A 144,179-nucleotide genomic window follows, 5' to 3' on the forward strand; every position below is an offset into this window, starting at 1 on the left:
ACACTTATACATTTTTTATAACCTTTATTTTTTGTTCACATTTATTGTAAATGTACTTTAACTAAAATATTTACGATGTTTACCTATTAATAAGATTCGAATATGAAATTACCTATAATATAATTTAAAAAGGTTCTGAATAGAAAAATATTTGCCAGATAGTGAAGTGTGAAGCGGAATGAAAACATATCAAAAACTTATCCGTTTCATATCGTTATAGATTCAATAAGTTACAGATACTGAGACTTTATCAGTAAGATGTAAAATTGTTTTTATAAGATCAATATTTTAACATCCCACGGCTGGGATTAGGTCTATATTTTGTTTTTCTTTTTTGTTCTGTGATACTAAATAAGTTAAAACTATAGCATTTGTTAGTGGTATTCTTCCTGTATGCTTCAGCCTGTAATGCTCTAATATCCCACTGCTAGGCATAAGCCTCTTTCCCCCGTGTAGAAGTCAGAGCTTAATCCACCACGCTGCTCCAATGTTGGTTGGCAGATTTATTCCGTATCAATCGCTATTAGATGTACATGATAACAACAGGAACCGACGGCATAACATGCTCTTCGAAGCACGGTGGGGAGACTCAAAAGGACTGCACAAACAGACCACAGCAAACATCTGTATGGCCAATACAAATGTTTGTTATGTGCGGGGATCGAACCCGCAACCACCATAACCAGTGCTATGACCGTTGCGCCAACGCCTTGTCCTGTATAGTATTCTATAGCTTTTTTTTTGTATAAAAATACATTATTGTCTCTCATTAATTATGAACAATATTATGGATATTTTGATATGGTTTTATTAATTTTTTTTTTCAATAAAAATCATAAAAACACCACAATTACTGTTTTTAATGATGCTTACAATATGTTTCTTCACATAATTTATAATTATAAATACAACTTCTCTCAAAGTAAATTAAGAATCAATAAATAGTACTAAAATTATCGGAAATGTATTAGCCATATTATTAGACTATCTGTTAATTATTTAATTAACAAGGAGACAATATAAACGTGGCCTTTGCATTGTGACTACTATACAGGTTTACTGGCGAAGTGGTGAATTAGTATCAATATTGAGTGATAGTAGAAATGAAAGATCAAAATTTGCTATATTTAACGACATAGTAGTAAAATAAATAAAAAACAATTAAAATATCATATTTTTTTTTATTTCATAAAATTGCTTTATAAATGTATTTACATTATTTACAAGTTCATTTGCATACAGTTAGATAATTACAAAAAAAATCTGCTACCTAAAAAACATATCTATTGACTTACAAGATGATTTGGAATTTTTCAAAGGTAATGTAGATACTTTCTTTCTTTTCACACTACTACTAAAAGATGTACTTGATGCTTGTTTTTACTTCAGGTGTCACAGTTCTAGATGGAGCCTCGATTTAGGTGAATCTTTAAGTTTATTTTCAATTTTCACCTAATGTATAATAGTATGAGATTTTTATTTATATTAAAAGAAATGAAAGAAAATATATGGTACCTATAGTGTATGTCAGTTCCTTTACATAAAATAGTGGCTTGCAGAGTTTCCATATACATTTTTATATCTTCTATAGATGATGTAGTATCAATAACAATTTCTGGTTGTTGAGAGAAAGAAACCTGTTGTATCAGAAATGATTATGTGAGCAAAACTTAATAAATTTTATAAAATGCTCTGTATGCATTATGAATAGATAAAATTATTTAAAAAAGCATGAGAAAATTATTTACCTTCACTGAAAGATTATTGGAAATAGTAAAATTCATATCTTATATAATATCAACTCTTCATCACAAGCAAAATAACACCATCCTTGGATCAGTATTGAGTGAAAATGAGCATGGATCTCTTCTAGTGTAACACATGATGGTGGAGACATGTTCGAGATAATGACCTAATGTTGAAATTTATGTACAAAAAAAATATTAAAATCTCGCAAATCTATAACAATATGATAAACATAATAATATCTAATTCTTTTACATTATTAGCTGTTACAATCTCTGGTGATTCCATATGATGGGGTCCTGCTGGTTGAGAATCTTCTTTTAAATTGTTACCTTGAACGATTTTTAACAAGGGTATTAATGTCATTTTGCACTGTTGTAACTTGCTGTAACAAAAAAAAAAAAAACAACTTTAAAGTAAAGTAAACGGATTTGATATTTCTTATATTTCAATATCATCTAAAAATAATAAATTTTGGCATTCAAACCTCTTCAGAAATGTCCTTTTCCAAATCCTGAGGGTTTATTGGAATGACATTGTCATTCAAAAGAGTCCACCTTTTGCGAGGGATGATAATTTCAGCTCCATTAATAATCAATCGATCAATTTTCTTAATATCTTCTTCGCGAAAGTGCTTCTCACACACAAACTGATTTGGAGTCAATTGTTGTGATAAAGCTTTTACCCATTTTCCCTCAATACGTTAATCTGAAAGTGAATGAATAAATTTTGAGAATGTAATGACTTGCAAATCTTGTAATTAACCTTAATTTCAACAATTTCTTAAAAGTTAAATAAAGATTAATTTATTTAAAAAAACCATGATTAACTAAGCAAATAATAATTTTACATATTCAGTATTCCAATGTACAGCTATGAATCAATAACGTATGAAGATATTATTACCTTTGGTAGTTTGGTACTTTGAATAAAGATGATTGACGCAAATTGTTTTTCAGTAATTCATTCTATTTTAGCGATCAGATGCTAAATCTCTTTTACATCCACGCACAATACAATGTTTCACCATTTTTTAATGTTTCTTTTGGTCAAAAATTAAAAAATTACGGAGCACGATTATTTTCTCACAAATGCCGCAAAGAAAATTTGTAAACATTGTTTACAAAATACATTATTCAACTAACTTCATTTACTTGTACTCATAAGCACATGACATAAACAGCTAACTTCACAGAGGCAACTTACCGTCAGCAGCGCAGACTGGTGGCTGAAAATGAACTACAATCATGTACAAGTTTTTAGGGACAGGCGGGCTATGCTTCAGTACGTAGCGATCGGTCTCCTTTTCTCTATGCTCCATGATTACTATACTCTGTGACGCTATTTTACGGATGACAATACAAATAGACTTTGACAGCGGGAGGTAGAATAAGTTAGTAGGACCTGTTTCTCTTCAATCAATAAACTGAAACTTTAAGATTAATATATGCGAATAGAAACATCTCAAAAATATAGAAGAACTTGATGGTAAAAAAGAATAATTAATCAAAAACTTTTTACTGACAGGTACTGTCAACCGTCAAATAGCGTTATTGGTTATTCACAACTGGTGAAACAGGCCCTTAGGGCTTTTAAAAATGTAAAAGAGATTTTTAAGAGTAATTATTACTCAGTATTAGTTTGAGAAAAAAATTATTTAGCTTTTAAGTTACTATCATTCAATTAATTAACGTTGGTAATTTCAATATTAAAATAATAAAATATCGTATCAAATATTACGCTTAAGAGCTTCTACCTTGTAATTATAGATGGCGTTATAGGTAACAATTCAAATGCTATCTGTCAGCAGATGGCGTTTATTATTGTTCCCAATAAATAAATATAGATGGCATTTTAAGATTTGATTTGGACATTTACTTACTAATTTAGCTACTCGTTAATATACGATAGATAAATATAAAAATTAGAATCAAAAGACATTTTAAACAGATAGTAGTACCATTTTATTTAGATTAATTATTATATGAAATTCTATGAGATATTGGCGAAATGGCGTTGGTTGTAATACAGAAAAACTAGATTTTATGATTTATTGATCTTTATAGGTCTAATAACGTAAAAAAGAAATAGAACGGGTATGAGTTTACAGCATACTCGTAGAGTCGGTTTGTAAGTAATATTGTATTTCCAATATTTAAGGGGCAGCCCATTATCACGGGATTAATATTCTTTTTACAAAAATTGCACGTATTTCATTGCCACGACAATGCTTCTAATATTCACTCATATAGGTATCTCCCAACTGTTAATAACGCTTCAGCCTGTAATATCCCACTACTGGGCATAGGCCTCTTTCTCCATGTAGGAGAAGGATCAGAGCTTAATCCACCACGCTGCTCCAATGCGAATATTTTACGTCTCCAGGTCAGAGTGGCCCGAGCGTGAATCGAACCTATAACTTACAGTATTAAAGCGTATATTAACACCAATAGGCCAAAACGAAACTTAAGTTCGTTTTGGCGTATTATCCATATTGCAAAAAAAAATATTTAAGGTCCGCAGAGGCACGACCGCAACGACGACGCGTTGGCGCAACGGTCACAGCCATGGATTGTATCTACATGTTGCGCTGGCGGTTGCGAGTTCGATCCCCGCACATGACAAACATTTGTATTGGCCATATAGGTGTTTGCCGTGGTCTGGGTGTTTGTGCAGTCCTTGTGGGTCTCCTCACCTTGCCTTGGAGAGCACGTTAAGCCGTCAGTCCCGATTGTTATCATGTACACCTGATAGCGATCGTTACTCATAGTAGGGAATATATCCCGCCAACCCGCATTGGAGCAGCGTGGTGGATTAAGCTTCGATTCTTCTCCTACATGCGGAAAGAGGCCTATGCCCAGCCGTGGGATATTACAGGCCAAAGCGCGCAGCGAGAAGTAATAGTTTCTACACATAAGCGCCGGAACTTGAGAGCACCTATTTGGATATTCATTGTATCTAGTGTAGGAATTTCAATAATAATTGTTATTATCACAGAAGTACTCACTTCTTATCACAGTCTTATAATCAAGGTGAAAAAAAATGTTCATTCTAATACAGTAGGATTTGTAATTATATTTAACAAATTAAGAAAATTAAGAAGGTAATTGCAGTATAATGTTTTTAATTGCAGTCGTGTTTTATAACACTTAAAATATAATAATGTTTATTTTGTAAACGAAATACAATGAAAATAAAATATAACTTTATATACAAAAAGTATATGTAATTAATCAAAAAGTATTATTTATTACTAAGGTATGAATGATAAATTAAAAAAAGTACATTCTTAAGGTATTAATTTATTAAACATTTTTCACATAATATCAGTCATTCCGTACCACATATTAAAACTCTTAATAACACTCACACTATATACCCTTATATTAATTTAGACAGTGAGCCCTTTATCACATCTTCGAAGTGATGTAAATTGTAGACGACTATCTTATCACTATGAACACGTGCACCACGCAAGTCTTTTCATTAAAAACTAGATTTAACTTAACGCCAATAATGGTTCTTCTGGGTCATGTTTTTGGGTAACGTATTTTGAATTACCTTTTTTCCATTGCTCTTTTTTGTGTACCATTTTTTGTTTTGTTGCTTCTAACTTAATTTTTCCTAATGATTTCTTTTTCGGCGGAATAGTTGTGTCTAGCTGTTCAAGAGTTTCAAAAATGTTCTTAGGTTTTGTTAAGACATTTTTTGTTTCTTCACTAACTTCGTCAATAGTGGCATTTTTATTTGCGTACACGACTACGTAATGTGAATATGCTGAATTTGATGGTGCATTTATATCAGCAAAGTCTCTGAAATTGGCAAACTGGTCTTGATTATAATTGGGTCGCGGGTTTGCTATATAACCGACATTGAAGGATGGTCTTCCATGACCGTTGTTGTAGTACGAACTAAAATTATCGTTATACTCAGAATCTTCATCGTTCTGGGCTAAGAATGTGCCTCCTCTAATAATACCAAAATTTCCAGAGCCTAGGACGCTGGAGCTAGCGTCAACTAAAGGTTCTGAAGCTGGTGTACTCTTTCCAAATCCTTCCAAAGGCTTATAGTTTCCAAATAGAGGATAGTTTAAGAGTGATCTATAAGAATTGGGTCTTTGGCTATATGCACCTTCTTGGCTACCGAAGCCTAATCTAAAGTTGTTTTGTTGTCGTGGTTCAAATAAATTAGCGAAAGATGGAAAGAAAGTTTGTGAATCACCGACAACTTCAATTGAGTGGTCTCCTTGACCAACAGCTGGTATTAGATCTGATTGTTTGTGTAAATTAGAGGGTGGAGCTACTGCTTCTGATATGATTTCTGACGATTCAGCCTTCAGGTCTCCCGTGTCGTCTGGAACAAGTGATATTAATATAATAAAACAATATTATTCATTAAAAAAAAATATAGCATTTTGCAAATATTGGAATTAAAAAGAAAAATTAAAACAACGAAAAAAAGAATGCAAAAAATCGGCATTTGTACTTTTTTCTACATTAATTATGCAGTAGACCTTAATATCTCGACATGTAATTACATGTAAACAAAGTTTTACGGTTCGTAGGCGTAAAAGTGATGTCAAGCATGAGTAGTATTGGAATTGTCTCGTAATGACATGTGTATTGTGACGACTGTTTGCTACTAAACGGTTTGCGTTCTCGTACTCGTACGTCAAATCGAGTAAGTACATTCTTCCTGCTCGAATAACTAATGTGCTGTGAGGTAATAGAGGAAAGCTAACTTGAGATAATTTCCGTATTCTCGTAGCTCGTTTGGAAATACTGTCGTGATTTTGTGGTTTCAATTAAGCAGCTATATAATATAATAAATATAATATAATAAGTATGATTACTATTATAACTTATTAGCTAGCATTTGTCAACAAAGCAACAATTATTATAAGACGTCGTGAGTTTAATATAATTTTTATAGACGATTATAATTTTCGACATAATATTATTGAATTATTAATTATCGCTAAAGCATAATCTTGTTAATTCTATTTCAAGACAGGAAGATTCTGACTGTCGTTAACAGTTTTTATTGATGTTTGACATTATATGCAAACTTAGTAATTTAATAAACTATTTATGTAAATTACTGCAATAGAATATGTTGCACATATTTATATATTCAAATTAGTGATTTTACAGCAAGAATTATTAATAAAATTTCATAAATTACTTTCGATTGTATTACATTAAACGTTGTCTTTAACATTTATGGTGAAATACGCGAAAAACTTTGAATATGTGTAATATTTTACAGTCGATGGGTCAACTAATATAAGAAATAGATAAAATGGAAATTAGTTTTGTGTAAAAATAATTCATTCGAAATTTACGTAATTACTAAAACAAATGATGATACCTTCTTCTACATGGGGAAAGATGCCTATGTCCAGCAGTGGGATATTAAGGCTTACCGTAAACGACGATAATAACAAGGATTTGACAATATATTACTACTATTTGTAATAGTCGTTGTGTTTATAATGCAATCAATTTAGTGCAGTTAGTAGTTTGAATCTCTTATTTCTTTGACTACCAATAGAATAATCGATATTTTACTGAAATATGGAACAATTTTGAGTTGTATAATATAGATGTAGATATTACAGTTAATGATAGGTACACTTTTAAATGATGAAAATGAATGAAATGAAATATATCTGAAATAACACTTGAAATATATTTTTAAATAACAAAAATACTAAAAATACACTTATACATAAATCTACACTAATAAATATGAAGAATTACGTTAAGTATGTACTTGTAATTTACGATATTAAAATTCTTGATACGGTCCGTATTACGGACGATGACGGGGGTCAGGTTGCGTGTGTGTGTTGATTTGTCACACTACCGTCAGACCTCGGATTTGTAGAGAAAACGTAAGAATTATGTCATATCTAACTACACACTTGTAACTTGTAGGCGATGTGAATTTTCAATTATATAAGTAAACAAAACAATATAATTTAGTATTTCTCTTTATTTCGTTAAACTAACTTATTTCCGGTATTGAGTTATGTTGACAATATAGGTTTTTATTGTTTAATTTATATTATTTATCAATATTTCCGCCTTTGTGCATAATATTGTTTTGCAAATTTTAGTTTTAAAGATGTATGTTATGTTAGCTTGTAATATGCCCAATAAAGTATATTTCTTCATCTTCTATTTATCAATAGTTCACAGTAACAATATTTGAAAACAATTAATTTTTTTTGAAGTCAAGTCACACAAAGAAATTGTAAAGTAAATTTAAACTTAAATATTAATAATTTGCTAAATCAAAATGGCGTTCTTGATAAGAAAAAATAAATAAATAAAATGGTACCAAGGTTTTATTCTAACCGCATAATTATAGAAACTTCTATAGTGTTAGAAAAACCAGGGATAAAGTTTTTTAACTGTGCCATTTAAACATGAATTCGAATTGAGAACACTTATATAAAGTGACTTTTGTTTATGACCTAATGAATTATGTATAAAACATTGGCGTCGTTTATGCTCGTCACCCATATCACCTTCGACCTGCTATCATAATCAATTTGAAAATTTACATTTTTCTTTTAAAAACTACTTATTTCGAAATTGTGTCATAGATCAGGAGAAAGCTTGGGTTAACTTGAAATAATGATGATAAATAACGTATTTGAAATACGTGACAACATTATATCATTATAAATTTTCATCACGTACCCGATGAATTGTTTTTGTGATTAATCGGACGGGGTCATCTGTTACATTGTCTAAATAAAGTTGTTATAATGCAAATGTATATCCCAAAAAATGAAATATTTAGAAACTACATCTAATGGAGATAAGTAGTTATATTTACTCGTATGTACAAAAAGAAACCTAGATGTCCTCGCGGTATCACCTACGCTCCTATGAACCACAACGTCAACTTTTATACGTCATTAGACAGTACGAACGTAAAATCATTCTTTTTGAGTTTCGGAATAAGGCAAATATGTTTTGAGTCCGGGTTTATTACACTCGTCCAAGGTGGCTGTGCTTTGCTCTTACAAAATGAAAAGTACGGGAAGCCCTTACTTTTAAACCTCTACCTATTGTTTTATAAAAATACATTCATTTGCTATAAAATATACACTTTTATACAGAACACTTCAAAATATAAATTCAATATCATTTGAGTTTTTTATTCAATACTATTGTAGTAAGAAGAATCAATTAAAAATATTATGCTGGCCGTCAACGTTTCGGATGTACGGATGAAAGCAAATAACGCGTGAACACTTGACGAAATAAGCTGTTTTTTTTTTTTAAGAAAGCATGGTAAGGGTTTTAAAGAAGGCTGAAAAATTCTTCAGTTTTTTACAATAAACAATTGCCTTCAAAGACTTATTTTATGTTATATCCAGAAAATATATTTTGCTCAAAATTCTGATTGACTATAGTAAATTATTAACGCTTAATTTTACCAAAGGTTGGTTATGTAACGACAATAATTACGCCTTCCAATACGAAGAAGGTTAGTATCATATACGACTCTTTGATTAAGTCGGTTCTTTGTAAGATATCCATTTGCTTTACCGCTGCATAATTAGACTGTAATTCATGTATTTCAAATAATTGGGCATGTAAATGAAATTAATGATAATTTTGATTTGCAGTGGTTTATTTATCTGGGATTGTATATTAATAGAGAAATATTCTTTATTTCGATATGTTTAACTGTCTGTTATTTTGTACAGGTTATATTTATACCTGTGTTAGGTATAATCTGTACAAACAGGTTGTATTTATACATTAGTGATTTAGTTATAAGTAGAAAATGAACCTACGTAAAAAAAAATCTACCATTTCGGGAGGGAAAGCTAGATTTTGGTCATAAAAGTTGCTTAATGCCATAAGTTGTAACAAAAAAAAAACAAGTACTATAAAAACATTTACGCGATTCTGATGTAATATTTTACTCATATTCACTTTCGTTAGCTATTACTTTTGGTTAATCCAAGTATCAAGTCGAAAGATAAGATCATTGTAAAATAATAAGTGTTGAATAAGAAGCGTAACTGTTATTATTAGAGATTAAATCGCGCCCAATTTTAAAAATAGATTAGAAAAATAGATTAGTTTGCGTTGCAATGCGCAATAAGTGGTGTGTGCTTTATTATGTCAAGAAATAAGTGGAACATAATAAAGATAATAAAAATCAAGTTACATAAATTAAGTTGAAATGGTCTGTAACATAAGGTTAATTTCGGTATTCCCATTTCTTGTTTATTTTATGATATTAGTTGTATAAATTGACATAACGACGTTTTATGCTTAGATTAAAATCATAATTAAAGAATCTAATTTCTAATAATATTTTCTACGTGAATCATAATTTCTACGTGACATTGTCGAAATCATCTGTGCTCATTTGGAACTACTGAAAGCCATTAAACCCAAGAAAAAGAAGTAAAGAATTAAAAATTTATGGTACGTCAAATTTTAATATCTTTTTTTAATGAATAAAAGATAAATATCTAGACAAATATATATTTAGCCCGAGGCGACATTATAGTGTTGTGACAGTAAAATAAATTCGGTAATTAGGATTTCGATGATTCTTTTTTTCATCGAAAGCTGGTGCTTGTCTCAATTAAATTTAAATGGTCCCATTTAAATTTAATTGAGATCTGATTAGTACTTTTTGAGTTATCTCTAACTATCTGTATTAATTTTACTAGAACGAGCTACATTGTATAACTTTCATACATAACTTTTTACTAGGTGTACCGATTTTGATGATATTTTTTTTAATCGAAAGCTCCTATCATTTGGTCTTATTTATATTATATATTCTTTATTGCAATAAGTAATTTTAAAATGGTCATTATACTTAATATAGGAAGTTGGCAAGGGCGAACTTATCTCTAAAAGAGATCTCTTTCAGTCAACCCATAGTAGTGAGAGTGTGAAAGAGTTTTGATTAGTAATTTTTGTGTAATTTCTCGTCTACTTACGTTGTATTACTGGTCGACGTAATTAAAGTCGATTTTTGTTTCATTAGCGAGCAAACACAATGATTTCCTTTATCGTTTTGAGTATTTTTTAAATATCTTAATTTAAATATATTTGTCTGAATATTGTTGTCTTGATTTGAATTTATCAAATGATAAAATAGACTGCGAATAATGAGCGATCTAAGTGTTAGTTAAAAATTTACAAAATAATATTTCAATTGTTTTTTTATTAAGCTTTTGCTTTTTAACCTTTCAAAAGCATTTAATTTGAGATGTAGTTTTCAATAATGTCTCAACTGTACACAGTAGAGGTTAGTTATTTTCTAAGGAGATAATCACTTCCTTCTTTACAATTGCGCTGTTTTCCTGACTGCCTCGAGCAAAACAGCAGGTATTGTACTTAATAAAGGCAAATTGTTATCTTGTCGCATCCGTTAGATCAACAACCTATACTTAAACAATCTTAAGAATAAAAAAAACAAACAGTAAAAAACGAAAGAGAAAAGTGATAAATTTTATTGGACCCGGCAATTAGGCAGCGTAAGTACTTATATTTCATGAAACGATTAACAATAAAAAATAATTACATAATTAACCGGAATGAAATGCGCCGAGAGAATTTCGATTAAAAATTATGCAGTAGCGGTATATTTAATATCAAATTTAAGCTTCAGATATCGGGAAGAAAATATATATAGTTATTTGCAAATAAGTTATTTTTCATTAGGCGATATTTGCTATATTTCCTTTAGTGAGGTGGTTATTAAGCAAAATACTATTATCTAACAGCTCATCTTCAAAAATGGTACATGTACATATATGTATTGACGAAATCTAGAGCATGACATCGATTTTGTAGACGCAAACTGTCAACGTAATGGTATATTTATACCTATGTTGTTATTGAGTAGGAACTTAGAGCTTTCACCACAACATACGAGGTGACGATAGTATGACTGTGTACGTACTTCAAAATTTTCACACATCGTTACTTGAGTGACTCTTGAAGTTTGTTGGGTTATTATCTTGCTAAAATTATATATTTAACTAGTAAACAATAAGCAAATGTTGTGTTTTCCATAACAAGACGCCAAGAAATTAAAAAGTAATTGTCTTATGTTTCAATTAGCGTATTAGTCAGTAGACAAATTACACACTTATTATTTTATGCGAAAAAATTGTTAGAAAATGTTGATTTATCATCTATATAACTTAATCAAAAAATGTTTTCAACAATATGAAAACATTTGATAGACAAAGGTACCTACCTACCTGATTTATTATTTTTTTAAAGATTTTTACAGAAAAATTACTATTATTGATTTTATATAATCTGCGTGTATTATAAAATCGTATTTAGCAGAAAGGCTACGTATATAATCAGTGCTGCAGCCGCACCGGAACCGAACCGCAACCGCGCCGACACAGTTTGCGAAGTAACAAAAACCGCACAGAAACCGGACCTCCTGTTCACTCACATGTACTATTTTTATTACGATTACGATCGATTTTGAATTTTTGACACGATGTGATAGATTGACATCTACGATAAGAAAAGTAAATATATATAAACGTCGTATCGCATTTTTAACCGACTTCGAAAAAGAAGGAGGTTTTTTTATGTATGTTCGGGGGTAACTCTGTCGTTTATGAACCGATTTTGATAATTCTTTTTTTGTTGGAAAGAAGATTTGAAGAAGCGTGGTACCATGATAAGGAAACCAGGATTTGATGATAGAATCCCAGAGAAATCGAGGGAAACCCTCGAAAATCGTAGTGACGACTAAGGCTAACTTGTAGATGTAATTGAAGTCGCATTTTTTCGTTTGCGAGCAAACACGTTACTTATCCGATAATTTTGATGTATAGGATGTGAAAAATCGAAAGAGATTGTCTACATACATCGAATCAACCAATGACGGTGGCGTAAGATAATAAATTATTATTTATTTTAGAGGAGGCGTGAACGTTGCATGCGCTATTTTTATACATATTAAGAGAAAAAATATTCATTCAGAGTAAAATATTGCATAGCAATTTAACACTTTGCTAGATCATGTCGCTTCCAACAGAAATGGCGACAAGCTGTGGTAATGCTTTAGTTACACTAATAAAACTAGTTGTATTTTACACAAAATACTTAAGAAACCCGGAAACACGAATGTACAATGCATTTGTGTATTTTTATACAATAATGATCGTGACATGTATTTTATTCCATTCTAACCGAACAATTTTGTTAAGGAACTGACGGAAAAGTTTACCACAAAACATGTTACCAGCCAGTCATGATCGACTTGTTTTTTTTTTTATTTATAAATAGACAGAATTTTTTATAGGTATGTGAGGACAGATAATATTATTTAAAAATATATTTAAGTGACTTACATAATTATTATTTTTACGTGCAAATGCTTATTTTAATTTCCAAAATAATAAAATTAATAAATATTTTTTAAAACTTGTATTACTTTTTATTTATTACTTATTCTAATTAGAATTTATCTATATAAATAAAAACGAATTACTGAAACGTATTCATTTTTAATCGACTTTAAAAAAGGGGTAAGTTCTGACTTATTGACTATTAGACTATATTTTTGAAGTAAGACTTTTTTACGCACACTTGACTTGGGGAGTAAGCTAGTGAATGCGTGACGAGAGCGTTACGAAAAGCGTGATCGGGTGAGGCGAATGGAAGTTGAGAGGTAGGTCTAAGTTAGTACAGATAGAAAGTTTTATTTCAGTCGTGTGGTTTAAAGCACTCTTTTTTTAAAATTGAAAACAGGAACTCTTGTCACTTTATTCAACATTCATTTATTACAAACCTTGTCCGGATAGTAATTTTTATATATATATATATATATATATATATATATATATACTAGTATGTACTAGTTGATCCAGCCACGCATCGCTGTGGCTCAGTAATTATATCTTATTAAAATATATGTAAATTCTATATTCATACGCGCCATCTATAATCTAGAAATAGAAATTACTAATAGCAGCTTAGATGCCAAGCCGCCATCTAATAGGATTTTATACTAACCGATAAATATAAAGTCGTATAATAAACATTTAATTTCAATAACAAATAATGCGATCAATAATTGTCATCAACATACATACATATAATCACACCTTTTTCCTGTAGGGGTAGGCAGAGATCACTTTTTTCCACTTGCTACGATCCTTACATGCTTCTTTCGCTTCGTCCACTTTCATTATTCCCTTCATACATGCTCTTCGGTTTAGGGTACTCTTGACCTGAACTTTTTTCAAGACGTCCTTTATTTGGTCTCGAAACGTCCGCCTAGGACTACCCCTTCCAACCCTTCCATTTACACTTTCCTTATACAATTTTTTCGTCAATCGTTCTTCACTTATTCTTTCGTCATGGCCAAACCATCTGAGCATACCTTTCTCAATTTTTGTCACTACATCTTCTTTCAGACCACAACGTTTCCTTATCTCACTATTTCTTATCCTGTCACTCAGTTTAACTCCTATCATACTTCTTAACGCTCTCATCTCAACTGCATTTATTCTGCTTTCATGTTTCATCTGCCATACGCAACTTTTACTTCCGTACATGAGTGTCGGAACCAACACCCTCTCATGCACAGCCAAACGAGCCTTGTTAGACACCTTCCGACTGCTCATAAAGGAGTGCAAAGCTCCATTCACCCTGTTTCCTGCATTCATTCTTCTTTCAATATCACTCTCACACTTTCCATCTCTTGTAAACTTTGAACCCAAATACAGAAACTCATTCACCTGTTCAATTTGTTCATCTCCAATCACGAAGTCTGTCACTGCCTCATTTCTTTAAACACCATCACTTTCGTCTTCTTTACATTCATCTTCATTCCCTTTCTTACAAAAGCTCCACTCATAGCAGTTACCATCTCCTGCAACTCCTCGGCCGAAGACGCAAGTAATACTTGGTCATCAGCATAGAGAAGACATTTTACGAGTAATTCATTCATTCTTAACCCACTTTCATTCTCTTTTGAATCTGTTAAACAATTGTCCATGAACAGATTAAACAGCCACGATGACGCTACACATCCCTGTCTAACACCTTTTTCGATTTTAAACCATTCAGTATGCCCCGTTTATCCTCACACAAGCACTAGAATCCCTATAAAGAGATTGCAATGCTCGTATAAGGACACTGCTCACACCATTTAGGGACAATGCTGACCACAATTCATTCTTCATCACTCTATCTATATTTTAATTGACATAAAAACTATCTTATTTCCCAAGTTGGACCACATTTCGGATGCTTAGAATATTTGATAAATATTGGTTCAGTAGTTCTGGAGTTTATCGCTAACATACACCGTGACACGAAATTTTTATACATAAAGATTATTAATATGTATGTTTGTATGTGTTTGTAATGAAAAATACCGACTTCATTAAAAATTTCTGACGTAACACATTAAAAAAATACAGTCGAATTGAGAACTTCATTCAATTTGAAGTTGGTTAAAAACTTATATTTGGAACGTACACGTAACTATTATTATGGGAACAATACTATTTGTAATCATCCGTTAAACTGTTATAATGTGTCTAGCGATTAAAAAGTAGTAACATAAATTACGGATGATCATCGTTTCACAGTTTTTATACGTCAGTAATTTACAATCGCTTTATCGCTTATTGTATATTACATAACTGAGTTACTGTCATTATATGAATTTGCCTACACTTTCACGATTTTTTAAATATGATATAACTGTATAATGTGCGATCTTGTCTTTGGAAAATTTTTGTTTGTTTAATTTTTTTATAGATATATTTATATTATGTTATAAGCTGTAAAACGTATTTGAATTATTATACATTAAAAGAAACTTTAAATAATTTCATAAATATTGAAGCTACAAGTACTAATGCTAGTAATTTACTTGTAGGTAGCTTGACATTGACGCTACCTTATTTGAATCTTTATTAATTGTTGACAAGAAATTGTTTACTTTACTTCTGATTTGTATTAATGATTTGATATTTCAACCACATTTGTTGTTTGATTATGCATGCATTAAAAAGACAAAGTATTTCGAAAGAAAATAACGTCTTTGGTCATAGGAATCACGCTTGTCCGTGATATGTCAAATATAAATATATGATTCACGTTAGTTAAACAGTTTACCATATTGTTCGCAATAGCACAATATGCTTAGAAAGGACATCCAAGCTTTATTTATAAGGATAGGAGGAATAATTATATTTTTTTATAAAAATTAAGTTTTGAACGGTATTTAAATATGCCTTGAGTAACTTGCAATATTTTGATGAATCTAATAACACCTTACATTAAATACGTTTATCAAATTACATCAAACTGCTTAGCATACAGAGCATACTAAGATTGATATTGTTATGGACGTACAAGCTTACATGAATGCGTTAAAAATCTCCTTATGCGCTGAGTTTAAACAATCGAACCATTTTTACTCTTAGACGTAAACAGATCATAATATAGTAAGATATCAATAAATCGAAAAAAGGTTTTTAGTTAGTTACTTTACGATATTTTATTTCATTCACTTGAATGGCAAATTAATGCAATGTACTCGTATTAATAAACTGACGTCCTTCTTGGATTTCCAAAGATAGTGTAAGGATTATCTAGGTATTTATAAAGTAGTGGCAAAACAATCTTTTTTTTTAATCTATCAATTAACTTTTTTGAATTAATATACTTGTAACTTTTTATACTGATGCACTATAATATTTTATGCGATATTTTGGTTATAAAATATAGTTGATCAAATGATCTTCAACGATTGCATGGTTAAAAAAAATCATCATCATCATCATCACAAAAAAAAAACTACAAATACCATTTGTGCTGATAATGCTAAGTTTATTACTAAATAGGTATCGACTCACACATACAACAACAACAGAATAAATCAGCTTAAATTGCAATTTCTAAGTTCACTAGTACTTATAAGGGATTATCCAAGATTTCATTTCTGTATATAGATTTATTAGCGATTATTTAGCATCTTCGGTGCGACAAAGCCAGCCCTGCGATCACCAATCTGTCTGCCCAGCATGGTGACTAAGGGCAAAACACGAGTTCACGCCAATTTTTCCAGTCCAGCAGTGGACTGCGATAGGCTGAAGTGATATAGATATATTAAACTAAATAGCTCAAATATAACTTTAGATATATCCAAATAAATATATATTTTTTAAATTTTTTAAGTATGTTTGACGTCCTTTAATTTGATAGGAAATTGTTTTATATTTATGAGATATATAATAGGCGTATTCTCGTATGTTCATTATAAACAGCGCGGATGTATTAGTAAGTGATACACATAATAGAGTGAATAGCGAGTGAGTAATGTAATCACGACTTCAATATTTGTATAAAATGCTTTTAATATTAGAGAGGCCCAAGGTTTGTATACGTTATCGTGGGCCATATTATGTAGGAATTTAAAGGGTAAATAAATAATCCAAAGTACAATTTATACTTTATTTAAAACAAGCTGTTGAAAGTATGGCATATAAAATTGATAAATAATTTCAAAACCAGGTATTTTGTAAAAGTGTTTATTCGAAATATTATTTTTTTTTCTAAACATATAAAAACTGTTTAAGTATTGTGAGTTTTTTTTTCTGTTAACCTATTTGAAACAAAATGATTGACAGAACAGATAACATTTCAAAAATAGCTCGTATTTGAATCCTGCAGGTCTAGGGTATCAGCTAGTCTTTTTTTTTTTATGTGGGGAAAATCCATCATGGATACCCTCCAGCGCGGGGACGCCAGAGAGTTATGTCAGACTCCTACTGACTAAAAACCACCACGTGTTAGCAGTCATCCGCCTGGGTGGGGCGAGAGGGGTCGCGCTAGCATTCGCCACCTCGCCTCAGCGGTAGGCCGTCCGGGCCTTCCGGAAAGCTTCCGGGCCCCGGCATGATGGTGGGGTGGCCTCGCTCACAACAAGGCCACCCCCAGACGTATCGTGTCGTCCGGCCCGCCGAAGTCCCCCGACTATCGGCCGCCGACCCCACTATTACGAGGGGGGGAGGAGGTGGGCAAACCGCCTTCTCCTTGCCCCCGTACGTCTGCGCCGGAGTGGGCCAGCAGAGGCGTTTTCCTCTCTAGCCCGCTCCGCGGTCTCCTTCTGCGTCATTACTTCTTCGCAGAAGGAGACCACCGCCTGCCACGATCTCTCGCTGTCAAGCATGGCCTTTACGACACTCGGCAGCGAGAGATCCCGTCCGATAACCGCTGAAAGCGTGCGCCGCTGCGCTTCCCAAGTGGCGCACGCCTCCAGCGTGTGGAGCGCCGTATCTTCTGGCGCTCCACACTCGTGGCAGGCTGGAGTCGCCTCCCGTCTCGCGATTTGGTGCAGGTACTTACCGAAGCACCCATGTCCGGAAAGCACCTGCACCAGACGGAAGGTCAGCGGCCCGAACCGCCGCCTCACCCACTTCCGGAGGACCGGCTTCACTGCGTCCACCGTCCACTGCCCGGGGACTGGCGAAGCCAAGTCCTCCGTCCACCGCCGCAACAGGGTGTCCTGCACCAGCCTCTGCATGCGTGCGAGCTCCTCCCACGTAGGAGACTCCCCCCGGGATCTCTTCGCCGCCACAAAATGATATGTTTCGGCGAGGATCTCCGCCTGCAGTTCCCAGGGGGGATCGCCGGCCAGGTATATCAGCTAGTCTATCCTAACCCTAATCATTATAATAAAGATGAACTTTCAAGGAACTGTTTTTATTGCATATATGTCATTGATAATCTATGAGACCACTCATATAATTTTAATATTCTTTTTCTAACCATTACATAGCTTCATAGTCTAGGAGTAATATCTACTGTAAGTTGTGACACACGTAATAATGTGACGTATATATACCAAATTCAATGCGCGTGCAACTGCGAAGTTTATCTATTAAGTTATTTTCTTTTGAGATAGCAAATATATGTAACGAATGTCGCCATTAGCGTGTTGTGATAGAAAAAAAATACTATATATAATAAATTGACAAATAATATAGGTTTTGCATGATATATAATTTATGAATTAAGTTCACCATATTTCGTGGAGCATTTATTAAATACGCGTATGAATTTAAAAAAAAACGGGTTCCAGCGCTGCGCAGCAGAGCTACATAAATAGATGTATATGTAATCGATATCATTTACACATCATAGACATACGATATAAAGAAACAAAAGTTTACACTAAGAATATTTATTCGTATATTATATTATTATTAAGTATTATTTTGTGACATTAAAATATTGATGTATTTAAATAATAAAGATGTTCAAAGGAAGAAAGACAAAATAATTTTCTACGCACGAAAGCTTAACTCGCTTAGTTGTATAAAGTGAGCATTGAAGTTACATAATGTGAGTAATTGGTCTAATTTGTTATCTAATTATGTGTTCCAAGAAAGGTTTGCCATATGAGGTAATATGTAGGATTTTGCACGCAATTATGTTACTTTTATGACGGAATTTTAAGATACTTAAAAATCGATAAAAAATCAATTACATAAAAATTATAATCAACAAAATGACAGTAACAAGTACAAATAAAGATATTTTATCAAGTAAGGAGAACTGTAGCTTAATTTAAGAAAACCAATTTTAGTGTACCCGTTTCTATTAATATTTTAAGCTTTTATTTCATACCTGAACTTAGTTTTTATAATAGAAAATTGCTATTTTTATTATGAAATAATAAAAACTAACAAGCAACAAAGCGGCACGTTCGTTACACTACAACGTACGTACAGTAACCTTCTTTTTACAAACCTTACGGACTAACTCCATTATCATTTAAAACGTGTGCACGTGATGTGCACAATTTATCCATTAGTTAACTAGCTCACGCTCTGAATTGTGTAGTCTGTTTTCACGCGTCACATATAGTCTAGACTAGACTACATTATTCATAGGATGTGAAAATTGAGAAAGGAACTCAAGTTAATTTTTTAAAATACTTATTTGTCCTAAAAAATTACAAGTGTTATGGTTTTGGGTAATTAATAATTTCATTATTTTCAATATTTATGAAGCTAAGTAGCGCCATTTACTTGCATGATTATTAACATTGAAATAGAAAATTAAAAACATTGAAATAGAAAATTAATAATATAACCAGAAATGTGATATTTTTATTCACATCTCATTCACATGGTAAGTTTTTAAGAGTGTTCCATCAAAAAAAGTGAAATGATAAATGACTGCATCATGCGTAAATAAATTTGAATGATTACAATGACATAAAACATCACAGTCGTACGTCGTACCTATAACCTTTATAACAATTAATGTTCGTACGGCAGATTTTTATTTGACCCTAATATTTTAAGCGAAAATAAACCTGTCAAAATATGAGTACGTGGGAATGACGGTAAATGTTAAGTATTTTCATCAGATAGTTTGAGCTGTCAACATGTAATTGCGTGAGAGTATCGCTAACCGATCACGCAAACTTCAACAACTGCCTTTCTATCGGCCGATAATTTTACCGGGTTTTTAATCATTATAAAAATGTATGTATATTTATGGCAAATACTAAATTTTACAATTCAGTATTGATCCACGAATACAAGTTAATATTTATTGCCTTATCAAACCAAATTAACTACATACAATTGTAAATGACCGAGAGAAACATTATGGGAACTTTAAATGTGCCTATGTGTCAGCGGCGAGTAATCTCATGTTATAATATTTTTGAAATTATATTGACCGCTAGTTCTACATGTGTATGTTTACGTAGAGACAGAAATAGGGTTTAAATATCCAGATGTACAGTAAAGTACGAATATTTTATATAAAATTGGATGTAAATAAATACAGTGAACTTCCTCTTATCCCAAATTAATTGAAAAAAAATTCCAAAGTGTTTTGCTGACAGTACTCAATTAACAATGAAACAAGAACACAAGCTGCTCGGACAATGATCGCTGCATCGCTATTACACAAATCTACTAACCGAATTGGAGTACCTATATAGATATATGGTAAACAAGCAAAACTTGTGTTTAGTAATGCTGTTTTGTTACATCTACACTACTTCTTACTTACTGAGATAGTGCACAGCAAAAAATATCCTGCTCAAAATCCGAAGAAGCACGACTGAGGAAATACCTTGACATTACAGAAGACTGCTTTCGGCACTGTTTGTGTTCCTGTGGTGAGTAACCTGACCAGGGATCCAGGGAATTGAGGATAGGGTTAGCAATGCGATACTTCTGGTGTTGCAGGCATATATAAGCTACGGTAGGTAATCGCTTACAATCAAGTGAACCGTACGCTTATTTACTGACCTAGTTACATAAAAAAATTTATTTGTCCTCAAATACGCAATAGAGCAGAGTGTAAGTAAAGTAACAAAAATTAATATTACTGTAGTGTTATTGTACCGCCTGCGGTTATTTACTACTATAGGACATAAGATAAATTTATTCACTTTTGTACTTGAACAATATTTATTCTGAAGTTTTTGTTTTTATTTTCATTTTGTTTTAGTGAATAATTAATAACATATTCATGTAAGTCGGAAGCAACTATAATGGAAATTTGACAGTTTTTTTATTTGTTTTTATATAAATATATATATTTTTTGTTGTATTTACTTACTAATTAAAATATGTGTATATCAAGATAGCTTACTGGGAGTCACATTTCTCAAAGTCTATATTAAAAGTATTTCGGATAAACATACATAAGGAATAACATTTAAAAAATATTTATAAAATAATAACAATGTTATTTCATATGAATACTAAGTCGTTTGTCATGTGAATTAAATAATAACCAGGATATAAGACAATATTGTAAAAAAAACATGTTTGCCTCACGACTACCGTGACATGATTGTATTACAATTAACGAGGAGTAAATTACAGATTTTTTATGAATATTCTACAACTGTTATTAAAACGCAGTCGGGTAATTAAACTGTAATGTCAATAAAAAGTAAATAAATAAATAATTTAAAGTAGTTTTAGTAAATTTTACTTCAGTAGTTAACTACTCTTGATGTGATTATATAAATTTTATAATGTGTTAAATTATTTATTGTTTATATTATATCAAAGTTAAAAGGATTTCAGTTAAATATTATCCTTTTTCTTTATTAATCCTCTTTTCAGGGTTTATGTGCTTTCTTAGTCCCACAAACAGATCCTTGACTATTAATTGCTGAATGCTGTGTACACTTGTTAATGATATGCACATTAGAGAGAGCGAAAGATTTTATCATGTAAAATAATCATGTCTTGTAAGCGTACCTGTAAAATAAAAAAACGTTACGACAGTTTTGGAATTCTACTTACTCAGTAGTACACAGCTGTCGCTAAAAATAATTTTATAAAAACGCCAGGTTAGACTGTACACGTCAAAATGATAAAACTGTTAAAGAAAAGTTCTATAAATGAAATAGTTATTATTTCATATAAACTACTAGCTGCCTGCAGCAGTTTCACACACGTTAATTTGATAGCCTTACTCGGTAAATGTGTTTTAAACTTTTTACTGGTTCGAATTTTAAAAAGAATTTTTCAACACAAAAATACTTTTGAATCGTAATTTTACAAATAAAAATTATATGTGACTTAATTAATTAATTTTAGTTAAAAGTGAAGCATCCACCGATTCGGAACGTGAGAAGAATCGTCAAGAGCTCCGTAGTTATTCTTTAAAAAAAGTGTGTTTTATTGTTACATTGGTAATTATTAGTTGCATGAAATATAGCGTCACTAAATTCACACATGCATTGGATGCTTTTTCATCCTTTTTATCTTCGTAGTTTTAGTCCCTTTATTAATATCTCGAAAACATGTTAAATTCGTATGTAAGTTGTAAAGTCTTCAACTTTTGATCCCGAGTGTAAAACCAATTTATACGTAGCAATGTAAATTTCTTTAACACATTTGAAAATGCTGAAAATGCGTTTCAGCGAAATCTCTTAAAATCTCTCTTATATCTAAATACAAAAGTATTTGATCTAAATATTGAGGAAGTATAAAATACAGCGACTCAACTAGTCAATGATAGAAAAGGCGTATCTCCTTGTTCTTTATTATCCAGTTATCCACGTACTAGTAGTAGTCTATACTATCCTTGAAACTGACCGCATAGTTATTTCCGTGACACCGCTACAAACAGCCTAGATTACATTTTGTAGGTTACATTACAAAACTAATCATTGCCTAGAACCTAAAACGTGTTTTGTGTTATTCAGAAACTAGTTTTAAGTAATGCAAGACAGTCTTTGGCATCACATTAATCTATAATAATATTGTTTGCTGTGCTTTATAGAAATTCTATTCAAAATTGCATTCTTATTTAAATTATTTTTATCCATTAAAATTGCTAACTGCTAACTCATTTGACTTTATTATATAACATTTTAATTTTATATAATTTATAGTTGCAAAAATATTTAGATATTATTGTTATTTATTAAAATACGAGTAAAGAGCTCAACCATATAATTAGTTCAAAACGATCGTAGTGATATAATGAACGCAGACGTGCGTTTCTGTTTTCAGAATTTCTCTCACGGAAACCAGGAAGTACACATGTTACTTGTTTTTCCGTTTTAATGAATAAATGCACTTAAACACATACTGTAAAATATATTATCTAATATGTTGGCTTAATTTGTTTTATTTCTTGTCATTTCGGGCGACTGTATGAACTCGAGTCTACACTACGTGACTACAGGTCACTGCAAATTGTACCTACTTATATTTTATAGACTACTATTTCCATATATGATATTATATAATAATATATACACTTTCATTACTTCATATATTGAAAGCAAAAATAATTTGAGAGTAACATAGTAAACGTAAGTGCTTGATTAATACTTTAGTGAAACGCTTAGTATCAATTTACACTACCGCAGAACGGAAATTGTCATTTATAATTTTATAGACCGCTTTATACAATAATTATATAATAATAATTTAAATCATTTTACTGATTTATATGTATACAAATTTTTATTAGTATTTATATAAATTATAGCTTTTATAAATATGTTTATATTCGCTTCAGCCTGTATTATCCCACTGTTGGGCAAAGGCCTCTTTTCCCATGTAGGAGAAGGATCAGAGCTTAATCCACCACGCTGCTCCAATGCGGGTTGGCGGATATATTCCCTACTATGAGTAACGATCGCTATCAGGTGTACATGATAACAACCGGGACCGACGGCTTAACGTGCTCTCCGAGGCACGGTGGGGAGACCCACAAGGACTGCACAAACACCCAGACCATGGCAAACATCTGTATGGCCAATACAAATGTATGTCATGTGCGGGGATCGAACCCGCAACCGCCAGCGCAACCGACACAATCCATAGCTGTGACCGCTGCGCCAACGCGGCGTCGTCAATGTTTATATTACATAATGTTAAGTTAAAGCGGATTTGTTCGGCGTTATTAGCTATAGGAAATATTGTAGATAGATCATATAATTATAATTATCATATTTTCTCTACTTCCTCCGTTTTGCTAACGTCAAGGAAAAGTAAGATCACCATTCTTGTTACGTAAATCATAAATATAATTATATATATGACTCAACACTTATATAGACTTAAGATACTATATAATTATAGCAAGGATTCCCAAACAAAATTTGGTACATTCGTGTTATTGCGTTTCGTGGTAATGAAACTTGAGGCTCGTAAGGACGAGCTTTGAGACGTATATAGCGTGTGATGATTGAGGAATTATATCATATATAAAAAGATATATTATTTTTATTTAGTGACAATTGATCTACGCCAGTCGTATTTAAAACTAAATAATACTAATAATGCACACAAGAAAAAAATTGGAACGAAGTTCCTTACGGCAGGCTTGACATTTGGCTGGGCGGGCGAAATGAAAAAAATGTGATACTAAAACCGTAAGAAAAATATATAACGGAAGTGACGTAATATCAGTCACACGACTGTATAATATGACGTAAAACTAAAATATTACTAGTAAACTTGTTTAAATTATTAATGTAATTTTATACTGTCGACAAAAATAAATAAAGCCATAGGTTTTTTTTATTTCACTTAATACTTTGAATTATTATTATTATTATTATTTTGTTTGATTTATTTTATTTTAGGGTGTTTGTTGTTTTCTAAAATACTAAATTTCCTAAGCACTTTTATATACTTAACTAAAAACTAATCAACAAAATTAAAAAAAAAAAACAAGAACTAGAAAATATATATAAAATTCAACATTTTTTTTCAAGTTGTGTTGCTTCTATACTATCCAAAGGAACTTCGTTCCTACCTGGTGTCCCATGACACCACATAATTTTTTATATACTTTATTACTTCTTTTTATTACTAGTCATTTTTTGTTGCAGTTGGGCTATTACTGTTTATTAAATTTGACTACAAATATATAACTGGAATATTTACTTAAAAAGATGAATGAGATGAATTCTAGGTTTTAATTACGTAAAACTTTCTCTGGATCTAAATAATTAAAATCTAATGAATAAATAATGTTTGAAATGAGCGGCTACTATTTTTTTTTTATTTACATAACTATATTTAATTATTTTTTCATAGCGATGATCGTCTGATGACTTCTGTAGTGGTTATGTTACACCGGTGGTCGAGGATTCGATTCCCGCTCATAGCGGGTATTTGAAATTGTACAAATGTCCTTTGCTTGTAGTAGAAAAATTACACGTATCTTTAGTTTATTTCATTTATTCATAAATATAAAAATAAGATTGCTTACAGGAAGAATAGTTTACAGAAGGCACATTAATATAAACTATTATTATAATATGGGTAACAGAAACATTAATAGCCGTAACATATGGCGATAAAAATCGTAACTTTATAAGAATTACCTCTTGATTAGCCGGAATCCTAGTAACATTAGCAGTTTAATGCATACCTTTATTCTATTAGTCGTAAGACTACGTCATATATGGTTGGTGTTATTGTATTTATGTACGAAGAAAAGAAGTTGTATGTGTTAGAATTAAAAGACAGTTGTTCATTCGTGTGTTGTTTTTCGCATTTGTTTGTTAAATGATCTTACTGTACGTAATAATCAAAACTGCAATAAATATAATATGTCCATCAGCGTGTCAAAAAATTCTTTTGTACATGTTCCTCTCTACTTTTCGACGTTATTTTTTTTGTTACTTTATTTAAAACAAAAAAATTGATATTAAATTTCAGTAAAATGATTTATTTAAGTTGAAATCTGTATAGATAACAATAATAATCAAGATACTGGAACAGAAAAATAACGTTAACGTCTGACCACGTCCTAGATTTACGAAGCAGTCACAGGACTAGATCTGTAGTCTTCAATAAAAAATCTCCTTTTTTTATTTATCAAGCTTTATTGCACAAAAACAAGAAAGTAACATTTTAGAACAATTTGATACAAAAACAAATAATGCCTTATCGCTTATAGTGATCTCTTCCAGGCAACCTTTAGGATAAGCATAATTATATTGCATATTGCTTATTAAAAGACATTGGAATTTTAGAGACCGTCAATATTCATTTTAAATAAAAATATATATTTAAGTTTTGGTTTGTCATTTTGTTTTAATTATATTAAGTTAAGTAAAATGAACATACAAGTAACGTTACATTCTTTGTAATTATAAAATATGCATATTTCGAATTAATCATATGCAATTTATGCATAACTTACAACACTTAGCAAACGTTTTTATTTAAATAGTAGTAAATTATGATTTTTTTTTATAAATATGTACGTACAATCGTACATATCTTACTAATAGAGATTATTATTCATGCCTTTATATGGTAATTTGTTTAATAAGGTAATATTGCATATATATAGTTATAATAAAGTTGTTTGTTAATAACACGGGATATAAATATGAATAAAATAATGTTATTACCTACTTATAAAATATATTTTTATTAATACTTAATGAAATAAATATTCAACTTTTTAAAAGGACTAGCACCGTATACAATATCTTACTGTACATAATATAATAAAATTCAAATTCTTTTTAAGTTTAGTAATTTGAAAGGGCAAATCCGCAGAACTAGCAACCAATAAACGAGCAGCAATATGCAAATATTTTTTTTTAATGTATTAAATATATTAAGTACAGTTAAAAACTATAATTATCACGTTTAAAACTCGATTGTAGTTAGTTTGCAATGTAAAAGATTTAAATATTACTGAAGATGTTTTTAAGAATAAGATCAAACTATCTGACTATTACTGTTTCAGAGTTTCTCTGTATCGATCTTAGGAAATCGATCAAGGCTAGTGCTTCGAAATAAATTTTCACAACTTCATGCTTTAATAGACCACGGTAACGATGTTTTGATAATGATCAAGTTTCAACAGGTTACTCAGAGAATTAGAGATGATTATATTTTTAGCAATTATTCCCGAACTAATTAGAAAACAATCGTGGTGATTTGTATATGAAATACATTGAAATTTTAATATACTGCAAACATAAACGAAAACTTTAATTAAGTTCAAATAATTTTAGACGTATTTTCATTTCAAACACTTACGCCGAGTTACACGAAAAGAAATTAAAATTTAAGTAGTGATTAAACTAAGTGAATCGCAAGAATTGTATGAAATTCTTTCGTGTGTTCGTTCGAATTTTGTTTCGTGCAACTCGGCTTTAGTGTAATTAACAATTATATATCTAAAAATTATGAATTGAATGTTGACTTCATAATATTAAATAAATGTAGAGTGATTGAATGGGTTGTAATTAAGCGATAAAAATATAAATGTAACGAACATTTTCCCATTATAGTTCACAATTCACTAGCTCATTATCAATCATCATCAGTCCCGCCGTGGAAGGGTTCTTTCATAATGCCTTGTGAAAACGTTGTATAATAATTTTATCAGTTAGTTGTGGTTAATTATTTAATTACCGTGAGAATTTTATGACTAATTGTCATAATATAAACGCCTAGAATATTGTAATCATAAATTATCTGATTTACCTTCAAATCGCTGAGATTTTTATACTCGTTGGTTACATACAAAAGTATATATCTACATAAAATATTGTATATTACAACATACACATAACCTACAATTAGTTTTTTATATACATATATAGAGCATGTATATTTTTATAAAATTATTTTTTTCTTACTAGGAATACTTTATACGCAAACTCTTGTGTCTAGTAGAAATGGCCCCTCCACTCACGGTTGCCGGCTTGTAAGAAATTATTTCTAATGAGGCTGTTATTGCAGATTTGTTTTAAATCTTGTAAGAATAATTATATTTAATATACAAATCTGCACGGTTAGATGGTTTCAACTCATTAAACAATTTACTTAAATGAGCGAAGCAGGTCTTCAATATTTACAATTAAAAATAAATGGACAATGTAAGACAAAATTATTATACATACTAATGATAAACGTATAATACTTATGCCAATAAATAGCTATCTGCTTGTTAGCATATAATATTTGATATGTTTTTAATACAGATCTATTTCTCATGATAACTTAACAGTAGAAATTGGTTCCTCACTTGATGGGACGGTAAAGTAATTGGACTATTATTCTTTTGAACATGTTATTTTCACATTATTATATATTCACAGCTATTGTTAAAAAAACAGTCAAAATGTTAAAATATTAAAAAAGACACATACACTTCAGCCTATCGCAGTCCACTGCTGGACATAGGCCTCCCCAAGTTCGCGCCACACATCCCAAAAAGAAAAAAAAAAGACATACACATTAATTATATGGATTAGGTGGGTAATTGTTTATTTTACATTATTATTTTTTTTTTTTTTTGTTTGACTTTAGCTTTTACTTTAGCTATACCAATATCTTCTCTTATCTTCTTATTAAAAACACATAAAACTTAAGGACGGCGTGAGTAAGCACACATTTGAAAAGTGTTCGGAAGTACCATTAAAGGGGAATATAAGATCGTTTGCATTGAACTGTGACCTCTCTTTGTTATATAAAAGTACCAAAGTCGTGTGTCGTCGTAGTATTCCAAAGTCGAAATATCGTATCGATTGGTACTAAATAATCAAGCAAAAGTTGCAGAGATTGTTCTTTTTTTGATAAATTCAGTGATAATATAACTGATTAAAAAAAGCTCTTTTTACTTTAGGTAACCAGAACATTGACGCTGTAATATAGAGTATTGAACATTATGCTCAAAATGTAATAACGAAAGATAGACCTCTAAATTTATATTAGACAATTTTAGCTTTTGTTTTAAAAGAATTTGAACAATGTACTTTTGTTACACTGATCAAGCACTGTTCAAAATTCTTAAAGAAACTATTTTTTAATGAAATAATTTTGTTTTAAACTCATAAAACTTCTAATAGCGTTCGGTAGGTCAGAGATCCGAGTGCCATGAAGATCACGCTTCACCTCACGTTTATGTTATTTCGAATTCTTACTTATTTTATCATTATAAACCTAAAGGTTACACAAGGCTACTTACTACATTGTTATAGTATAATAATTATCAATCTTTTGTTTATATATTTCTAACTTAAATTTAAGGGTAGAAGGCAGGTATAAAATTGATGAACAATGATGTAGGTATGATCCAAATCATCATCATTACAGCCTATACAGTCCACTGCTGGACATAGGCCTCCACAAGTTTACGCCAAAAATAACGTGAACTCATGTGTTTTGCCCATAGTCACTACGCTGGGCAGGCGGGTTGGTGACCGATAGGATAAAATACTAGTAACTAATTAAAACAATAAATAAATGAACACTTTACATTCAACGGCACCACTGCTAGATGCTGTGTCCTGAAAACACACATAATAAAAACATAAAACAAGCCCAGATCATGTCAAACAGTTGTGTGGTCTATACATACAAACATTTTCAATGAGAAAGGATTGGATGTACTGTGCTATGACCGACGTGGTAGCCCGTCATAACAAATTATAATGACAGTATATTTGTATTCAATAGACAATGTACTAATTATATGTAATTTGTAATTTTACCGACTGTACGAGTAACTTCAATGTTAAACTAAATTCTCGATTGCCGTTTAAAAACAGTATGCGAAGGATGCAAAAAATTCTAATAATACTACCACGGATTTTTACAACTACGTAAATATTAAATAAGGTTAATTATTTTATGATTATTTAGAAACGGTGTCTTTATTCATCATTGTAATCAAGGTTAACTCTGCGTTTTGATTATTTTATTGTACAAAGGAATACTGGGCATGAATCAAAAAATAGCTACAAATTATTATTTTTTCATTGTTAGTAAGTACACTACAAACGAGTACTTTATACTTTTTCGTAATGATATGGTAAAAATCAAGGCCAAGTCCCTAAGGTGAAAAAAAAAATATGTCAAAGTGTGTGTCGGCAGAAATTCTGAAAAAAGGTTTATGCATTTATTATTTAGTCTTAATCATATTTAATTCTATTATTTAGTAAATAAGTTTGAATGCCTTAGCGGTGATCGATTACATGTCACAAAGAAAAAAATCCAACTAAGCGAATGTTTGTTTTCTATATTATACTTAAACAGATTTTTATGTTTGTAATTCTTATAAGACAAAACTCAAAGAAAAATTGTATACCTTAAATAAATTTATTTAATTTACAATATTCACTTAATTTTGTTTTACGACGCTATTCATATTTTTTATCTCATCAATCTTACTAATAAATGTTTTGTTTGTTATCTTCACAATTTTGTCGATTATAAATTATGAATTTTATAGTTTTGATGGTTACAAATTACAGTTTAGGAACGTAATTGCGACTCCAACTGTGTGGGTAGTTGGGTACTAATTGGCACAAAGTATGTAACCTGCGCTCATGTCTAATTATGTATCTTATTGTCTCAGGTGCACCCTTGAACTGAAAATTTGAATGTTAAATGTTAGCTTCTATGTTGTTGGCCCGTCATATTGTGTACATTTACATTCAATAACTTTTATAACAAAACTGTAAACGAGACAAGTTTTTTAAACGTTTTTTCACGAGTGATAAGTCGTAATCATCGTGTGCAAAATACAAAATAGTTTATTGATAATAATAAGTTTTAACAAAACTGGGTGGTGTCCCGTATTACTGGGTACCCCGCTCATCCACCAAGACTTACAATATTAATCAATATCAGACAAATAATAATCAAATAAAGAAAAAATGATAATTTTTATGCGTCTGTTCGTGTGTGTGTGTGTGTGTGTGTGTGTGTGTGTGTGTGTGTGTGTGTGTACGTGTGCGCAACGCGCGCGCGCGCGCGTGTGTGTGTGTATCTGTGTTGTGTGTATAAGTGTGTAAGTAAGTGATTAAACGAGTGAAATATATAAGAAACCCCAGAATTAGATTAGGTATGGGACGGTTAAACTAAGGAGTGGATCAAAATGGGAATTAATAAAATAAATATCATACTATATACCATGATAAAATTTAAACTGTTATGCATTAAAAACTTTGCCTTTCTAATAAAGCATTATTTTTAGGAAATATAATATAACTACGTTTTTGATTAATATTAAAGTTAATATTTATTTGAAACCGACACGAGTAATTGTGCTACTTAAGAATGCAAGTTTTAGATAAGTACATAATTATGTTCATACTTGTATTGTTCACACTTGAAAGTACTTTCGTGATGAAAAACTCAAATCAGGTTTGGCATCGATTGTATTCGAGTTAAATGAACTGAATAGTTATTTTGCTCTCCACTTCAAATCATTATTATTTTATTTGCAGAGTCAAATTTTGATCACTTATTTTGACAAAGTATTGTTTTGACAGAAAATATTACATCGAATAAACCTGTCATTGTTAATATAGTATTCAGCCTGTAACATCCCACTGCTGGGCATGGGCTCTTTCTCCATGTAGGAGAAGGATTGGAGCTTAATCCACCACGTTGCCCACTCCGGTTTGGCGGATATGTTCCTATTATGAGTAACGATCGCTATTTATTTGACTATTATAACAACAGGCACAAATATAAATATCCATCCCGAGCGGGAATCGAACCCGCACCACTGCACCAAAACGCTTGTTACCATTTACATAGAAATATTTCTAAAATATTAATTTCTAAAATCAACACAACGCACCGGCGGTAGCTTCACTTTTAAAAGTAACAAAAATTTTAATTTGTAAAATGTCGATTCGATGGTGCCTTTGAAGCCTATTTGAATAAAGATATTTTTTATTTTGAATGCAGTAATATACAAATTTCAATGTATGTACATTTTTTACAGATTTAGTCCAAACCGGATTGAAAACAATTTTTAATGAAGGATGAAGAAGTTGCGATATTGCATAAAATAATTTGATACGATATTTGCTTTTATTTATTTTTTGTGTCTGTAACCTTGGACTAATTGCTTAGTCACTTTCTACTTAATTTATTATTTATTGGATTAAGTTTCTTATAAACTTGTTAACATTGTTCGTTTTGAGGCGCGACTTGTTCAAATAATATATATTAAAATAAACTAAACAGCGCAGTTTCGTTTCGATAAAGCTATATCAATGGAATTTTTTAACGGTAGCCTTTGCTGCTGCCCGTCTTCGGCCTGTGTATTTCAAAACCAGCAGTTGGATGGTTATCCCGCCACCGGTCGGCTTTATAAGTTCCAAGGTAGTAGTGGAACTGTGTTATCCCTTAGTCGACTCTTACGACAACTACGGGAAGAGAGGGAGACAGCTTGCGGTCACCAACCCGACTGCCCAGCGTGGTGACTATAGGCAACACACACGAGTTCACGCCATTTTTGACGCAAACTTGTGGAGACCTATGTCCAGTAGTGGACTGCAATAGGCTGAAGTGATGAGCCTTTGTATTTTACACTTGTATAAAATAAAACATTTCTGTATGGTATTTTAGGTTGGCTTCATGTTAAGTTATTCAATAGCGCGGATTTCGTAATAGCGGGCATTTGCTATTGTAGCATTACAACGAGAGAATATTTCATATAATCACATCTGTCGCTGGCGGTTAATGTAATTATTTCGTGCCGTACTATTCAAACCTCAAAGCATAATTACGAATGACCAGACCTCAGGACCAGACATTGTAAGAACTTATGATGATGAATATTTAAGTATAACGATGTTCATTGTATTATTGTTTAAAAACTTGCGAAGATAATAATAATAAAAAAAAAAAATGTTTACGATTAATATTCTTGCTTATATTTTTACATTTTTAATGCAAGTTTTTAGACACTGCAAGGGGTTTTTTTTATTTTAATGTTTTTAGTCACTGTAAGTTTTTCTTTTGGTTAAATAATCGGGACTGACTAAAAATCTTTCTTATAGATTCAAATTATAAGGATAAAGTAACCTAATTGAATGTTAGTTCGCTTTGATTTCTTGATTTTATAGTATCAAGGAATAATAGTAATGAACATTTGAAATTACTTGGTACACGTACAGATTAGTAAAATAATAATGAGATCTTTTGTCAAAATGTGTTTTTTATTACTATACATGCGACGCAAAACAATATCAGTTATACATCTAAAAAAAAATCATCAATAAAAGTTAAACAATTTTCACACCAAGGAAAATCATATTATATAACTTACTTAATACTTGATATATTTTGTAAAAATTTGTATTTTTGACACTGCAATATATACACTTGGTTGTACCACTAAATTTTTTATTCTTAATCTAATAGTCGAACTTTTTTAGTCTCATGACTTAAAAAGTTTGACTTAAAAATTTATTATATGTGACTCTATCTTACAAACAAGATAGAGTCGCGTATGATTTTTTGTTATTGTCTTAAAAAAAGTTGAAAGAGAAGTGAGTGGTTACTAGAAATTATTGAAACGAACTATGTATATGCATCAAAATATATTATTTATTTTCAATGTTTATGTATTATTATTAAAATATGAGTATTCAAGAATATACGTGTGAGTTCTATTCATCATTTTTTTTTTCTTAAAATTATAAGTCAACATCAGTTTCTTAAATTTATATTGTAGTACGTAGTATTGGTCTCTCGAGGAAAATAAAATTAGAAACTGTTCATAATTATTAGAAAGCGTTGGCATTTAGAATGACGTGCATAGATAATAAATCATAGAGATAAAGAATAAGTAAAAGCGCGCACGTGGCCTTGACCGCAGCGAACAATGGCAGTGCGAAGATGCACAGCAGTGTGAATGGGAACGCTTTAAAGGACAATCTAATAAAGACATTTGTGGTTTTGTCCAGATATACCTACTTGTAGCTCTGGCTTAAAATATGTAAGCTGAGTTATATAGTTGTAAGGTAAGCAACTTAATGATTGATTATAGATAGCAGCTGACTGATAGAGCTACATTTTTTTTTCGATAGACATACATAATTATAATACTTATACAAATGTATATATACAAATATATACACTCCTGGTAGGAATCAAACCCATAAACCCCGGAGCAAAAACTACTACTTGCGCCAACTATTTTATTAACAGCGTGATCCTGATACCATGGGAATTATGGGATAAAGAGGTATATGAGGCCACTTGATCTCCTTTATCTTATTTTGGAATTTTAGTTGTTTCTGCTCGCAAAAAATGTCGTATCAAACATAAAAATTTTGATCATTTAATATATATCTTGGCGTTAGGTACTCGCATGTGGTAAGTGTGGTTCGTGGAAATTACAGGATAAAAGTAATCTTTATATTGCTCAATAGCCTCCTCTATCCTTCAGTGAAAGACTCAAAAAAATCGGTTCATTCGTTCCGGAGATTAAACCGGACAAAAAGAAAGACATCCAGACAGACAGACAAACATTTTAAAATCCTTTGTTTTTGTTTTAGTATCGTGTAAATATCTACATGCACTTGAAGAAAAAAAAAACAATTATTTTAAAATCACAGACCGACACTTAAATTTCGTTTATATTTATTTATAGATGTATAGAAGTAAACCCTGATTTCTGAGAAAGTGTCATATATATTGCTCTACAGCTTCCTCTATTCCTCAGTGAAAGGTCCATACAAATCAATTCAACCATTCCCAAGATTAGCCCGGACAAACAGAAAGACAGACAGACACGACAAAAATTTTAAACTCGTTTATATATAATATTTAAAATATTTGTCTGTCTGTCTCTTGTCGGCAATAATACAACTTTCACACCGTTAAATAATACAGCAAATGTTTTCGTAGTAGGTATGTACTACGGTTTTTCAATAAGCGCTATAAGTTTTTTATTCATTTCAATCGTGAGGCTATTAAAGCCTCATTCATCAAAGTCTAACAGTACCTTTACTTTTTATGCTAGAAAATACCTTTATGTTACATACAGTACCGTAAGCATTTATTAATATTTTATAACGAACTAACTGTTCGTTGCGGTATTGTCCGAGTTCAACCTTTAATAATTATACTTCAAATAATCTGTTAAATATTCTGTAACTATCGGGGAGTTGTAATATATATACTATATACTAACACTAGGTTATAAGAAACATTGTTACTAACACTATATGGGCTAGTCCTGAAATAAATGTTATTATTATTATTATTATTATTATAATATAACTTTTTTTCAAAACAAATACATGTTTTTTAACAATCATAAGTTAAAATGTGAATAATTAAGTTATATTGTCTAAAGTGTAAATAAAAAAATCTAAAATAATCTTAAGTAAAGTAATCTTAAAAATAAATCAAAAAAAGAAACACAAAACTAATATTTCAGGTTAATGTCGAGATTGAATTGGCACTTAATTTTTTCCTTTAAGCATCGTAATCATAGATACTTTATTATTTTATCATGCGTTTGAGGTTTAGCGGTTTTGCATACAGTTAGTTTCTTGATGCCGTCAATATTTTATACAATATTTCCTTAATAAACAATGAGTCAGATTTCTGTATGATTGCTTTATCGGCGATCATTGGCACTATAGAGTTTATTGCACTCGTATGTAAACATGGGCGGTATTTTAGCGCATTGACCTACTTTACTTGACAATGTAAATTTTATTTGCAAATAGACAATTCACAAATATTATCCGTTAAGTACATAGTAGTAAAACACACTTCAGCCTATCGCAGTCCACTGCTGGACATAGGCCTCCCCTGTGTCCCCTGTGCTGTGTGGTTACGGCACTAAAGAATTTAGCCACCCCATCTCTTCCCGTGGGTGTCGTAAGAGGCGACTAAGGGATAGCACAGTTCCACTACCACCTTGGAACTTAAGAAGCCGACCGATGGCGGGATAACCATCCAACTGCTGGCTTTTTAAATTCACAGACCGAGGACGGGCAGCAGCGTCTTCGGTGCGACAAAGTCAGCCCTGCGGTCACCAACCCGCCTGCCCAGCGTGGTGACTATGGGCAAAAACCCCCATGAGTTCGAACCTAAAAATAAGGCCCTCAGTTCCCGGCAGCCCCACTATTCCCGGCTACGGCAGCGGCCGTGGTAACGGTGGGGTAGAGGGTGCTAAGAATCACCGGGGTACGGGAGGCTGCCATAGAAAAATATTCCTGGCTACGTATAATGGACGCACGCTACGGTTGGACCATCACCTCACCGAACTTGAGGTAGAACTTAGTCACATTAAGTGGAGCATACTGGGGTTGTCTGAAGTCCGAAGAGAGGGAGAGGACACGATGATCCTGGACTCCGGGCACTTGTTCTACTTCCGTGAAGGTGATGGGCTTTCCCAAGGTGGCGTCGGTTTTCTGGTTCACAAGACTCTCACTAACAACGTTGTGGAAGTCAGTAGTGTGTCGACCCGGGTAGCGTACCTTGTACTTAAGCTCACCGACAGGTACTCCCTGAAAGTGATACAGGTATATGCGCCGACCTCGGCACACTCTGACGATGAAGTCGAAGCCTTGTATGAAGATATTACAAGGGCCATACATGGCACTACTTCGACCTTCTACAGCGTTGTTATGGGAGACTTCAACGCTAAAGTGGGAGTACAAGGCCGCGACGGATCGAGCATCGGACCACACGGATTGGGGCACAGGAATCACAGGGGGCAGACGCTTGTCAACTTCCTCGAATCGGAGGGGCTCTTCTTGATGAACTCATTTTTTGAGAAGAAGCCCCAAAGGAGGTGGACATGGCAAAGCCCCGATACTGTGACGAGGAACGAGATAGATTTCATCATAGCGGATAAAAGGCATATATTCAGAGATGTCTCAGTGGTTAACAGGTTTAACACCGGCAGCGACCACCGGCTAGTACGGGGCACTCTGAATATATGTCTCCGAAAGGAGCGGACCCGCTTGATGAAATCTACTCTCCGACCTACGCTGCCCCAAATACTATGTGGCTCCGAGCAGTTTCAGTTGGAACTCCAAAACCGATTCGATTCGCTGGAAACTACTAGCGACGTGGACGAGATAACCGACAACGTGGTGAAGACGGTGTGTACACTGGGTCGCAGGCACTTTCCACCAACAAAGCCAACGAAGCAGTCCAAACTTTCTCCCGAAGCCTTGGATCTGATGCGGCAGAGGCGCGAGTTGCCGGCTGCTTCGCCAGAACAGAGGGCTCTTTCCAAGAGGGTACGGAAAATTATTCGCCGAGACCTCCGCTGCTCAAATACGAGAGAGGTTGCTACTCTGATTGAGCAGAATAGGGGGTCCAAAGTTTTCCAAAGACCATTGGGGAGAAGCCTTCTTGCGAAGCTTAAAACAGCAGATGGCAGAACCGTCTGCTCTCGCCCTCAGGTCCGAGAAGAGGTTGAGAATTTTTATGGACAGCTGTACTCGTCGAGCGCACGCAAGCCTGCGACTTGGGACACCGAAGATCCACGGGCACCATTGTTGCGCCATTATTCGGAGTGTATCCCGGACTTCGAAGAGGATGAGATTGGTGCAGCGCTCGGGCAGCTTAAAAACGGAAGGGCCCCGGGGGATGACGGAGTTACCACTGAACTCCTTAAAGCCGCAGGGCGACCTGTCCTGAAAGCCTTGGCAAGACTATTTAACGCCGTCATCCACCGAGGTACCACGCCGGAGGCGTGGTCCAGGAGTGTGGTGGTGCTGTTCTTTAAGAGAGGCGATAAGTCTCTGTTAAAGAATTACAGACCGATCTCACTTCTGAGCCACGTCTATAAGCTGTTTTCGAGGGTTGTTACGAATCGTCTCGCCAGAAGACTCGACGAATTCCAACCACCAGAGCAGGCTGGGTTTCGAAATGGCTACAGCACCGTGGACCACATCCATACTGTTCGGCAGATTATCCAAAAGACGGAAGAATATAATCAACCGCTGTGTATGGCATTTGTGGACTACGAGAAAGCCTTCGACTCCGTCGAGACCTGGGCTGTCCTGGACTCTCTGCAGAGATGTCATATCGACTGGCGATATATCGAAGTACTAAAATCTATGTACGACGCGGCGACGATGACCGTTCATGTCAATGACCAAAGAACAAGACCTATTTCCCTCCGGCGCGGGGTAAGACAGGGTGATGTAATATCACCGAAACTGTTTACCACTGCGCTAGAGGATGTTTTTAAGACCTTGGATTGGGGGGAACGGGGCATCAACGTCAACGGTGAATTCATCTCTCACCTTCGTTTCGCCGACGATATTGTCATCTTTGCGGAGACGCTGGATGAGTTAGGCCAAATGCTGGCCGGCCTAAACGAGTCCTCCCGACGTGTCGGTCTCTGTATGAACTTGGATAAGACGAAAGTTATGTTTAACAACCAAGTCATACCGATACCGGTATCGGTCGATGGTACCCTTCTCGAAGTTGTTCAGGATTATATTTACCTAGGCCATACTATCCAACTAGGCCGCAACAACTTCGAGAAAGAGGCCGATAGGAGGATTCGGTTGGGCTGGGCGGCGTTTGGCAGACTTCGTCGAGTCTTCACTTCGAAGATTCCGCAATGCTTGAAGACAAAAGTTTTCGAGCAATGCGTCCTGCCTGTGTTAACATACGGAGCCGAGACGTGGACACTGACCAAGGGACTGGTCCACAAGTTTAAAGTCGCTCAACGTGCAATGGAACGGGCTATGCTTGGGGTCTCTCTCAAAGACAGGATTAGAAATGAGACTATCCGCGAGAGAACGAAGGTAACCGACATAGCCCACAGAATTAGCAAGTTGAAGTGGCAGTGGGCTGGTCATCTGTGTCGCAGGACCGATGGCCGTTGGAGTAGACGGGTCCTAGAGTGGAGACCGCGTCTTGGCAAACGCAGTGTGGGACGTCCTCCGGCCCGTTGGACCGACGATCTACGTAAAATTGCCGGTGTAGGCTGGATGAGGATTGCGGAAGACCGGGATGTGTGGCGTGAACTGGGGGAGGCCTATGTAGTAAAACAATAAATATTTTAAATTAACTTGGTGTAATACACACATTAATATTGAAATTGCCTAGTGTAGATACTACTCAAAATGTTTGGTATATTTAACTACGATACACAGTTTAGTGCTGATTTTTAACCGACTTCCAAAAAAGGAGGAGGTTCTCAATTCGACTGTATTTTTTTATGTATGTTACATCAGAACTTTTGACCGGGTGGACCGATTTCGACAATTTTTTTTTTAATCGAAAGGTGGTGTGTGTCAATTGGTCCCATTTAAATTTATTTGAGATCTAACAACTACTTTTCGAGTTATATCTAATAATGCGTTTTTACTTTACGCTTTTTTCGTTGATCTACGTTGTATTACTCGTCGATGTAATCGAAGTCGGTTTTTTTTTCGTTTGCGAGCAAACACAATTATCTGTTAGAGTGTGGTACTTCTTCGGTAGCCTTATACGGCTTAAAACCATGCTTTAAATTGCTTAAGGCTAGCTCTCTATCAAAATTACTAGTTTATATTTTTTTTTGAAAATGATCACATAAATAACATATTTACGAAAAGACATAAAAAGATTGTGTCATATGTCGGTACTTAAAAATATTTATCGCAATTTTTTTTTTATAAAAAAGTAAATAAAATAAAATTGGTAATTATGTAATATTATTTAATATTATACCGTTTTTGTGAAACCGGAAGAAAAGTAATAACAGTATGTGGATAATATGTTACGAAAATGAATGGATTTTAGCGTTTTTAATTCGCTAGATAAAATATTACACTACTAAATTATTACGTACACATATAGTACTATTTTCCTTATTTCTTCGTATGGTTGCTTGCGAGGCCTATAGAATAGCTATAATAAAGGTTACGAATCATAGCTCGCAATAATCGATGCAGAAATCCTTTCAAAACTCTGGTTTCATAGGGGAATTACAAATGTAAGTATAACAATTGAATAATCTAGAGGTGCTTGTCCGTACATGAACTCGCCATATTTTAAAGTTCAGTGTTTTCTATTGCCTATTTTAATTACTTTAAATTAGGTCTAAAATTATTTTCAGTAAAATTTCTCGATCAGACTGAGTTCGTACAAGCGTTAGGTTTATAATGTAAAAAAAAACAAAATTCAAAGTATTACAATGACACTCGAACTATGGTCAGAGTATATACACATATATTAGGGTCGCGTTCAATATGCAGCTATAAAGTTTTGAGTCGTTTTGAACTACTGGGGTAGCTGGCGATAGAAGTATAATAATATATTAACCTCTACTAAACGTTTTGACGTGGAACGGTTAAACTAAAACGCTGTGGCGTCGTTTGTTGTAGGATTAAATACGACTTAATTACAAAATTTGTTTTAGGGTCGAGTGTACTAAAGATTTGTGGAACGCAAAATGTAGCAGTACGTCTGTAGCAGACGTTTAGAATATGCTATTTACGATGTTAATTTTTAAAGATGATGTATATCTCTGTGTAAAAATAAAAATAACGATGTTATGAGGACTTAAATGTTATTCAAAATATTCATTTTGCGAGTTAGTGTACATACGATTATAAGCATACGTTTCAAGTACACACTCATTTTAGCAACTTATAAAGTTATAAAAGTGTAGGAATTGACAACATCTAATGGGACATGAGTGTAAAGTAAATAACATTTAATTATGCAACTTTCAAATCGTTGGTAGAGTAGTTAAGAATTTTTTAATTATAGCAATTATGATATTGGTTTAATTATCTCTTTACATAACAAAAATATTTCCTATAATTATCTATACATATGCAAAATGTAAAAAAGTAGAATTTAGGGCAAAATTTGAATATTTAAAATAGAGAAAGATTAGCGAAGAAGAGATAATTAGCATCAAAGTTTCATCACTCCATTGTCACGACGCCGACGTCCCCTTCGAAGCGCATTATCTCACTTTAAAGGTAAAAGTCAGTGCGCAAGAAATATGCTACTTTTATAACAAATTCTAGATTAAAATATATTTGTAGAAAAATCAATAAGATACTGATGTAATAATCAAAGCGTCAGTAGGTACTTGTATATTTATTCTTTTATTACGTTTACATTACTTCCAAAAGATTACAGCTTATTTTGTATTAGACAGATTATTTCGTTGCCTGCGATTCTCGGATTTTCTCATAGTTTCAATTTCTGTTCGTATCAATCTGCCATGTATGTACTTGGTTTCTCATTTGCCTTTCGCCGCATTTTGATAATTGTAATATATACGAAGAAAAGATTTGTATTATGCAATACCTTAAGTTATAATTTTACATTGATTATTATTTGCAAGCGTAAGATATACTTTTGATAATATGCTTACAACTTCTACGTAACATATAATTTAACTAACTAAACCTTTTCTTGTAATGTACCTAGAATTGTAGTAATTTTTAATCATGTACCTACTTAAGAAAATTGGTTGTACAATTATAGTGCCTGGCAATAAATATCGACCTTTGGAAAGAGACGATCGCCTAATTTCAGCTTCGTAGAGCGTTGTCTTTAGTGTTGTTCTAGCACGATAGAGTGTATTTGCGTCTAGATAAAAAAAATCATATATAGAGCTCTTAGTACCTCAATTGTAAATAATTTTAGTTATGCTATGGCATCTTTAGGAAAAAGAAAAAATCCTATACCAGGTCAATTACGAAAAGTCAATTTTTATAAATTATAGTTTGTTACCGAAGGAGCAAGATTAAAAAAATGAAGATAAAATATAAGTAATTATTTTAAAAAATTTTAACACCTCGAAAAAAGGGAGACTTAAAAAAGCAATTTCGTTTCGATATGGATGATTTTGATAATGTTGTAACTAATAGTAAATAAATAAATGTGAACATGTTTTTATTTTTATTTTACTCCAACGTCAAGACAGCACTTATAAAAAAATGGTGTATTTTATACAAAGAATAAAAAAAATTATCAAAACAAGCAAATCACAATAGTAGTAGTTAACAGCTCCAGTTATTGCAGATATCAAACTGTTAGAAATTCGAATGACAATTATAGTAGTGTAAGATCCTAAGCACCCCAGACCTTTCTTATTTTTATCTTTATGAAAATACCGAAAGTTAGTATAATTTATAAGCACATAAAGCAACCAATATTAGGAAATTGACCCCCGGCCGTATGTTCACCGTACACACTAATACAGTAGTTATTATTATATTTATAGTAATACTATATTGTATCCATTTTGTCCATCAGAAAATCTATACACTACTTATTTAGCTTTAGTTTAGCCGATTGTCTCTTTCCAAAGGTCGATGTGCAATATTTATAGGGTACTGTAAGTATCTAACGTCATTTAAAGTATGCACTTATTATCACTTTATATCTTTTTACCTATACGAGAACAATAATTATATTCATGGTATTACTACTTCCATAGTGCTCACTAGATTTCATCCATGAGGCCTTTTATTTCTGTTCTTTCTAAGCTTTACAAAGTATTATTTACAATAAGTAAAGGTTTTATAGGTTGAAATAGATAGCATTTAGCCTGTACCTTCTTTCTTCACAGAGAAGAAGTATTGAAGCTTAATTTATTTTGCTTTTTTTAGATTGCACTATTAATTAATTCTTACTTCATTTTATTAGTGATTTATCTTCCCAAATTTATATGCATGTTCATATTTAGTACATGAATTAATATTTTCGATCGATTCAGCCTGCAACATTCCACTGCTTGGTATTGGACTCTTTCTCCATATAGGAGAAGGCCAACCCTTCATGCAGCTCAGCTAAACCCATCACACTGCTCCACTGCGGGTTGGCGGATATATAATTAAATATATTATTAATTAATTGATATTTTAGTTATCTTCAACTTTTATCTTCGCGTACAATGTATTTCTTCAAGGTACAATCACATCAAGATTCGTTAAAATTGGTTCAAGTATTTATAAAGACGAAGCAAACAGCCAACTAGAATTATTTTCGCATCAAAAATTTGTTCAAATACTAATTTCCGATTGTAAGAGATTAAAGAATGCAGTTTTTTCTTCATTTTTATTTATAGCTGTCATTGTTAAAAGTTAATTATAAAAACGGGTACTTGGTCATTACGGTAATATTAAACATTGTAATTTCTAGTAATAAAAATGAATTATAAAATGAGTGGCTATCATCGTACACGTAACAGAACATGAATTATATGGAAAGAAAAATACTTTTATTTATTGAAGCGAAATTAAAATTTATGTACCCGATATATTTAGAACGTGACGGACAATCTAAAGATTGAAGCACGAATTTTCAATGAAGGATGAAACGACCATTATTATTCATATAAATAATACGTTCGTGATCTTAAATTTAGGTAAACATCAGTTTTAACGAATACTGCAATTTACGTTGTTGTTAAATATTTCTAATTAATTCTTACTGACTGCCTGACTGGAACGACCATTAAACTATGGGCCAATAACGACTATATTAAGTCTTTCACGAGTTAAGAAACGATTTCTATGTTGCAGAAGGGTGGCAGTCCATATATATATAGCGACCGGGACTTGGACTTTTATCGGGTACACTTCGGAGAGTGTGCGCAGGAACTCCACAACCTGGTTCCTCCCTGCTACTTCCATCTTCGTACAACCAGACGCACTGGGTTACGCCACCCTTATATGGTTGACATTCCCACTATACGCATTAAGCGATTCGCTAGTATATTATTTATTCGCAAACGTAAGTCTATCTAATAATAATAAAAAAAAACTTGACATATTATTTTCTCACAAAATCCAAAAAAAAAATGCGAAAAAGGAACAAACTGCGCAACTTAAACGAAACATAATTTAATTTTATCTTAAGATAAACAAGTAAGATATATCCTAAGATATAATTAGTTATGAGCACCATTAACATTATTAAATTAAAAAAAAAAAAACTAACTAAGCAACTTAAACACAACATCATTTAATCACATCTTAAGATAAACAAACAAGATATATCTAAAGATTTAATTAGTTATGTGCATACTTTACATATTACATATAATATAATGCTCAAACACTTTGCGATACAAATAACCATTAAAATTGCAAAACCCTAACGCGCAAGAATGTGACGATTAAGATAATTATACTTTACTTACTATACAAGTTAGAAAACGATGTTTGACATAATAACAACAAACATATGTACAATCATGCAATCATAACCTATTAATTGCACCATGGAAACTAATTGTCTATTTTTTGAAGTACTAATTAAAACATGCTTAATATGACATGAATATTCTCTTATAGTGCTGCTCTCATGTGCTGTGTGGCTACGGCACTAAAGAATTTAGCCACCCCCTCTCTTCCCGTGGGTGTCGTAAGAGGCGACTAAGGGATAACAAGGTTCCACAACCACCTTGGAACTTAAGAAGCCGACCGATGGCGGGATAACCATCCAACTGCTGGCTTTGAAATACACAGGCCGAAGACGGGCAGCAGCGTCTTCGGTGCGACAAAGCCAGCCCTGCGGTCACCAACCCGCCTGCCCAGCGTGGTGACTATGGGCAAAACACATGAGTTCACGTTATTTTTGGCGTAAACTTGTGGAGGCCTATGTCCAGTAGTGGACTGTATAGGCTGTAATGATGATTCTCTTATAGTTATTGATGAACCTTAAGTGTAACTAATAGAGTGTTATAAACGATAGCTATTCATGTGTGAAAATATAATACGCCTCTGTTCAGAGTAAAACTCACCGTATCGGAGAAAAGAGGAAATGCGAACATGCGAGAAGTAGGAAGAATCAGTTACATAGCTGTGTGAAAAAGCAATTACAGATTATGTAAGTCAATAAAGGAGATAGTTGCAAACCTTGAAGTGCAATCAAGATTAATGCTACAAGTATTCGCCACACAAAAGGCGAACTAGATTTATCTATTTGTTTTATTAACAAAAGATGAGTTTATCAAAAGTGAGTTTAAGTAGGACACGATTTCCGCCTATTCTTTCGTAATCAACTGAAAGATAAGAATTATACTAAAATATTCTAGAAGGCTGAGAACCATCGTGCTTAATCGTAGTACCTAATTACTAAATAAATTAATTATCTTGGAACAAAGCGAAATATTAATTAATTTTTTATTGTTTGGCACAGTGTAGCATTTTTTTAAACTGCACAAATCATTTATTAATTTTAGGGTTCCGTACCCGTAAGTGTTAAAACGGGACCCTATTACTAAGGCTTCGCTGTCTGTCCTTCTGTCTGTCACCAGGCTGTATCTCAAGAACCGCGATAGCTAGACAGTTGAAATTTCCATAAATTATATATTTTGGTTGCCACTATAACAACAAATACTAAAAACAAAATAAAATAAATATTTAAGGGAGGTTCCGATACAACAAAGTGAATGGAAAAAATATTTTTGTAAAGGAAAGTCCATTAATCGTAAAAGGCTATAGGCCTATAAGCTATATAATATTTTAGTACGTTCTTTCTCAAATTAACGCCGGTGACACCACGGAGCCTAGCTAGTATTCTGATATAAATGTTACACGACCTCAGGTGTTTTCTTGTTGGAAATAAATAAATTATAAAAAAAATATCATATAAAATACACACACGGTCGTCTGTTCGTATGGTAAGCAACTTAATACTTGCGTTAAAGCTGACTGTTATAGCTAAATATATATTTTTTGACAAATATACATAGAAATAAATAAATACAAGTATTACACCCAGACTCAGGCGGGAATCAAATCAGCAACCCGCGGAGCAAAAAGCAGGGTTACTAACTATTATATCACTACAAACTATTGCAGTACCTTTGTAAATCGATAATAAAGGTGAAATAATATTTTTTAATTTTCTAATTTTAAGTGCACACAAAAAAATAACTGTAAAATAAAATACGTCAATTTAATTAAAAATTAAAAAAAGAAGTTCAGTCAAAGTGTTAATTGAATTTCTATTTACTATTTACGACCAAATTTTGATTTATTACTATAAAGTTTGCCTTAGACTATTCTATTTCTTTTTTAAATTTATATAGTTATCCTTTTTTGTTCTTGCGTTGGATACATTTTTAATTTACTCAAAGCTATGATGCTTTGTAGAATAAATATAATAATACTAATAATTCTTCTTCCTCATCCTCCTCAGATGTCGGGCTAAGATTTAATGTCAAAGGCCTTCGTTTATATAGATATCCAAAGCAATAATGAACTAAATGTTATTATGCAAAACATTGTCAGTTTAGTAATTATTACCAGCTAAATGATCAGATGCATTGAGTTAACGAAGCATGGAGTGCATCAGTGAACTTAATGCTCTTGATTGATGGGATCAGTCACGGTTGTGTCAATGTCGATTATTTATAAAGTCGTGTTAACAGATACTAATTAGGTAAAAGCGATAAATTAAAATTTAATAAAGTTTTCTACTACGTTTTTACACAATCTATATTTTGTAATGGTCTATGTTTTGAAGATTAGAAAATGTGTGCTACTTAAAAAAAAGTTTTTTAATGTTAATCATACAATAGATTATATGATTATGTTTCCTGTTATTTTACATATCATAACAATTGCTGTCAAAATAAAGACGATATTTGTCATTGGAATTTTTAACAAAATTTAACAATTTGATGAGTACCCATTTTAACGATCATGTACAAAGTTATAGCTTATTCCCATTTAACTAAAACTTAACGATCTGTTAATACGTATGTATGTTCACAATATTTATTACTTGTCAAATTGTACAACAGTTATGAAAGTCTTATTTCACAGATCTCAATGTAAGTTGTGAAGTGTATGACAATTTGTGTAACACATGCCTATAATCATTACAACGCGATCATTATTACGTATTAAGCAATATTTGAACAGAATATGTCTTTAAATGAGGACATCAAATTTCTAAATACATTCATATCAGTCTTTCGAGTGCAATTCGTAAGAATATGCACATAGAATCACAATAGATTTCCCGGAATAACAATTTAAATCGTGTAGAGCATGAAGCTCGGATGCGTTGTTCCGATATATTCGATTATGTAATACTCATTCGACATCGTTTCGTGTCCAATATCCATTATATATTCCAAGTTTCACTTTCGCGTAACCTACGGTTTCGCTGCGGCATTTTTTATTGTACGAACCCGCGATTAATGTTTAAATGTTTAACATTTTTTTTAAATCACAATGGATGTCACATTACATATAATATGAATCCTATCCCACATCTTTTCGATGATTTGGGAATTTCGATAATTATAACGCTGTAAAACTTACTAATAACTTGCGATATGTATTTTTTATATCTTCGAGTGCTTCTTTGTAGTTATTATTATTTGTTAGGAGGAGGCTATTTTGCGTTTTATTAGTAATGTATAATTGTACAATAGCTGCATAACATATTTGACGTTATTTATTAATTTATTTACTTAACTACTAATGATACGGGCAATATTGTAAGAGATACATACCACGAAACACAAGAATAAACGTTAACTTAAGTTTATTTCACGTTAAAGGCTTAAAAAAGTATTATAAAAAAGTACAGGTTATTGTTATAAATGTCCTGTTTGATTATGGACGAAGAAATCTAAATATTTTTTGGGATTATCATAGGTTTCGACGGTATATTACCTTGTACCTACAAGTGATGAAGTTACTTCAGTGCTCAAGTACAATATGTTTATAATAAAACACGTTTTTAATGATATGTTCTTGTCTATTTATATGCAAGTTTAGCAACGTAATAAATCTTTCTAATTATGATATTCCTTACAAATGGTTGTTTTATTTATCAACTTTTTATGCATTAAGTGAAAATTTAACTGTTTCATTACATTGTTCTATCTATAATATAAAAATGAGTCGCTGAATGTGTTGCTAAGCGCAAAACTCGAGAACGGTTGGACCGATTTCGCTAATTCTTTTTTTAAAATATTCCTTGAAGTACGAGGATGGTTCTTACGGAGAGAAGAATTCAAAAAAAAAAATAATAAAATTAAAGAATCGACTGTTAGGCGATACGAAGTTCGCCGGGTCAGCTAGTTTCTTGATAAATACGAATTACGGATTTGCTATTTTAGTTTTATTTAATAAGAAGATATTTTTAATATAATAAATAACCATAACATATTATTCATTTTCTCGTCATTATGTTAGATTTTAAAGGCAATGGAATTAAATCACTGAATACTAAATGTATATACTACAAAGTAACGATCTGTGTAGTATTGGCAAAAACTGAATATAGAATTCATTGTTCTGTACGCTAATTATGAGAAAACCAAGGCCTAAATGTACTGGTGCTAATTTCTTGAAACTCTGCGCATTGACATAATTAATAACAAAATTAAAAGGTCGAAGAAGAAGTCTTTTCTTAGAAGATCAAGTCTGCTCTGGTAAACTTGACCCATTTCAATCGCCCTAAATGCCAAAACATGAAAACGTTGGACTTATTCAATCAAATTTTGTTATATCAGAATTCAGTGAAAGCGAAATGAGCGATCTTATTTAATATTCTACACGAACGCATTTAATAATAGATCGTAATGTACATTTCATAAGTATTAAAATTGTACTACATGGTATAATTATGTTAATGTTGCTGTACGGGAGGATGTATCGGGTGATTGACATAAGGGTAAATGCCATTGGATCAAGGTCGGCGTCTATTATAAATGTAATTTTCAAAGGCTTGTCAGTCATAAATAACATGGTAGATGGACGTTTAGAGATTTTCGTACAAAATATTTTTTTACGATCTACAACAGATCTTGCTACCTAGGTTTTTTTATAAAAATACGTGTCCATTATTAAGATTAGTTATGTAGATGATACTTACAACAAATCATTTCTTACATACTAGTTAAAAATAAACTATAATGCAGATTTTATTTATAACATATAAATATCTTATTTATATATAAAATTCTCGTGTCACAATGTTAGTTATCATACTCCTCCGAAACGGCTGGACCGATTTTTATGTAATTTTGTGTGTATATCGGGTAGGTCTAAAAATCGGTCAACATCTATTTTTCATAGCCCCAAGTTATAAGGGGGGGGGGAGGGGAGGAATTTAGGGAGTTAATAACATATGTTGCAAAAAACGTTTGCGGGGTCAGCTAGTATGTATATATATGTTATCGTGTACACAGATACACTATAATAAATATCTTTGAGATATTTGTCAATTACTAGTGCAAAATCGATTACCTTAAGATATATACCTATTTCTCTCATATTTCTTAAGACTAATTTTCTCTATTAGCGACTAAAAATTAATTCAAACGGTTTTGGTCTTAGCTATATCACAAAAATACTGAGCAAACACTGCAGAAAAATCTTAAAATTATTAAATTTATTTTATTTTATATGACGAAAAGAGTCACACTTACGAATGAAGTCACAAAGTTAACAAAGTTTCATTGATTGTTTTATCAAAATATGGTCTATTTATATTAACTAATTGGTTTAGGAGTCAAGCGACTAGTTGATGCATTCCGGGATCACCTCATCATATATTATGAGTAATGAGTTTATTTTTTTTTATACTAAAGTCTTCTTTTAGTAATCGAAGTAACCACGTTAATCTACAATTCTTTTTTTTTTGCTTATCTAAAAAATTCAATATACGTCATGTTGATTGAAATGAATGATTCCGTCTCTGTTAGTCGATGAATTTGATGTTTTAAATTATTTTTACATATAATATTTTAATGATATGTTAATTAAAAAATTAACCTGTATATCTTGTGGCAACTAGACAGACGTTTTCTTTGTAGTTCCAACTCATGCGAGTGTTTAAGTTTTGACGAATACTATTGTGTGCAATAAATTAATAGAAAGTAAAAAAAAATTAAGTTAATTTGCAACACTTTCGGTTTTTTTGTTAACAATTACTTGTGTTATAATATATTTGATATAAAAGACTTTTTGCCTTAAGGCCTTTAATTTAGGACTAATTATATATTATATCTAAATTACAGATTATAAGGCAAAAATATAAAATATCTATCAATACATATAATTAAAAAAAAAAAAAAAAAAAAAAAACGGATCGCTGAAGTACTTTGAAGATATATATGAGAAACAATCCAAAACAATGATTGTTAGAATTTTTGTCTGTTTGTCTATGCGTTTGTACGCGCTAATCTCAGAAACGGATAATCCGATTTAGATGAAATTTTCACTAATATATTGTAATAAGCCTCGCTTAACATATGTACTGTAACTTACTTGTTTCATGGCAATCGGTTCATAATTAAAAAAGTTATGCCAATTTAATGAATCACGTTGAACATGTAAATACGCGGACGAAGTCGTAGGCACAGCTAGTCCATAATAGAATCATAATTCATAAATAGTCTCACATTCTGATAAAAGTAACTTAATTTTTCAAAAATCCCAATTTTTGATTTTATATGATATTATTTTCTTGTATAACATCAAATATTGTAGAGTTATTAGCAAAATAATTGAAGGTTCTTTTTTATAATCTTACAAAAGGAACAATTTTAAGTCCATCCTGTGACCTCGCTGTCTTGATGCATGCGAAGTTAAATAATGATGTGCATTAAGTTACAGCCGTGGTTATAACTTATTTTATCAAAAATAAAATGTTTTTGGTGATTGAGTTTGTGATATATAAAAAAAATTAAAATGAATAATACCTATTAAATATATCATTTTAAAAGCTAAGATACATAAAATACTTTTATATTATTCGATTCATATATGTTTGACGTAAGTATGGTTTAAAATATATTTTTCAAGATGAATGATTTTGAAATTTATTTGATGAAATTTACTCTATACGATAATCATATTTTATTTCTACATAGGCCCTTAGGGTGGGTAGGTAAAAATAAGATAATTGTTACCTACTAAGTGGCTGAAGATTCAAGAATAGCAAACCATTACAATTGTTTAAATAGATTATAATAGATTATCTGTTATATGGCGATATAAAGCAATGCTCTATGTATAGCGAGAATAGTTCAATAGTAAATAAAAAACACACAGTTTTAAATAATAAAATAAAGATGATTGTTGAATTTATACAGATAAAGTAAAATAAAACCTTGGAAATTAAACAATTGTCTTTTGAGCAATTTACATTCAATTAAAATTGTAATCCGTCAGTTATTATCATTCGGAAATAGTTTTTGTTGTAATATTTATAAAAAAAATATAAATATAAAATGGTTTTATAATAGTACATTTCCGATCATAATCTGCACATTGACACTTGAAGCACAGAATTCATGTTTTTGTCACTAACGATAAGCCTTATATTTACACTCATTGCACAAGTTACTTGGACAAAATAGTCTTTCTTAACTTTTTTAAAATAACACTCACTTCGCAAATATGTTTGAGCATTTAATATAATTACAATAATGCTCGTGCCGCAATTGTTGCGCGACCCTGTTGCAAAGGTTTTCGAGGGGCGTTGTCGACACAATAGTGACTCGCAGCATGGATTGTATTTAATTTTGTTACTTCTATTTAAATTTTTTTAGGGTTCCTTTGTAAGTGAGGCACCTTATATAGTTTTGCTATTTTAGTATATATATAATATATATGTATAATTATTTTTTATGTCTGTCAAAAGTTTAATCCTCAATACTACACTTCTATAGTTTAATGTGTATCAATTAGTAAAAGACCTTTATAAATCAGTGAACTCAAAATCGGAAATTACTTAGATACGGTTTTTAGTTCGGAAGAAGGTGGCGTATTATGATGGAAGTGGATGAAATCCTAAAATTTTCCGTATAATGACGCACGACGTACTAACTTTGCTTTGTAACACAACACACAATTGTTAGATTTTCGTTTTTATTTTATTTACTTAAATTTATGGTGATCAGCCATATTTACTTATACGAGAAAAAAATAGTTGTATGGTTTATGTATCTTGTTTGGTTTCATATTTTGTAACAAGTACCAATCTTAGAATAAGATGTAAATTATGACTTGCTATTTTGGCATTGAACTGTCTTAACGGCATTGTTATATGTTAATAATAAATTAAAAAAAAAATGTTGAGGACTTTATTCATTTATTGATGTTATTATTTATTAATAAGGTTTAAGTATATATTTAAAAACTTCTTTAATTACTATTACTCTATCCAAAGCTGATATTATATAAATATTTGGCAATATTCATTTACATCAATTTGTCATTATTAGTCTAGTCAACAACTTCGAAAACGTGTTAAATAGAGATGAAGCTCCTAAAATTATGAATCATAAGTACCTCATTCGATTCGGAATGACATTTAGAATAATGGGTCACAAGGATTTTCTAGCAAGCAAAAACTTGCATAATTTATTAACAAATTTAAGGTACAAAAAAAGTAACGATATTATTATTGTTGTATTTATATAACGTTAAATTGATTGAAGGCCTCACGAGACTATCAATGACAATATTTAAAATTAATCCATCCTCGACGAAATTGATCATTTTGATTACACATCAAGCTCTATAATGAAGATTTACCAAATCGTAATAATAATCGTGTTGCGTTCAAAACCTTATGGTCACGATTTTTCTTTGGCGTGAAGTGGTTTGCAGCGACACCAACTAATGTCGAAATATCATTATTCTTAGAAATAAACTGTCAAACGCAATTATATCTCCCTTTTAAGGGTTTCGTATTCAAAAATAATATATCTTTTTAATTAATTTTATAAAAAATTACTTTAAATCACTACTAATTTATCAAATACTTACAATAGAAAACGGAAATTCTATTGCATTATTTTCAATTTAACGGTATGGGTAGCTAAAATGTATTTGTGTACAGGTACATATTTAGTCCTTATTAATCAATCGTCGTATCCTGTCTGTTTAATCGATTTATTGGCACTGAGTTGGCTCATGTGACTAGCTATTTATCTCGAAGTATAATAAAGCATTCATTTGTTTTTTTTTTAATCTCTTTCTCCACTTCATTCTTACTACCAAATATTTTGGTACAATTTGGACTAATGAAAGCGTTGAGTGAGGTAGATTTTAGATTTTACGTGAAAGTTACCTAAAAGCACGAATTTTATATTACTTTTTTATTTTATTTATTTTAGAATACTAACAATATATATATTTTTACGTTGATATAAACACAGTAAATTCCTTATTACATAGATCAATAACTAGCATGCATAACATACAAAAAAAATTCTTAAGCTAACATAGCACAAAACAAAACCATTAATTATGAATAGAAGAAAATATTAAAAAACAATAATTAGAAAAAAAAAAACACAAAATAGTACTCATTAAAAAAAAGTGTTATTTAAGTAAAAGAAAAATAAGTTATTTTTTAAACATATTAAAGGGTCAACAAACGAATGCTTTATAAGATAGCGGAAAATATAACGACAGACGTGATTAGTGTTTTTTATATTATTGGATAATAAGAATAATAATGAATTTATTAAAAATCAAATAATATAGCTACCCAAGTAATAATAAAATTTTGGAACAAAAAATTATTCAAAAAGTTTATTTGTTATTTGTTAAAAAGTCTGCATTTTAAATTGAATATTTACATGAAGAACTGTATATGAAACTTCCTCCATTACGAACAATGTAAATTAAATTACTTTAATGACGATGCCAATAAATATGGGCTGTATTTCACGTAGTTATGATATCATGACATTTTAATTGTTTCATTTGAAGTTAACAATTTATGGATACGTATATAAATGAAAATTAATGAATGTAGTTTTTAATAGGTATTGTGCTGACAAATATGGTACGGTAAGTTGACATTTCAGTTATTACTCACGTAATTTATACGTAAATTTTTGATATTGAATTTGTACTTTCTCGGCTAATTTATTTCGAAATTAGTTACGTTATAATGAGTAATGTATTATGTTTTATCAGCGCACACAACACACAACGCTTTGATTAGAGGTCTTACAAAAACGATGATGACTTATTGATATATAATTATCAATGATGCGTCATTTCACTGTCAATTGCATGATACTTTCCTAACGTTCAAGGTTTTGTTTTTATTTTAATTTTTTAAACGTGTTGTAGTTTTAATTACCACACACGATAAAATTTTCATTGTTATTTTATCCTAAAATTATGAAAAATATTTTTCTAACACTCAAAAATATAAAATGTACTGTAATGGTACACATATCTTTTTTTATTGTGCTAAAATATCCAATGAAATAACATAGAATACTTTTTTTCACAAAAGTAAGTATCAATTAATGAAAATATATTTATGACTATGTTTGAAATTGCTTGCGTAGGTTTTGTTATATCAGTCAAGCTGACTTGCGCGATTTTACTGATGTACTTTTAAAGAGCAAAAATATGATGATTAATGATACGGTTATATTATTATTTTCATTGCCTTAATATGACTTTTAGTTTTATGGAAAAGATTTCCTATTAAATTTGATGCCATACTACGATGTACCCTATAAAATGGTGCCAGAACAATCATAAAAACAGACAAACAAAAATTGTTAATTTATTCGTTACGACTTTTGTTGCTTTTATAAATACTCCATTTATTCGTTCTTTCGTCTTACGTACATGTATCATAGATTCTATGCATAGGTATCAAACAGTAACAGCAAAGTAGGGCAATTTCTCCAACACTCAGTGTCAAATTTCGTTTTGCTGTGCAATCGGTTAATCGATCAATTTATTTATATTGGAACATTCAACCTTGCTAGCGTACATTTTGAGCTATGTTGTGAAACGTGCAACAGTGTGCATTGTTGATGTTGCAACAATAACCGTTATCCTATTCATTCCTTCATTCGTTCCGACGTGACCCCTTTGATGACATTTGAGATGATTGCTCTCGAATTTGCTGTGATTGTTAACGATAAATCTTTGCCATCGTAACTAACTCGTTCATTGCAGGACAACAATTTTAAGAATTTAAGCTCATTGAATGTAAAATTAATAAATAAAAACGTAAAAACATTTTATGACAATAAAATGTTATTTTCATTATAAAAAATATTTCGTTCTTGATAGAAAGATATATAAAAACCGCATAACGGTTAATTTTTAAGTATTAATTCGAAAATTCGAAAATGTTATGTTCGCCGGTTGAGACAAAGAATGTATAACAAGCGTGTACTATACAGTACAATTATCTATTTGAACTTATACCAAAAACATTATATATTAAAGACAAATGTGTCACTGTTGACAGACAGTTTTCTTTAGATGCGTAAATAGTTGACATTTTATTTAAAGTATTACTATTTCTTAAAAATCACTTTCAATTTTCTTACTTTCACTGTCTATAGCATTTCGAGACATTGAACCACGCCCCTCCCACACGTCCCTTTTAAGGTTAAGCTATGGATTTGCTTTGGAATCGGATACTTACTACGGAATTTGAAATACAAATGTATAAAATATTATTTTTATATGTATATCAATGCCTGTAGCAGTCGGTCATAATCATCAATAGTTTGCAAGTGCAGTTGTTATAAAGAAAAATTACGAGAATTTTTTTATAATGTTATTTATTATTTTAACTATTGTGAACAAAATTTTTTATAATAAAGTAAGCCGACATATTTATTACAAAAACGATTAAATGTTTCGTAAAGGGTCAAATACAAAGTGTACCTGCACTTTGAGAATCCTCTTTTCTGAACAGGTAGGTAGATCCCGAGTAGAAAAAAGGTCAGGCTCAACCAGATCATGTATCTGGACCGGATCAGGATAAAATAAGGCATGCCTGATCCGGCAAGCTCTATCAGGACCAGGTCCGGTCCAGACAAGGATAGCCTGATATAAAATATAATCAAGTATGGTAAGGCATAGTGGATCAGGACCAGGTCCGGTCCAGACAAGGATAGCCTGATGTAAAATATAATCAAGTATGGTAAGGCATACTGGATCAGGACCAGGTCCGGTCCAGACAAGGCTAGCCTGATGTAAAATCTTAACAAGTATGGTAAGGCATACTGCATCAGGACCTGGTCCAGTCCAGATCAGGATGGTCTGAAAGAAATGACGCGAACTGAGCCTGAATCGCGCTATTAATGTTTTTAAGCGCACTTAGTATATATACAGTTATCAGGATAATCTAGCAGGGAGTCCATTTCTATACAGTGGAGCAGTCGTAAGTAATAGGAAATAGTAGTTAATCATTAGAAATTAATAAATAAAATTTAATTAATAATAATAAGTAATTAATAACATAAAAATAAATAAAAATAATTAATATTTAAAGTAAAAACATAAATAAATAATACATTGGAAAAAATAAACGGAAATAAATATTATAATAATTATGTTAATACATATTTATATCAATTCGCTTTTTTTTTGTTAAACAATTTTTTCAAAAATATAGGTACATTCGTGTTTTTTAAAAGGACCGAACCGGACCCGCTGATCAGGTCCTGACCAATCATCTGCGTTACATGCCTTATCTAGTCCTGATCAGGCATGCCTGGTCCAGTCCTTCTAAGGAAGACGAAAAAATTTCTACTCGGGATATTTTCCAAATTTGATTTTAAACAAATGTGTTTATTACGACTTCTTATTTAAAATGCAACTTATACAAATACTAGGCACAAGAAACAGAAGAGACGTTAATTAAACATTGTATTATATGACATAAAATTGAAAAAAGGTTATAATTATTGCAAAATGATTAAGTACTATTTCGATACATAGTTTTATATATACATATAATATGTGAGTAGGTTAGGGTTCTTTGGTCAGTCAAAAAGACCCGAAAATCATATTTTCATCCTGGTTTTTTCAGTACTTTCGGGATTTTTTTTCAATTAAGCAATTAATACTAAAGCTAACTAGAAGTGAAAACTGGGTAAATGTACGTGATGAGATTAATACGTGTTCTGAAGATAAAGCTACCATGGTAACAAAATTACGGAGGAATTATGTCAAAGAGCTCTTCAGAGATCTTTCCATTGTATAGATAGTGAAAGTAAATATAGGAGCAACATCTCTATGGAGAGATGAAAGGATACTTAAGAGTCATAAATGACATTGTGAAATGCCCTTCATTGATGGAGTCTAGGAGTTGAAGTTTATATTAGGGAACACTCGCAAAGTTGCAAACAATATTCCACATAGGGTCGGATCTGCAAAGAAGAAGCCAAGTCCCAGTACGAAACGTCATCTGGCCCTGCTCAGTACTCTGAGGTTTTTAGGAGCCAGTTTTGTATTAATTTTCAAATAACCTCGGAATATGATTTCATTTGTAATTTAAGCCTCAAGAATCTTAATATTCAGAGAGATGTTCAAGAAATTCGGAGCTAAAATGTAAAGGAGTTTGTAAGCGATAAGCGGTCAAACTTGTGTCTTCTTTTCCACTTCCGTCCCAGAGGTAAAAGGCCTGCTAGTATAAAAGGGATGCCTTTTATACTGTTACTATATGTATGCTATAATAAAACAAATATTAAAGCTCCACCACTAATGGGTGTTTTAGAGCATATTATTTTGACAATAACTTTATCTTGCTATAAGAAAACTAGTTATAAGTGTGTATGATATTACAGAGAGATCGTATGGTGGTTTCTATTACAAAAGAGCTTTATGCCAGATCCGACCAAAGGCCTTTCAGGGATCAATGCCGAGCGCCATAACTTCTCCGTTACCTTTAATAGCGATTGCTCAACAACGTCAATTATAATTAAACTCTACGTTACATCAACGGTGTTCGAAACTGAGAAAAAGTATGTACTTTTTCTGTCTAATGTTATTAGCACAGTCAATTCAGAATCTTACGCCTTCATTACCATGACCGGTAAACCATTTGACTACTAGACCTCTTACCATAAAAAGTATGAAGAGTAGTAGAGTCCGCATTAGAGGATGATTAGCGACGTATTTCCTTCATTGCCAATAGTGTAATTCGACGGAGAGATTGGAAACTACCATTTTGCATTGCTTTGTGTGCCTTCTGGTTCATGCACATATTAGTGAAGGAGGAAAGGACACCAAAAGCCATAGATTCCACTTAATAAGCCTATGTTAGCATGATATATCCGCATATATGTATATGTATATACAATTTATCCCAGCAGCTTACTTCTAGTAAAACTTAGAGGTTACATTTTTTCTCTTTTTAGAATCTCTTTTTCAGTATAATAAATCCCTTGTAACTAGAGCCGCTGCCCTAAAAACTGACGTGGACAATTCTTGACGGTAGCTGTGGAGATAATGTTTACACTGACTTATTTATTACGACTAAACTCGAGTTTTAAAAATAAGAAAATGTCGATGAGAAGACCGAGTGATTCAATTCTGTTTTATTCGTATTTTTTTATTATAACTTGAAATTCGGCCACTTCATAAATGAACTACAACTGTAGTACACTTTTAAAGAATAAAACTTGTTTTATATAAAAAAAAAATGAAAGATCCAGGAAATCCCGGTCGCGCTAAGACTAAGTACTGAAAATCTCGATTCTCAAAATCATACTGGTTCCGGGAAACCTAGTCGGTAGATTTACCAGAATTAAGCAGAATTTGTTCCTAATAACAACTACATTGTAATGTGTGATATGTACCTACTCAAATTTATTTCAACATAGCTATTATAGCCTCGTTAAGAATCGGATGAATTGCATTTCAATATGTTTTTATTACGTTCTCAGGTATTAAAGTCCTTGTTTATGCCTCCGTTCGTTGACTTATCTGGCATCTATAATATAACATAACTTTGTTGAGTTTAAAAACTGTTATGTTAAGCTGTTAATGTTTTTGTTTCTTTTTCTAGTACTTATATTTACCATTTTTAGACATTTTGTCGATCTGCTAACCTGGATAGAGCTTTGCGTATCTCCGAGAGAGATTCCGACAAGAGAGAAAAAGTTGGTTAATGTTTCTTTAACATTTGACTGACTGATTTTAACCAAAAAACTTTACTTTTCTAATATAAGTATGAATTTTATAAATCAAGGATAGGATAGGAAGTAGTATAAAGTATCAAGTAGTTAAAGAAAAAATATAAAATTATCTATAAACAAAAACCTATAAAAAATCATTAGATATATCTAAGTCAAATATTCACTATAGTCTCTCTCTCGTAATAAGCTTTGAAACACGATCGGCACTAAGGTATTAAGATTATCACTATTTTAAGCCTACTTAAAATATTTTACTTAAAATAATTTACATACACAATATGATGTTACTATAATCATGATATAATGATTAGGTAGCAGGTAACAAATAAGTCAAGGTAAATAAAAAGTCCAAAATAATTGATTATGATTGACTCAAATAATAGACATAAGCGGAATAGAACATGTATGTATCATCACCTCATCATCATCACATCAGCCTTTCGCAGTCCACTACTGGCTGGACATAGGCCTCCACAAGTTCACGCCAAAAATGGCGTGAACTCATGTGTTTTAGTCATGCCATAGTCACCACGCTGGGCAGGCGGGTAGGTGACCGCAGGGCTGGCTTTGTCGCACCGAAGACGCTGCTGCCCATCTTCGGCCTGTGTATTTCAAAGCCAGCAGTTGGATGGTCATCCCGCCAACGGTCAGCTTTTTAAGTTCCAAGGTAGTAGTGGAACTGTGTTATCCCTTAGGCGCCTCTTACGACACCCACGGGAAGAAAGGGGGTGGCTATATTCTTTAAAGCCGTTACCACATAGCATGTATGTATATAGCTGGTTTATTAGGTAGATATTCATCATAACGTCATAACAGGTCATAACATGACATAAAAGTACAACTCAAGACAAGTTCTCACAAAAAAGTATCATTAGAGATACATTTCCTTATTACATACGTAATAATTTAGATTAGAGTCAATAAAAAGTATTTATTACATTTGTGCAATACAGAGTCATTGCAAGTGACGTAACATGTATCGCACCAAAATACTGAATGCTAATTGAAAACGAGATTAGTTAATGAGTCTTTTTTATATAAAAAATATTTATTTTTATATAATTTTTTAATTGACTCAAAACCAACATTACGTTGAGTTAATATTATGGCTGTGCAGAGGTCATAATTGTATTTGCTTGTAAACGAAAAAAAAGCCGACTACAATTACATCGACCAGTTACAACGTAGGTAGACGAAAAAATAGTCAAGTAAATACGCATTGTTTGAGGTAAATCAAAAAGGACTTTTTAGATCTCAGTCAAAATTGACTAGCCTGTCGGCGCAGTTTGCAGTGCCCTGCTTTGCGTTTCTCGGGTTGCAGGTTTTGTTTGTATTATTTGTATTTATATATGTATTATTTCTATGAATATTTATCAAATAAAAAAATTACCTATAACAGTCGGTTGTTACTTATAATACGAGCATTAAGTTGCTTACCTTAGGAACAGACGACATGTGTATGTTAAAAAAATTAAATGAGATCACAGTACAAGCATTAACTTCCGAATAAAAAAAAGAATCACTAAAATCGGAACACCCAGTAAAAAGTTATGGGGTATAATGCAACGTAGGGTGACAAAAAAAAAAAACAGACAAGTAAATACGCACTGTTAGAGATAACTCAAAAAGTATTTGTCACATCTTGATTAAATTTAAATAAGACCCCACAAGCTTTTTTCTTTCGTTTAAAAAAGAAATTTTCGAAATCGGTGATCTCAGTAAATAGTTCCGAGGTTAACGTATTTAAATAATACAGACGAATTGAGAACTTCCCCCCTTTTTTTAAATCATATTATAAACTTAGACAGAAAATATTTCGAAAATAACAAACCAATACCTCAGTTACATTTTAAAACTTATTTCAATAAATTTTACGAAACACAGATTACACGAACTAATTAACGAAACAATTTTACCAGCAATAATTTCATCGATATTACTGTAACAGGCACTGAGAATAATCGATAAAAATACGTGTCGTATCGTTAACTTGAAAATTGATGTTATCGACTTACATAACGTAAACAAATCACCTGTTAATTGATCGCGGTTGATAATTTACAAATAGTTATGAATAGGAATTAATTTGAAGACAGTACGGGTATGAACAAATACGTGAATACTTAAATAGGACTACAATAACAAGACTTTTATTTATTCTCAGTAAGAAGATCTTGCAAAAATATAATAAATGTCTTTTATTATTAAGTATTAAAATTATAAATTATATTTGCATTTGAAAGGCCTCCAGCAGTCTTTATTACGATTTTCGATAGACTAATGTACGAAATAGGACTACTTATTTATTTTTTGTTTTAGTTGTTATCATGTGTACGATATGGGAATGATATTTTCATTTGTAGTGATATGAGGGTTAGTCAAATAATGTAGGCAGTAAATTTAAATGTATACATGTGTGTATTATGTAGGTAATGTTTTGTTCTATTTGTCTTGTACTTCAGCAAAATTGTTATAAACTTTGTGATTGTTACATACGTGTCGGTATTAAGAGGATACAATAACCATCTGAAATCGATTACCTAAGCAGTTTTATTGTGCTAAAAATATTTTAATTTTTTTATAGTACTAAAAGTTTTATCGTTATTTTATTTGTATAAATGTCTTTGAATAAAACTCTGCAAGATTTACGAGGTTGAAATTACATGTATGTTAAGTAAAGTTATGTATCTTCTTCAAAGTTCAAAGTCCGAAGATGAAAAAGAATAAATGAAAAATCGTAAAAGTCAAAGCCAGGGTACTGTCAATATTTGTAGCAAGTTCCCGAGGGTATTGAACCGAGGCGGAATGAATTGACGGCTTTTGATTTTTAAATGATGCCGCTTAAAACCATTAAGTGTCAGTTGTAAATCTTTGTAAAACGTAACTTTAACATTATAAAGAAATGAAATTTCGACCTAATGCACCAAAACTTTAGCGTTAAATGAAGGAATTATACCTTGTAATCGACCTCAACTTCTTTATATCTTAACTTAATTATTTAATTAAATGTTGACAACTATTTTTACATTTAGAAGTAATTATTTATGAGTTTTCAAGTTATCGTAGCTTCATAATTGATATTTCGAAATTCGTTTTGCATATTTTTTCTTTATAAGTTTAAAATACGTTCGTTGTAACGTCAACCCATTTTGATTTAAATAATTCATGAAAAAATGAAGAACGATGGACTTAAAGAGAAATTAATGACATTTACGTAATTTTTAATAACAATGCAAATCCTTTAAAAGCGGACGCAATAAATTTTAAGTTCACGTAATCGAAGACGATTTTTATGTTGCGGACATAGTGTCGTTGTGAAGTGAAAATGAATTGTAATAAATTAAAAGACAACAAAAGTCAGAGTTGACCTGTGAAATTTCTCACGTTCATTACACAAGAGTAAAGCTCTATACAAACGGATTTCTTGTTACCCATTTTTTTATTAAATAGATTAAAAATATTTTTTTTATATAAAAAGGACCAAATATCATTATATTTATTACTTAATTTAGTTAGTCTAATTAAAACATATGTTTGTACATGGTATTTATTTATTTTATTTCAAACAAATATACAATGTATTATTAAACTAGCGCCAGTCCGTTTAAAGCCATGTAGAGATACGCGGAGGTATACCATAGCATAGCTGAAATTATACGTGAAAAAAATGAAGTAGTAGTAAGTACAGTTCATTGCTAAGTACGATTTAAAATCAATAAATTCGCAAAAATAATGTTAATAAGACATGGGAATGTTAGGTCATAAATAACTGATTTAACTGTAGTACTCAGATGACTCGGTCATTGACACGACACTTACCTTATGTACACTTATCTACACACGACGATAATTTTTTAAATAATAATTATTTAATAAATAATGTTATTATTTTTATTTTGATTAAAGTGTTAGGGTAAAGTAAGCTGTATATTTAGGTTATAATATTAATTCTGATATCGCAGTTAAACGGAAGGACGTTTAATAACACGTTGTATAATAATTGATTCCTTAATATGTGTGAAATATACAAGTACATTGTTTTTTTTTTTGATTATTTGAGATTCGAACCCGCGTCTCCGACTGACCGTGTCGACCGACATTTTTGATATGATATTCAAAAAAAATATGTTTAGAATCCCTAATGTGTGGGTAACACAAAAATAAAATCGTACATAACAAGTACATTTGTTTAAAAAATAAATAAATACATAAATGAATAAGGACGTATATATAATAGATTAAGTTATTATTTAATGTTTATAAAATAGTCCCACGAAGCTGCGCTCGGTATGTCAACGAGCTTATTTACGAATTGTTTAAATTTTTTTTATAGCAATTACAATAAAATTCTTCGGATGTGAACGGTTCCGTTCTAAAATGACAGTTTAAACAATGCTGTTAAAAAAACGAACCAAGTTCTGAACATTAGCTTGAACCTTGGCTTCATTGTTGAGGTCTACCGCTGAAGGAATTAAGCAATTTAGGATTAAAGCCTTGGATAGAGAAAATCTACTACAATTAATATTATTAGTATTCATTAAACAATGAACAACCTTTATATAATTACTAATAATTGAAATATTATTTTTATTGTTTATTTATTTTTATGCACGTAATTATTGTAACAAATGTATTTTTTTAAAAGTTAATAGTAACATGATCAATGTTGAATTAAAGTATCACTTATTAATATATTTGAAATGTTTATAATTAAACTTTTCATTCAATTGAATTTTACGAACTAAGAGCAGTTAATTATATTGTTATAGTAGGTCATTGTCAATCATAGCGTGGACTGTTTCGTTTGAAATTAGCCATAAAACTTTTATCGCAACCGTTTCGAACTGTGAACTCTCTTGCAACATTTTCTTGCAATAAAGTTTTACTTTCTTTTAAAAAAAATTACTAGTTCAAGTTCATAACACGGTCCATTTATTTGTAATTTGCGATGTGCAATGTTATGTTAATCATAATTAATACCTATTAAACATTGCAATATCTAGTACAAATTGAACAATTTCACTTTCGCCGCTTCTTTAAAAAAATCATAGTAATTTGTTTATGTATTAATTGATGTAACTTATTATTATTTGAATTTTTATCGATTATTATATTTATTTAAATACATGAATGTTGTTTATGTGATTGTGTTATATGCCAAATTAAATATTATTTCTTACGTACCATCGATCTTTGGAGCCCGTTTTAAGTCTCCTGTAGGAACAGCATAAGTTGCAGAAATCAAAAGAAACAGGACAGCAATCCTTTCACAGACACCCATTTTGAGTAATAAGTTTTTTAATATTTTATTATTCACGGTTCGACGAAACTATTTCCCGCTTGTGATCGGTTACATTTGCATTGGGACGTTCGCTGTCTACTACGTACTGTCAACAACTGAAGTCGAGTATACGAAACTGGTAGACTTTCTATCAGCTGTGCATGCGCAATCGTTTGCGTTCGCGTGCGGTGCGCTTACGCTTTGTCCCATGTACGCTTCGCCGTTTTTTGGTGTTTTGACTTTGAAGTCATCGACATGGTGTCAATCGATAAAATACTTTTATTATGCTTCCTCGTGGCAGCTAATTTAAAGAAAATTTTAGTTTATAAATTTCTCTTTAATGGTGTAGCAGTAGGAAGCGTTTGCTACAACATCGACACTTCGATCTCGACGATTCAGCGACTACACAATAGGTATATAGTAGGTTCTATGTTCAACTGTATTCGTCTTTTTTTACGTGTTTGCTTGATCATCTATTTATTTATTTTTTTCATTAAAGTAGGTATATACTTTGTTAGTTCTCATAAAGAAATATAGTGTTTGATCTAATCATGAACAATGGAGTTATTTGAACTCTTTTTATGGTTGTTAGTAAGTCAAAAGTGATTCATGTTATTTTGTTGTTATGGTAATTATTATCAATTGACTATTCAGAGCCCACCTAACAAATTAATCTGATAGCTCAGTCAGCTGTCTGGCAGCTTTTTGTCAGTTTGTAATATTTCATAGTATTATTTTTTAAGGATAACTGTATTAAATTTATTATTTTTATGTATCATCAATCATATTTGTTTAGAGTGAAAGGTAATATTTCACGAACTATGTTTTTTCCAACTACATATATAATGTCAACCTGAATTAACGCTCTAACTCCTTTTTATTAAAACTTAAAAATGAAATTCTGACATCTATTGAATTCACTGCGAAAACTTTCTTAGATTTTTTAAACATAAAATTTGTTACGTTTTTTTATTATACAATTTAGACTAGTTTTCGCAATACTTGTTAGTGTTTTAAAAAATAAAATAAAATATTTATGCTCAAATTTCAGGTTTCTTCAATAAAAAGTAGACAAATATTATTATAAGTTAACTATTATATAATATATAAATATTATTATAAATTAACTTTGAAATTATGTTAAATAGGTAACAAATTAAAAATTATATAATAGTATAATAATCTTCATCAAAAAGAAAAAAAAAATAATAAAAAAAATTAAAAAATTAAAAATAGAACCATTTTATACCACTTAGAGCGTAACAGCATTAATTTTATTTATTTATCAGAATTAGTTAAAAAGTCAACATAGATAATAATTATTCTTAACCAATTCTATAATTAAAAAAAAAAACAGGTAGTACGTAATGTCTACACCAATAATAATCTAACTGCTTTTGTATATGCTAGTGTATTTTGTAATGTTTTAAACTACCTATGTACTTGACCGCTACAATAACTGAGTATTTTAATCTATACAAATAAATAAAATTGGAGTGTCTGTTTGTAATATTAAAATAACAGCTTTTTAGTAAATGCATATAGATTTATACACGGTACATATACCAAAATAACAATTATTACAATTTTTGTCTGTCTGTCTGTTTGTTCCGGCTAATCTCTGAAACGGGTGGACGGATTTTGACAGGACTTTCACTGGCAGATAGCTGATGATTATTTTAGAAATTTATTTATTTCATAACTCTGCGAACTGAGTGAGAGCTAGTCTTAATATATATAAATCTCGTGTCACAATGTTTGTCCTCAATGGACTTCTAAACTGCTTAACCGATTTTAATCAAATTTGCACACCGTGTGCATTTTGATCCAACTTGAAAGATAGGCTATATTTTATTTTGATATATGTAATTATTATATTTAAGGAAATAAAATAAGGCGATACGAAGTTCGCCAGGTCAGCTAGTATATTATAAAAAAGTCTCCCATCACTTAACAATAAACTTCAAAATCACTGACCGGATTTTATGCTGATTAGATAGGCCGATATACCATAAAAAGTTATGAGGTATCCACGGGAGAACAAAAGTAGAAATTGATTGAAGAATTAGCAAATTGAAGTGGCAGTGGGCTGGTCACCTGTGTCGCGGGATCGATGGCCTAGGAGACGTGATCTGGAGTGGAAACCGCATCTTGGCAAACGCAGTATGGGACGTCCTCCGGTCAGCTGGACCGACGATCTACGTAAGATTACCGGTGTAAGCTCCTATGCCAGCAGTGGACTGCGATAGGCAGAAGTGATTATTTTTTTAAATTTAATTGTTTATGGGAAGTAATAATTCAGTACGATTTTTATTGTACACTTAGTACATACCTTACTTGAGCAATATACTCGATAATTTGTAATCTTTTTAAGAAAATTTTTCAACACTCGATTTGCAACACGTCGATTTGCACAGCTTTAGCTTCGCAACACGTCTTCCGACAGTGTTCGCATTTTTAGACCGTATTAAGGGCTGAGGTATGACAAAATTAGACTTGCCCAAGTGATGTTTAAAAGGCAATGCTGTGAGCAAATATTTGTAAGTAGTATATTCCAGTATTTTAAAACGTTAATTTTTTCCTGAATGTCACTTTGCTAGTCACTTTTATTAACAATTAGTTTTATATCCATTTCATATTTTATTACATTAACTTTAAGATTTAACAAATCGACAATTATTACAAATCTGTTAACAAATCTATGAAATTGTATTTATCAAGGACGCTTCGCTATATTAGTGTTATTTAATATCTAATCTATTGCTATTAAACCGCGACATTAGTTTGTTAACAGAGCGTGTACAAGAAAATCGGAAAAAATGTCATTAACCCGATTTCATTGGTAATTCGTAAATGAATTATATTTTTAACTGACTTCCAAAAAAGGAGGAGGTTCTCAATTCGACTGTATTTTTTTTTTTTTATGTATGTTACATCAGAACTTTTGACTGGGTGGACCGATTTCGACAATTTTTCTTTTAATCGAAAGGTGGTGTGTGCCAATTGGTCCCATTTAAATTTATTTGAGATCTAACAACTACTTTTCGAGCTATATCTAATAATGCGTTTTTACTTGACGCTTTTTTCGTCGACCTACGTTTTATTATACCGCATAACTTTCTACTGGATGTACCGATTTTGATAATTCATTTTTTGTTGGAAAGGAGATATGCCTAGTTTAGTATCACGATAAGAAAACCAGGATCTGATGATGGGATCCCAGAGAAATTGATGGAAATTCTTGAAAATCGACAATAACTTTTTACTGGGTGTATCGATTTTAATAATTCTTTTTTTGTTGGAAAGAAGATATCCTTAGTTTAGTACCATGATAAGGAAACTAGGATCTGATAATGGGATCCCAGAGAAATCGAGGGAACTTCTTGAAAATCCACAATAACTTTTTACTGGGTGTACCGATTTTGATAATTTTTAATTTAATCGAAAGCTGATGTTTGTCATGTGGTCAGATATAAATTTCATTGAGATCTGATAACTACTTTTTGAGTAATCTTTGATAACGCGCAGTTACTTGAGTATTTTTTCGTCGATCTACGTTGTATTACTCGTCGATGTAATTGAAGTCGGTTTTTTTTCGTTTGCGAGCAAACACAATTATTGTAAAGTACACTTAGTTAACAATGAATATGGGTTGCTTTTAATTAACACAAAAATGTTTAAAATCTTCGTTTTCTGAAAAAAGCACAAAAACGATAGTAGCACAAAAAATGAAAAAATTTCGTGCAAACTTGTGGAAGTCCTAAGACCGACTTAATCTTGTTCTGCCACTTAATTCATTCATAGGGAACGTCTACTAACTATAAACTACCTCTGTGTCCAATTTCAAGTTTGTAGCACAAAAATTAGTAACTTTTATAAAATCTTTCGAAAGCCCTTAGTCCTTCTGTTGCAAAATTAGTTCTTAGTAGTTGTTAGTCAGGTAGATTTACCAACTATTAACTAACTTCCTGCCAAATTTCAAGCTTGTTGCATAAAAAATGAAGGATTTTCATGCAAACTTGTAAGAGCCCTTAGACCCCTTTAATCCGGCCCTATCGAAAAATCCAGTTTCTTGGACGTCTTCTAACTATAAACTTCATATTTATGCGTCCAGCGGTTTTTGATATTTCGTGATGAATCAATGACCCAACGATTTTATGTATATAGATTTATCTCATACTTGTATTAGTTATTAGTGAAAACTTGACTGGTTTGTGCGATATCTTGTTGTTGTCTTTTATTTCTTGTGTTATGTTGTACTATTTGTTTCCTAAATACAAATAAATAAAAAATAAATAAACATGCATAATGTATTGTTGTGTATTGTATTGTTGTGGGCTCGATTTTCCGCATTTAGACACAGAGGTGGTCCGTTGTGCGTGAAAAGAGGGCTGACTAATTCAGCCAGCCCAGCTCCTTCCAGAAGCTCAGAAGTCTTCTGGGGCTTTCACAGGCTTCTGCCATGCACATGCATAACGTATTAGAAGAAATATGGCGCAACGGCCGCGAAGCTTCGGTAGAATATATTCTATAGTTATAATTCTTACCTTACTTGTACTTTATGAGAAAAGAATCCGTAGTCAACAGTTGAAAATTTACATTTGTTTTAGACTTTAACATTAACTAGGTGTGTTTAAATACATTGACTATACAAGTATATTATAGGAAACGTTAAAGACGTATCCTTTAATTGTAAATTAACCAAATATTATAAGACAAAGTCTAAATGAGAACAAGTCAAATGAGAACAATAAATCTTCTTTATTATATAGTTAAATAAGAGGGACTTTTACGTTATATTTATGCTATATTATATGAGAGTGTTTATTAAGTTTCAAAGTCTTTATGTGCACAATATTTGCTATACCTACTTTTGATAAAGAACATAAGATTGTTGTGACAGCATCTTGCTGCTAAATTACTTGGGAGGAATCGTGGTTTGTAAATAAAAAAGGGGCAAAACGTAAACAAAATTATAACTTGTTCGAAATATTTATATTTTTATGAAGTAAACCGGAGTCCGTGCACGGCTTGCATCACAGTCATTGTCGACGGAAGCCAATTGACGAAACGCACCTCGTGAACTATGAAGGCCAGACGAACCGATTCTCATTGTTTGTTATACTTTAACGAAATGCTATTTTTCTATTTCTGTGTCATTTTTGATATTCAGTGAAACGATTTTGATAAATCTTTTTTTAACCGAAATCTGGAGCTTGCCATGTGGTAATATTAATTATGATCTCGATCAACCTGACGAGTAAAATTTAATTTTTATCTCTTATAATGCATATATTTTTGACTACGTTGTGTTACTTGTCGATATAAATTGTAGTCGTTTTTTTCGTTACGAGCTAATAATTACAATTGAGCCAATTGATTTTTTTACCGTCATCTATTAGTTAATAGTCACAGCTTTGTATTCTGATTTTTGTTGGTACCTGCCATCTAGTGGTGAATAGCATAGCTTTATATTTGGTCTCTTAAAACACTTCTTCATACAAAAGTCCTAGTTTAGTTTAAGTGTTATACACTAGATGGCAGGCTTACGAAATAATTAAAAAAAAAATATTTGTACGTACTCCTTTTTCTTTGGGATTAAAGTAGATGTAAACATATATGTAATAGTTAGTACATATATTTTTGTGTAAAATATTAATATGCTGTTAATGAAATCAGCGTCCCAAAACAGTTACAATTTTGATGCGAAGGGCCCATTATAAATGGACTAACTTTCCCGCGCGGCTTCACCTGCGTGGATTACACGATTTTAGCTGTTTACTTCCTCGTGTTAAGTTTAGCCTTTACACTATATCACTCAGTGATAACGTAGCATTCTTTTAGTTAAAGAGTTTTTGAAATTGGTCCAATAGTTTCAGAACTTGTTAATTTAATTACAAACAAACAAATCAAATTTTTTCTCTTTATAATTATTATTATGGATTCCGTAGTCACCAAGACCTTAAGGCCTTAATTAAGGCCTGCTGAATATTTAATTTGTAACCAAATATTCAGTTCGACTTATCAATTATTCCAACGAATTCGTTAGGTACCTAGTTACTAAAAATTTTAACTGATTTTTTAATTTTGGTTATTATTTTATCTCGTCAGATTTTTATCTTTAAAGTAAAGAAAATATTTTTATAATATTTAATAACTATTGCAGCTAATATTTAATTCAAATACTATATATAAAAAATAACGGACTAATTACTTTTTCTTTTGAAGCAAGCGCTTATTTACTAAATGGTTTACTCTTCAAATGTTTAGCTAAAAAGTTAAAATAAATAATGAAAGTAAATAGTCTTTCGCATTAGATAATTGCCACTAATTATTCAGTTTCATCTCCCACAGAATTGAGAGTTACTACTGCTATTATTATAAAAATTGAAGACAATATACGATTATTTGTCGGAATACGCAATATCAGGATCTAAATGTCCAATTATAAAATGTCTGCGTCACTAAAGTTATAAAATATTGTATCAAGCTTCAGTAGAGGCATGTTGCGATAAACAATAGTCATTTGTTATTAAGGGTGTTTCTTTAATATTAGAAGTAAAAAGTAAAAACATATTTTATTCAAAAATATTTTATTGCTTATTTCTCCATTATTTCATTTGCAGTAACAAATTACAAATAGTGTAAAGCTATATACACAATGTCAGTGACATTAACATGGTATCAGTTCGTTTTCTACAAACTAACGGCACATTTGTCATTCTTATCTATTTTATATAAATAAGCACCTTACATATATAAGCTAAAAGTCTTTCTTTTCTAAATAGGCAATAATTGCCCACTAATAATACTTACTGAGATTAAGTAAATTAAAATTTCATTTTAATACAGATCACAAAGAAATCGAAATAAATATTTCAATAGTCAAAATAAATAATAATTAGGAAACATATTTACAAAAACGAATGAACAGTAAGTACACAAATTGTGTAGAGGAACTTATTAAATATTGTCAATAAATTATAAATTACCAACTACAGAATACTAAATATCACAGAGAAAGTACCCATTACTTAATCGACGTAACGTTTCGTCAAGTAATTCATAATTTAACGTCTCACGCCAGAGAGCAACTTACTATCCTATCAATAAATAAGTACAAAAGCGGAGTACAGACACGGAATAAATTACAGGATTCAAATCAAAAGTTCATAACATTTAGTGCATATTTCGATCATTCTTTACTTTCTTGTTGCTGGTTTGTAGCTTTTCTTTCAACTTCGCGTGGAACGCTACACATTTTCTATCGCTTTTCTTATTCGCCGGGGATCTGAATTCACAATACCAATTGTTTAGTAAATTTCCGTATCCTCTGATTGCTATGTAATCGTTTTTAAGGCACTGGGTTGTGTCAACTTTTTTCTTCAACGCGTCGAGCTTCATTCGCTTTTTGTCAAAGTCCGGTGTCGGCATGTTAACGGCATTCATATTCTCTTGTATTTCCAGAATGGTGCTTCGCAATTTCTCCAACGTATCTGTTAATAGCTTGTGTCGGACGACAATGTAGTTCGTGAAAGGATCGTCCGACAGATCCAGTTGTACGTTGAGTAGAAGACTGAAGATAACTTCATATTCCTTCAGAGATTTGTAGAGTTTCGGCATTAGATACGTGAACTGTAGAAAAGAAAAATATTTTTAGCTTGGGTAATTCATTCGTAGTATAATTACGCTGTTACTATTACTGCTATCTACTATTCATGCTGACTGACGGCGTGACGATATTTAAGTTGGAATTAATATAGTATTTATATTACGAATAGTTTGCGACGCGGCCAATTCGTGTCGAGGCTGTATAATCTATGTCTTTGTGACTGTATAAATCGTTGTAACTATTCTCGTGACATTATTGAGGAACCATGTTATATTGCGTCGAGCTTCAAGATAATTCGTAACTTGTGTAAAATGCGCATACAAAGTCTCCATTAAGAAGAAATGTTATTATATAATAAATGTAATTATATTGTACATAATGTACTCGAGGATTTTGATTATATGATAAAGGATGTGTCATTCATCAAAATATTAACTACTCAGATATTTGATTTTAATGTAGGTAATTGTTTCTAGTACTTATAAACAAAATATTAAATTAATGAGATCTGTCATTACTAAATGAGAAACATTAAAATTATTTTTAATATGGTCTTTGTACTTAATGGTGTCTGATTGTATGACGTAATTCTTCACTGTTTCACATGACTTATAAATATAAGGAAGTCAAATGAAAATGTTTATTAGTACACCACTAATAACATGGCTTTGTTGCAATCGCTAAGATTTAATGAACAAACAACTGAATAGTAAATAATTTTATAATGAAATATTAATATCCAGAGTTTTATTAATCAATAAATATTTAATTTACAATTGCACGTTATTACGAGTGGCGGACAAAAATTTAAATCAAGAATTATTTGTCATGACTGACTCTTAAGACAAACTTTTTATTTCTTTGTAAGATTTTCCACCCAATGTAATCGGCAGATACACACATATCAGCCTATCGCAGTCCACTGCTGGAAATAGGCCTCCACAAGTTACATTTGGCGTGAGCTCATGTGTTTGGCCCATAGTCACCAACGCTGGGCAGGCGGGTTGGTGACGGTAATCGGTAGGTAATTACTTCATAATCTGTACTAGTATAAAAAAGTCGAGTATGTTTATTTGTTTGAACGTACTAATCTCGAGATCTACTTGCTCCATTTTGTTTTAAATTATTTTTGTGGTCAAAACCAGTTTATTGATGCGATGAAGCTTTTGACTGGTACGGCAATAATAACAATTAATGTCAATTTGGATGAAACCGCGTGAATCATTTAGTTACTTTATAATGATGGATATATTTCAAGTAAATACTAGACAGGCCGGTTCACCTTACGTTAAACAACTATCGCACATTGTTATTGTTTCTTTTTTATTATAAAAGTTTTATTTACAATCGATTTGCGTCTATTATTTCAATTACATCGTTTATTAAATTGGAGCGCAAAGTTAACACGTTACCACTATTAGGTTAAATATGTTTATATAAAATAATAAAAATCAAGGTAATTTAGTTTAAAGTTTTAAACGTGCTTATAAGTTTTATTTCCTACCTACATTTCCATTAAATAAAATTTGCATTCGTGCTAAATTAAGTCAATTGTGACGTAAAATCTACCCAGAAACTACTTAGCCGTTGTAGGTATAAAATAAGAAAAATGTTATCAACAAATTAAGAGACTAAATAAAAATAAAATCTTGTTCTAATAATCACTAACAAAGTATTTTTATAATATTTCAAATACAATTTTTTGTAGTTTTCTTTTGTTAACGGTATAATACTCTTTTGTTGGTGTGTGTGTGTGTCATGTTATCGACTGAAATTGAGTAATACGTTTGAGTAACGCTTCAGGAAAACAATTTACGTTGGCTGTGAATGAATGACACTTAACTCATTTATATTCTAGGAATGCCAAAGCGCCATATAGACTATTAACGTAAATGATATCTGTGTAGTTCATGTGAAACACTCATGAATGAATTCGACTCATATCATAAACGAGAATTGTGACGTGTTCTATCGTCTTTAACCGCATAAGTTACTGTTCTTGTATCCTTCCGTTACTTCAAAATTATAAAATATTTCGTAATATAGTATAATACTTGTGAAATCATCGAATCAGCTAAAAACACATTTGAAACAGACATTAAACGCAAAAAGTTTGTGTTTCTATACTTATTTATCAAGGTTAATATTTACGAAGTTTTCGTTCAAAAAATGAAAATAATAAACGAGCCCAGTTACAGAGATAAAGTTCAGTAATTCATTAAACAATCGGCTCTAAAATTAACCGTAAATACTCCGAGGTGTCGTAAAATCAGTTCGTTTAGAGCACTGTATCCAATCCATTGTGAGGGAGCGACGGAAGAACGACGATAATAAAAGCGCCAGGGTCTGTGTGCAAATATGGCGAGTATTAAAGCTAAGAGCCCGACAATAAGCCGTACTTCAGCCTTAAAGAGCCAAGTCTAACCCAAGGAACGTGTTGGAGACAAACGCAGCGCGCCGGAATCGTAAGTCGAATTCGTCTCACTCGGACAAATAATGTGTTTTTAACATTTCGTGTTGTTTTGTTAAATCGTAAATACTGAACAAACACTAACGCTATGGAGCGATCGCTTAAGCGCTTCACAGCGTGAAAGCGTCTCGAGTTAACACCTGTGGAATGTCTTTCCTAGTTTTTCCAGACTAATGTAATAGATAATGTTCCAGAATATTGTAAGCCGAGTGAAACTTTTGAGACTTTAAATAAATATCTACTCATGAAACAGATTTTGCACTAATGTACGTATTATATTACCTATGCTTTAAGTGAACATATAAAATGATTGTGTAATAATATCGAATAATAGCATGGAATGATTAAATATCGATTCCTCAAAGTATACACCATAAATAAACCTTACCTATTAAAATGCATTAATGAAGGTAGTATGTCCACACTATACTTTTGTAGGGCCCTCTGTTTTAACATCTCATTTAAGCGGTATTTAATTTTTAAATTGTTCGTAAGTCAACTAAGGCCGAGCGAAGCTGAGATCACTTGAATTCTAACGCTTTCCTTTGCCCAAAGTTAAATATTTGAATTTCTTAAGTGGGCATGCATTGACGAACTGTCGAAACATACACAAGAAATATTTAATATTCATTGACATGGATACTGAGCGACTCTACACTCGCGTGTTAGAAAATAATTTTGTCGCCGGCGTGCGAGGCGGAGGGCCCTCTAGCCCCGCCGTAAGGACATCGAACATTCAATACACACATATTTATTGTCTCGGTTCGCCCTTACATTTGTGTACTAATTAGTGACTGTCCAATATGAATACGTAATGGAACGTCTCGCGGTCCAGATGTGTGTTCGGCAAATAATAAAAGCTTTGAAAGCTCCGTTACAAAGCATTTATGGATTTTGTATTTTGAGAGCGGAGGAGGTTTGTATAATCTCACGTTGAAACGATCGAATTAACGCCATTAAATGCTAAGCGTATGGTAACGATGTCGAATCGCTGTTATTATATCTAATACACTTTGATGATAAATTTGTTTGACATTTAGATAATAGTATTCTATTAGAGTGTTACATTTAAAAATGTTTCATAATATATGTTCGAGTGCTCGATTTTGTAAATAATAACCGTGAGGCCATTTGGTCGGCGAATGTGGCTTAACCGTTCATTTAAGATCGCGTGCGCGCAACGGAATCTGTCGGTGTCCATCTATGCAAATTTCTTCGAAACATTTAACTGGACCCCAGGTTTGCTTCGTTCCCACAGCGACTAAACAAAACCTTGCATCGAGTTATTCTTTTTCTTATTAATACAATATTTGAGAAGCAACTGGACACTTATTTTATATAACCTTTGATTTATCTTAGCATATAATTATTTTGCTTTAAAAGTTTTCAATATTGATGCAATATTGTTTACTTATTCTTTGTTGTGCATATATTGTGTGAATTATATTTCAATAGTGCGATATCGATCAAACGAGCTTTACTAATAACCGTACACAAAATGTTAAAAACCGACCGATTTGGAAACAAAATGCGGTGTGGAAAATTAAGGGTTTTAGTTATTGCCCTTAAGTACAATGTGAAGTAAATAAACGGGGTACAAAAGCTGGCCACGTGTAATTTGGCTCGATGAAACCTCATTTAAGCTGCAACGGTGAGCCTCGAGCACGGCTAATGTACACGGGGATTCTTTGTCTCAAATAAAGCAAAAATAAATTAAAATAACGTAAAAACACTGAACGGGTAACAAAAAGAGTGATGGGATGGACCACCACACCCTCGAGATGCGAAATGATCGGCTACAGTAATTACACTGTCAGACTGTTTAAGCCAACATCAAATATTAAAGGCGCCTTCAAATCATAAGTCATCCAAAATGATAACGCATCAGTCAGAACGAAAAGCAATATAACAGTTGATTTTAAATTAACAGATTGTTTTAACTTAGATTAATTTAAATTCTAACGATGTCTGATATTTACCTTTTGTTCTGTGATAGACTTGCCGACTTTTCGCAAAGATCTATAATTGTGAAAATGAATGTCGACGAAGTTAACCGCCGGCAACCAAGTGGGCATTCCGTCCCTGTATTCTCTTGTTTCGTTTAAGATTTTTCTATCTTGATCAAAGAATCGTTTTGTGTTGCGTAATTTGTGCTTTATTTTTCTCGTAGCATTCTTGAATTGTTCAGCGCTCGGGTTTTTTGGTCGCTTAATTGACGCTTCTTTGGTGAGTTGGGCTATGTCTGGTCGTCTTTGGTGTCGTCTTCTATGCTCCACTGATCGGGCTTCCGCTGGCATTAGGCACATGGTGATTATTACGACTACAGATATAGCTATCAACAGCTTTTTGGGAAAACCTGGAACAAATATAATAAGGTTGAATTATTTCCGAACTTTTGTAAATATTACAGTTATGTTTTTTTTTTGTATTTTTTTAGTCATCAAAGCTTCACTATTAGGCTGAAATCTTGTTCTCACTACAATTTATTGGTTGGTTGTTATTGAAGGTTTTGATGTTTGCCTCGGGGTCATAAAATACATTTTATGTCCGAACAGAGTCGCAATTCTGTATAGCGACGTTGTCGAACTTTTAAAAGAGAAAAACCATCGACTTAGTAACGGCTTTGTCTGACTCAAGTGCTAAAACGTAGAAAGTTATCCTTTAGACTACCCGTGTATGGCCTTGTTTTGTGTCCCATACGTCAAAGAGTAATTATATTCTAAATTAATTATTCAAGCAATAAGTAGAAAAAAAATATTAAGCAGAAAATGGTCTAGTTCAGAGAATGTCCATTAGTATAAAATGCTAATCAAAAATAAACAATATATATTACGAACTAGAATTACCTCTATTACGTCAAACGACAATCTGTATTTTATAGTCAGTGAATCATTAGGTCAATCTGTGTCGTACACAATTGAATGTATGTTAAGTAAATACAGCCTTACTTACACAGATAAAAATTATAGTCGCATGAAATGTTGGTAAGCTGCTAAGTGACAAGGTTTTCATGTTGGTCGTTATTTACTCCGTAACCATTGTTTGTGATCACTGACTTAAATATCTATATCGGATGTGTTGTCGAGATCAAACAATGCTTACGTATTTTACCACGAAAACTAAGTACTGTAGGCTATGTTATTCGCTATGGGATTTCCCGACTGTTTATCGTTACATGGAATGTTAATTTCACGTCAACCTTATCCAACGTTAAAAGTAATAGTTAATTCTTAGTTTTTTATTGTTAAAATTGTTACTTTGTTTATAAACTATAAATAAGACAAATAAGGTGCCGAGACAAATCGTACAGGTATAAAATAATTAGCGGCGTCCAAAAAAGTATGTGAGGTAATCAATCGAGTTTGGGAAGGTACTGCGGGCAGTATCGGATGTCATCGGATGGGTTTCAGTGAATCCCTTTGATTAAGAGCCGACGTTATGTTGAACATTCCCACACGATTCGCTGGCTAGGCTATACCGAAGCCTTTTTCGCTTCGTATTGTTTGATTCCAAAAAAGTTCATGAAACGAATTAGCGCGCTGATTTTAAGAATAACATTCAACTTTGTTTAATGTTTTGACATCGATTTTGGTATGCATTTTAAGCTCCTATTATTTGAACATCACGTTTTGAAGTATTTTGTGACAAATATTTTTATACCAATATTAAAGTTAATTGATTTGAATTATACAGGAAAATGTAATTTAATGTTATTATTGGTTGTTTTATTTTTGTTAAGTTTACAACATTTTATTAACATTTTTTGTCATCTATAATCTTCGAATGTTACTGTTAATGTGACATCGCACTGACACCGCAACTGTTTAACATTTTTTTTTTTTAAATTTTATAACACAACCTTAAAATAAAAACATAATTATATAAATCACACACCAGTTAAAAAGACATCCATGAACAATGCATTGATCTGGCTCCTTTGGGCAAGTCCATATTCATTTGACAATATAATCCCGATTTTAATATCGTTCAAAAAATCAGTTAAATTTCGAACTAAACGGCGCACAGAACATAATAAAAACGCAGAACGCACTGTCACAAGTTGCAGAGATTTATTCTGAAGTCACGATACTCAAAGTTTATTCGCACTGGGTTACGAAGGCTAGTTTGTAAGTGTCACTTCGAGGAGCGTGTGCGAGACCGGCGCGCGAGCAGTCGACGCACGTTGAATGAGCACCAAAATGCGGCACAGTACATGAAATAGCCGGTCAAACTATGCGAAAACCCTTACGCTCACCGGAAAGCGAACTTCGACCCTCACGGAGACATCAATAATCTTTTTGTTTATTTAATTCCAAATTTAAAATATATATTTTTGATTTTTCAGTGTGCTGTACATTAAAGTTTTGTTTATGTATGAGTATCCTTTACATATTTCAAATATCTTGCGTTATGCTAATAAGTACATTAATAAAAAAAATGTACCCAATTAAACAGATGAAAGTGGAAATGCTAATCATGTTAATAAGAATCATTTTAATTAAAAAAAATCGTTAGTAAAAATCGAACTGCCCTGTAAACTGTCACTTGTATCTATCTATCATATATGCAATCGTTCATATTAATTAAATATGACGTAAATATTTTAAATTGTACAAAAAAAAGCCAAATAGATTTCTAGATATATTTAAATACACCAATTTCTCTCGAATTCATTATAAAAAGTTTCACATAATATTACGTCTCCATTCCGTTCGCTTTCTACATCTTGTGCAAGTGAACAATTATTCGGTTAGACTTTGTGGTGATTCATCGATGAGTCTATCCTAAAGTGACTTTTATCGGGCGTTCGTCGCGACGTTACATGGTCGCAACGAGTGAGCACGTGTCGTACACCACCAATATGGATTTAATCTTAAGATACAATCGCGATAAAGCGCTAATTCTTTAGCTATACATTTAGTATTGTGTAATTAGTTATTCTATTTGCAAATCCCCATTTGTTACAGTTCTATTGGAAGAGTTTACAATTACTTAGAAGTCATTCTTACTGGACATTCTGATACCTTAAAAACGAGATAAATACATAAATCATTCATTTTGTTAATTGTGCCACTCAAGAATATCATAATCTATTGCAAGTCGATGACAATTGTCGTAATCAATGATCTCATGCCGAAACCTATGCGACGTATGCAAGCATAGGAAATAATATACTTACCTACACTTTTTCATTTAATAAAATAAATAGCAAGTAACTTTATTTATACTTTTAGTATACAATAAAAGTTACTTTCGTTTTCTTTTTAACGATGTCCGACTTCATGAGCGAATAGCAAACACGACGCGAAAAATATTCCAAGGACTTAAACGTGAAGGCAAAGTAAGTAAAATAAAAAAAAATTACGTATGGGAAAGAGATTTGAGTGTGACACAGATAGTCGCACAGATTCACCTACGTAGCAACGATGATTAACACTGTGTACTCATGTGCTACAACTGTTACGTGACTTCGGTCTATCTGAGAAAAAAAATCTTATATTTTGTTGGTTCGCCTTCTAGTTTTTCTAAGACTATGCAAACCAAGTTGTGCTCAACTGTGGTTTGTGGTGTAAACGTTTGACTGAACGCCTCAAGTATTTACATTGACACGTTTTTTTGTCTCGTGGTTAACAAGGCGATGCCATTGTACTCGGCCGCTTATTGATAGTGTCAATAGAGGATTATATTCGTGATTAATAACACTTCCCGCGAGTTATGCCTTTCTATTTCTATGTCTGGGAGAAATTTAGTTCAATGTGCCACACGAGTCATAGTTTGTATCGAATAGTATGTAACTTTTATGCCTTGATAATATCGGAACATTAACGTTATTCAAAAGCGTAATGAGACACGCAATTCATAATCGGATAAATTATTACGACAAATTGATTAATAATGAGTGAATACAGACATTTTTTGCTAAGTTCGTGTAGGAGATTCCCAACGCGATTCCTTTTTATGACATGATGACACAGCTTTCATCAATTAGCTGTTTTATGTGAAAATGAGTTTGTAATTAGCTTAAGTAGAGGCTTTTCCGGTTGGCAATTGTGCTCTGGAGATTGCTCAAAATAATTTCTTTTTTGCTTTGGATTCTTAAATATAGAATCGAAGAGTCTCTTAACGTAATAATAGTTAATTGCGAGACACGAATACTTTTATTGAAAAGCGTAAACGTGTATTGTATACTAAGTGACTTAACCTTTTATTTTATAGATACCCTCGTAGGTCATTAGCTTGGTTATATACTTTTACTTAAGAATTATTGACGTCAGTTGATTTATAAAAACTGTTCCGGCGATTGTCTTAATAGTGAGTCACGGATTTTCCAAATTTTGCGAAGACACGTCACTGAAAATCGCCTGAAAGCCTACAAGAGCGGTGTCGAGTCTCCGAGTAATTTATTCTATTACTCATCGTGAAATTTACTACAATATTTTATCATAACGTATGTACGTTAGGCATAGTCGTAACAATGTTTTCGTTACGATTTATAATCAAAACTACGCTTGATTTATAGCACTTAGGTAAATTTTGTTGTCTTTAAAAATAGAATAAATGTATTTACTGACTGTGATGATAAGTAGATACGATTTTTTAAATTATTCGTACAAGTTTAATTTCCTCTAGTTAGGGCTGTTTGATTTATTATGTAGCCTATACCAGCCAAATCAAATAGCCTTTACCAACATAGTTTCAGTTAATTTAGGTTTACCGTAAACCAACACTGCTTCCGCGCCTATTGCCTCACTATTGTTGTTCCCGCCACAATATAAATCATGGCAGAGCCGCGCACATTTCCAACTTGCATTTTACCCTCAACACCACAGACTATACAACTGTCAACAATTGTATATGAAAATATCCCAGTCCACCAATATTTTAGTGTGAATAATTGTAAGCTGTATACATCAAAGTTTGTGGTGTACAAGAAATTAACGTTACATTTGATAGCGCTGTGTTAAGTTTAACTTAGAATACAATAGCAAATAGCAAAGAAAACAAACTACTTTTAAGCGACTCAAAAAAAAGAGCGGCAAGTTTATTTTTGTAAGTACCGAAATACTAAATGTTTGCTATCAATCATGAATAATACGCTTTAATAACTCATAAATTAGTTAATTAGGTTTTATAAATTCAAGTTCAAACAACCTCTGTTTTCTCAGTAAAGGAAAATAAATATTAATCGGTCTTCGACATGATAATAGAAGTATTGTATAATATCGTGTGCTGACTTACTTTCTTTGGAAGATACAGTTGAACACCTCGATGAACATCCACTGCAATAGATATAACTTTCGCTCATTTTTGTATTTTGTTATCACAGATAAAATTAGCAATCTTTGGTTAAGGCGGTACAGGTAAATTTCACTTTATTCACAATTGGGCTATGACACTAGCACATAAGTTAGTCTATGGTTTAATTTTCAAAATATGACAGCTACCGCGTTCGGATCGCGTTCAGGGCTCGCTGGCAGTTACGTTCAGTTGGCCGCGTTACGTGTAATGTGTGTCCTGAACGGATTTCTACGGCTTTTATGTAGTTGGTCGGCGCTCCCGTGATAAAGGGTGCAAAAAACCGATTGTTTGCAGGAGGGCCGGCCATGACGTCACAGATTAGACGACGCGCGCGATTAGGACGTAAACGATCACATGCTCTTACGCAATGCCTTGTTCAAATAAATAGCATGTGTTCCTTAGCCAGATCCTGGAGTGGTGTGAAAATTGCTTCTGTCACCTATCGGCATTTTAATGGACTTACATCGAGTTTACGTAAGTAGATAAAATTAGGCCAATCGTTTAACTGGTAGTAACTTATTTTAATTTTTTTTTTAATTAATCTCATTGTGTTTTATATGGATTATTTTTAATAATAATAATTTTAGTTAGAAAAATAAAACACTGGTGAATTTAATTAATTGATAACCTATTTGTATTGTTAATTTCTGTTAAGATAACAAGCGTCTGCTAAAAAAAATTAAAACTAAAAATGTAATTTGTCTTTTCTTTTATTTTAATAATTCAATTAACTTTTTGAAATCAAAGTGGTTCAACTTTAAATTAATTTTTAAAATTATATTACTTAAAATAAAATCGCAATAACGTTGCATTTATCTAGAATAAATAATATAGATTACCCAAGGTCATTTTTTAGCTTTGTATAGTTTAGTGTTTTTGAGCGCCATTAGTAAAGTAACGTAAACTTTTGTATTCAGATATTCTAAACTAACTCTTCATGTCGGCTGATAGAGATCAGAAATGAATAAACATAAGATGCAGGTGTTATAGATTAAATGATGTGTTGAAGAACTTCAAACGATGTTCAAAATAAAACAAGGATACATAGGAGAAACGCTAGATCAAGACGTTTTCAGAATATGAATACGGTAATGGAATATTTTAAAAAGTTCACATATCATTGACGACGCGTTGGCGCAAAGATCGCTGTTTTGTGGCTGCTGCGCTGGCGATTGTGGGTTCGATCCCCGCACATGACAAACATTTGTACTGGCCATACTGATGTTTGTCGTAGTTTAGGCATTTGTGCTTGTGTATTTTGCGTTTCCTGACCCCCAACACAGGAGTCAATCCTAATGCCGGTCGTTGAGAGTGAGGCGTTTATTTATCATTTTTTGTCTTTTTCATTTATGAATTTTAATCACTATCTACGTTTGGCAACAAAGCGACATTGTTGAAAAGTGCGTAAAGATTAAAAATAGAATTTAGCTAGTTAGACCATTTGTTTGCAATTTCAGCGGGGGTGTTGCATCCATCTTCCCGCCTCCAAGAGAGTCCGCCTCTCAATTTAATCCCGAAATAGTCTGGCTTGATTGGTCGCTCAATAAAGCCCTTCGTCTATTACATAGAGTGTTTGCTCTTTTTAAGTTAATAAGCAAATTTAGAGTGACGAGATTGAGAAAATCGAAGAATTTGTTGATATTCTCAATTATTAACCATGTAAACAATATCTTACGAAATTATATAGTACGTTGAGTAATTTGCATTACCACGAGGAAATTTTAAAAATTAATATATTTTCTACTTTAAAAAAAAAAATAAACCTATATTTTGTAAGCTTTGTCTAGTAAATATTATTTATTTACTTTTTTAAATATTCGATTTTTAAAAAGAGGCTGAAATGCTGTCGGTATAAAAATAATTGAAGTGAATTATTTAAAAAATCAATTATTTAATTTTTAAGTTTATAAGAAAATTATTGAAATACTTATAATTGAAACATAAATTGACTCAATTTTTTTTAGACCGATGCTCTTGCTTAAATTAACAATATTAGCCTAACTTTCCAATAATAAATATTTATACATAGAATATAGTTTTGATTGTTATATAATTAATTTATTTATATGTTTAGGTTTTAAAATATTTATAAAACGTTTAACAGTAGTGCGTTAAAATTTATTTTCCTGTATGCAAAAAATATTACTAACTGTTCCAAATTTCCGTAAGGAAATTTTAATTCTTTAAATTTGTATTAATTATTATTCTGTTAGCTGAAAGGCTGTTTTATTTATAAAATAACAGGCTCGTAGCCATTATTATTTTCGTCGCCATGTTTCTTCAAATTTTAAACTGAATTTATCTCTTGAAAGATCCGTGGTGTAAATCTAGGAGTTGAATCAGCAATATTCGGGCAAAATCTAAGTATTCTATCTATAGAAGGTAGTTCAACACATATAAATGTTCTTTATATTCTAATAAAAATAGAAAAAAGTAAAAATCGTTCAAATCTAAAAGTAACTAAAGAAAGTAATTTATTCCTAACGTTCAGACACTGTTAATTGGTATTTTTTATAGTTAAAATGTATTACGTGACCTAATATTGTAATCCACGTAGCCTGTCACGAGGTTTCAGCGAAAATCATTCATTGTAGACGGTGAAAACCCTGAGATGTGTCAACTCATTGTCTATGCAAATCCGCATATCAGGGCTAATGCTGTCACATCCGATTGTATATTGAGCTCATAGGCTTACTTACGTATTTATTGCTACTCTTTCTATTTCTAATTTTAAATTTAGATTTGGATTTGGCTATGAAATATTCAAATAATCTTCCTACGATGTATAGTACTTTTCCTTATATAAATAAAAAAATTAAATGTTTACTTATAGCCTTTTTATTATTACAACACACATTTACTTATTTAGTTCATTTAAAATGTTTCTAAAAAAAAGTTTTAAAATTCTTATTTCAAAAAATCGATATAATTATATTATCAGAAATGTGTTGAAAGATTTTTTCTAAATCTTTGTTTCCTTGTAAAACAGGACTTGATAGGTTACGGTGGTACTATTATATACGAGTAGATATAACGTGGCGATAAGTTTCCTTTAGACGAAATTTGTTGTCGTCGGTAAAAATGTCTGTATACAAATAGTTAATAAACATGTGTAATTTTTACACACAATATACATTTTTGAACTACTTTTAACGCATCTAAATTCTTTTTTTAAAATAAAATGAAAATTTTGTTGTATGTAAATTTGTTTTCCTTAATAGGCATTTTGATACTTACCTGTAATAACGAATAGAATATTGTTTCGGCAGACCTTTCAAACTTCCTATCCGTATTTGATTTATGATTTGACTTCATCTTTTACGTATGATGACTAATTTTGCCAAATTCGCAGAACGTTTGAACCCTCAGGTACGCAACGTTAGAGGAAATAACGAAACATTCACGTACAACTAACCAATTCATCTTAAGACAAAATATTGCCAAGCCAAATTTGCCCATATGCTGTAACCAAAAGAAACTTATTTGGCATTATTGCTATACATATTAAAAAGTAATGTAGAATGCTGTTAAAAATATGATTTCAAAGAGTTAGAATGTGATGACGGCTTGATATTAGGTCACGGTTAAGAATTTGAAGGGAATCGTATTAATCTATGGTTATTGGAAGCGATATTTTATTCTTTTGGAATTTGATAAAATATTCTTGATACCGGCTAAAATCGCAGAGTAGCAAAAAAGAAAAAAAAAAAAAACTTAAAATTGAATGTGCCACCTTTATGTACACGTCATGTATGATATGTAATTACATTTTAACAAGAATATGTAATTGTACTATTTTACAAAAAAATTCTTACTTTCATTTATGTTGAAGAAAAAGCATATTAGAGTTAAACATTAAGTGATATTAGATAAAACAACAATGTTCAAAACATAACAGTTAGCATTTGTGTGGAAATGTGAGGGTAGTATTAGAAATTATTCAATAATTTTACTGTAAGATATTATTAATTATAAGTTAATGTTATTGTCTGTTGTTTCAGGTTGGGGCTTAACAACAAAAGCCTGACTATTTTTTTTTCTGTCTACAATAATCAATATAGCTTACAATCTCAACTACTGATCATTTTCTTTCGTGTCTTTTCTATCCTACGTGACATTGGCGAAATCGACAGTGCCCCCTTGCAGAACTGAAAGCCATTAAGTTCAAGAATAATAATAATAATTATAAATAGAAAATTGATTATAAGAATGACTAAGTTGTATACAAATAAGAATTAAAATTATTTATTTTAATAACAACAAAATAGTATTTATTGTATTATTAAAAAAATAAAGCCATTGATATATATTTATATGTATTGCTAAATGACAAACTGATGAAATAGTGACAAATATTATACAACTATTGAAACAAAGACTGATTTGAATATTCGAGCAGTTTTGTATTAATTGCATCGCATCAAGGCTTTGTTCGGGATAAATCGCACGAGAATCAGATATAATTGACCGGAAAAACAGGAAAGTTTTCTATGAATGTGTTTTTTTCGCGTAAGTGGAAGCGATTTGAATACGGTGCATCACACGCTCCCACGCTTGCCACCGGCCTTGCTTAGACGCATCTTAATCAGTACTGATTGTTTTGATGTACTTCACACACACGATTTGCTCAGCAAGAATATTCAAAGAAATCTTTTATGTCACAAGTTTTTTAATTATATGCAGTTTGAATTTTGATTTAAACACTTACATTTTTGCATTTCCGTTTTAGCTTTCCCTCTATTTTTGTAACTAAAACCAATCAGCGCGCCAGTCCAGAGCCTGTTTGAGATTGTTTTTATTTTTATTTTAAAAAATGATGTTTCGTGAATATGTTTCGATTTTGAAACATTTTTTGAAGAGTCAGGTTACAAATTGATTTTTATTTATTAAATTGCAACTTAGTATTTACATAACTAAACACTTACAGAATATGACTATGGATTCTCATAGGACTATAGAAAGAAATCCTCAATAAGTAATAGTTATATACGACAATTTCGAAGTATTGTAGTAAGTATGTGTATAATTCGAAAACAGTTATTTTTTGTTTAATAAAATTTCTGTTACAGCTAAGAACTAGAAAGCAACATACAAAAACATTGTACTCGTAACTCGTTCAAGACAAAAGTTTTCAAGCAATGTGTCCTGCTATATATATACACACTCCAGAGTCTTGGACACTCACGATGTAACTACTTACCGCACACGCTTAAAGAAATTCAAGATGCTATGAAACGGATGCTTGTGCCTCTCCCAAAGATAATATTAGACATCAAATTATCGGCGAGAGAGCGAAAGTAACCGACATAGCCTGAATAATTAGTTACTTGAGGTGGCAGTGGGCTGATCTACTGGTACTCGCAGGATTGATGGCCTTTTTAGCAGACGTGGCCTGTAGTGAACACATCTTGGCAAACGCAAAGTGGGGCCCGTTGGGCCAACGATCTGCAGAAAACAGACGAATATGCCTGTGTCCTGGGGCATATAGTATGAGTATATAGTGATACTCTTAGTAAGTAATACATAATAGTACTTATATAAAAGTCATGAATATTTTTATTCTATAAAAATATTAGTTTTAAACAAGGTGTGTCGTTTAAAAGTCTTAATATCTTCTATAATATAAAAATGAGTCGCTGAATATGTTGCTAAGCGCAAAACTCGAGAACGGTTGGACCGATTTCGCTAATTCTTTTTTTAAAATATTCCTTGAAGTACGAGGATGGTTCTTACGGAGAGAAAAATTCTAAAAAAAAATAATAATAATAAAATTAAAGAATCGACTGTTAGGCGATACGAAGTTCGCCGGGTCAGCTAGTTCTCTATAAATTGAGCAAACTCTCTTTTTATGTTTTCTTGTGGTCCTTCATATTATTGTTAAAAGTTATAACGATAGAAACAACTAGACACAATTACTTAGTGGGATTTTAGATTTTGAGTATTGACCCGAATTGGCACAATTAAAGACGTGTGTAATGTGGAGATTATATGGAGCAAAACACTATACGTTTTATTACTAATCACCGAGAATTTTACTACACCTGAAGTCATTCATATTGCCTTTTTTCTAAGCATCATAAATACGCATCCAATCAATATAAATAATCAATGACATCAGATTAGAGTTAGACGTTTATTAGTAGAAAAAAAAACCTATTGTAGTATAAAATCTTACAATCAATTCAAGTCATTGTGAATTTACCTTTTTAAACAAAAAAGGTTCTTGTCTTCACATAATTTACCTATGGAAACATTAAAACATTTTATGAGTAAACTATCTGGGATAACCGTGCCGTGACAATAGTTCTAACTTAGTGTGTAATTACCGCAATCGAGAGGAAATGTTCATGAAAATAATTAGCATCAATCATAATTATTTAATGAATAAAACGTTATGTATATACTCATAGCTGTGACACATAATTCTAAATTTATAGTATGATTTTCCTTCATTTCACGAAATATACATATGTAGGGGCCTACTCACACTATGAGACAGCGTATACCTCTTATATTTTAACAATTAACCGTCGATTATGACCTCGAGTAAAAAAAAAAAAACAGTTATAAATGTAGAATACAATTTAAATAAGAAGATATTGTAATACTTTTATGAATATATCATGAAAATAAACATAGGCGTATGTTGTAATAATCTCGCAAATTAAATGTCCGTAACAGATCGCCTATACAAAACACCCATACTTTATGTGTAAACACCAAAATAACACTTTAAAATAGTCTTATATATAATAATCCATTATACTTACTAATTAAACTAAATTGAAGTCAAATATAGATTTTAAATAAATTTTCTTCATTACCAACCACAAACGTTAGGTACAGAGATTAAAAAGCCACGAAAGTACCTGTTTAAAATTACGTATGTATCAATGCTTACATAAATCTCTTTATGAATGCTGTAAAAACTCTAATTTCACACGACAAGACAGCTAATGACTGTTGATACTCACTTGTCCTGTATTTCCTGTTTCCTACAAGTTATGTTCTCTTCGAAATCCATAAATACATTACGATATCATTGTAATCAAAACGATTGAGAATAGGTTTCCTTTTCGTTTCCTTGTTAATTCTTGGTAGGAATGTTATTGTGCAGCTATTTATCTGTTAATAATGCGATCACTAATATCATAGTACGCTAACTACACACTTATCGAAGAGGGGTCTTGATTTACTAATCAAGCAGGAAGATAATATCTATAAGTTCAATACAACGTTTTTACTAATTAGTCGGCGGATATTAAATTTGCACATATGCAATAAATTTATATATATATATTTTTAAATATATATGTATGTAAACTCGGTAAAAAAATTCATAAAACAATCTGTCATGCAATTAATAAACTCTGTAAAAAATATGTTACGATATCGTATTAATAATGGTTTCGTCCTCACACATTGTAAAGTGTAAACGTTTGAGTTAACCAAACTGTTATGATTGTTTTAACAATCATATCCGTTCTAGTGTAACATAATCCGGCAAGATAAACAAAATAGAGATTAAAAGGGCACTTGACGCTTGTGTCAATTTAATAATTATGTTGTCTAAGAAGCGAGACGTATATATGTCTTGATTAGCTTTTTATTTTACTAAATAAAAACTATGAGTGGATAGACAGCAATTGACAATCCAGTTATGTTTTTTTTTTATATTAAAAAATAATTATTTGGAAAACAATATAACATTATATAAATTTGTAATATGGATTTTTTATAACTTTTAATGTTGTAAACATTTTTATAGTCACTCAAAAATCATCAATTACTTTAATTAGGTTCTATAAAAGTAATATTGTAAAACCAAACATGGGCATTTGTTGAATAAAAGTACTATTTAATAAGACTAGTAGTAAATATGCTTTTTTATTTATAAAAAAGCATTTTTTTAATTTGTCATCATCGGAGTTATGACATGCGAGATTTAATATAATAACGAGGTATTTGATATTAACTTCATCTTGCAGCAACTATATTACAACCATGCATACGATTGTCGTTGTGACTCTTAACAATATGAAATTTGGTACTTTATCCTCATTAGAAACGTGTAGACCAGAACTCATAAAGCGTAGAGTTTAGACGGTATTATCCTGAGACATTGAGACCACCGCGCTGTGGGTGGAGGGCGTTGTAGCTATCACACAAATTAGTTACACGCTGTAACTGAACCTAACCCGTAATAAGGCAAGATGTGAATAAATTATCGTAAACATATTCATTAAAATATAATTTTTGTAGACTTCAATTTGCATATACATATAAATGAAACGACAAAAGTTTTACTAATTCTTAAGTAATTAAATTATAGGTTCTTATGGTATATGTAGTGTCAAAGGAAAACAGGAATAAATTTGAGCATTATACTAATTATAACAAGTTAATGATTCAGTGTATTAGATCACTTTTTAAAAAATAATAAATATTAAGACCAGGTTATTGAACTTTAAATAAAACAATACGTGCCTTGCTGATGGTGTTCCAACTTCGTTTGTGTTTTAAAGTTTATCTTAGCGCATCGAAGTATTTAAAAAAATAATCAACATTAAAATACAAGTTTTAAATCTGATATAATGATGCATATGTTTGTGTAAGTAGTAGTATAATATTATATAGCATCAGAAAAATCCTTTTAATCGTTTTTAATCTTGACATAAGTAGAATTTGTATGAAAACGTAAATAAATTAATATAATTATTATAATATAACCTTATTCGATTGTGAACGTTGAACCAACGAAACAAAATTATTCAAGTTAAAGTGTTATCGATTCTCGTACTGCTTCGTTATTTTACAAACGTTTGACATAACTGTTCTTTCTAAAATAAGATTTTTGAAGTGAAACTTCTTGAGGCGCATGAGGGTAAAATTTTTTACGGATGAAACGGCAACGTTTTGATAAAACGGCAACGTTTTGATGGAACGGTCACGTTTTTGGTCGATGGCGCTGAAACGGAAATCTAAAGTTTTAGATTTGTATAAATATAAACAAGACTAAAAAGTTAGTTTGCCAAAGAACTTTCACTTCTTCTTTTCTGACATGTATACTTTGTACGCATGCATTTTTTTACTACGCGTCAGCCTGTAATATCCCACTGCTGGGCATAGGCCTCTTTTCCCACGTAGGAGAAGGATCAGAGCTTAAGCCACCATGCTGCAGGTTGGCGGATATATTCCCTACTATGAGTAACGATCGCTATCAGGTGTCATCATTACAGCCTATACAGTCCACTGCTGGATATAGGCCAAGTTTACGCCAAAGATAACGTGAACTCATGTGTTTTGCCCATAGTCACCAATCAGGACCGACGGCTTAACGTGCTCTCCGAGGCACTGTGGGGAGACCCACAAGGACTGCGCAGACACGCAAACCACGGTAAACATCTGTACCTATGGGCAGCACAAACGATTGTTGGGATAAACGGGATCGAACTCGCAATAGCCACAAACCAAACCTTTGACCGTTGCGCCAACGCGGCGTCATATATCGCATTTTTTATTAAAAATTATGAAGGGTATGCTTTATTAAGGGTAATCTTTAATTTCAACCGATATCACTATCGTCATTTCAAAAGAGAAATAATGAAAAAATACATTATTCAACATCATACCATCATCATCTTCATATTTCTTACAGGACAAACTAACTTTGAATGTTTAGTAAATACATTTTATTAACCATTAAGTAGTAAATGGTGTTGAGATCGCGCCATGTAAAGAAATGAGAGTACTTTTTGCCAGCATGATACATGTTTTAAATAAACAAAGTTCTGGTCTCACTTTCATAAAACATATATAAGAGATAAAAAATATTTTTAAAGTGTGTGTGTCATCTACAGTTATACATTAATACTGGGTTGGTAAGTTCGAAATATTGTATTGTTTAAACTATGAAGTCATCTTTGACTAGAAATTCATTGAAATATCTAAACATTTCAACAAACATCTACAGGTAATGTATTTAGAATTGCTAGTATTTTCACTTCGTTGCAAAAAACTACACCTGACCTCGTTAAAAATTTGCGTAAAACAAAAGTCTCGCTAACGGATTTATTAGTATTGATTTACGCGTATGTATGTTATTGCAAAACCGCTAAACTTTTAAGCCCTGTTATAAAATTCTTATTTCTTCCAAACATTACATTGTTTAGAATTTGAAGACAATGTAATTATGATCGCTACTACCATAATATCAAGGAAATTATTCAGCCAATAACCAATTACATATGCGATGGATGGTTATGATTAAGCTGACAAATTGGCACATCAGTGAATTGTTAATTTTGACGATTCGTCGACCCTTGTCACCTGTATAAAATGTAACCCACCTCATACAGTCAATACACAGCCCGCCCACGCGCCTTATGGAAATCACTAGGTCACTGGGAGCTACTCTACTGATATTCGTTACGCTTGATAGCATAGACGCTTTGATTCATACAGCTTGTGGGCGACCCGACGCGCAAGGTCGATGTTCTCTTTGCGGTACCTATATTTGCATATCAACCGAAAAAATGACACGAATAGACACATTCATGTAGTGCGAAACTTGATCAAGGCCATAGTCTGCTCTCTCCTTTACTGGGTAAGTGTAACGCCTAAAATCAACTTATCTTATGATAAATTACATATTGTATGTGAGATAAGTGTCATCTATTTGAACGCTTTCCTGTGTCGACGGGGAGAAAGCTACATGACTAATTTATTGGTTTGTGGGTTTTAGGATAATGTGTAATGTTTTGCAATAAATTTAATATTGTATTGACCACAATTTTTATTACAGAAAACAGAAAAAAACGTCTATACAATTGTGGGCACTGAAAGTAATAAATAATAGTTGATTGTGTATGTTGATGTATCCTGCAAAAACAAGTTTTTTTCTTCCATGTTAGTTTGATCGAGTAAATATGCATACATATGCATTATTAAATACTGTACGATGGTAAGGAAACGTTAAGTTAATTTTTCGACATAGATTTCAACACATTAAAAGTTCTGAGATGAGCTGTTACAATTATGACTCTGCCAAAGTTTATGTAATGAACTGTTTCTTTTGTAAAGGCAAATATAGATTTCATGCGGTTACAATGTCCAAATATGTGACGAAAATCAAAAGTAAGTCAAAATTTTCTATTTGAAAATACATTTATAACATTAGAAGAGTTGCAGGTGTGTTGCCAGCCTTTAGAGAAAATATGCCTGTACACTCGGCGCTTAAAACCCCCAAATTATAACGGTCAGGGGTTCCTCACGAGGAACACCTTCTTAGTTTGTACGTAAATGAAAGTACGCGAGAATAATGAGGGTGAAATTTGCATTTTGGATGCAATGGTTTGCCTGGTGGCATCCAATTGGTGTGAATGATACTTAGTTTTTCGGCGAACGGTGCGATGACAGAAGTTTGACATTTGCACCATATTGAAGTTTATACCTTAACTTAAAGATTATAAGCCATTTGCGATTTTGGTATCGTAGACAATGGGAACTGCTCGGCGTTGGATGGAGTCAGATAGCTGGAATTAATATTGATATATGAAGACGGATATGAACTTTGTAAAACAGAAGTTGGCGTCTCATGTGACGTACGGTATGTACTCATCCTGTTCATAACCCAGAACTTTTTGCAAAAGTGAGTAGATTAATAGTGGGTTTATACATTTTTAAATTAATTGTTTATTAAATATATGAAGTCTTCGAGCAAAAAAAAATGTCTGTTTTAACATACGGTGCTGAGAAGTGGACACTGACGAGGGGACTAGTCTTACTTAAAAGTCGTTCAACGTCCAATGGAACGGGCTATGCATATGGTCTCTCTCAAAGATAGGATCAGAAATGAGACTATCCGCGAGAGAACGGAAGTATCATAGCCCTCAGAATTAGCAAGATGAAGTGGCAGTTGGTTGGTCACCTGTTTCGCAGGACCGATGGCCGCTGGACCAGATGTGTTTTGGAGTGGAGACCGCATGTCGGCAAACGCAGTGTGGGACGGCCTCCGGCCCGCTGGACCGATGATCTTCGTAAGATTGCCGGTTGACACTGGGTGACGATTGCGGAAAACCATGATGTTTGGAGCGAGCTTGGGGAGGTTTATGTCCAGCAGCAGGGTGACTGCGAAAGGCTGAAGTAAAGTGATAGTGATAAATATACAGATCAGCGTCTGGATTTTAAAATATTTATCCGCCAACCGGCATTGAAGCAGCGTGGTGGATTAAGCTCTGATCCTTCTCCCACATGGGGAAAGAGACCTATGCCTAGCAGTAGAATATTACAGGTTGAAGCGATACAGATTATATTTAATGGTCATATAATGTAAAACATCAAGCTCAGACTCATGGAAATAAAAGGATACGCACTTATAACTAAGTATGCCTGTGAATATAGGAAAATATCTAAAATATATTTGTGAATAAGTGCTATTAGACTTATGAAAATTTATTTTAATGGTTATAATATTCATTGGTGACACAAGTCACACTGTAGCCACTTTATTAAACCAAAAAAGAGTAGAACGTTATTATATATTGGTTTTACGTTGGTTAAAATTTTTTTTAGATTTATTGAGTATAAAATTTAAAATTATAAATGTGTATGCAATTCATACTAATTATTAGTCGGGTTTATGACTGCAAGCGCTTATTAGAACGCAACAAAATTATAGTTGTAAGTTGGAACCCTCGTTTACAAATATACAAGGGTCTACGATTTGTCATCAAATTACGCAGCAATTGGTGGAGCACAACAATTAATTTCTTCTAATAATTTACTTTGAAATATACGTGTATAGCTGATTACTCATTTTTCTCTATAGGAAAATAATTGTTTTTATATTAACTAAGACTATCCACCCGGATTCGCATAATTACCATCTACGTAATATCGACTCTGTGTAAATTAATTTTTGATGAAGCTTAAAATCAAAACTATGATAAATAGCATACTCTGTCTTAATTTAAACTATGTAATGTAATAATAAACTTTTATTCCTAATGTTTCGAACTAGTTAAATAAAAACACTATTAGACTATTTTTCATCAAATTAAAGTCGAAAACAAAATTTCCCCAGGTTTTTTTTTTACTAAAACTGTAATTTGGTATAGGAGTGCAATATAGTTATTTATCATTATATACATTTTGTACACAGATTTGTACATTCATTTGTACGCCTTTTTATTCTCATCCACATCCTTTCTCTTTGGTTATTTGGAAGAGGTCGGTCTCCGAGTCATGAGCATTTTTTCCACATTAATTATTTTTCTTATAACTTTTTGCATATTTTATGCAATTATTTCGTCATATACGCATCGTATGTCGCAACTTATTGAATGGACAGAATACCTTGAGGAGGAATGATATCTTAAAATTAGTGTTATGATTGTAAATTAGTAATGTAAATATTTTATTATAATTTGCTATTGGTCCCAAATAATAGTGATTACTAATTATAACCTGTTCCATATTAAATGAAAATTTCGATTAATTATCACTTTTGGCGACCGCTTAAATAATTAATGATAATTGATAATCTAACTTGTTTTGATAAGTTAATATACATACATATATGTGCATAACCTTGATTTTATTTTTTGTTACACAAATAACGAATAATTGTGGTCCGTAGCTATTATCGCGTAAGCTCTGATCCTACGAAATCAAAAATACTTAATTTATGAAACAGTAACATGTAAACAGATATGATCCCAGTTGTCCATATCCATTCTTAGAAGTTTTTGCGTTCGTCGATAGTATAAGTTTAATACAGCTTATTTATGACTTCAATTCATTTGGTGAAAAACCATTCAGTGATTATTATTATATACTTGTGTTTTATTTTTCTAAAACAGATACTTATAAAGAGAAGATATTTATCATATTGTTTTCTAATGTTTATGCGAATTTTACTCGTTTGTTTTTATTGATGGTAAGTGTCATATACCATTACAAGATGTAGGAGTATACAAGCTTGATTGTGACTGTGGTCTCTCTTATATAGGACAAACAAAACGATCAATCAAAACTCGCGTTAAAGAACATATAGCTGACTTGAAACATCGTCGCTTAGTATACTAAGTCCGCAATTTGTGAAGATAGACAGACTAGACACAGCTAGCCATTATATTAGATTCGATAAACCACAGATCCTCGCAAAAGAACACCGATTCAAACCAAGGATGATCCGTGAGGCTATTGAAATTAAAAAACATCCAAATTTCAATAGAGAAGATGGCTGGCAATTACCACCTGCTTGGGACCCCATTATTAATATAATCAAATCAAAAACAAGACAAGACAAAGACTCAATTAGCACATTCTGCGTAGATAGGACTAAATAAAATATTGATGTATGTCGGGTAGTTTCGAATAACTTTGTAACGTTAGGACGTCTGACACCTCAGTCCTCCCGTGACCATGATTCCTGTAAAGTATCCGAAACGTCGGGAATCAAAAGTTAATAATAAACCGCGATAAAATCCGAAAAAGTTGTTTCATTAAATGAGATATTTATCAGTTAAAATTATGACAAGTGTCTCAAAAACTTTATTTAATTATAGAATATGTGATTGAAAGCTAATTATTTATTGCAAAATTAATTATTATGTTCTCTCATAAAACGTTAATTTATGTAACGTATTATGTATATATAAAAAAAATCTATGAATATTGAGTTATATAATTGAAATAAATACCAGAAAATTGCTTTCTCGAAGTAATCTTTGTTTTAAAGATATAAATATTGATTTCGTTGAATAAACATGTAAGTTATTATAAATTAAAGTGCCACGGACTTTGATTCATAATTAATTAATGGAATCTTCTTGTCGATGGTACAATTAAAACGGTCAAGTTAAACAGATAAGTGGCTTATTTTTATTTGGGTCATTCGATTTTAGCAAATATATTTTGAGGGCACAGCAGCAAGCTGCATGAAGCAGGGCTCTTGTTCAAAACTTAGAGCAGCCTTCAGCAGATTACAGCTAAATAATATTGCTCTTAAGTAGTATTGTGTTCCTATGGTGACTAAGATAGCCAAGATTCCTGGAAAGGATAAGGAGTTAGGGCCAGCAACGCGCTGGCAATCCTCACAGTTTATGCGCGCCTGCAATACTAGACTATGTATTCGCTTACCATCAGGCAGACCGTACACTTGTTTACCACCTACTTTGTGTATAACAAGTACAATGACTTAGCCGTATCATAATTATTATTATATTACTTTATTGCGAATCATAGAGAGGTTCAAATAGTTTATTAAAGATGGTTTAAATATATTCGACTTCCGTTCACTTTCAAATGTTTGGCGTCAAAAAAAAAAAAACTTTTACCGATTAACATAATCTTAACGGTTGTTAGTCACTATTGTAAAAATATTACATAAGTTTATTGGCTCACTTCACAAGGTCCGAGGTCAAGCGAATCCGCTAGTCATTAATAATATTTGCTTCGTGATTCATATGTTTTAAATGACGATTCTTATACTCAAGTGGCGCCCTCGTATATTGAACAAGTCTGTTCGTTTAACAGATAACTGGTTAACAAGCTAATGCCAACATTGTTACTTAAATTACAATACAATTACATAAGCTGCCCGATTGTTGTTCTCTGCTCAATTGAATTATCTGTTAATTCAAATAACGGTCCGTTTTAACGTACATTTAGAATATATTTAATAACACATATCTTGAAAACAGATTATATTAATAGAACATTATGTGGTAATAATAAATAAAGAAAAAAATATAAAATTGTAAATAATAATATATAAATTATTGTAGTATACTTACTTACCATATCATCATAGCTATCCCCTACCCAAGGTTAGTGGAAGAGAATACTGTTTTAGCAGCGATAAGGCCTCCTCTGTGTGTACCACCATCTCTCCTTGTATGAATCGTACTTGTTGTACAATAAATGGTTTAAACACATAATCTATCTATCTATATATATATATATATATATATATATATATATATATATATATATATATATATATATATAAGCGAAAGCATCCGCTAAGAACGGATTTTATGAAACTCGACCCTTAAAGGGGTAAAACGGGGGTTGCAAGTTTGTATGAAAGTCCTATGTTTTTGAAGTAAGAGATTTGAAATTTAAAATGTATGCTCTATAGATGGTGAGGAGGTGTCCAAATAATGTATCTTTAGAAACCAACTCCCTTTTGGGGTTGAAACGGGGGATGGTAGGTTGACTCACTCATCACGAAATCTCCGAAACTATAACAGCTACAAATTTGAAATTTGGCAGGTAGGTTCCTTATAGGGCGTAGACATCCGCTAAAAACGAATTTTATGAATCACGATCCCAAAGGGGATAAAACGGGGGCTGGAAGTTTGTATGAAAGTCCTACTCACTCATCACGAGAACTCAAAAACCGCTGGATGGTCCATCCATCCAGGTTGGACAAAGATTCAGGAGTTACGAATCGCGTCGAGCTTGAAAGGCAACCGCTAGCGGTATCGCGGAAGTGCAACTGTGTCCCTGTGATTCCGTCCAGGCGTGTCGAAGGAACACCCCAGAGGTTTTAGTCCGTGCGACTCGGACATACCCTCCAGCTCCCCCGGGCTGTAGGCATCCGTTAGGGATTTCCTCAGGGTAAAAAAAAAAGGATGGACAAAGATGAAATTTGGCAGGGAGGTAGGTTATAGTTACTAGACGTCCGCTAAGAACGGATTTTGCGATATTCCACCGCTAAGAGGGTTTAATTGGGGTTGATAGTTTGTATGAAACATATACAGCAGGGTCAGTTTAAAGGAAAATAACTGCGTTTGCAACCCTATGTGTTCAAGAAACATTTATATTGATCACTTATAAGAAGTAAAAAAAAAAAATATATTTTTTACAATATACAATCTTTACGTTATTAGAATACTTTTTTATCTACCCCTGTCGTCAGGGAGTCACGGAGGAGCGTGCGTTACGCTATTTCGTGGCATATATTTACGTAGAAACTAAATTGCATGCAGTATATATTTTAAACATATTTACACTACAATACTATATTATTACTGTATTATTTCATACCACAATTCCGACGAATTCAATGAACCATTTTGTTCGACGCGACGCGCGCTTCACGCGGACGTAGTCGCGGGCAACAGTTAGTGTAATATAAAACAAAGTCCCCAAAAGTGTATGTGATCGATTCCCTCAAAATCTACTGAACAGATTTTCATGCGGTTTCACAAATGGAGAGAGGGCTTCAAGAGGAAGGTTTACGGAACGACTAAGCCGATTTTGATGAGAGTTTCATTGGAAGTTTGCCGGGAAAAGTTAGTGACACACTGATTTCAACGCGGACGAAGCTGCGGGCACAGCTAGTATCACATATTTATAGTATAATACATGAATTATAAAAATGTTGGTCTGCGCAAAGATTGAACCCGTTACCGCTAGTGCATCAGCCAGCAGCCATTATCATTGCGACAAAACGTTGTCACGATGATTCGAACCTTGAAGTTAAGTTAAGATTTTGAAAGAATAATTTTATACAATCAAGTGTTCATCTTAGCGAACTTTCTTACAATAAGGAGCAAATCATCACTTAAATATTTCAAACGACCTTGTCGTCAGACGTTACAATTATGACGTGTCGAAAACGCCGCCCGCCCACTATTGTCTATGAGTAAGTTAAATACACCGAAAATGGTTGTTTTGTATTAGGACGAGTAAATTACGTGGACGAAACTTTGATGACGCTTAAGTTGCTATTATACGAGATTGGTATTTGTTCGATTTATGAAACTTTTTCCTTACAAGTAGGCTTCAATACAAATATTTGTTTAGGCATTAGTGTAGTATTAAATCTTATGGAGACTACTATATAAACGATACATTTTACGCTCATGTTTATAACCTGTTATTTTGCGTGAATTGTGCTGACGTTTACCTGTGATAGACGTAATTATTTAACGCTAAGCTATACGAGACTGTTTATAGCTTCTCTAAAAAGGATGTCCCGGTAACTAATTATGCAGGTTGCACGTGTATACTGCATTCATATTGGAGTATTAACTTATATTGACACGTTATTATGTAGATTATGTATTAACATAGCAATCTAATGCATATTATTGAAGTAAAGTTGTGAACGAGATTGTCAGATATGACTAGGTAAGTAATTATTTATCATGAAATGTTTTCAACTTTCACAATTATTAAATATTTATTTAAGAATTTGTATTTATTAATATTACTATATATAAATAATTAGTTAAGCTTTTATATTAAACTTTTCTTTAAAACATTTTAAACTACAAACAAATATTCCATATTATTCTATATTAAATACCATATTAAAACAAGGATACTTTTAGAAAATGTTACGATGAACATAGTCTAAAAAAGATCTAATTTTTACTCGATTTTAACGATTGTACAAAACCATATTTAATAGCTACTTTCAATTATAATTCTTCTAAATAAATAAAATTGGAGTGTCTGTTTGTAATATTATACTAAATGCAGATGGATGTATACACGGTACATATATCAAAATAATATTTTTTTAATTTTTTGGCTGTCTGTTTGTCTATTTGTTCCGGCTTGTCTGAAATGGCTGGACCGATTTTGACGGGACTTTTACTGGCAGATAGCTGATGTAGTTAGGAGTAACTGAGGCTACTTTTATTTTAGAAATCTATTTATTTTATAACTCTGCAAACTGAACGATAATTTTTTTGTTAAATCCCACGTGGACGAAGTCGCGAGCACAGCTAGTAATTCTATAAAATCAAAACTAAAATAAGACAAATACAGATTAGGCTTGTGAAGTTCTGCATCACATTATCCGTTATAAATATTATTTAAATATGTCCATATTTTATGCCTTACCAGTCCCGACCTTACCTTTGGTCAGGTTTGATTGTCAGCTCGTGACCACAGCCTGTACAAGACCATCGACACGTCGACTAAATTAGAGTAACGATAGCGACACATGACCTGCGACAAGAAAATGTTATAGTTAAGAATTTAATGTCATAAATCTGATGAGTTATATGGTTATATGTGTACATTTTTTCTGTTTTGAAAATATACACATACGAAAAGGGTCTAAGCGAATACAACTCTTGGTCTCATATTAACCAAAGTTATAGTTATTAATTAATCGATCTAGCAAGTTTTTTAACATTTTTCAAGATTATTTTCTTACTTGGTGAAGAAACATACAGATTTTAGAGAAATTCCTAGAACTGTATAAAATATATATTTCACAGTGAAAAGCGCGACATATCAAGCTCCAATTATCTCCTCAAATAAGAAGGAGTAGAGCTACATTGACATTTACTGTACATGTATTTACAAGCTTTAACTATAACGGCATATGATTTATTATACGGATAGGTATATCCAGAAATTGTGTTTAAAAATCATATGTGTATAATAATAATTCTTGACCGCGCTTTTTATTTTTTTTTTAATATTGATATAGTTATGATTTGTATATAAATGTTATTGATATATGTAATTAATTCCTTTTACTGATTTAACAGTTATAAAAATGATGATTATAAACTATACAACATACAACAGCACGGGAAAAGCTATAGACATAGCCAACAGAAGGCCACAAATCAATTAATTTTAGGCACATTCACTTTTAGGGAGTAAAAAGAACGAGTGCATACGGAATACGGAAGACTTAGCAAACATATTAAATGATACGCTTATAAACTAAATATATATATTATAGCCTGACACGCGACAGCTGCACAATATGGTTTAATTGTGAAACTTTTACATGACAATATTGAAACAGTATCATAAAGGTTATTCAACTACATACGTTACGTTAGTACGCCCATTGAAATTTGATACTTAACCAGCGAAATGAGAGCTATATACTAGTAAGTATAGTTCACTTACATAAAATACTTCTAATATAAGAACATTATTTTCTGAAAGGCTTTAAATCAGTTACAATTTTGTTTACATTTAGTTTTGGTTGAGAAAAAAAAGCAACTAAATATTTATAATAATTTACAAAGTTACAATGCAGTTTTTAATTATCAAATTATTGTCGGTAATATTAGATATAGTGTCACAATACTTAAGGCTTGTTTCTTTGAAATCTCGATAAATCGAAGGAAATCTGTATTGTGTTCATACTTAGGTATATATTTAATAATTACACGTAGATTAATGAAATAGTATAATTTAAAAGTTTTAAAATATTCTACTTTAAACTAATTCAAAATTTTCGATACATATTTCGTCTAATGTGTTAACAACTGCTCTGGTGTACTGATGCATGTTTCATGTAGGTGCCTAAACACTGGCGGTTTGTAGGTTCGTTTCCCGCTCGGGTATCCCAACTACCCACCGTGCCTCAGAGAGCACGTTAAGTTGTCGTTCCCGGTTGTTTGTATATACAATTGATAGTGATCGTAGTATAGTAGCTCTTAGTATAGTCCTTAGTATAGTAGCAAGGTGGATTGTGCTCTGATCCTTCTCCTACAGACTTATGTACAGCAGTGTGATATTAAAGGCTGAATCGTATAATGTGTTACGTTAATAACTATTTCGAGCAGACTAGACCGTTGGCGCAGTTTGTAGTGACTCTGCTTTCTGCTCCGAGGAGGTTCGATTCCCATCCCGAGTCTGGGTGTAATATAAATATTTTTTTTTATATTTATATATCTATTATTTATAAGTATGTTTATCGAAAAATAAATGTAGCTATATACCAGTCGGCTGTTACCTATAACACAAGCATTAAGTTGCTTACTTTAGGAACACGACCGTGTGTGTATTGTGAAGATATTTATTTATTTATTATTTATCTATTTATTTAACAGACACTTAAAGCCGTAGTTAGAATTAAACTGAGCGTATATTTTTTGTAAATAGTAGGTAAATACTTGAGTGATGGAATGTAAAAAATAAAAATACCTACCCATTTAATTTATAAATCATCATCATTATTCCAGCCTATTGCAGTCCACTGCTGGACATAGGCCTCCACAAGTTCACGCCAAAAATGCGTGAACTCATGTATGTTGCCCATAGTCACCACGCTGGGCAGGCGAGTTGGTGACCGCAGGGCTGGCTTTGTCGCATCTAAGACGCTGCTGCCCGTCTTCGGCCTGTGTGTTTCAAAGCCAGCGGTTAGATGGGTATCCCGCCATCAGTCGACTTCTTAAGTTCCAAGGTGGTACTGGAACCTTGTTATCCCTTAGTCGCCTCTTACGATACCCATGGGAAAAGAGGGGGTGGCTATATTCTTTGGTGCCGTAGCCACACAGCACACAATTCATAAAATAATTCATTAACTAAAAACTGCATTGCAGAATTAGCAAGTTGAAGTGGCAGTGGGCTGGTCATCTGTGTCACAGGACCGATGGCCGTTGGAGCAGACGGGTCCTGGAGTGGAGACCGCGTCTTGGAAAACACAGTGTGGGACGTCCTCCGGCCCGTTGGACCGACGATCTACGTAAGATTGTCGGTGTAGGTTTGATGAGGATTGCGGAAAACTGAGATGTCTGGCGCGAACTTGGGAAGGCCTATGTCTAGCAGTGGACTGCAGTAGGTGAGCTGATGAAAAACTGCATTTGCCTGTTAAAAGAATGATTAAAAAATCAAATTGTAATAAGACGCCGCGTTGGCGCAACGGTTACAGCCATGGATTGTACCTGTTGCGCTGGCGGTTGCGGGTTGGATCCCCGCACATGACAAACATTTGTATTGGCTATACAGGTGTTTGCCGTGGTCTGGGTGTTTGTACAGTCCTTGTGGGTCTCTCCACCGTGCCTCGGAGAAAATATATATATGAGAAAAAATATTAATCTTGAATGACCACGTTTTTAGTATTTTAAGGTACTAGATTATTTGTTTTGTTCACTCTTTTCACGTTTCAGAATTTTTTACAAACTACAAATACTAGTCTAATGTTGAATCGACAAATGTTTCGATTCTCGATCCGAGTATTGAAAATAGAAACTTGCTATATAAATACAAGTTGTCCTTCGTATCTTCAATGCTTCGCCTAATCACTGTGACCGCGGACAAGTATCAGGCGATTATTCTCTTTACCTAGAAATATGTATATATGTATAAATTGCTAGGAACAAGTTTTTTACTTTAATTTTATTAATTTATTACAATTTTGAATAATCAGATACGGAGAACTTATTTGGATTCATTTTTAGTGGTTTTTTTCCCTATCACCTATTCCAATTATTATATGTATAATACTATTGTTTTGAGAATTTGTATCATGTAACATTTGCATCATTTAACATTCAAAATTGTGTGTAGTATCATTTAACATTAAATGGTATGATCCATAAAAAGATATCCACTAAAAACTCCTAACTGCGTGCCTTTAAATGTGAAGTTCCGTAAGTGTTATAGATCACGTTCCACGTGAAAAAACGTACCTAGCCCTTTTTAACTGACTTCAAAAAAGGAGGAGGTTCTGAATTCGATTGTATTTTTTTAATGTATGTTACTTCAGAACTTTTGACTGGGTGGACTGACTTCGATAAAAAGAATTTAATCGAAAGGTGATGCGTGTCATTTAGACTCATTTCAATTTATTTGAGATCTAGCAACTACTTTTCGAGTTATATCTAATAACACGTTTTTACTTTACTATTTTTTCGTCGAATTACGTTTTATTATACCGCATAACTTTTTCTTGGGTGTATCAATTTTGATAATTTTTAATTTAATCGAAAGCTAATGTTTATCATGTAGTCAAATTTAAATTTCATCGAGATCTGATTACAACTTTTTGAGTAATCTTTGATAACGCGTATTTGCTTGACTATTTATTCGTTTACCGACGTTGTATTACTTGTCGATGTAATTGAAGTCGGTTTTTGTCGTTTGCGACACAATCATTAAATTTTACTTTGTCTTGATATGCTAACTACTCTTGTTACGTATTTCTGCATAACCATCCAATATTATTATTTTTAACCCTAAAAAACGACAAGAAAGTAAAATATTAATTCAAATTGCCGCATACAACTAAAGGCCCGCATATCGAAACAAATTATTTTTCTCGTAGAATGTTATTTATTGTAAATTATAGCCGTGCTTATGCGCTCTAATTCGAATGAATCTATCAAGGTACACAGGTAGATAGTACACTTAAACCCCCCCCCCCCCCATTTGAAGGATCGCAGTTAGGAGTCAAAAAAGTCAGTGCTAGAACAAATGTTCAGAAAATTGAAATGGGAACATCTGTGGCTACATAAATGGAGCATGATTGAGTCACCTAAGATTTGCAGATGACCTGGTTATATTGGAAGAACAGCCACTAATCCTGGAATCCATAATACAAAGTGACAGAAGTAAACTAACACAAGAAAGACTAAAATGATGACCAACCCACAGACATAACCATCAACAGACAGAAACTAGAGTATATGGAGGAATATATATAGAGTATATATAGAGTATATGGAAGGTGTATCTAGGCCAATATAATAATGATCAAATGTCCAAAGAAATAGATAAAAGGATCGCAACTGGGTGGAAAAAGTATTAAGCCTTGAAAGAAATCCTGAAAAGCAAAGAACTGGGTTTGAAGATCAAAAAAAGACTTTCGATACCTGTGTCTTACCCTGCATTACATGCGGATGTGAAACCTGGGCTTTGACGAAAAGCCATAGAGACAAACTAACACGATGTCAAAGAAGCATGAAAAGAAGTATGCTAAGTTTGAAACTAAGGGACAAATCAGAAGTGCATACATCAGGCGCAAAATAAAACTGACAGACATACATGTATTGATCTACTCAAATAGAGATGGACTGGACATATGCTCCGTTGTAAAAAGGAAAAGTGGAGCAAACAGGTTACAGTTTGGTATCTGAGGGATGGCAAAAGGAGCAGAAGACGCAAAGCTAGAAGATGGGAGGATGACCTGAAAATGACTGTAGGACCCTACTGGATAAGAGTAGCAACAGACAGAAAGCAGTGGAAAGAGTTGGAGGAGGCCTTTGTCGTAAGGCATACCGAAATACGTGATATTTTATAAGTTTAGTTATTTAAATTATTTTTTATTTTCTTCTATTCATTGTTTTACTTCATAAAATAAATATGTGGTGTCATGGGACACCAGGTAGGAACGAAGTTCCTCCGAATAGCATAGAAGCAAAACAATTTGAAAATAAATGGTTTATTTTATATATATTTTCTAGTTCTTGTTTTTTTTTTTTTAATTTTGTTGATTGATTTTTAATTAAGTATATAAAAGTATTTAATAATATAAATCAAACAAAAAATAATAATAAAAATATTCAATATGTTATCAGGTTTTCAAATAATTTCAACAATATTTGAATATAAAATGAATTTTATTGTTCATTCATTTGCTACTTGTGTCACTTTACTAAATTACACTATCTAATTTTCGCCATTTACGCCAAATTTGTTTACCATTTAGAAGACTTCAAAAAAAAAATGGACTACACAAATAGACACTACACCCCAACGATAGTTATTTTAATTCATTATTTTACCAAAACACGCCAAATATTTATAGCTCTTAATGATAAATGAGTTCGGTTTTACATACGTCATATTATACAGTCGGGTGACTGATATTACGTCACTTCCGTTATATATTTTTCTTACGGTGTTAGTCTCATATTTTTTTCAGTTCGGTCGCCCAGCCAAATGTCAAGCCCGCCGTAAGGAACTTCGTTCCAAAAATTTTGTGAAGTATTTCTAGTAATATGTAAATTTCGGAAAATAAAGGCTTTATTATTATTATAGTTAGGAGTCAAACACCTAATATTTCGTTTACGTTCCTTGTTTCTAACTATAACAATTGTTTACCGATGTCTTCTTGATCTTATTTGTAAACTGGAGAAATGAATATGATTGGTATAATTATCATAATTTATCAATACCTACTACACTATTTGTCACAGGGATCTGGAAGATACTTGGTTTACTGACGACTAGAATTAACAATTACCTATAATTTTTAGTTTTACTTAATTTTTTATAAAATTAATGCGGAACACGGGTTAATATAAATATAGTATATCAACAGTATAAGGAAAATGTGTTAAGCAAGAATATAGACTAAAAACGTCAAAATCTTAAGTCTAAGAAATACATCGAATAAAATACTACGACATAAAATACATGAACACAAAAAGTTCGCGTTTACAGACCTGTTTTAGTAATTATCTTTGTGAATTCTTTCGCGCAATCAAGACACAATTTTACGTTAAATTATAATGTTCTTTATAAATTACAAATTTTCATATACTTTGAACGTGTTAAATTAAATGTTGAGTTCAATATTCATTCAATGTATTATGTAATATTCAGTGATGTTTTAGTATCCTATTTATTTTCATTGCCATCTGCTTATATACTCGATTGTTCGTTCGCAAAGTGAATATTCCTTAGCATGAATGAAGGGAAGCTGGACCTTTCGATTTGTGCGCATGATGAATGGACTATAACTCTTGAAAGCAATAAGTGTATACGCAGTTATTGCTTTTAATATTACCGTATATTAAAATATTCTTGAAGACATGTCGAAAGCTTGCTTTAAAAGGATGAAATTATATAATAAATGTTTTTGTAAATTTTTTGTTACCATTAAAGTTAAATAAAAAAAAACTGACTGACGAAGTAATATTGTATTCTCATTGTTATAAAATAGCTATTATAGCTGGCCTTCAGACTGTGAGTCAAAGAGAACGACTCTGATGGCAGGATCTTCTTCTGCTCCTATTTATTTAAAACTGCATCCGAATTTAACTAATCAATCTAACCAATCATCAAATATTGTTCATCACTTAGATAATAAAACCTTAATAGCCCGTTGGCGCAGTTTGTAGTGACCCTGCTTTCTGCTCCGAGGGTTGTGGGTTCGATTCCCACCCCGAGTCTGGGTGTAATATAAATATTTATTTGTATATTTATATATGTATTATTTATAAGTATGTTTATCGAAAAAAAAAAAAATATGTAGCTATATACCAGTCGGCTGTTACCTATAACACAAGCATTAAGTTGCTTACATTAGGAACAGACGACCGTGTGTGTATTGTGTAGATATTTATTTATTTATTTATTTATTAATTTCTACAAATCTTTATGACTAGGCAAATACTGAGATTGATAACAGGGTGCCAGTCATAAAGTGCCCGCAAATACTTTTAATTGAAATGATTTAAATAAATTTCCATAAATTATTTAATATTATATTCGTTTATAATTCGTTGTAACTTATTGTAAGTATATTAGGCATGAAATACTCAAAATTTGCAGGTAATATTAACGCAATAAACAATCGACAGATATTTTATATACGTACCTACTGTAAGTACCTACTTATTTGGTAAGGAATTTCTTAAAAAGGATTTTTGACTTTTTTAAATATCTTATTTAATTGAATTAAAATTAATTAATGCCAAAGATTATTTTTTATTTGTCTGTTGCCAGCTAGAATTTTTTTAAGTAAAAAGTATTTTAGATTACCCGAGTTTTTAAATTTCAGTGTCATTTTCTATTTTTACCTCTTAAAACTATATTCTGATTCTAAACATTTTTTAATATCATATAAAAATCGACCGATCCAGCGGGGATCGAACCTGCATCTCCGACTGACCGTGTGCTTTAGCCAATTAAGCTATGGAACGATGTACGAACTAGATCGTAATTTTTGATATGATGATTTTATAATTCGGTTCTAAGCGAAAAAAAAAGTTTAGAATTTTCTAATGTGTGGTTAACACAAAAATAAAATCGTACACTTTATACTCTGATTGTTATAAACAACTAAAAATACAAACAGGTTTCACCATACCAACGTATAGTATTTTTTCATTTATTTTTAATATATTAATTATAATATATTTATACATGCATACGACGATAAGAAAAACTATATTGTGATAAAACAGTGATAAAAAACATCGGTACAAACACTCTTTTATAATACCATATAAATATAAAGCAGACATTCTAACCAATAATGTATTGATGTGTTAATTTATTTGTCTTCAATAAATATCTTGCTTTATTAATCCATAAAGACACAGAAATCCTTATACAGATCGTGAGCTTTCAATGAAAACTGGTGGCATGTTCATGGCACATATTGACTAGAGCGAGCGATGTCTAATAACTTCATATCTTCATCCATTTACTTAGAGAACTTCAATTAATTTTGTACATTACATTTTGTCACTTTAGCCGATATACCTGCATGACAGCTTTTTATCAAACTTATGTTGGATTTTTTTGTGAAAATAACCTGTCTCGAGGACAGCTACCCGTATATTTAAAATTGTTTAACACTTTAATGTAATATATTATAATTAATATATTGAATTGTTAATTTTGTTGAAGTCGTTTTTTAGCCGACTTCAAATAAGAAGGAGGTTACTCAATTCGACCGTACATATATATATATATATATATATATATATATATTTATGTATGTTCGGGGATAACTTCGTCGTTTATGAACCGATTTCTTTTTTGTTTGAAAGGAGATATCTTAAGTATAGTACCATGATAAGGAAACCAGGATTTGACAATGGGATCCCAGAGAAATCGAGGGAAACCCTCGAAAATCCGCAAAACGTTTTACTGGGTGTACCGATTTTGATGATTTTTAATTTAATCGAAAGCCGATGCTTATCATGTGGTCACATTTAAATTTCATCGAGATATGATTACAACTTTTGGAGTAATCTTTGATAATGCCTATTTACTTGACTATTTTTTCGTCTACCTACGTTGTATTATCGTACTTGTCGATGTAATTGAAGTCGGCTTTTTTTTCGTTTGCTGGTAAACACAATTATTCTTAAAAGTTCGTATAATTTATAGTAAAATTTGTATTAGTTTGTCAAACAAGATTTCATTACTTATTTACGGACGCAAAGTAATTGTAGTAGTTGTATTTTAATAAGAAATATTGTTTCCCTCGACGGTAACAAATCGTGACCGCTGTGAGAAAGTTCCGAGTGCGTGATAGAACACCTACACCATAAAGGTGGTTACATATTGCATATGCAAGAGACAAGATTATGCTTAGTTATTTATTTTATATTTAGATATGCTTGGTTACGCCATCTATAGAAATAAATAAAATTGGAGTCTCGTTTTGTAATATTAAAATAGCTGCTTTTTACTAAATGCATATGAATGTATACACGGTAGGTATACCAAAATAACATTTTTTACAATGTTTGTCTGTCTGTCTGTTTGTTTGTTTCGGTTAATTTCTGAAACGGCTGGACCGATTTTGACGGGACTTTCACTGGCAGATAGCTGATGTAATAAGGAGTAACTTAGGCTACTTTTATTTTAGAAATTTATTTATTTTATAACTCTGCGAACCGAACAATATATTTTGTGTTAAATTACACGCGGACAAAGCCAATAATTAGTAATTAGTCAACAGCTAGTAATTTATGAAATTAGTCACTACTTTATTTCAAAACAACGGTTTTGAGAGCCTTATTTTAGATAAGTGTTATCGGGCAAAAACTTTATTACCGTAACGGAAATTTTCCAACAGTTAGGTAATTTAAGAAAAATAGATTTTCTAGTCAGATTTTGGTTATTTTTTTTTTTTGCTTAGATTTCTGTTGAAATTAATAAAATATCCTTATCAGACAAGTTCCTGTTCGGTAAGTTTTTCGACCCGAAATCGAGCATTCGTTATAACCGCATTTTGTAGATATTTTAGTGACATTATCACGTCATTTATTACAAGTTCCACAAAAAACATCCCTTCTGTTTATATAACTAATAATGGTATATAAATTATTGGTCAGTCAACAAATAAAGCAATAAAATAGTGTAAAGCAAGTGTAAATTTATTTCTATTTACGTATTTTTTATATTTTCCCCAAAAATATCGTGAAATCAATAAAAAAAAAAAACAATATTGCTACATTTTAATTTATTTAGATAGGAGTCATGTATACGATCAGTGCTTTTTTATTTTATTTTTAATTTCAAACTCTTAACACAGAATATGTATAAGTGAATATGAGTTATAATAATACTATTCATCCTTTCCGAACGGTCGCAACTATAGACAGCTGCACCCGGCCCACTCACTTTTGATGATATCTCGATGCTGCCACAACTTGCATTGCGTAACACGTAAAATTCACCAAGCAAGTAAAATACTTGCATTCCTCCCAGCAAATGACACAGCACATCTTATCTGTACTGAAGATAAAATAATATAGACAGTAAGTGGGAGTTTAAATGAGGAGGATGTATGGTTTTGACTAACTTATCTAAAATGTTTAAGAAACGATCATTTTTTTTCCATATTAATATATGTTTGTTTGTTCTAAAGGAGCCAATTTAAATAACGTATCGATAAGTGATAAATTATGACAATATATTAATATTCACTTAATTTATAAATTTTGACTGGCGCAGTTGTAGTGGCCCTGCTTTCTGGTCCGCGGGTTGCGGTTTCGATTCGCGCCTGAGTCTTGGTATAATATCTGTATTTATATATGCTATATTTGATATATTATTGCTATGTATATTTATATATAAAAAAAAACTATTTAGCTATAACAGTCGGCTGTTACCTGTAACACAAGCTTTAAGTTGCTTACCATACGATCAGACGACCGTGGTGTGTATATGTTATAGATATTTATTATTATATAATATTAAGAAATAATATATAATATTAAGAAATAATATATAATAGTAAGAAAATAAACAATTTAAATTCGACTCCATACAATGTATCATTATTATTATTTAGATTTTAGATATGCTTAATTCTTACTATGAATTATTGCAAGACCTAAAATAACTTTCCTTTTCTATATGATGTTACGAAAACAATAATTATATGTAGTCGTTATCATTTCAGATAAAAAGATGATCCTTTCTTTCATATAAATAAAGACCAGAGTTCATAAAATGTATTCTAAATTTTATCCTTTTGCATTTTGATCATTACTACGAGCATGCCGGATTATAACTTCTTGGTAACCAGCCTCCATATCTATCGCAAACGCGATTCTGCGCAAACGCAACGGACACTTCGACAGCCGTTACGTCATTACGTCATAGCAAGCACTGACGCATGCGTGAGGTGCGAACTCAATCTGCGACGAACAGGCAACGAGTATTTTGCCTTATTTTCCACGAAACCTATAAACGTTCTTATTTTAACATTTCAGGCGTTTATTTTAAATTATGAAATGGTAAGATTTGCTTCTTGTTTTTTAGATTGTTTTTCTGCGACGAATGATAATGTAATTGAAAAAAAATCTTTAAATAACATGTTTTATATACATGTTATGATAATATTTTGGAATGTGGCGTTTATTTATTTGTTCATATAGTGTATTGACTCTTGTAGGTTAGTGTTTTGATTGGTAAAATAAAAAAGTACTGTAATATTTCTTAAAAAGTATTCTTAATGCTTTTATAGTTTGTCTTATTTTACTAAATATTACGAATCACTAAAAATACAGATAAGCATTGCCTACGTAACGTTTCAACCTGGATAAATAATTGAATAAATAAAGGCTAATCGTAATGACGTATCCCTAAACAAACAACGCTATCCTTTCCGTGACTTACCCGTTTGTGTAATATTCTTATCAAATAGAAATTGAGGAAATATGCTATTTATAAATATTATGTCAGTTATTGACGTCAAATATTACTGTAAGATTGTAAAGTGTGTAGTTATTTTCTGGTAAATTGCGGTTACCCGTTGAGCTGTTAAAAATTATCAACATCTTTTTTACCGACTTCCAAAAAAGGAGGAGGTTCTCAATTCGACTGTATTTTTTTTTTATGTATGTTACATCAGAACTTTTGACTGGGTGGATCGATTTCGACAATTTTTTTTAATCGAAAGGTGGTGTGTGTCAATTGGTCCCATTTAAATTTATTTGAGATCTAACTACTAATTTTCGAGTTATATCTAATAATGCGTTTTTACTTGACGCTTTTTTCGTCGACCTACGTTATATTATACCGCATAAGTTACTACTGGATGTACCGATTTTGATAATTCTTTTTTATTGGAAAGAGGATATCCCTAGTTTGGTACCATGATAAGGAAACCAGGATTTGATGATGGAATCCCAGAGAAATCGAAGGAAACTCTCGAAAATCTGCAATAACTTTTTACTGGGTGTACCAATTTTGATAATTTTTATTTAATCGAAGGCTGATGTTTATCATGTGGTCACATATAAATTTTATCGAGATCTGATAACTACTTTTTGAGTAATCTTTGATAACGCGTAGTTACTTGAATATTTTTTCGTCGATCTACGTTGTATTACTCGTCGATGTCATTGAAGTCGGTTTTTTTTCGTTTGCGAGCAAACACAATTATATAAATATTGTTGCTTATCTAAGTATGCCTTAAGAAATACTATCAACAGTTAAAAACCAAACAGGCACTTCTCCCAGACTACATTTCTATATTTTGTGTTCCTTAGTTTCGATTTTATAGCCTTGAATATAGCAAAAAATGGATACATGGAATTAATTTTAATGAAGATTTGCAATTTTTTTCCCGTCATCTTCTCAGTGTAAATTACATTCCGATGCGTTGGTAACTTTAGTTAGTGCCAAGAAAGTATTGCAAACATGAAATTCAAAAGTGCTTAGGAAAGACGACTTGGATAGACCATATTTTTTTGAGAATAATTATTTAAATATTGACATCGTTTCTCATTTCTACAATAACGTAAAAAAGTGCCGATGGCTTAGTTTAATACGTTTGTTATTTAAATACTCGTAATTCAAATAATACAATGTAGGTAGACGAAAAAATAGTCTGTGATTAGGTACACGTTTTTAGAGATAACTCAATTTAATCGAAACACATGACAAGAATCAGCTTTTGACTAAAGAATCATTAAAATCGGTACACCCAGTAAAAAGTGATGAGATTGAGAACGTCTCCTTTTTTGAACTCGGTTCAAAATATAGTATACGCGTATATTTCAATTATCACTATCATATTTAATATTACAGTAATTTTGTAAACAGGAATGTTTAATCTCTTTAAAAAAAATACTTTACTTGAAGCTATCATTGACAAAAATAATGAAACGATTTGCCATTATACGCCCAATCGAGTTCTTATGATTATTGTCTTTTGATTGAACTGTAATTAAAGTTTAATAATCCAATTAGGATATGCCCGTTTCAATAAAAACAAGCTTGAAGGAATGCTCACAAAAAGTAAGTCATTCGCATGTGTATAAAAAACTGATGATGGTTTGTGCAAATCATTACCTCAAGAAACAAAACATCGCATCTGGTAGTTAACAGTTATTTTTAAATTGACAGATGACTGACTTCAGGATACTTTACATCAATATAATTTATGATAAACTGTAATGTTAATATTAATCATTTGCTATAATTAAAATGAATAGAAATTAACCTCTCTATTAATACTAATCGTATTCGGCTGTGTAACATCTGTATTTTTATATTGATCTTTTTGTATTAGCCGTTGTCTGTGTATTTTAATGTAATCAATATATTATTATTATATACTTATTTATTATAACCTTGTCTACTATTTCAGAGTAAGGCCTTAAAATATATATTTGAGGATATTACGACAAGTATTTAACATCCGTTACGAACTTTAGAAATGTGTAATCAATCTCGGACGTCATTAGGAGTGTTTTAACTCGGTCACATCTAAAAGTATTATTTTTTGAAATAATCTTAAATATTAAATTCTCGTGTCACAATGTTAGTTAACATACTCCTTCGAAACGGCTGGACCGATTTTTATGAAATTTTGTGTACAAATCGGGTAGGTCTGACAATTGGCCAACATCTATTTTCATACCCCTAAGTTAAAGGGGTTGGTAATTAAAAGGGTTAATATTTGCAAACATATATGGCAAAACAACGTTTGCGGGGTCAGATAGTTTCTTTATATAAATTAATTAATAAATCAATGCGACAATCTATTAACTTTGGTCACTTGTTTGACTAAATGGGTTTATTTCAGGTTAAACTAGCTTTTAAAAATTCTAGTTATTTTAAGTAAAAGACCTATAAAATATTATAAATGTAGAGATAGTCGTAATTACATAAACATCAAACAATCTGATAAATAATTTTATTACGTTAATTACACAAATAAGAACTTAGTTAAGGTTCTTATTATTAATTAAAATACGTGAAAAAAATATTAATTCGTTTCGTTTAAAAGTGTTTGAAAGTGTTCGAATTACACATACGACTACGTCAATGTTACATAGCATTACGTTTCAATAAATAATATAACGACTACATAACTTCTACTAAATTTAGACATATTGTATTTTGAATACATTTATATCAATATTTTATATATGTATAAAATTAATTGTAATGATGTACCTCCTAAATATCCGCATTCATGAAATTATAAACTTCTGAAAAATTCCATACAAATACGTAAGACTAACGTACATACGTATGTATAAATCCACGAACACTGCGCGATAATCCGTTCGTCGTTAGGGTTACTTCATTATGTCAGATTCTAGTACGCATCGGTACATGCCGCATTGTATTTACATATCATTTTAGTAAGATAGTGTACACGGACGTGTTTTATAACCAAAAACATATGTTTACTCGGAACAAATATAAAGAATTCTTCCGTAACTTTGGAATATTTATGGCGAGCTAATAAAATATTATTGTGTCAAACAAAAAAAAGTTCAAAATCAGTGTTATTGATAAAAAGCGGTCACTTATTCAGATTTTGTTACAGTAAAAATATAGTTACAAAAACATACAATTGCAATTAAAACATACTTAATAGTTAAAATTAATAAATTATACTTATTTAATTTATAATACATATACCTATAATCTCATGTCACGTTGAATGTTGGCGATAAACTCCGAAATTACGTCCGTAATATCGTATTTGTTTTTACAAAAAAAATTGTGTTGTAAGTTTTCAGAGACCAATTGCCCTTTTCTTTGTTATATCTTTAATTAAACTGCACAGTAACTCATTTTTAATATGTTTTAAATCAGTGATAAGTAAAGTAAATTAAATAATTTCAATTAATACTAATTACATAATAGAAGTAAGAAAGTATCGATGAGAAAAGACAATTCGTTTAATACTAGCATAGATTAAATGTTGTAACGGCATTACTAATGGCAACAGCTCATTACTATTAATTGGTGGTAATGATAAGAAACGGTACGGCTTTGTGTACTTGGATTCGTAACTTATCAGTTTTGCCTTATAGGATAATCGTAATTTCCAGTTGGAATAGGTTGTAGAGATTGATTTGATATAATATGTTGTTGTTTGATATATATTGTTATGCATACTAAACTTTAGGAATCAAACTTCTTTACGCACGCTTGACATGGTGAGTAGGCTTGTGAACGCGTGACGAGAGCGTTATGAAAAGTGTGATCGAGCGAGACGAGCGGAAGTTGAGAGGCAGATATAAGTCAGTGAAGATCCAAAGAGAGGGCAGAGAGTTACGTTTCGTAAGTTTTATATCAGTCGTGTGGTCTAAAGCACGCTCTTTTTTATTTTATAATTTTCAAACTCATTTCTGAAGTGCGTGTGAAAATTAGGTAAATTTTATACGTCACAATGGACTATTATAAGTGTTATGTCACAATATTCACTATACATATCATTACATCATCATTACAGCCTATACAGTCCACTGCTGGAAACTGCTGCCTAAAGCACGCTCTTTTTTATTTTATAATTTTCAAACTCATTTCTGCAGTGGTTGTGAAAATTAGGTAAATTTTATACGTCACAATGGACTATTATAAGTGTTATGTCACAATATTCACTATACATATCATTACATCATCATTACAGCCTATACAGTCCACTGCTGGAAACTGCTGCCTAAAGCACGCTCTTTTTTATTTTATAATTTTCAAACTCATTTCTGCAGTGTGTGTGAAAATTAGGTAAATTTTATACGTCACAATGGACTATTATAAGTGTTATGTCACAATATTCACTATACATATCATTACATCATCATTACAGCCTATAGAGTCCACTGCTGGAAACTGCTGCCTAAAGCACGCTCTTTTTTATTTTATAATTTTCAAACTCATTTCTGCAGTGTGTGTGAAAATTAGGTAAATTTTATACGTCACAATGGACTATTATAAGTGTTATGTCACAATATTCACTATACATATCATTACATCATCATTACAGCCTATACAGTCCACTGCTGGACATAGGCCTCCACAAGTTTACGCCAAAAATAACGTGAACTCATGTGTTTTGCCCATAGTCACCACGCTGGGCAGGCGGGTTGGTGACCGCAGTACTGGCTTTGTCGCACCGAAGACGCTGCTGCCCGTCTTCGGCCTGTATATTTCAAAGCCAGCAGTTGGATGGTTATCCCGCCATCGGTCGGCTTCTTAAGTTCCAAGGTGGTTGTAGAACCTTGTTATCCCTTAGTCGCCTCTTACGACACCCACGGGAACTATACTATATAATAAGAATAAAAACCTAAAAAATGACAAGTTAATTCGAATGAAACATTTTTCGAACGATTAGTTTCCTCTAAAATTAACCCGACTTATAAGTATTACGCTATGAAAAGAAGCAATTAGTGTTTTTTTTTTGTAACCTGCAACGTGTTGTTACTTGAGAGGGTAGTGAAAACAATTACAAACAATTATTTTAGTTAAGACTCGTAAAGGCAATGTTTGACTTTTACTCAAAGGGAACGCGACACCGTGTCTTTAGACTAAGTTCTATTGAGGACCTTTCACATTGCTCGTACTGTTAATACTATATTAAATTATACATTTAAGTTTTATGTTATTAAGTATTTTACTTCTAGATACACTTTGTTCACTATGTCTCCTATTTTAATACATTAACAATTGTTTCTTAGCGTAGGGACGGTTTCATGTATCAACTGTTAAAATTATCACAATTTTGACAGTTGATAAAAACTTTAAATCCTGCCTATTTACTGCGAAAAACTATGAAAGAGAGGAAGCGAGATGAAGTCGAGTGCCGTCTAAGTGCTGTAACAATTCTACGTTCTCACCAGTAGCAATCGTAAAAACCTTAATATAATCTGTACCAATAACACTCACTGCGTGTTTAGTTTTATATATTTATCACTGTATCGGCAATAAGCTAGGCATGTTGCTAGAACTTTAATAAAAATGGCCAGATTTTTTTTCATTAAAACTGTTATACATGATCGTTATACAATTAGCTATGCATTTTTTAAAGTTGTTTGGAAAAAATTACTAAACAGGAATGTTGACTAATAATAAGATTGTTCTGTGTTATAATCCTTTTTTAAAGTAATTATTATTTATTTTTATAAATAAATCACTTTAATAAGCTCGTTAGCCAACAAACATATAAATTTAATAATGGATAACAAACCTAAATACAAGAAGTAGTCCTAGCAGTGGCGGATTTACTAGTAGGAGTATTTACTAGTAGCGGATTTATTAGTAGATTATTAGTAGAGATTATTAGTAGAGACAAAATTTTAGGGGGCGGTTATTTGGGCTAGAGAAAAAAAATTATACGTCCAGAAAATTAGTTTTGAAAATTTTACAAAAATAACAATACAGTACGTGTACAGTGTACCTAGCACTCACTCACAATGCCTGAACACAAAAACTTACCATACGCTCGGTAAAACATACTTTTGGGACAATTAATTTTAAGAACAATCCAATATAGTATTACATAATTTGAATTCCATAATATAACGCGTTGAGAGAGAGAGAGAGAAAGAGAGAGAGAGAGAGAGATACGAGGTTGAAATTAGAATCCCAAGAAAAAAATTCTATTTGAGGATACATATTGAAGTCTGCATAATTAAAGCTCAAATAGGTATCCTAACGAGCAGAGTCCGCTAACTCATATACATATTTAAAAAATTACGAGAAGTTGCCGATTAAATTTTAATTCGAAGTGTCTATTTGGCCTTATGTCAATCTTTGATCTACTACTGTATATCTTGCTGGGGTGGCGTTCCGAAAACAACCTTCAAACTCATAGAAGTTACAAAGCGTGCTATATTAAAAGTCAGTACCTCCAAAGCTACTGTTTATCCAACCTCTCAACTTTATAAGGATTGCAAGCTACTTACAGTAAGGCAATTGCTTATAATTGATACCATTCTTCTGCAACAAAAAAACAACTATGTGTCTAATATACCTAAGCGTCGAAATAATAAAATCTGTGATGTACCCTACCAAAAACCTAAAATTATCTTGATGATTTAGAGACTGACCTTAGTTCAAGTAATTGTATTCTTTTAATGCTAATTTTCCAGAAACCAAATTTTGAATCGTTAATAAGTCTATCTTGGTTCCGACGAAAAAAAATTTAGAGAGAATTTAACCAAACTTAAATATAGATCATATGACATATCATTGATATAATGTATGGATTTTATGGATTTAAAATCTTGCATAAAAATTTCATAGCTTAAATGATTTCATTTTCATCATTGACCGGATTATTAATAGAAATTTAATAAAGATATTGTTTGTATGTTTTAAACAATATTTAACAACCAAATGATTTTTTTTTCGGCAAAAATTGAATATGTTACTGGCGGTAAATTTGTAAATCCGTTACCGAGTCCTAGTTTTATTGCTGAAATGCTAATAAAATAAATAGTCCGGTCAAAATAGACATTTTTAATAACAAAAATTTCGACAGAGCTTGGTAAATAGTAAGCCAATAGAAAAAGTGCCAAAAGTCGCCATAGATTCCATGTGTTAAAAAACCTATTCAAGGTTACTGTCGAAAAAAATTTTTTTTAACGAAAATTGTTATCTTAATTAAAAATGTACCCCTGGTAATAACTGAAAAAAAACTAAAGTATGGGGTGGCAAATTTTTGTTTGGCCCCGGGCGGCAAAATCCCACGCTACGCCACTGGCGTAATCCATGTATGTGTACGGTAGTAGGAGTATTTCCAAACCTGTCACAGTGTTTGTTGGTTTTTTGTTATTATTTCTCAGACGAGGTTTAATTTATTTTATCAGGCATAGAATTATGAATATATAATTTGCAATTAATTTATTTTATGTAAAAAAATTGAATTTCATCTAAATATTTCAAATTTTATGTATATGATGACTTCTTGTTTCTTTGTACGTAATTCGCAATATTTTATACATCAGTTAGTCAGAAATGTCCTTAAAAGTGATGGAGTGATTGCATCGCTTTATTTTACAACCAGTTATTCCGAAGGATGACCATTCAGTAAGTACACAGTTCGGTAATTTGAAAATCTGGTAACTCGTACTGTTGCAAGTACTTGAAACCGTCATTTATTATACTAGCAATTTGAATTACATGCTTTTACCTATTTTATTTACAGGAAGGTAACAAAACTTGCTAACTATTAATATGGCGGAGTCTCGCTGACTCGGAAATCATTAATACAGTAAAGACAATTTTGTTCTTTAATAATAAATATTCAAGAAAAAATTATTGGAGTAAAACTTATTTACGCACGCTTGACTTGGGAGTAAGCTGGCGAATGCGTGACAATAGCGTTACGAAAAGTGTGATCGGGCAAGGTGACCGGAAGTTGAGAGAGAGGGAGTTACGTTTCGTATATTACCGTAAGGGCAACTAAAGAAGTTTTACTTCATTCGTGTGGGCTAATAAAGTACACTCGTTTTTTTTCTCATAAATATAAGTTTTTTATTCAAAGCAAACATTTATACGAATTAATCTTTCATTACTGCGTTAATTTCATAAGCTTAAGGTTGAAAATTGGAATATTCTAGAAGACTTATGTTCAAAAACAATTGTTTAAAATGTCAAAGAAGACGCAAACGGAATGAGAAAAGCGTCCGCTTAATGTACTACATTATTAATAATTATTATTACATATATACTTTTTAGGATAAGGTAAACGTACAAAAAATTTGTGATGTAATTGCAATAAATAGAAAATAATAGAATTGTGGTCATTTATCTAACTTTTACTGTTGAAAAGAATGTTTGAAATAAATGTAATAGTAGTACTCTTTTGTATATGATGCGATAAACCTAAAAAAAAAAGAAAACCTACAAAAATATAAAAGCGCTTCTTGTTTCTATTAAAATATTGTAAAATCATAAAACTGTTTGTCACACCGGACGATTAGTTATTCATAGCCCCTTGGTTATGCGGTTAAAATCTGTAAATAAACAATATTTAGCTTAATGAGTTTATGACAAATAGTTCGTAGGAGTTTATTTATCACAGAGGAATATAATTAAAACATAATTTAAAAGTCTTAAAAAAACCACTCAATTTAAAATTGTACTCGAAAACATAGGTTCACATATTATTTTTATTTGACTTTGCGATTATAATAATAATTATGTTATTATAGCAAAAATTAATAAACATTACATTTAAATTGTATACATTTAACCTTATATTATACAAATCATCATCCAATCGCAGACATTAGCACTAGATTAGCATTAGCATTTGTAGATATGAAACACTACAAGTATACTTAACATACGTACATAAGCATACATACACATGTATAATAATAAAAAATAAGGAGTTTTACTTTCTAATTAAATTCTTCACTTCATCATCATCATCATCATCACTTCAGCCTAATACAGTCCACTACTGGACATGGGTCTCCAAAAGTTCGCTCCAAAAATCGCGTAAATTCATGTGTTTTGCCCAAAGTTACCACGCTGGGCATTCTTATTTTCTTGAAATTCGTGTTCTGTTAGTAATCTATACAAATAAATATAATTGTGTTTGCATACGAACGAAAAAAAAACCGACTTCAATTACATCGACAAGTAATACAACGTAGATCGACGAAAAAATAGTCAAGTAACTACGCGTTATGAAAGATTACTCAAAAAGTAGTCATCAGATCTCAATAAAATTTATATGTGACCATATGACAAACATTTTTTTTTTTTTTTTTTTTATTACGATATGGGCTTACTCTTGACCTCAGTCTAGCTCTAGAGCACAGACGAGGTCGAAGATGGAGTGAGTTCGCCCAGAAGAAGCCTGTTCACTCGCGCTTTAAATATGTTCGGGTTATATGAACTCGGAAATACAGACGCCGGCAGGGAATTCCATTCCTTGGCTGTGCGCATTAAAAAAGATGATTCGAAGCGCTTTGTACGTATGAAAGGTATATTAATCAGGTAGGAATGAAAGCCTGCGGTACGTCTGAAAGTCCGATGGAAGAAAGGAGATGGGGGTATGAGCTCGTGCAGCTCCAGGGCACACTCTCCAAAGTACAACCTGTAAAAGACCGTTAGACTGGCAACCTTTCTTCGGTGAGCCAGAGTATGAAGAGATTTCACCAAACTGGCATTACCGATAAGCCGCTTGGCTCTGCGTTCCACTGAGTCCAGTGTGGCGAGTTGATATTTAGCTGAGCCATCCCACAAGTGACTACAATATTCCATGCACGATCGGATTTGAGCTTTGTATAGCGTAAGAAGCTGTTTAGGCGTGAAATATCGCTTAACCTTATTTAAGATGCCAAGCTTTCTGGCCGCAGTTTGCGCTTTGGACTCAATGTAATTGCCAAAGTTGAGGTTAGAATTCAACTCTATGCCAAGGAGGTCGAGGGTATCGGACACAGGGACAGGTGTACCACGGAAAGTAGGAGTCAAGTTGAAAGGACTCCGTTTGGTGGAGAATAAACAGGCCTGCGTTTTGGCGGCGTTGAACGTGACCAGGTTGCAATCACCCCATTGGGATACTTGCTCCAGTATTGAATTTGTTCGTTCCACCATGGCCTCTCTCTGAGAACGTATTACGTCCCTGCTGTCTTTTGCGCTGGACAAATATCTCTCAACAATCGTACTGTCATCTGCGTATCCAACAATGCCTGGTCGTAGCATGTCGTTAATATGGAGCAGGAAAAGAGTTGCAGAGAGAACAGAACCTTGAGGGACGCCGGCGTTTATATCCATCAGGTCAGAGGAGCAGCCGTCCACGACCACTCTGATCGACCGTTCACTCAAAAAGTCTGAAATCCAGCTACAAAAGTCAACAGGGATGCCGTAAGCAGGAAGTTTGCTAAGGAGACTTGCGTGCCAAACCCTGTCGAAGGCCTTCGAGATATCTAGTGATACAGCGAGTGCCTCACCATGTTTCTCAATGGCTTCGCCCCAGCAGTGTGTGACATACACCAGAAGATCTCCAGTAGACCGCCCCTGACGAAAGCCGTATTGGTGGTCACTGAGGAGTTCATTGTCCTCTAGGTAGTTCAGCAACTTGCTGTTAAGTACCTTTTCCATGACTTTGCAGAGCATGGAGGTGATGGCGATTGGTCGGTAGTTGCAGGGATTCACTCGGCTACCCTTTTTGGGCACTGGCTGCACATTAGCCAGCTTCCAAGATTTTGGCACCGTTCTAGTTTGAAGAGAGAGGCGGTACAGGCGCGTGAGAACAGGAGACAGCTCAGGTGCACAGGCCTTTAGGACGCGCGCAGGTATACCGTCAGGTCCACTAGTCTTATTCACGTCAAGGTTCAGCAAAACTCTACGGACCTCTTTATTGTGGATCGTGATCTCTTGCATAGAAGAGTCACATCGAGGCAAGGATGGTGGTTGTGTAGAGCTAGCGTCAAGACGCGAATTGCTCGCAAAGAGAGATGCAAACAAGTTTGCCTTTTCCACTGCCGAGTGAGCTAGCGAACCATCAGGCTTCTGCAGAGGAGGCAATGTATGGCGGCAGAAATTGGACTCTACTGCCTTCGACAGAGACCAGAATTGTTTACTACCAGGGGGGTAGGAGGCAAGTTTAGCGCCTATACGACGGATATGGTCGAATCGGGCCTTTTGTAATATCCGTTTGCAGGACTTGGCGGCTGAATTAAAAGCTTTCTTCCTCGTGCGAACCCCCCGCGCTCCAGCTTTGGCATCGCGGACCTGTACCCAAGCTTTGTAAGCAGACTCTTTAAGGGCTTCAGCATGGGCGCACTCAGCATTGTACCAAGGTCGGGATTTGTGGTCGAGCGATATGTCGGAGAATGGTATAAAGTATTCCATTCCCTGTCGAATCACGCCCGCAACTGCCTCAGCCGAACACGAGGGGTCACCCGAGGAAAAACAGACTTGCCGCCAAGGGAAAGATGCATAGAAATGCCGCATCTCTTCCCAGTCCGCTAACTCATATCGCCACACCCTTCTTGTGCCCCTTGGACAGTTGTCCGGAGGAGAGGCGGTCGATATGGATTTCACCAGACAATGGTCGGATGATCCTAGAGGGGCAGATACTGAGACCGAGTGTCTGTCTGGATCTGTAGTCAGCAGAAGGTCCAGGCAATTGGCTGTATGGCTAGCAATATCTGGTACCCGTGTTGCAACCTGTACCATCTGGGTAAGATCGAGTGCTAACGCGAATTTGCGCGCCTCCCTCCCAGCGTGGCATGTTTTCTCGTACGGGAACAACCACTGCTCGTGGTGGGCGTTAAAGTCCCCGAGAAAAACAAGTTCCGCCGTCAGATACCGTTGCTGCGCTTTGTCTGCCATCTCTGTAAGGTGGTCGAAGAGCCTGGTTGTCTCCTGATCTCCACTGTGCGACCGATAAACACAGGCGTAGACAGTCTTGTCCACGCCGGTGTCCACTAAAACCCACAATGTAGAGAACCCGGTCGCTTCAAAGCACCGGAGTCGCTTATAGCAAATGTCATTGCGGACGTACACACAGACCCCAGCGTGTTCCTTGAACTTATGTTCTAATGAGTAGCATGGGTAGTTGAGGTACGTCGCATCTGCTGGACATTTGATTTGCGTCTCCGTTAAGAAAAACAGATGCGGCTTCACGGTCTCGAGGTGGTGGTAGACCGGGTCAATATTGGAATGCAAACCTCGGATGTTAATGAGGTGCACCTTCAGTGGGAGGAAGTGCAGCCGTTTTTTAACTTTTTTCCTTCTTTGTGCTTTTTTCATATTAAGGAGTGATGATGGGGAAGCAGTTGGATGTCGAGGCGTAGCTTTTACCATGCGGATTCCCTAGGCTAAGCCGACCATTAGAGGAGCTCATCTGGAGACTGCGGGGACGCCCGAGCCCCCCTGGAAATCGCCACCGGGTCCTCCCACCCAGTCGCCAACTGGCACGGTGGAGCCATCCCAGGATTTTTCGCGAGGTGGCGGGGCAGCCTTTGCCACGTGGCTGGCGCGCTAGGGCCCCCAACTGCCTGCGGTCGGTCAACGGCAAGACCGTGCCTCGGATCCCGCTACCCTCCAGTATGAGCTGCCCGGTACAGTGCAGTCCAAGATTCCGAAAAAAAACTGCGCAAGCTGCGCAACTGACACTCTTCTAATCCCCCAAAGGCACTGGTACTCCCGCTCACAGACGGAACGCAGCAAGCTGCTTGGCGTCTGGTTCCGACGGGAGGGTGGTCGCTGCCAGGCGGCCCCTAAGTGGGACCTACCACCGCGTTGTGTGGGGGTCGTTCAGCCGTCACCAAAAGTAAATTAGTGGTGCCGTTGCCCGGGGTGGACCACTAGGAGGTAGACCCCAACCACCCCAAAATCAGCTTTCGATTAAATTAAAAATTATTAAAATCGTAAACCCAGTAAAAAGTTATTGCGGATTTTCAAGAAGTTCCCTCGATTTCTCTGGGATCCCATCATCAGATCCTAGTTTCCTTATCATGGTACCAAACTAGGGATATCTCCTTTCCAACAAAAAAAGAATTATCAAAATCGGTACATCCAATAAAAAGTTATTGCGGATTTTCAAGAGTTTCCCTCGATTTCTCTGGGATCCCATCATCAGATCCTGGTTTCCTTATCATGGTACTAAACTAGGGATATCCCCTTTTCAACGAAAAAAGAATTATCAAAATCGGTATATCCAGTAGAAAGTTACGCGGTATAATACAACGTAGGTCGACGAAAAAAGCGTCAGGTAAAAACGCATTATTAGATATAACTCAAAAAGTAGTTGTTAGATCTCAAATAAATTTAAATGGGACCAATTGGCACACACCACCTTTCGATTAAAAGAAAATTTGTCGAAATCGCTCCACCCAGTCAAAAGTTCTGATGTAACATACATAAAAAAAAAAAAATACAGTCGAATTGAGAACCTCCTCCTTTTTTGGAAGTCGGTTAATAATTGAAGTGTCTGTTTGTAATAATTAAATAACCGATTTTTACCAAATGCATATGGATGTATAAACGGTACACATACCATAATAACATTTTTTACAATTTTTGTTTGTCTGTCTGTCAGTCAGTCTGTATGTTTGTTCCAGCTAATTCTCTGAAAACGGTGGACCGATTTTGACGAGACCTTCACTGGCAATAAGGAGTAACTTAGGCTACTTTTATTTTTGAAATTTATTTAGTAACTCTGCGAGCTGATCAATATTTTTTTTTAATTCCACGCGGACGAAGTCGCTGGCACAGCTAGTATTTAAATAATTCTCGTTACTTAAAACAAATAAAGTATAGCTAAGAAACGAATGATAGTATACCGGAAATCCGTATAGAACAAAAACATTACAGCTCAATTAAAAGTAGATACCGTAAATAAATAATTAGATTAGCCAATCTTAATTGCAACAATTAGGGGGAAATCCTCGAACAACGTTTTTTCTCAATTGTCGTTCTCAATTGACGCCTAAACTTTGTCTAATCAGAGATGCAAACTATCAATACGTAGGATACCTATTTTTAGTTCATAGTAATATGAGTGTCATTACCTAGAATAGATATTGAGAACTTCGACAAGGAAAATTGTATTCTTAATATTAAGTAAACAAACAGCTAGTCTAGCATATAGATTATTTACATATATAAACGCTTCACATTCAAGATCTCCAGATGTAATTAGTAGTAATCAGAACAATGCCAAAAATTCCTTTTGAAGATGTAATTGTGATGGTGTTGTGATGAACTGTTATTTGACCACCTATGTAATTATGTATATTAACAACTCTTTATTTTTATGTTTTTCATGATCTTGCCTACTTTTTGAAAAGAAGAATAATACTAAGAATCATGGTCGTTTTCGTATATTTTCTTTATAGTATCATAGGCTGTGTGGCTACGGCACTAAAGAATTTAGCCACCCCCTCTCTTCCCGTGGGTGTCGTAAGAGGCGACTAAGGGATAACAAGGTTCCACAACCACCTTGGAACTTAAGAAACCGACCGATGGCGGGATAACCATCTTCAACTGCTGGCTTTGAAATACACAGGCCGAAGACGGGCAGCAGCGTCTTCGGTGCGACAAAGCCAGTACTGCGGTCACCAACCCGCCTGCCCAGCGTGGTGACTATGGCAAAACACATGAGTTCACGTTATTTTTGGCGTAAATTTGTGGAAGCCTATGGCCAGCAGTGGACTGTATAGGCTGTAATGATGATAATGATGATCATAGGTAACGCTAAGACAGTGTTTATTGTCAACAACGTTGTTATCGGCTACAATGGTGACCAATTGATGTTCTTTAGTTTTAATTGATCAAATAAAATAAAAAAGCAACGGGTTTAATGTTTTCGAAACTCTAACAAGCGATAAAAAATGTATCTAATTCATTATGAACTGTTAGTAATGATGATTTCGGAGTAAGTCCATTGTATCTCAACGTTTTTTGTTTGTATGAATAAAACATTGACGTGATTCAATACTACTGTTTTTCTTATCTATGCTGCTGATCACTCTGTCTTAGTAGTATTTGTTCCGAATCTGTGGTGGGTACTTGTATCTCGTTTGGTGACCAAATGTGAAATATTTAGACACCTAAAGTTTTTTATTAATCGATGTTTAACAATTAAAATATGCAAAGGCTTTTAATTACAATTAACTTTGTAAGTGAGATGATTTTAGGAGAAGCAGCTCTTAACCTTTTTATGAAACAGCTGGTTAAGGAACTCAATGAAAATAAAATAAGATTTCATATAGACGAACTGATTATTAGTAATATTGGTTTTGCCGATGATGCGGTATTCCTGATGTTATCTATTATTGATTTAAGACGGATACTCAGAGACTCAAATAAAACAACAACGACAGGTCAGCTCGCTGAAATATCCTGATTTTTGTGACTCTTGTATTGACGTGTTGTATGTTTTAAGAGTCAGAATAAAAAAAAGTTGAATGTTCCGTGATTTACATAAATATATAATTTAAAAATTCAAAAGTGTTAAATACAAGTTGGGTCTGATAAAAAGTTTATCCGCTATCTCAAGGAACTAATTTAAATCCATCACATCTTTTGTCTTTATCACTCTAACAAAACTTCAAAGGGTTCACTAAAAGCAAGAACGCGATGGCGGAAAAATCTTTTATCGAACTTTCATTAAAGAAAACGAGTCAGAAAACTTAATGGTTGTCACTCTTGTAATTAAAGTACAGTCGTATGTCTTTCTTTTTTCCTTCAACTTCCAGTTAAAAGGTTTATAGTTTAATAAAATTATTTAATTAATTTTAATAAAATAAAATTTCTTTACATGCGTTGTAAATTTATCACAGAAAAGTATGTTGAGCCGGCTGTCAGTCTGTTCCCTAAAACATTGCTATTAAGTTGCTTACCTTAGGAATAAATGACCGTGTGTGTAATAATAGTATTAGTTGTATTTATCGATTTATCTACTAGTCTGCGTTATTTTTAACGGTTACCTTCGATTGACGTTTGTAGCGCTGCCCCAAGGTTTTTGTTGATCTCAGGTATAAATTAAAATTACAAGTCTCGTTCACTTTTTATACATATTTGGCCTTAATATCTTTTTCAGGTATGCTATTAAGTAACAATAACTCAGCATTGCTTTATGTAAAATACACCGTTTAAGTTTCAGGACAACTGACACTGGTTGCTCAAAATAAATATCTTAGAACTTGGCGTATATGTGTAACAAGCTTAGTACTTTAATGTATTTAGATTTACTTTTAAACCTTCAACATTATGGAGTGAGCAGCTCTTTGCTTTGATATTTTATTCAATCTAACTCGCTGCTTCTCCATGAGTTGCCATTTATAATGTATTAGACTAGGACTTCCCTAGCATACAGGCTTCCTTACAATTTCTTTTATTCATCGTCATGTATTAATACATTTTAAATGCATTTTGAATAAGTCAAGAAGAGCAAGCTTAGCTGATAAAACAGCATTTAAAGGAGCATAGTCTGTCCATAGCACGTATAGTCTGTCTTAGACCATCGAGCTTTCATAATACATTTGAGATTTTATAGCTAGTCATTATAGCAATAAAAATACAAAACAATAAAAAGATTAAAATTTGAGAGGTGCTTTATAAGGAACCTACTTTATAAAGTTCATCAATAATTGTGTTTGCTCGCAAACGAAAAAAAAACCGACTTCAATTACATCGACAAGTAATACAACGTAGATCGACGAAAAAATAGTCAAGCAACTACGCGTTATCAAAGATTACTCAAAAAGTAGTTATCAGATCTCAATAAAATTTATATGTGACCACATGATAAACATCAGCTTTCGATTAAATTAAAAATTATCAAAATCGGTACACCCAGTAAAAAGTTATTACGGATTTTCGAGAGTTTCCCTCGATTCCTGTGGGATCCCATCATCAGATCCTAGTTTCCTTATCACGGTACCAAACTAGGGATATCTCCTTTCTAACAAAAAAAGAATTATCAAAATCGGTACATCCAGTAGAAAGTTATGCGGTATAATACAACGGAGGTCGACGAAAAAAGCGTCAAGTAAAAACACATTATTAGATATAACTCGAAAAGTAGTTGTTAGATCTCAAATAAATTTAAATGGGACCAATTGGCACACACCACCTTTTGATTAAAACAAAATTTGTCGAAATCGGTCCACACGGGCAAAAGTTCTGATGTAACATACATAAAAAAAAAAAAAATACAGTCGAATTGAGAACCTCCTCCTTTTTTGGAAGTCGGTTAAAAAGTATACGGAACTCTTTTTATGATAGTTAATCTTGTATTTTATAAATTTATTTATTAATAATTTACCGTCACCTGTGATTATCATATTGACAACTCAAAACAAGTAATGTAATTTCAATTAAGTATGGTAATGTGTTAGCTTTTCCTGTGATTAATAATTAAGATTATAGGCAAAAAGGTATTATTATTACAAATAAAATCCATGTGAAACATTCACGGTTAAAAGATTTATTAAGTGTTTGATTTTATTTAAAAACATGTTTTAGAGTATAGAGTATGTGACGCGTTACATATTACAATTGCTACACAATTACACACGTATAGATAACACCCATGGTGATATATAATTAAGTACCTTTTTTGATATGTTTGTATATTTATTTATTTATTTATTTATTTATTTACTCGTTTATTTATTTATTTATTTATTAAATAGGACATCAGCAGTACACACATGATCATATTTTTGTAATAGAAAATGCTAATTAATTCTGATGTGTCAGATAATTATTATATTATTTTTTAAATATTTTTTTAAGAATCAATAATTTTGAACAATTGATTAAAATTTTGATTTATATTGAAACAATTGATCAATATTTTTTTAAGAATTAATAATTTTAAGCAATTGATTAGAATTGGAAAATTGCTTAAATGTAGCAATTGATATAGAACAATTGATAATATGGATACACGATGTCACTTTGATGAGTGATTTCTTAATCTATTTTAGTATTGATTATAAGTAAACTACTAAATTTCTTCTAGTTTGTTTCGCGATCAGAGTATAAAGTATATAATAACATATTAGTCTTAATTTGTTTTTTCCTTTCTTAATATATATAGATGATAATATATAGACGAATGATGTATCTATGTTTAAAGAATCTATGGGAAAATCGTAAAATTAATTGTAACGTATATGTTAAACAGAGGAAGACAGAGCTGATAATGTATAGTATAAATTAGTTTTAACTAAATGTAAGTAATTTGGAACATGAGTCATCACAAATCGCAAGATAGCGTTCTAAATAGAACCATGTTTGAACATTTTTATTTACTCAGTAGCTTTGCAAGGCTTTCGATATTCGATCGTTTGTGGGTTGACGACCTGACACCTTCGCTCTACCGGATCTATTAGTCAGAAGCTAATATATATCCTTAATTACATATATACTATTTTATACGCTTAATTGACTAGCAATTAGTTAAACTGTGGCGTATACAACATGTCTTGAAGTGTTAGGGATGTAAATCATTTTTTAAAGATTGTAAATTGAAGTTGTATATTACACCTACTTACTATTTGTGTAATTTATATTGTAAAGTAAAATTAGTTTTATATTGAGTTTTTTAATAATTTAAAAATATAAAACGGACCAATATTTATGTACATAGCATAAGTCTACTGTAGTGCACTGTAAGTTACGTTTGTTAAGGTATAATAAAGGTACAGTAACATTCTGTATCATAGACAGATAGATAGACAGATATATTTAGAGATTTTATTAAAAAAAAATGATAAAGTTTATTATTCGGGACAGGATTACATAGTTGATAAAGATGTGTGGACTTAGTGACGCTGTATTTTATGCAACATCATGTTGCATCAACTAATTTTGTACCAAAACAGTTTATATATTATTTTTCAAAAGAGTAACTGCGGAGTTTCTTGCCGATTCTTTTCTGCAGAATCTACATTCCGAATGGGTGGTAGCTTTACTTTTACAAAAATAATAATTTATTTTTAAAGTTTTAATTTGTAAAATGACGATCCGAAAGTGCTCTTGGGCCTATTTGAATAAAGTTGTTTTTGATTTTGATTTATCATTGTTTTAAGAATAGGGTTATGTTAACAAATTTGTCATAATATGGTAGCCTAAAAGAACGGTGACAATTACAAAACTCTAAAAGCACAGGTAATGTCTTCCGTGATTACGTGATTATAGACAATAGTTGCCATAATTATGTATTTTTTTACTGAAGCAAATGTAAGTAAAAACTTAATAAATGAAATAAAGTGAACTTGATATCTTTGATTTATTATGATTCGCAACTCCAAACAGTAATTTGTTATTTATTGCCACTTAGTGCAATTTGTAGATTAATAAATTATCTCAATTAAAAATAAATTCAAAAGAAAGGTTAGTTAGTTGCTTATGGTATTTGAATTTAAGGTAATAAGATTACCCACTGATTTTAAAGTCGTTTTTTTTTACCTTATCCATAGACATTTATGGCGTATATTAAATAGGCCGTCAATATGTGTGTGTATGACATTAAAACTTTACGATGTAATTACTCTGATAGGATTTTAAATTATGTGTTATAATTATAACTAATTTATTACGTATCAAATATATTATATCAAATACATATTTATAATTACATTTAAAAAATACACTTTAATTAATTTGTTATAATGTTAGAGGTCAATAAAATCAAAGACTTTTATATTCAAGTTATCATTTATTTAGAATATATATCTTATTATAATTATCATAATGTGAGTAATTATATCAATATAGATGACAAAAATGTTCTAATGATTAAATCTCGTAACTAAGTAGTGACAGCCAGGTGCGACGGGACTAAGTATAGAGCTGTCGGTAATAAGGCACAGTCTATCGTAACTGCTAATAAATGGTAATTCAAAACGACAAGTCAATTATCAATCGACATCGACATAAACACCACGTAGCCAGCATATCGACAAACTACTGGTTATTAGGAAATTATTTACTTTTTTTCTATGGCAACATAATTTATCTTTAAAAAGATAAATAGTTTGCTGAATGTTAAAAAGCTAATTATTCGAAGACGGCAACGATTTAATTTAATTTTTGTTGTATTTGTAATTTTTGAAAAATTAAATCCGAATTTTGGGAATAATTTTGCAGGATAATCATATAAAAATCATGCTGTTATTCGTAGGTCTGTTTCTATTAATATGGAAATTTAATGTGATAGAATATAATGTACCTAAATCACTTTACGGTTCTAATTATTGTTTAATACTTCATATTTTTTTTGTTTTTCTCATTTTGAATGACATTTTAGCCATATGAATTGATTTATTTTAGTCGTTCTAGTAAACAATAAAACAAAACTTAAAAAAAAAAACATAATTTTAGTACCTAAATTGTTTATTTTTTATTGCTTACATTGAAATAGTAACGAATATTGTTTAAAATGCTCGTATAACAGCTTTTATAAAAACGAATGTCTAGTTTCTGCAGTTCTTTAATTATATATTGAATGCAAAATATTTTTGTGATTAATGCGAACTTTCAACATCACAAAAAACTAATATTATTTCAATATTTTTTTTTTCGTTCTAGAACTACATACATTAACGTAACTAATTACGCACGCAATCCGTTCCTCGCAAGCATATGTCATTACCACGACGTACGTATGTACTTTATAAAAATATACATTTGTAGATACGGAACGCCAGCAAACAAGTAGAGCTGCACCTCATTAGCTCAATATCAACACGTTGTGCCGTTAATAGATATGTGATTATGGATATTATTTAAATTGCTTGACAAATTATATGTCAGTACGCGGTTCCACTCGCTCATGTCGGTTACGTTTCGAATCGCATTTCTTGTATACTCGCAGATATTGTGGGTTTGAGTAAGAAGTATCGATTTAGAGTTGTTTTAACGTGTTTCACTTATTTCATTATAATTCATATCGACATTTTTTCAAATAATTTATATCTTTAATATCAATATTTAAACCTTAGTTTGTAAATAATTTTGGTACTTTTAAAATTCTTACTTAAATATGAATTTTAAATATTATTTACAGTCAACTAAATGATACAAATAATTTTTATTTTTTTTCATGGTCTTGGAATACTATAGTGTAAATATTATATTTTGTACACAATTGGATCTATTCGTACGGAAAAATGCAGCTCTATAAATTTCATCGTTTGGCCCTTACTTCTCGGATACGAGTCGTCAATTAGTACTTGGTGCCGAAGGAAAATGTGGCCTTCGGGTAAAATTGTAAGTCTGGTACTTGTGTACATACTGCGAATATATGAACTACAACATATGAAAATTAACCATCCAAAAACCAATTTTATTCCTGACTCATAAATATCATAATGGAGTGATGTAATTATTTTTCAAAGAGACTGTGATATATCGTACTAGCGTTTCTAAATGTCTCTTCGATCTCACTGCATACTTAACGAAACGTGCCGCCTGTAAATGAATGTCCTTAATTTATTTAAAAGTGAACATTTCTCGATGGAGATATTATGTTGCATCTCATTTTTTAAATTATCTCTTACGTGGGATAATTGAAGCCAAGCCCCATGTTGAAAAGTATGTTTTTGGGTTACTTAAATTATTTTAAAATGTTAAATTTCGTATGTACTTATTATATTACATATTTTACCGACATATTTTAATCTGTTTATGTTGTAGTCCCAAATTGTAATAGTTACGTGTAGAGTAAATAATTACGAGTATATGGAAATGTTCATTTGCATAACTAAAAAACTAAAAAATATTAACGTTATTTTTTATTATTATTAAGTTTAATCGCTTTTGTATTTTTAAAGTGAGATTTTGTAATTTATTCTCTGTTGTATTTGAGATAAATATGCATAAATACAATGAAAATGTAATAACAGAATATAAGTGAGTACGAACTCAGTTTTATTGAGATAGCATACGGCGGAAAATATCTTGTTTGAAATTTTGCAGTAACTTTATTACTGTGAAAAAAGTTCTTGATTCCTCTGATGAATAAGATAGTTAGAGCTTCTAGGGAAGGGCGAAAAGAGGGTCGGTCAGGCGATTGCGATGCCTGATTCTTGATTGATATTTTCTTACCATCAGACTGCCCGAAATTCGGACCCCGAATGCTTGTTTGTCTTTACCTTAGTAATGATGTACGCGAAATCGTGAAGTGTTTTAAAATAAAGTATCTCCGTTAAGGTAGCATATACATGTTTACTAAAACGAATGATATGAGCTTCAAAGCTGTCTAAGTGAAGTGGTTACATCTTTTTTACAAGTGTATCGGTTCATATAAAAGTAGAGATTCATAAAAAAATGTGACAGTAAAATGTCTAATTTTTAATAGTAAATTAAACTTTTATGTGCAATATTATCAGGAATAATTCTATGATTTTAAAACTAACGTTATCTCAGAATAGATTAAAAGCAATTTGATGTACTAAAACATGTCACAGTTGTTGTTAACGTTGTCAAAAAAAGCTACTTGTAAAAGTGTCATTAATTTTATTAGAATCGACTACTTTAATGATTTATCACTGATAGGTAAATATACCGTTTAACAGCACACTTCTCGTTGAGTAGGCGTTCAATCAATGTTATTGGATCATAATGATCAATGTCTATTGTTAATACATATACGACTTATTTATATAAATGATACCGTATTATTCACTTTAATTGTACCTTGAAATAGATCCAAGAAGAGTTATTGATACTGTTTTTAAAGGTTGCATGTTATTTATCACTTGAAAATGCCGAATAACTTAGATCATTTTGTTCAGTGTTAGAAAATACTTCGTTTTATCCAAGTAAAGTTGCGAAACGACTGGTTTAATACAAGATATCGATTGCATATGATCAAGTGAAGCGGAAGAGACCACGACGCGTTATTCTGTATAAAGCTTCTGTTAGACCGCCGCTGTTAAAACCAGGTATAGTAAACAAAAATATGTTATAAACTCTATCGCCAAGGTGTGATCGCAGTTTAACAAATGGTACTCAGTCTGTCATGTTCTTTTACGCTTTAGTTGTGTATATGATGTGATTAGCTTCAAAAAGTTTTGAGTGATTAAAATCTTAAGCAACAGAATTTGTTTAGCCTTTAAAGTGATATTATATTTTTTACTATTTGATTTAAATAAGTTTGCGATTTTTAAAACAAGTGTTCTGATATGTCATTTATATTTAAGTTAAACATTAATAAAAATAATTACAGTCAAAAACTTAAGACAATCGTTTGGACCAGTTCAATCTAAATATTGATAGCAGTTAACGAATTAATTAGTAGAACATGGTATAACTGACACGCTTAGAGATTATGCTCTATTAACAAAAGTCTCATAAATGAAACGCTAACAATAAATTAATCATTATAGATTGATTATGAATGAATATGTGGTTATTTTTTATCAAGAAGTAAGTTACTACTAGCGTAGTATCGTTTTTTTTAATTCGATCAGAAATGAGTTAAATTAGACTAGAATTTCTTCGATATTTCAGCCTTATGCTCGCCACACTTATTTCATATCCAATAAAAATTTGAGAATCAGCTTTAGTAGTCTGGTCAGATTTCTTATATGAATTTATATTTTCGAGTATGAATATTTAAATGTGGTATGAACGGCACCTGTTAGTCTGGTGAGGTGGTGACGTCATAACAAACTAATGTAATTCAATCATCAGCACTAATCAGAGTCCATGTTATCCGTTTTTGCTGAATTCAATTTGGTTTGATTAACATTCTATTACATGAGGTATCCATTCCTAGTAGGTAGTACCTCATAATATTCGAGAAGTACATACTCATCTAGTGACGTCTCACTGGTGTATAGACTACAATTATAAATACTAAGCAAATTATTCGCAATTTCACTTTCAATTTTAATTTTCAATCTATTTCAATTTCTATTTAAATGCTTAAGTTTTTTAGTTAATTTATAAACAAATTTAAATAACAATAAAAAATTTGTTGTTAAAATCATTCTGGATTTCTAATTAATTATGGTGACTCGATTATATATGGTTAAAAAGTGTTAACGAAATACTTATATTTTACGGGCAGACATTTTTTAAGGCGGAAGAAAATGCTGGAGTTATCCAAATACTCTTTCCCAACATTGTACAAATGATTTAAAGGTATTTTTTATATTTTGTATTAGTAATATATATATATATATATTCTTTATTGCACTTAAAATTTTTGTACAGATATTAATATACAAATTTGGTTAGCAACGGTGGACTTATCTCTAAAAGAGATCTCTTCCAGCCAACCTGTGATAGTAATATTAGTGAGATTGAAAACAAAAAAAAAAAAAATCTCAAGTAATTGCAATAACTAGCTAAGAAGTGGGACGTGTCGAAAATCAAGACAGTCAACTTCCTTACAGTGCAAAAAATATATATTGAAAAGTACAACCACGGTACAGTGTCTGACGATTAAACTCTGATGATAAAATAGGCGTATGGAAAACTTTACCCTAAGAGACACTCAGACCAATAGGTAACTTTAATATATATAATTTATAGAAATTTAGATATCGGTACTTTATTCGCATTGATATACGGGTTGCACTGCAAGCTGATACCAACCGGTCTTGGTCCTAGGGATTTTATTATGACAAATATGTGATTTATATTTACTTCTCAAATAAAATTTATTGGGATGTAATGTATCCGCTTTTGAAATGCAGTTATCGGCATACTGCCTGCGTTATTTGAAAGGTAATATTAATGTATATGGCCAATAATATACAGAGAATGACATAACCGTTAAGACATATTCGAACCGCATAGAGCTTTAAATTTAAGAACAAAATTGTGCTTTGTAAACTTGAACTTATTATCAATGTTCTACAACGAGCAAAATATTGTATCTTTTTATCATATATCAGTGGCGTGCATAAAGTTTTTAAACAGGGTAGGTATTAAAAAAAAATATGAACAGCCACACTGCACCTACTTTCTCGCCATTTTTTCCTAATTTATTTCAATTTGGTTGGGAATTGAGGTTTTTAGATAATTTCAAGAACAGACAAGTAAATTATTGGACACATAAAGTGCAATTTATATTTATAATAATGCACGCATACACGTACAGCAACCAACTGATACTTATCAAACAAATCAGTTACTGGATAGACTGTGACCTCATAAGGCCGGCACTCTGATAATTTCGTTTGTGTCAAACATAGGAAATCTTTGATAACACTATTAATTAGTTACGAAATTGTATGCTTAATGAAAGTCCTTGTTTATTTATTAATAAATGAAAAATTATAACGTCATTGTTATTTATTATGTTAAATCGATACGCCTAAAGAATTTTTAATTTATCCGTAAAATCGAAACTGTTGAATTTGGATGCACTATTTACTTTCATCTAACACATATCTCTGTTACATATTTCACAAGTAAACTTATTCATTACTAATATATGAATATTTTCACTAATAACAAGAACGCACAAACGAAAAATTCAAAGCGAATTACTACTATTACGAAATTACTCTGTGGAATGTTGCGATTGTGCGACCGTGTCAAAAATCATAATTATTGGTAATAACGGTATCGTCTTAGGCTGTGCCTCCTGTCATTGTTAAACCGACCAATGTTAAAAACACAATACTTTGTTCGTATTTCACATGACGCGCGACATTATAAATTTGTAGGATGTCCTACTGTCATTGCTAACATTTTGTTTGCAATTGTAGGCAGAAGTTTCATAAAAGGCGCGTGCGTATATGACGGCGGGTTTTTCAAATTGAAGCGTATTTAAATTGAAATGGTTTATGTCTTTTTCAAAATTATGTAATGTTCGTGTTTTATATATCATTTTTAGTAACATGGCAAGGTGCAAGTGCCTTTCTGCCTATATGGAATGCACGCTACAACCATATATATATATATATATATATATATATATATATATATATATAGCAAGTTCGGGGATAACTTCGCCGTTTATGAACCGATTTTGATAATTCTTTTATCGTTGGAAAGGAGATATCCTAAGTGTGGTACTATGATAAAGAAACCGGGATCTGGTGATGGGATCCCAGAGAAATCGAGGGAAACCCTCGAAAATCCGCAATAACTTTTTACTGGGTGTACCGATTTTGATGATTTTTAATTTAATAGAAAGCCGATATTTATTTTGTGGTGTGGTTGTATTACTTTTCGATATAATTGAAGTCATTTTTTTTTTCATTTGCCAGCAAACACAATTATTATGTACGATATTTATAACTAACACGAAATCTTGTTTTATTTTTTTAAGAATTATACAGATCGGTGTTACGTGGCGTAATGTAACCATTCCTAGTGAACACGATACATTACGCCGTTTTTTAAAATGCGTGTATTAGCAGATTAATTTGTTCTCACGATCAGATGTAGTCTATAAGGTGGGTAGTTGGGTACTAACCGGTGTAACGATGCGTGATGTAACGATCCGCTCATTACTCGCTACGAATACCTTCTTTTCCCAAACTGACTGAACGAATGCTTGCTGTATTAATTTTTATACTAATTTAATTATTTATGGAATTTTTTATTTTACTTACCAATCAAATTAGGAAATCTTTTATAATTTGCTATGCTGAAATCCTGGTTCACACGCTGTTACTTAATTAATAAAAGTCTAAAAATATGAATACAGCATCTTGACTAGTTATTCAAAGTTTAAGTGTCTAGCTACTTCGCTAAATATATACGCTTGAAGGAGAATTAGAAATCTAATGTAATTATCTATAGAACAAGTAACTAAAATGTCAGTATAAAGTTTAAAGCAATAGGTCAGATCAAATAAACAACATGCTTATTTCATTGATTGGTTAACACACACTAACAAATTAATTTCATTATTGCAGGAATTTTTGTGGAAAATTTTAATTAAATGTTAATTAATGAAACACTAATCTAAGTAATTAAGTCGTAAAATTATATGTTTTTAGAAACGAAAAAAATATTTACATATTATTGTACACTACAACTACATACTCGTACCATACATTAAACATACATAGTTTTAAGATCATTTCTTAATATTTAGTACAATGACTTTTGACTGTTTAACCATTTCTTCCAGACGTTTCGCGTAAAGAAAAGAAAAAAAAATGAAGGTCGAAACAGGTTAGTCAATTTACATGAAAATGTTAGTGTGTTTAATTTCGTACAAAAATATTAGAGTATAAATAGAAATACTCGTAGTTCCATTGACCTACAAAAAAAAAAATTGATGCAGCTCTGTTAAGGTAGGTAGTATGAACTATATTGCTGCTAGTTAATTACGGTCTTATACACAGGTCGGGCAACTACAGTGATGGGGGTACGGCGGCTTAATGGTTTACAGCCGCCAGAGGCATGAAGATCGCTGGGTATGCTATGCAACGGAGACAGAATAGCATTCTGTTTCTTTTTCTATCACTCGTCACGCATTTATAATTAATATAACCAATTAAAATGAAAGGTCACTCAATATAAACAATTACACCACCGCACACCGCACCACGTGACTGCACACATCGATTGCAGTGACGTACAGTGGCGTTGCCGCGAACGAAGTTGTGACATTATCGTACTAATGTCTCACCATTGAAATCAGGCTTAGTTTTCTGACCTGTATATTAGACCGTGTAGTTGATGTATGCTGAAAGCTCTGATTTAGCTACAATTATTATTTTAACTTTTTACCGGTTGTATTTGAAATCAATCAATATTATAATAACATTGATGATATTTATCATGTAATTTTATTATGGTAAGTAAGTTAAGATGTTTCGCTAACGACCCTGATGTATTTTGCTACATATGCGGTGAGTACATTATGAAAGATCAACGAAAACCCATTAATGACACTGTTCGCTTTTATTCTGCTTACTTTAATATACAAATTAGCAATAAAGATAAAGATTTTTTTTTGTATGGCAAGTGTAACAGACATCAAAAATAAAAAATAAAATAAACAACTGCAGCAAGTGGTTGATAAAAACAAAGCAGCACAGGTACCAGTGCAGACGAGAAATTCATATGATGGCGGATTATTCCTCGAGACTTATGTGTGATTGCGCAGGACAATCTCACTCTAGAAAATTGCTCAAAACGAAAACTCTCAATCTACCAAATAAAGTATTATTTATGCTAAAATGTGTTTTTTGATTCAATCTCCAGTGCCATCTTCTCACGAAGTTTGGCGATCACTTTGGAAACTTGTACCCTTGATACCGCAGCTACCGGTGCTTTTCCCAAACCATTGGCGTAGATTTTTTAGCCAAGATGTTATTCTACGAGCCACACTGCGCTTGCCTTCGATCTTGCCTTGGATAAAAACTCGAGGCTGCTGGTATTTTGAGCTTCTCATGATGTGGCTGAAGTATTCTTCATACGACTTAGCACTATTACGTTCTTTATTTTATCTCTCCATCATTCATCATCATCATTACAGCCTATACAGTCCACTGCTGGACATAGGCCTCCACAAGTTTACGTCAAAAATAACGTGAACTCATGTGTTTTGCCCATAGTCACCACGCTGGGCAGGCGGGTTGGTGACCGCAGTACTGGCTTTGTCGCACCAAAGACGCTGCTGCCCATCTTCGGCCTGTGTATTTCAAAGCCAGCAGTTGGATGGTTATCCCGCCATCGGTCGGCTTCTTAAGTTCCAAGATGGTTGTGGAACCTTGTTATCCCTTAGTCGCCTCTTACGACACCCACGGGAAGAGAGGGGGTGGCTAAATTCTTTAGTGCCTCTCCAGGATATCCTTAACGTTCTCCTGTATATCCACATTTCAAAAGCTTCAACCTTCTTATAGGTCAATTTGGTGTGGGTCCATGCTTCAACACCATACAAGAGAATGGAGTAAATGTAACAGCGTGCTAATCGTACGCTTTTGTGGTTGTAGCTCGATGTTCAGCTTCTTATTGCATAGAAGTGGTTTAAGTTGAAAGAAAACATTACGGGCTTGTTCTATGCGGCACCTTATTTCTAGACTGTGGTCCCGTATCATCTACCCGTATCCTAAATATTTGTATTTGCTAAGTTTTTCTAGTGGCTCTCCATTACAAAATAGAGTGGGGTTAGGAGGTGGTATTTTACAAACTGTCATATACTTGGTCTTCTTAACGTTGATACTGAGACTGTAAGCTAAACTGACAAATTTAACACTATCTACAAGGGCCTGAAGTTCTTCCATTGTAGATGCAAGTAATACGGTGTCATTGGTATAACAGATATTGTTGATAATCTGACCATTCACCGTGATACCTATATCCACTTGATCCAATGCTTCTATAAATTCATCTCCGATTAGATGTTAAAAGCATTGGAGAGAGAATGCATCCCTGCCGTACTCCACGCAAGAATTCCGATTCATCTGTCAGTCTTCCGTCGATTCGTACATTCGCGGTTTGGTTCCAATATAGCATGAAATAAGACTGTTACTGCAAGAAATAAGACGAGTATAAGAGTTACGACGATAATAAGAGTTTTTTTTTTTTTTTTGTGACAACTGTATAATTATATATCATAATCGAAATTAGGTCTAAAATCTTAGGCACCAAAATGAATGTAGACAAGTGTTATTTGAAACCGGGTAACGTTGTAAGCATCTTTAAAAGTGATGAGATTTTGTTCAGTATTTTATTTATTCACATTGTGCAATGATCTGCAAAAAATCTACGAGTATTCTAATAAGTTTTGCGATTTTTTCTCCAAAACATGTTTAAATGCAGATAAAGCTCTAACACCGGATTATGTGAGTGGACTGTATAATGCAATGGACTTTTGCAAATTATGCGTGTTTCACTATAACTCATTACAAAGCTTTTATTCTCACGCCGTAACCAGCACGTCAATGATTTACTGATAAGATGTCTAATCATCATGTAATCTGAAACAACTTTTGCTAAATCTGTCGTATATTATAATATTACAACAATTGAATAAGCATGCATGAGCAGGATTTAAATAATACAAGCCTACCTTTTTTATCAGAATTCCTACAACTTATGCCTAAAGATAGGTATGTGTATTCTTGTGTTTCAATTCTTGAGGAAAACTTAAAACTATGAAAGAAATCGTTGTAGCTATTTATAAGTCTGTTGTATTATTTTTTCTTTTCACAAGTTTGTAACATACAATGTATTCTTTATATAATAATATAAAGTAAAAATATAATTGTAGCTAAAAAATATCGTTTTATTTTATGCTTATCAAGATACAGATATTTTATATCATTATAAATTACTAACCTCTTTCATTTATTACCTTAATTTTAATATTACATCCTTAAAAAACGGTCAGATATTGCATATCTACGTAAGATATAATATGTTGGCGAAGTAATGAACTTTTTGTCGTCAAAAATCGGCCCTACAGGCGTGGTTCTCTTCTCGCACTTGGTTTAATTTCTATGCGTGATTCGTCTGACGGGACACGATTGATGTGAATTAGATTGCATCATTGCTGACGTCACTGGCTAAGTATGCTTGTCGATATTCGATTATACTATACGATTGCGAATAGAAATTCAAATGTGCCCTTCAACTGTGAGGTAACTTAGCATAATAAATGAGGACAATCTGATGATAAAGCTTTATACAGCGACAAGCTTTTGTTTATACTTATTTAATATTTGATTAAATTTTTGTATGATTGACTTAGTATACATATTAAATACAATAAATAAATTTATTCCATTTATTAGAAGTATATTTCACTTTTCTTTTTAATTGATCTCTCACTTATTATTTCCGAAAGATAATACATATTTTTCTTACCTATCGTACTAAAAGTTTTAACATAATATTTCGTTATAACGCGCCATAGGAATATATTGCTTTCGGTAAAAGCATTAAGAGTTTACATAAACATTCATAAGCGTATGTTTTGGTTTAGTGAGATGGTACCATAAATCATATATAATGTTTACCAATATTTTAAATGTAATCAAAATTGCCACTCGTGAAAATGCCGTTAATATTCCAGCTACTATTCCGCGTAGACGTGATTTGTACAGTAATAATTACTTGTTATTATGATTTGTGTTTCGTTTGTTAAGTCCAAGTTAAGTTTGTTTAATTAATATTTTAACACTGTCATAATATCTATAAAAACATAAAACAGCACTTATTTAGTAAGTTCTTATTTAACAATTTCTGTTTAAACGAGGTTACTTTATGCAATAACATCGACAGAAATTATATTAAATTTAATATAAATATTAGATTTTTTTTATATCCGAAATGTCATAAAAATAAAATTTCGAATGTGAATATTATCGTATCGGCATGGATACGTAAACGGTTACGGATATATGTTTTTAGATTATCTGTTACTTTCGGATAGTTTCCGTTATGGATATAATTTTAAGGAATTGTCAAAGTATGTCAAGTATATAAATAAACAATGTTTTAACTTTATTTTAACATTTGGTACTATAATAAGTCCTGTAAGTAGTTATAGCATTTGCTATTAGGCAATCTGAAGATCTCTATTAAAAAATCCATGAAATTTTACAAAGTTTTCATATTGTTTTGAACTGACGACCTACCTATCAATAAGTACGACACCCAAACAGAAATTTAGCATAACATATATTATTTAGACTTCTCTCCTATCCGAAATAATCCAAAACGTTATTTAGGTTTTATTAGGATGTCCGATAGTTTAGATTACAGTTAGTTGCAGAACTCCATTGCAGAAAACAAAAAAAAAAAAAAAAAATTATGATTCCAATACTATTTCTTTTTGAAATTTTATTTACTAAATTTTTTATACTATGTTTATTTATTGAATTAAATATGTATTTACAGTTTCTGTTATCCTTAAAATTACGTATTCTATTAACGTTGTAATCGAAATCACTCTAATCTTAGTCGCCTCATACGACACCCACGGAAAGAGAGGGGGTGGCTCTTTATTGCCTT

At 32.2% G+C, this 144,179-nt stretch overlaps 2 protein-coding genes and 2 long non-coding RNA genes across 5 annotated transcripts; all 4 read right to left on the bottom strand.

The window, feature by feature from the left end:
* Positions 1-1,235: 1,235 nt before the first annotated feature.
* Positions 1,236-2,094, bottom strand: LOC123658385. 2 transcript variants are annotated; one of them, XR_006743867.1, is made up of 4 exons: positions 2,002-2,094; positions 1,749-1,912; positions 1,516-1,637; positions 1,236-1,452 (listed from the first exon to the last, which is right to left on the bottom strand). It is a non-coding gene; the product is annotated as an uncharacterized LOC123658385 (long non-coding RNA). The 2 variants fall into 2 exon arrangements; XR_006743866.1 differs by lacking the exon at positions 2,002-2,094 and having other exon boundaries at positions 1,749-1,983.
* A 465-nt stretch (positions 2,095-2,559) lies between these two features.
* Positions 2,560-2,948, bottom strand: LOC123658736. Its single transcript, XR_006743925.1, has 2 exons — positions 2,892-2,948; positions 2,560-2,788 (listed from the first exon to the last, which is right to left on the bottom strand). It is a non-coding gene; the product is annotated as an uncharacterized LOC123658736 (long non-coding RNA).
* Positions 2,949-5,032: 2,084 nt separating this feature from the next.
* On the bottom strand, positions 5,033-64,324 carry LOC123658396. Its single transcript, XM_045593824.1, has 2 exons — positions 64,113-64,324; positions 5,033-6,099 (listed from the first exon to the last, which is right to left on the bottom strand). The coding sequence occupies exons 1-2, from the start codon at positions 64,207-64,209 to the stop codon at positions 5,246-5,248; spliced, it is 951 nt and encodes a 316-aa protein (XP_045449780.1). The 5' UTR covers positions 64,210-64,324; the 3' UTR covers positions 5,033-5,245.
* Positions 64,325-70,785: 6,461 nt separating this feature from the next.
* LOC123658251 lies at positions 70,786-76,663 on the bottom strand (the record flags this gene model as incomplete). Its single annotated transcript, XM_045593691.1, has 2 exons — positions 70,786-71,844; positions 76,271-76,663. Coding segments are annotated over 2 exons (849 nt in total), but the record flags the coding sequence as incomplete, so codon positions are not given.
* Positions 76,664-144,179: the final 67,516 nt, after the last annotated feature.

This window comes from Melitaea cinxia, chromosome 12, assembly GCF_905220565.1.
Source record: "Melitaea cinxia chromosome 12, ilMelCinx1.1, whole genome shotgun sequence".
NCBI classification, from domain to species: domain Eukaryota; kingdom Metazoa; phylum Arthropoda; class Insecta; order Lepidoptera; family Nymphalidae; genus Melitaea; species Melitaea cinxia.

What these genes read in the sequence shown, in the direction of transcription:
- LOC123658396 (XM_045593824.1), bottom strand. Translation starts at nt 64,209, where the DNA reads ATGGGTGTCTGTGAAAGGATTGCTGTCCTGTTTCTTTTGATTTCTGCA. An exon ending in ACGGGCTCCAAAGATCGATG is followed by an intron (nt 6,100 to 64,112) that starts GTACGTAAGAAA and finishes CACTTGTTCCAG; the next exon opens with ACGACACGGGAGACCTGAAG.